Consider the following 144,179-nt stretch of genomic DNA (forward strand, 5'->3'; position numbering starts at 1 on the left):
CTGCACTGGATCTGTAATCGGGTTAGTCAAATACTGATTTGCTACTCCAACCACTCTTATGGTATGCCCTGACAGAGGCAATCTTGGAACTTCTGCGCTTCTGACTGTGGAGCGTGTGGCTCCTGTGTCAACCAGAAATGAAACCTTATACCCCATCACCTTTCCCTCTACATATGGGCCTCTCTGATCCACCTCTAAGGATGCTGCAAACCTGCACTCTTCACTGTCTGAGCTATCATCTGACCAATCTTCATTCATGTCATTTTCACCTCGTAATGGGAATTGTTGTACAGTATTGTTTTGTTACCTGGCCTGTGACCTGCTGAGGAAGCATCACCTGTTGCTGTCCCATTGGGGCCATTGGTAATTGCATTTGCTGTCCAGGCACCATAGGATTCTGCTGCTGTACTGGCTGTAATTGTATTGACTGAAAACGAGGCATTTGCATCTGCTGCATGGGCTGGAACCCTTGCATTTGCACCAGATTGTTCTGAAAGTTCGGGTTCTGATGTCTTATTTTCGGACCTCGTGAATTTTGTAATGCACCAACATTAGTACCTTGCTGAACAACACAATCTTGTACCATATTCGGGCACTCCCGTTTCCAGTGCCCCACGCCCGCGCACGTGTGACATGGTGACATCTTTTTCGCCCCTTGCATATCATTTTGAATTACAACCGTATTCAAGTCTGAACCGCAATTCACAAACCCTCGACCTCGACCCCTCGGTTGGGTCTGAAACACACCATTCATCTGCGGTTGCTGCTGTATCATCTGTTGAACTCCATTTCCCTGTATTTCTGCCTGTGCAGCCCTTATCTGCATCACCATACCTTTTCTTTCAACTTTTTCTGCTTCAACTCAATTTCGTCACTGCAGTATTTCGCATACTGTAGCACCTCATCAATCGGCTTAGCTTGATAACAGATCAAATGATTCTTAATCATCTGGCTAACCTCTGGTCGCAGTACTTCAACAAATCTGAACACTAGATGGTTCATATCCTTTGGTTCAATTGTCTCAGTACCACTGTAATGTTTGAATGCCTTCAACAATCTTTCATAATATGCATCTATTGATTCCTTAACCTCTTGGGAGGTCCGGTCGATTTTCTGCCAATCAGTCACTTTCGGCGACACCTTTTGTTTCAAAAACTCAATCACTTTATGATAATACTTCATCACCTCTTCTGAAGGTGCCCCGGTCACCTTATCTCTTGCTGGTTCCTTTGTCGGCCAATCAACACTTCTCTTACACTCAAGCCATAAATCAGGCAGAACAATGATCTCAAACAAGGTATTCAAGTCTTCCCAGAGACATTTCGCGAGTTTCACAAACCTGTCTGTCTGTTGACACCACTCGATCGGTTTCTCTCTCAGTCTGGGGTAATCGTTAGTAAAGGATAAAATGTCCCCTCTGGTCCATGGCACATGAATTAGGACACCACCAGCTGTTTCTCTCATAGGCAATATTTTTACGGATTCCAAATCGGGTGAAGCCTTTGTTTGATTAGATCCTGGGCTATCTCCATTTCCCTTGTCTCTTTTCTTTGCCCATCTGCCTTCCCATTTTTCCAGTGCCCCCCAAATTTGTGCGCTTTGCAACAATTCTCTCAAATGTGCTTTCATTCCCGCAGACCTCATGTGTTCAAAATCTTTTGAGTCGAAATCTAATCTGTAACTTCTTTTCAAATGTTTGGTGTTTCCGATATCAATATTGTATTTGTCTGCCAAGTTCGCTAATCTCTGATGTACTTTGCCTACTTCTTTGGTAATTCTAGGGCATAAATATCTCAATTCTGCCTGCATGTATGACTCCAATCTATTTACTCCCATTCTACCTTCCACTAACTCAGCAGCTTCTGCCCCTAATCTCACAAAGTTCAGGTATTCATCCTGCTTTTCCTTCTCTGGTTCGATGGTAACCGCTGCAGTCTTTTGAGAGGTATAAGTCTTTTCTAATCATTCATTTAACTGTTGGACTGTAAATCCCTGCAATGAAATGTTCCCTGCATGTATCATTGGGGAATGTGAGGTGTTCGTACTCATTGTTTGTGGAGTTAAAACTCCTAGCCCTGCTTGACGCATGGCTTCGAGGGGTGCTCCTACCGGACTAAGGTTCATTAAAGGCCTTGTTTGTTCAAATGTTTGCTCTCCTGGGGCCATAATCCGGGGAGTTCCCGTCGACCCTCCTCTTATCACATCTTGAGTCATCACTCCCTGATCACGCATGCCTGTCTTGTCTTGTGCATATAATGGTACTGGTGGACCAACAGTAATTGGTAATGATATGGCAGCAGGTGTCTGACCCGGACCCAAACTCCGTGGAGCAGTAACTCCATATGTCTGTTCTAAAGTACCCGGGGCAGGTACTAATGGCGGTCCAGCCACTGGGTTATACCCTGGTATCAGCTGTGGCTGTGGTTGCGAAAGCAACTTCGGAGTTGATTCAATCTGTATTAGCTTTGGCTTTGTATATATCGGGTCTGGCGGCACTATCAAATTTGTAGTTGTTTCAAGTACTGGGACATCTGGGTAGATTCTCTGTATCTGTGGTGGAGGCTGCAACTGTATCGGCATGTCTGGCGCAGTGGGTACATTGACACCATTCTGTATCAGGCAGTAACATTAGTCCGTACCGTATCAGTAACTCCCTTTTCCTGCGTCTGGTTCCCAGGGTCTGTGCTAGTACTTGGGGCATTGTCGCTCACTGCATAAGGTGGAGGACAATCATGTAATAATCTGTCCATGAATTCCTCATCATCTAAATCATCTTCCTCTTCCCAAGATCTTTTATTCTCTTTAGATTTGTTCGAGTCTTTATCTGTTTTACAAGAAGCCTTTTTTCCTGGCGTCTCCTCTCCCTGTGCTATTGCTGGGAACAGTTTTGACCCATCTACAATTCCCCGTCTCCACATTTTGTTTTCATTGTCCCACCTAGCCTCTGCATAGGATTTTTCTGCCCTTCTCAATCTTCTCTGAAACCTTTCTTGTCTATGTTTAAGTGCCATCAAATCCCAGATTGCTAACGTTTCACACTGAGCTGGCCTTGGAGGTAGTTTCTGTGTACTTAGCATCCACCTCAAATTCTCGAGTACTTTAGGATTGAATGTTCCATGTTCTGGGAACGCTAGACACCCTTCTTTCTCTGTTAATTTGTGCCACTGTTTCATCCATAAACAAGGTGCGACACCCTTCTCTTCCATGACCATATAAGCTGGAGTACCCTCGGGTGGTGTAGGTTCCCCATCGGTTGCAACAATATACACGTCTCCTTTCAGAGCGCTCTTGAACGCTTTAACAAAATTCATTTTTCAATTCTCTGTTAGTTTTGTATTTAATCAGAAGTGACTTAATTCCCAGGACACTCTTCACCCTGCTTTCTCAGCCTATTGCCTCTCACGGACGGCAGCCAATCCGTGCGCGACCCCTCTCGACAACTGACCTATCTCAGCGCGGCACCACTGACGTCACACTCCCACACTGCAGCTGACAAAGTCTTGCGGCTCGTCCGCTCCTCACTGAACCCATACAAACCCACACAAACTAATGCAAATTATTGCGAGCAACTTAAATGACAACACAAATCTGGCGGTTTACTACAAGAAGGGTAACACATTTGCTTCAGAATTTTACAGAGATTTCACTTAAAGCCTCGGACGCTACTCTCTCCTTATCAATTCCCGCTTATGCAAGCAGAATTCGACCCGCAAATTCTACTCTCGATTTGTCAATGACTCCTTCTAGTGCACTTTAGAATTTGTCAAATCTCCATCGAAGGTTTCATACACACATTATGACTCGAACTTGACTTGTCAACCACGCCCGATTGACCTATTAAACCGCACAGATTACAACATAAACCACATTTGTCATACTCCGAAGTGTTAGACCTCAACAGGTCCGTACATAAACAACCAACCACATGGATAATTTTGAGCACCAAGCGCCACACTCATATGAAGTACGCCGACTTCCCTACTCTCATACTGTAGAGTACGCCCACTCCTACTAACAACACATATTTTGGCCTAATTACACACGAACTTTCACAATCACCTGCAAAATGCATAAGCTAAGCAAGCGCAAAAAAAACCCCTAACCACATACACTATGGCGCCGAGAACATTCCCAACTCACTTAGGCAGGCTCCGAGATCCCGGGAAAGTAATGGTGAACTTAGAAACCCATCTTACCTCCAATTTGCATTATCACAGAAAAACAAATTAAACAATGAATCGTCGTCCTAGGGCCCCCAAGGGCCAAACCGTCGCTCTGCTACCAGAACTGCTAACGCGTCCCTCTATGTTAATTTTATACACATCAGGACTCGTTTTAGGCCGATGAATCTTTTGACCCAGTGGTGAGACACCGTAGGATGAGATAACTAATCAATATGTCAAGTAATATATCAATAAGGTCACTGATATTTATCACCACAATGCACTTTACTTTGGATAAAGACATTAATCAAATTGTCGACACAACCATGACCTTTCAGCCATGAATAACCACACCTTGTGATAGCATTTTATGAGTTTTATTCCCTATTGATTACAATCCACTAGCAAAAGTGTTAATCTCAAAACCAAGAAACATATAAGCATAGTCACAATATGGCAACTATAATAAGACTTCAATAATGCAAAGTCCACGAATATGAGAGCATAACATAAAGTGAACATAGATCGGAACACATCGAATATTATGCAAGACTTAGTTCAGCACGGTATAATGTCAGTCACGTCAGTTTGTGTCAGTCAGGGTAGTCCACCTATCCTAACCTCTAGTTAGCATCAGCATGTTGGACTTCATGCAAAACAATTTAGAACACCAATTTGGAAAACATCTAAACTATGGTCTCTAATCAAAAATACAGCAGTTGGTACCTAGAAAGGAAAAGCAAATAGACCGATTACAATAGCATTGTCATAATTACCCTCCAAGGATTGAGTCAGCACACAGGATCAGTCTTCGTCTTCAGGACATCAGTCGTATCGCCATCAGTCTAACTTAGTCTAGTGGAGAGGGGACACTTTCCTCTTAGGAGGAAAAGCATAAAGACAGTCTATGGGTGAGGATAATTTATTAAGTCCCAAAGTCACCAAACAGAGTGACAGAGTTTCTGGATAAAATCGATAGCATTCCCTACCTAATTCTCTCGACTCTTCTGTGTCATGAGTTTCTATCCCTTCTTCGCAATACCTCCCCCCAAAATTCTTTTGGATATTCGCTATACCCCACTACCTTTAACCTATCAAATTATACATTAGGTAATCCAAATTGTCACCCCACGATAATTTATAACACTTTGATTGGTCTTCGTAATTGACGTCTTCGTAGGTGGCACATCCGGGTGTCGTGTCATCTTCTTGGCACGTTTCTCGGGTCATGAGCTTCTTTATCCATGGTCAAATGGCCTTGCTCATTCCTTTGGTACATTTTGTTTCAAACTCTGTATAAACTTATACTAAGGCAGCTAGCATGCAGATGGGAACAGGATGAATTGGCAACATAAAACAAAGAAAAGGAACAAACGCTGGGTCATGGCCATTTACGAGTCAGCACACTGAAAAACAGAAAATATGCTTTAATAGGAGAGCTACACAGCTAAAACCTTCAACTCACGCTAACTTAAGGCTAACGGGTTTTAATACAAATGCAATATTCGTAAGCGTTAATATATTCAATTAATCATGGTGCAAGCAATTATTTCTTATATTCGACATTAGTTTATGTGCACAGTAGTAACTTCACACTTATAATCATATTGAGAATACACACTAAGCAACTATTATTTATGGTCGTTTTTCATATGCAACATTGTTAGGCATTTATATAAGCATTTCACATTTAATATATGTAATATTTAAGGTACGCTCTCTCACGACTACAGAGGAGATCTGTTTGCCATCATATTTTATGAACCTATAATAATGTAAAACATCGAAAATAAGATCATATATTATCTATCTATTTGGTTCATCAAAACAGCTTCAATTGGATATGCATTATTCAATTTTATAAACACTCAGCAACTTTAGGTCTCGAAATTGAAGTGATGAAATATCCTACATCAGGATATTGGGAAAAAAAACAAATAAGACACCTCAAGCAAGACGTCCTGCAAGACCTTTTCTGTCTGTGGCAGTCACTTTTTGCTAGGAAATATATTTGATGGCTACTGTTTTTACCATTTGTGTCCCAGAGATGATAGTTGACTAATGAAAGGAAGGTACTGTGCTAGGACTTTCATCGCTCCGAAATACATTTCTATGTGCTGAGGTATTCATCCTATTCTGAAAAAGGAACATTTTCAGTCCTTTAATTGTAATATGAGTCCACCACTAGGTGAACCCCTGAGATTACTCGCTTAATTGAGCTTGTGAAATCTCAGGCTCTGACCAAGGGTAGCTTGGACATGCAATCAAGGCTTTCTCTACGAGGTGATTGCAGATTTGGGACTCAGATCCATCACCACGCTATCCAGTCAGAGTTATATTCTTGTAAAATAATAGGTATATCATCGTACATAGGAAATATAGTAATGCTAAATGGCTTACAAGGAGATAAATCATAAGGTTCTAGCAGAGTTGTGTGCTGAAACATAACCACAAACATGTTTACAGTGCTTAATTTGTGAGATGCTGTAACCAAAAAACGATTGGGGTGTACGGACACTGGTGATCCATGGGGTGGGTGCCTGAGCTCTACTACCTTTGGAAACCTCTGGATTTCAGGTGCTTTACTGTGACTTTGTTTGCAGTCCAAGTTCAATTGAATAAAGGTCTCTGACCAAATTTTACAATGCTTGATGTATGTCATGGACTTTTTCTCTGTTTCCTTTTTTTTGACTGGTCTGGTGTGCAAGAGGAACAAATCAGTTGTTCTGAGCATCTGTCGTTGACAGTCCTTCAAAAATTCCCAAGAATGTTCTAAGCACTCCAAAATCACTTAGTAAAAGTGTGATGAGATTCAAACCCACGGAAATCGATGGTGGTGTCAGGATACTAAAAAAATTCCAAAGGCTAGAAACCAATATCCAGTTTACTGCTCTACCAATGCTTGATGACAGGAAACTGAACACAGTTCAGGGGCAATCACTTACAGATCAAACTGGTACTGAAGAAAATGGATCATAAATGGGAGCTAGTGGTTCCGGGGTTGCACTACCATCTATAGAAGGGCGCTCACTAGTACTGCATTATGGGACTTCCTCATATCGCAGGTAGTACCACGGGTATTAGCTAGGCCTGGGTGGAGTTCGCAGAACTCTGCTACGTGGAACTCTGGAAAGTGCTGTAAAAATTCTGCAGCGCTATGGGGAGTTCCACTGTTTGTACTGATTTTCAGCGCAGGAGTGTCTCCCGCGCTGTAAAATCAGTTCAAACAGCATCACGCCAGAGGGCACTAACTTCTTTTTGCCACTCGAGTAGATTTTCCACTCTAGCGGCAGCTTCCTCAATGTTAGTGGCAGCTTTCTCAGCACGAGCGGTTGTGGCCTACTGCGGCCGCTCGCATTCAGAAATTTTGCTTGCACTCGCCAACTTATTGATTTCTCTCGCGGCCACTGACTTACCGTTGACAACCGAAAGGAAAAACTACGTTCCCTGTCACTTTCCGGAGATTTCGGAACCCTGCACTCCCCGCGGAGTGTGGAGTGAGGAAAACTCCGGCAGCAAAACCCTGCTAACGACATTCATTTGAGTTTATCAATAAAGAAGTGCAACTTCAATTGTGAAGATGGTCTTGCTTCAAGCGGGAATACTGGAGTGTTGGCACTATTCAGAGGAGCTATACTCCCCAGAGAAGTGCCTGTACACTCTCAATCAATGTGTTGCAGCAGAGCTGAAAAGTGTAGGTACTCTCTCCATTTCAAATGAAAGAATTGCAGGCACTCAGTACCGTGTAGTACCTGACAATTAAAAGCACTGGAGAGGGAATTAGTTTGCATGTCTGTGATTCTCCAATATTTTTGCTAAATGTATTGCTGCTTTTGACGGAATTTTCTTTTAGACATCTTGGCCTTAAGAAAGGGAATAAACACTCTCGATTTCTACTACTATCAGTTCCTGGGTTTGTTCAAAGAATATCATAGCCCATATTTTCTATGCATGTTGTAGGCTGCATTGAAATGTGTCTGGTTTTAGCGCCCGCTTTCTTCCTAGTATCAGGTCATCCTCGCACAGTAAAGGACATGGGCCGAGGCAGAAGGGAGTCCCCACCTCTAGCAATGGCCGACATAGACCCTCTCCTCATTGAATATTCTCATTCACGAGCTGGATCTCACTGCTGCCCAGGGCAGGCCTGTAAGTAGTGAAGAAGAGATTGACTGGTGAAGCTCATTCCTTGCTCAGCGGAGCCTCACCTGCTCTCTACTGATAGCAGCTAGAGGGGAGGTTGTGTAATTAAAATCTCAGTGCTCAGCTTGTAAATCTCCCCTAGACACGATCCTGATAAGAAATGAGAATATATTTATCGAGTAAGAGGGACCTATAACGGCAGGATTTAAATAAATGAGCTCAACCAGCTTCATAGTTATTCTGAACATGGTGCCCCTTAGGAATACCTCTTAAGCGGAATGTTCTTTGCCCTCCGGGTAAAATTACATCATTAAAGAACTGCTTCCTTTAGTGTCTCAAACTGCTTGCCCAATGGGGTAGAGAGGGTTGCAGAATGGAATACCGAAAGGGAAGAGGGTCCTGCTAATGCTTTGTGCTTTGTTACTACCATTGTTTAACTCCCTCACATTTCTTATCACAAATATAAAGAAAGTCTTGTAATGCGGAGTTCAGACCAAATTCTGCCAATTCTTTTTTCACCAGGAGATTCCAGAAATGTGCGTTGGCAAGTGCAAGCAAGTTTGGTGTCCCCTAGTGCAATTTTCTAGCATGTGCAGTCGCAGTCAGAGGGATAGTTCTCAAGTAGATTTGCTGCAGCTCGAGTAGATTTTCTACTCAAGGAGTAGCAAAATGAGCATGAATGGCTGTGCACTTTTGCACACTGCATGGTGGTGTTCACACCGATTTGTCCGCACTGTTCACACTACCAGCTCTAAATTGCAGCACGAGCAGCGCAACATACATATTGTCCACCCTTTGGCAGAACTCTGCAAAATTTGCTGTGTGTTTAATGTAACTCTGGAATTCCACAGAGTGAAACTCCATGGGTTCTGCCCACCACTAGCCTTTTCAAAATCTTAGGGCTCTAGTTCAAGTTTTAACACTTGTGATGAAAGTGAAATTGGAACATTGTGCATTACCGGTTTTATCCATATTTTTCTGATTTCGTCTAACTACGTTAGACTTCCCTCCTATAGCATTTTCTGCTTCAGGATCTCCATGACTAGGACTTTCTGGAGCAGGAAATGGTGATGTAGCTGGCTATAAATTCCCATGAGCCCAGTTAATTTCCAAGGCCGGAACAAGGCAGAGGAGGCTCGCCATGAACAGTGCAAGCAGAGTTGGCTGGCATCGTGTGTGGTCCAGGTAAACAACAGGTTTTGTGCTTGGAATTAGCTGTAACCTGAAATATAGACTACAAAATATGGAGCTACTAAAATATTGAATTAAAGATATCAACTATCAAAATATGTTGAAACATGTATATGTAGTTAAAATAGCAAAAATATTGATTTTAAAATATCACCCTAAAAATATCTAAAGTTAAAAAAAATGTATTACAAAATACAAATCACAATACTATTGACTTTTAATATTAATAAAATTAACAATAATGTCAAAAAAGCAATTATAGCGTAATACATGAATAAGGTAATATAAAAATCCTAAATGTATTTAATTAACAATATTTTGAATTATAAGACTAGAATACTTTTCGAGTATATATTTTCCACAACTAGGATACATTTATTTTGAAATGATTGTTTAAAAATATGTATTTTATATTGCAAAATATTTTATTAAAAAGAACCTAGATCAATTGCAAAAATTCCCTTTTTTGTCGGAAAACTCCTGTCCAACTAACAATGGGTAAATGCACATAACTGGGTCGATGCATATTTGCTTTTGTAACAACATTCTTCCAAAATTGATGTACGTGCATATAATTAACATATTGGTGTGCATAATTAAAGTCCAGTCCAACAAACATTAAGCTGGGTTCATGTAATTGGGCGGTGGGGGACAGATTTACTATTCTAAATCCACTCCAACTACATTTGGGATAATTGTATACATTTGGTGTGGCGCATATTTACTATTCTAACTCTCATCCACCAAATATTGGGGTAAGTACATACTACTGGGAGCGGGGTAGACATTTGCTTTTCTATTACTTGTCCAACAAACATTGCAGTAATTGCTTAAAATTGATGGTGGATGACATATTTACAATTATAACACCAGTCCAACAAATGTTGTGGTAAGTGCATATATTTGGGGGAGAGGGGATTTAATATTCTAACAGCAGTTCAATAAAATTTGGGGTACGTGCATATCATTGATGTGGGGCATGGGACAGGTTTATTACTGTAACCCAAGTCAAGGTAACATTGGGGTATGGGCACATAATTGAGTGTGTAATAATAAATATTAGAACATTGGAATGCTGGGGGCTCCATTGAAAACAATGGAGTGCTGCGGGCTTTTACTGGCCGGTAAAAGCCCGCAGCGCCAACATTCCAATGTTCGCTTTGTTCACAGCAACAGCTGTGAACAAAGCCTCACGGAGCCCTTGGGGGTTTTAATCCCCTCGGGCTCCGTGAACATTTTATTTTTTAATAGAACATTCTGCCCTGAGTGGCAGAATGTTCTAATAGCCTTAGAACCCGCCGTAGCGGGCTCTACCGGCTATTAAAGTCCCTCTCCCTTGTTAAATGCCCTCGCCTTCGGCTCGGGCATTTAACGCGGGGAGCGGGCCTTTAATAGCCGGTAGAGCCCACTACGGCTGGTTCTAAGGCTATAATAAAACACACAATCCAAAACAGAGCAGTTGCAGGCCGTCCTTGACCGCACTCAGGTTTTCCTCTTCAGTGCTACTCCTCAAAAACAGGCCCGTGCTCACAAGCCTTGTACTGTATAATAACAACTGAAAATGGAGAGCCCTGCAAAAATAATCCCCGGGGCACTGTATTAATATCCTTAATAAGAACAAACAGACCGTTCAATTACAGAAAAGTCTATCCAGATGGGTCAAGAATTTCTTCCATTAATCCATACACACTCATAAAAACGTAGGAGTGAGTCTTTAAAAATGTTTATTCTTCTCAAAATATATACATTCAGCCGAGCCAATGCATTTCGCTTTTCAACAAGGACATCATCAGGAAGCATATGTATCTTTCATATCCGTATCATCATGTATGATTTACTACTTGCATACTACTTTACGCTTTACTACTTATTAGAACATTGGAATGCTGGGGGCTCCATTGAAAACAATGGAGTGCTGAGGGCTTTTACAGGGCGGTAAAAGCCCGCAGCGCCAACATTCCAATGTTCGCTTTGTTCACAGCGACAGCTGTGAACAAAGCCTCACGGAGCCCGAGGGGATTTTAATCCCCTCGGGCTCCGTGAACATTTTTTTTTTTAATAGAACATTCTGCCCTGTGTGGCAGAATGTTCTAATAGCCTTAGAACCCGCCGTAGCGGGCTCTACCGGCTATTAAAGTCCCTCTCCCTTGTTAAATGCCCTCGCCTTCGGCTCGGGCATTTAACGCGGGGAGCGGGCCTTTAATAGCCGGTAGAGCCCGCTACGGCGGGTTCTAAGGCTATAGTATGCCATACCAGTAGTGAATGAAGTAGTGGACGCACAGGACTTTGATTTCAAAAGGGAGTTTGCAGTCTCTGTGATCACTTATACTCTGCATATTGTAACATCCTAAAACATCTTGCAAGTAATAAATCGTACATGGTAATATGAATACTGAAGAAACATGTTCTCCCTGATGAAGTCCTTGTTGAAAGTTGAAAAACGTTGACTGGGCTGAATGGTTCCATTTTGCGAAGAATAAACTTTTTTGCGGTCTAACCTCTACATTTGTTTGTGTATATAGATTTATGGAAGAATGTCTCCCATCTGGATGGACTTTGCTATAAGTGAACTATATATGTGCTCTAATTGTGGATATTATTACAATGCCCCAAGGATTATTTTTGTACCACTCCCCATTTTCAGTTTTTATTGTACAATAAATATTAAAAACTACATTTCAAACAAAACAACTTATTTGAAACATATTTTTAAACTTTACTTTAAAAATTAAAAATACAATCCTATATACTTACATTTCCAAATATTCTTCTAAAAATAAAACACTTTTTAAAATATAAAAAATATGAAACATTATATATTTCATTTCATTTTTGTGTTTTAAAATGATTTTTCTATATTCTAAAATGAAATAATTGAAAAAAACTAAATTAATCTTAAAATTGGAAAGCTATTTAATATGTTAATTATAAATTAATTATTCATTTATTTTGAGCATAGTTTTACAAATATTTGAATACTTTCATTTATTCTACAATCCACATTATCAAGCATGTTTAACATATAATTTTTATACAACTCTAGTGATTTACTCTGACCTAACTATTCTAATTTAAAAACAAAACAACCGGTTCTAGCCCTGAATGAAACCCACAACCTCGTAAATAAAACAATACTTAAAAATCAATTCAATAATTACATTAAATAATAACTCATTATTAACATATATTACTGATTAAAAAATCAAACCACATACAAATTAAACATGTTTTAATAAAACAGTACCCACGCAATGCCACAATTAGAACCAGCAACTCAAAAGAATTTTTTTTTAATAATTTCTATAATATAATTTAGATTGTTTTTTAATTATATTTTTATTTTGTCACAACGATACATAAGTTATTGGCATGAACAGTGCTAGCATGATACAGAGCCAAAAGTCTATCAAATGTGAAAATCTGGACAGTCCTATATGTAGACAGTGGTAAAAGTACATGCAGAATCAACAACTGAAAGAATCCGTTGTGCAGCACTTGCATGGATGTTGCCTATCCAGGGTCCCATTTAATGCACCTATTTAGCCATAACAACAATTTACCCTGACCCGAACGTATGCTGTGCAGCATATCAGGGATTACAGCACACACAGGGCACAGGCCATGCAGTAAACACTCTTGGCACACTTAAGATCGTCTCATAGTACACCCTCTCTGCTCTCATGTTCTACAGTTGTGTCTGCCTCACTTGTTCTATTTAAATAAGACTTATAGGCCCATATTTATACTTTTTGACACTGAACTGCGCTAATGCAGAGCCATATCAAGATGCCGGCCGGGCCTCATATTTATGGTATGACGGTAGCCGGTGGTAAGGGCCGGCTAGCGTCATAGAAAAGGACGCAAGCCGGGTGGGGGAGGCATAGGTGGAACGGGGCTTTAGCGTTAGAGGATGACACTAGTACAGACAGAGGCAAAAAAAAAATGCCCAGACTAGCTTCATTTTTTGACGTTAAAACCCCATGGACATGACTTCTGTCTCAGTTAAGACAGGAGTCATGCTCCCCAGCCCAATGGCCATGCCCAGGGGAATTATATCCCCTGGGCATGGCCATTGGCCCACTGCCATGTAGGAGGGGGCCCAAGTTAGGCCCCCCTATGGCACTTCGACAAAAAAAAAGTATACTTACCCACACCTACCTCTACCTACCTGGGATGGGGTCCCCCCATCCTTAGGTGTCTTCCTGGTGTGGGTGGGGGTGGGTGAGTGTGTCCCTGGGGCCAGGGAAGGGAACCTGAGGGCTCTTTCCATGGTCTCTGACCAGGGAAAAAGGCCCACAGGTCCTCTAAAGCCTGCCCTGAACAAGGCGTTAAATAATGGCGCTAAGGAAGCTTAGCGCCATTACTTAAGGCCCCCATCCCCTCGTGCTAGCTTTTAGCATTGGGGATAACCATGGCACAAGGGCCATACCGTCATTTTCTGGATGGGAACGCCTACCTTGCATCTCATTGATACAAGGTAGGTTTTCTGGTCCATAATATGATGTTAACTCCATAACTTTGGCGCTAGACGTGGCTAGACGTGTCTAGTGCCCAAGTATAAATATGGAGTTAAGCTTGCACTGAATTAGCGTAGAAAAAAATGATGCTAATTCAGCACAAACTGACTGTGGGCACTAGGTCTCTGTAAACAGCTGATTGTGTGTTAGAGTAGGCCATGTATCTGTGCCACTCTGTCAGGGTCGGCAGCAGCCCTCGGGCCCATCTCAGAGCTATTCTGAGCTTTGATAGCAAAAAACCTAAGGCTACTGTTTCTGGGATATCTCTGCCGTACCCTAGCAGCGCCACTCAAGGGTCAATTCTAGGGGATTGCTGATGATCTCCTGTAATACTCTCTATACATCCTGCCAGAATATCTGCACCCTTGGGCAGTACCATGACATATGCGCAAACCCTGCCGTCTCTGCGCCACAGTGATGATAGTGAGAGTTGTTGCACAGACTGTATTAAAATAGACGAGCCAGAGTGTAGTGTACTCTATTGAGATATTTGAAATGCAGTAATCTGTGCTGACTGTTTACAGAGACGGTTCTCACTACCGAGAAGTAATAGGTCAACTACTTAAATGTGATGAGGATATTTAATTCTTTCTGCCACTCAAGTCTGACTTTGTAGGCTCCAGGCCTTCTTGCCTCTTGTGCCAGCACCTAAAGTTTCTCTACCGTATGATGCAGCGTGGTTGTCTGCATTAAATACATCAGAGGCATCAACTCCTGGCACTCACTCATCATATGATGTACCCTCTAGTAGTGGAGGTGTGCCAATACCGTGGGCCCCTCAACTTGTACCTGAATATGCTCCCAGTTACACATAACACCATCTTGAAAGAAGTCTCCCATTGTCTGCAGCCCTAGTTTCTGCAAGTCGCTCATCGCCCCCTTCTCCTGTCCCGGGGGAACCATAGACAGTATCTATTTGGCATACATAGCGAATACAAAAGTGACCCAGCCTGCTGCTCCAGCATACATTGCCATAAAGAAGATGTTGTATTTATGGAGTCCAAGACAAAGAAACGGCATATTGGCTACAAGAGCAGGGCCTGCGGTAGTGAGAGCAGAGCAGCTGTGTCAAGTTCAGGCTACAAATGCAGCAGATCCCATGGGCCTTGCAGCCAATAATGCACAAACGTGCATTGAGCTGCCCTATAGTAAGCCTCCATATCAGAAGCATTTAGTCCACCCATTTCATATGGTAGGGTCAGTGCATGCCACCGCACCCAAGGCTGTTTCCCAGGAAAGACAAATCATGAGGGTGCGTAAGTTGTCGAACAGTGCACTGGGCAACAGGATTGGGATAGTCAGAAATAGGAACAGAAACCACAGCAGCACCACCATCTTCATTATTGCAATGCAACCAGCTAACGATAAAGGAAGTTGAATCCAGTGATCAACCACTTCTGATAACTTCTGCACTGCTTTATGTAGTTTTCAGATATCACCACAGCCGGGTCAGTGTGGACTGAATACTAGGATGCTCTGCTGGCTCCGTCGTCCATGTAGGTGGCAGTCCAACTGCACAAGTGTCATGGTTACAGTCAGCGGGAATATCAGAGATTTAGCCCAGTTGATGCCCAGCCTTGTATGCTCCAAACTGTAGATCTCCCTCAGAACTGGAGTAAGGTTGTGCTTCATGTTAAAGACATATGGCAGAGTGTGATTGGCGTGTGCCAATATGTTCAAATTATAGTTCAGGAACCAAAGCCCTCTGTGTGAATGGTATTTCCGGAGGGCGCAGTCTAAAGGCTCGACTAACATGGTGTATAACAGTGGTGATGAGGGCATGAGTGGTGATCCCTGCCAGGTGCCTCATGAGATGTCTATGGCTCCTGTTACAATATCATTGACTGGGATACATTCCCTCAGGCTTGTGTACAGCACCTGGACCAAATGGAGTAAAATGTCCATGATGCCAATGCACCACAGCACTACTAGCATAAAGCCCCACTCAACAGAATCAAATGCATTCTCAGCATTGAGGAAAACAGCAGTGACACGTACATCTGGGTCTAAATGCTGGATCGCTCCAAAAAGCGTTCTAAGTTTTTAGGACAGAGACCTTCCACGGATTAATCCAGACTGCTCAGGGCCAAGCACCCCAGGCAAGACCAGTGCTAAACGGCTGGTGAGTATCTTCACGAAGATTTTGGTGTTGATATTTAAGAGTGATGAAGGCCTGTAAGACAAGCAGCTGTCTGCTGATTTACCAGGTTTTAGCAAAGTGACAAGTTTGTGGGTGGCATGATGATGCCCTCTTGTACCATTTCCTCATAAAGAGTGACCAAATGTGGCACTAACTGCTCCTCACACGCCTTATAGAAGGCTATTGCCAGCCCATAAGTGCCAGGAGCTTTCCCACTAGGCATACACTGAAGTACTAAGTGTATCTCTTCTGGGCATAGTGGTGCCATCAGGTGTTCCCTGTGTTCCGTCGCAAGCCATTTCATAGCAATGTGAGTAAGGTTTTCAGATACAGCGTCAGTATCATACACAAGATGTGACTTATTGAAGTCGCCATAGTACTGATGGAAACCTCAGAGATCTGTTCCACCAAGTATAGCGCCATGCCTTATTTGTCCTGCACTTCTAGAATCGCAACATCATCTTATCGGGGGCACAGCTGTGCCACCAACATAGCTTTCGGGCGCTCACCCTCTCCATATGCTCTTGCAGTTAAGTATTTCCCTTTTGGGTTTACCTTGCTTTTCGCCACTTCATGGTACTTCTCAAGCTTAGTTTGCATGTCGCTTAGAACTGTACGCTCTGCTATCTCTCTGTGTCTATGCTCCAAGTGATCTCTGCTTCTAGTTTTGCCAGCCAGCCATGCAGTGACTGGAGTACCTCATTGTGTTTAGAGATTGTGACCCCCTTAAGTATCTCTATAGACCTCCTGAACCCTGGCGAATTTTGAGACTGTGCCAATATTGTTGAGGAAGTACTTGTCTACGGCTTGCACCAACTCATCACATAATGCAGTATCTATTAGCAAATATGGGGTGAAGTACAAGGAGAAGGGAAGTGATCACGGGCTCCATAATTCTAACTCGAAGACCACTAGAGAGTGATTGGAATACATGCACGGCAGTGGCTAGCAGTGCCTCAGGTGAGGCACCAGGCTACAGGACAATAGCCAAAAGTTGATGAGGGCGTGAACATCATGCATGGAGGTGAAGTGAGTGAATTCCACACACCCCTGCCCCCAGGGTAACCTCTGTCTCCAAACATCTGCCAAGCTACTCTGCTCTGCTATCTCCTTAAGTGCGCAAGCCACACCTGACAGCATCAGAGGTGGTCCCTTAGAGCAATCTAATTCATGGCACAGCACACAACTGAATTCACCTCACGAAATCTGTGGTAAATCACTCCAGTGGGTGAGCTGATCACGTAGAGTATAGTAGAACTGGGGGTCATCAGAAATAGAACTATACACACCCACCACCTGCACCACCAAATCATCTTTAGAGCAGTGCACAACCACATATCTACCACCTTAAGCTACGCAGATCTCCTGTAGTCAAACCCCAGAGCTCCTCCGGACCCAGATGAGTATGCCCTTGGAATGTGAGACGAAACCCGATCCACAAAAAAGGCACTGCATCCGTAAATGCATTATGATGCTGCTGTCTAGAGCCAGGTGGGTTTCTTGCAATATGGATATGTCCTTTTGCAGTCTCTGCAGGCATGCAACCACCTTGCATAATTTCCCCAAATCATTCAAAGCTCTGACATTCCAAGTTAGAAATCTGAGCAGTATAGGGCCATGCATGCCCCAACCCTGCCATGGCATGTGAATCATCCACCATCATTCGACAGTTTGGTCTCATCATCCGTGACAGCAGTTGTGCTCTGTACACTTTGCTGTTTACCCCTATCCATATAAAGGGTTGTGAAGAACAACTATCACCACCCATGCTGTGAGTCCCAACGACTTACACAGCAATTTGGTTACCTCCCTGTACCCACCCAAACCCACCCTACAAAACATTGAACAACACTTGGTGGCATAGATGGGGACAGATGTTGCTCAACCCATCACCCACCAGTACAAGGAAAGTAAAACAAAAAGGGAAGAACCATTGGAGGCCTCGTATTGAAACATATTATTTGCCTCAAACTTTAACCATAACTGCCAAGGCCAATCAGCCCCTTCCTCCCGGTCTGCCTCTCACTCACCACCTTATGCATTGCCCTCACACATTTTACACCTAGAGTTTCATATTAGAGTGCCAGCCACCCTAACTGGTCACCGAGCCTTTTCTCTATGAATTGTTCTATATTGCCCATGTAGGTGGATTCCACTAGACCCACTATGCATAGGTTAATCTGGTGTGAACAGGCCTCAGGATCTTTGGCTTTTGTCTGTATCTTTTGTAACACCTTATCAAGCTTTTTCTTGGTGACCTGTTCATCTTCCACCTCGGACACATGCCATTCCACCATATCTATTCAGTGGGTGTGCTTGTTCAGCTGTTCCAATATTCTATCCATGCAGAATGATAGGGCATCGATCTTCCTATCTATTTTTGTGAGGTTGTGTTACATTGCCGCTAGGATCTGGTGTAAGTTGGAGCCTACCTACATGTCCACCTTTCTCATTGCCAAAATTGGAGGATGTTGCCTCTTCATCCCTGGCTTTTAGGGCTTTACACACATAAAACTGTAATTTAGACTGCAACTTGTCAGTCTTGTCCATGTTGCCAGGAAGATCTGCAGCTCCTACACACAGTCCCACAAGGTCTTTGTGGTCACAACAGTAGTCAGCAAAGATGGAATCATTGTACTCCGGTGTACAACTCCTACACTTAGGGGTCACTGCACATAGCTGTCCACAGCAAGGCTGTACAAGGAAACAGACAGTGTCTAGTACTGACTTTGCTAGGTTTGGCCTTATAGTTAATGTCTAAGCCAGGTGGCCATCTTACATCTGAGGTCCACTCCCACCCCACCGGGTCATGTGCACAGACAATGTATAGAGGCAGGCTTCTCCACCCAGAGCTACTCCTGCTGCCAGTATCACATGGTGCACCAAGGCAGGCAGTTTTCCGCTGGCCGTCTCCTGGCCCTCAAGAAATGCAGAATCTGTGTGGCATCAGATCTAGCTGTGCACGGCTCTGCATGTAATCTGTTCTTTCTGACAGGGACTACAGTCACTCCCAGGCAGGGGCAGTCACAGACAGGGGCGCCTGGCATCTTGAGCCGTGCTATGGTTTCAATAACACACCCAAGCAGGGGCCCCAAAGTGTTCCTCCCTTTGGGGCCCAGCAGGCAAGGACAGGAAAGGCTAAGGGCCTGTTTATTGGGTCCAGGCCTCGCGCCTCAAGGTAGGTCACCCCAATCATCACATACACATCCAGAAGGTCTGAGGGCCCCCCAGAGCAAGAGCAGTGAACAGAAGGCTTCCTCACTGCACACTACAAGCCAGGAAGAGTGATTGTTTAGTTGTTTCTGGGTTGCGGGGCCTGGCGTAAATGCGTGCTAACAGCTGTAGAGTGCCCCAACAATGGTGTGCTGGGGTGAGAGTTCTTAACTTAGGGATAATGCCCAAGTGGCTCATTCGGGGACCCCCACCATGCAACGTTGCTGAGCATCAGGGTCTCCCTGGGGGTGACAGTGCCATCTCCTCCTTCTGGACTTCCTGCTGCTCCAGAAGACCTCTCCTTGTGCGCAGGACCACCGTAATGGGATCCGACCCCCACGTTACTCCTGGTGATGTCACCAGGCTTAAGAGGAGCAGAGCATGAAACGGGGGAGTCTCCTTTCTCCCTCTGGGCTGCGATGCTGCTGGAAGTATTTGTGACTGTGGGAGCGATACGGCACCGCTCTGCATGCTGTACAGACCTAAGACCCGGTCACATGACTAATGTTGAGAGTCACGAGCAGGTGCATCCACATCCCTGACAGTCCTTTTTTTGGCCCATGCACATGCCCCTGTATTTCTGGTTGGCGAGCAAGTGAATGAAAGGCTATCTTGATGTATGCTGCACCAGAATCAGGTAGATTACAAGGCGGCTACTGGTGCTCACTTAGGCTGCAGCCATCTTGAAACCTGGCAAGATCCATCCCCATATATTTTAAATTGTTAATAATAATGTAATTTTAACAATAAACCTCACTGAATAGCATACACAAATATAAAATATATTTTAGTAATCAATATTTTAAACCTCAAAATAATTGTATAAAAAAAACAATTTACTTCCCCTCGATGTACTATACTTCAATAATTTTGCAGTAACAATTTTTGACTTTGATATTAACCTCTTTCTAAGTTCTGGAGTTGATATTCAGGATCTTTACATAGAAAGCGATTTGAGCAAGTAGGATGGGTGAGCAGGAAATCTCTGTTCAAAGGGGTAAAAATATGAAAGCAGAAGTCAAGGTGCATTGCTTCCTATCAGCACTAGGTTCCCATTTCCCACTGTCTTGAGGGGTCCCTGACTTTTTTTAATACTAAAGATCATGCATAGTTACCTATACTTAACAAAAAACAATGATGCACACTTGATGCACATAATGAAAGGGGAGCTCTTTTTGTAGAGTTGCTTTCCCGCTCATGGGTGCCTGGACTGAGTTTCGGGCACCATCACTTGAGTGGAGAAATCTAGTTTATTGCAGCCCCACACAACCCCACTGAGCTTTCCTGCTGGTGTGGTGTCCATGCTTTTCAGGTTACTAACAGTCTCATAAAGGTGATTGAGATGCACTGGTGGTTTAAGCCCAGAATAGCACACCCTTAAGAAAAGACGCTATAGGGGTCATTATGACTTTGGTGGATGGAAAAGCCCTGACAGGTAGGTTGCCGCCAGTGCTGCCACTTCCCTCCCCGCCACCCCCATTACGAATTTTCCACTGGGACAGCCGGAAACAGCCTACAGCACTGTCGTGGACTTGTAATAGAGCCGCGGTAATGCTGTAGAGCGTAGGGTGCGCCAGCACTCATCGCAAAGTTCACTGCCTGCAAAACAGACCGTAAACTTTGCGATGGGGCTGGCCAGTGAGGCCCCTGCACTGCACTGTCCATGCCAAGTGCACAGGCAGTGCATGTGCCCCCCCTGGGGCATCCTGCACACCGTTTTCTCCAGCCTTTACATGGAGGTGTAACTCCCATGTAACCACTGGGGAGAGGTGGGTCGTAATCCCCAGGATGACACTGTTTGCAGCACTGCCCTGGTGGATTAGGACCGCCAGCACCACCAGACCCTCCTGTTGAGGATAACTGGTAGTGCTGGCAGTCCGACCACAGCGGTAGCGCCATGGTTGTAATGTGGCGGTCGGACCACCACATTGGCGGCGGTCCGACCGTCACCGCAACTGTCATGATAAGGGCCTATGTATGCTTAAAAATATTTATTTAACAGTCTCATCTTGTCATTTAGTATATGCCTAATAACCAAAAGGAATATAATTAAACCAGCACTAATACATGTTGCTAGATGCAATAATAAAATAAATAATTCTAACATAATTAGAATGTTTTTAGCAGCCTAAAGTCCTAAAGGCTACTTCTATGAGCTACACTAGGAGAGCATGGAGTAGCTAACTTGCCTCTAGAGTTTCTTGGGGCTCAGCGCTCTGCATACCTGTTTTCAGTGGATCAGCTGTTGTTATCAGACCTCTGCCGGGAGAGTGTGTTCCCTCGGAAAGAAACACACATCTGCTGAGGCGCAGCTTCTCTTTTCTCTTTATCAACTTTCAACATAAAAGTAGATGCTGCGCCATCTGGCCGGACATCTCCTGATAACCTTATATGAAGGCCCCTCCCCTTCAGTGGTCAATTTAGGGAGTTTACATGAGGTTGACCACTGACTTTTAGCCTACATTGGGGGACTTTCCATTAAACTTGAAACGTAACCAGTATGAACCAGCAAAATGAAAATATGTCAGCTAAGACTACGTTTATTGTTAACATCCACTGTAGACCTAAAAACATAGCATATCATTTAGCCAGTAGCATGTGTTACCTTATGTGTCAGTAAAGGAATTGTTTAAATAAATTGACGCTTTCCTGAGTTCTGCAAAAGATAATGACATGTTACATGCAGACCGAAGGCAGAAAGGCTAACTTAATGTCCTCAAAATGTAGTCTGACTTTGGGAGTTTTGTGACTTGTATGTTTGAGTATGATGTAATTGTTTACATATGGAGGACATAATTTTAAGGATCTTTATTGAATTAAATAACATAAATAAAACTAAGTAATATTCATGCCCTTAAAATGGGATGTAATACTTCACATCTAAAATAATTCAACTAATAAAATCGGCATAATGAATATGTGTAAAACAGCATACAATTATACATTAAAATTTGCACAAGCCTTGCATGTTTCAAGTAGTAATATAAAAGCATTATATCATGTAAGACATTATCATATCAGTACATAAATTAGGAAGAGGTGAATTTTGATAATTAAGGAGACCAGGCATGATATAGAGATATGCCGGACTGAAAAAAATAAATAGCTTTATGAAAAATGGAAATAAGAAAAGGAAAAAAATGACTTTTTCTGAAAGGGAATAATTACAAAGTCTTTACCTTTAATACTAGATTCTTGCCCATTTTCTAAATGGAATTCTCAGGCAATCACCCGTAGTTGTCAATTGAAGATGTTTCCATAACAGCAGTATCACAGGCAGAATATGAATGATTCAAGAGATGAACTGGCACCGTGGGCATGGAGTTGGCTGCTTGTCAGGTGGATGAATCAGAGTACTGGAACAGATTTCATGGCTTCAGAGCACTCAAATATGGTGCTTTTGTGACAGGTGTTCTTATTATTCAATAGCACTCATTCTATCAACAAAAGAAGGATTAAAGGCTGACCAGTCCAACCCAGTTTCAAATCTGTGACCCGCAGTTTATGGTGGGCCATTCCTTTTAGCTTTCAATTCATGTAAAGTATACACCTTCACCTTAAAAGAGCAGCAGCAATATCAAATTATTTTGGCGTTGTTGGTTCACTGGGTCTGAACATATGAGTTTCACGGAACATACATTTGTCTGTGTTTCTGATATCTCCTATTATTTGTTTTCAAAGTAGTGTTGCTCCAAGTACCGTATTGGTAATATTCTCCCCCATATGAGAAGCCACAGTGGTGGCGAAGACACAGCCTGCGCTCTCTTTTTATTGATTGTTTAATGGATATCAACCTGTCTTGATGCACACGGTTTGCAGTTTCTCAATTGCTTCTGGGTGGCTGGGTTTACTTCCACCCTTTTTAGTTTGGGGTTTTTATAGAACATAAAAGGCCATGGAAGGTACTAAGGGCCTACGCATACCTATGTTCATTAAAGGGAACACTTTTATAAAAAAAGATAGCCTCTCAACAAAAAAGCAGTAATTGATGCAGTGCCGCGAAGCAGGAGACTCTGCCTGTGCATGAGGCAAGCTCCAGAGTAAACATACTGTCTGATTTGGTAAATCCCGAACTAAGATCAAACTGTGTCTTTTTTCTGTTCTGAAAGAGAGCAAAGTAGTTGTTCCAAGGGCGGTCACCAGATCATGGGATTACAGTAGATGTGCATTTATGAGCACTCAGTGACGGCAGTGAACGCTGATACATCACAGTCAGGGTGGAAGACTAGAGAAGAAGGCTGTGGGCTTTAAAGACATTCCAAGAACATGAAGGTCACCAAGAGATTAATATAAATATGGAAGAGGGTGGATATTGTGGGTTTCCTTCCTCTCCAAACAACACATTTATGTTAATTTACAATTGTTTCTCACTGCCACCTGGTGGTATTTAGTGAATGAGAAACTGAGGGATAATCTCACTCCTGGCTGAGACCAGCCTCACCTGTGCTGCTCTGAGAGCTGCCAGAGGGGAGCTGCTGTAATTAAAATCTCAGTTGCTAGCTTGTAAATTTACCTTAGACAAGATCCCGATAAGAAAGGAGAATATATTTATCCTGGCAGGAGAACCCCTGCAAGCAGGACTTAAATCAAAGAATCTGGCACAGTATCCGATATGGGGAGCGCGCTGGCTCTTGGGAGCAGCCCTTGAATGCAATTGTCCCGCTGCCTCCAGGTACAAAGCCATTGCAACACTTCTGTTTCCTTTCATTTCTCTCATGCCCAGCCCTGTGCAACAGAGAATAAAATACTGAAACCGAATATCTTTCTACTGCACTTCTTCAACTCCGTGCCCAGCCTACCTCACTTGTTTCCAGTCCCTAAGGGAAAAGTCATTTTATAAAATGGTTGAATTGACAACTCTATTTATCTCCATGGCATCTTGCATCAACCGTCTACTCAGAAGGGGTGCCGGGAATGGTGGGTGTGATGCGGATGTATGAACCCCAGCACTTTTCTTCCATCCATTAATTTTACAAAGTGAGGGTTGACTTATGTAATCATTAACCTAGTGCCTGATCCATTTATAAATTCATCCATGTGTGTTCCTTCCAGGTACCCAATGATAATTCATTTTTCATTACTGTCTCGAGTCCGTCACCTGTTTACTTCCCATGTGATAATCCATTCATTCATCAAAATGTCTCTCCTCAGCGTCTCTCAATACACTTCTACTCGTCCCTCTGAGGCATTGACTTACCAGACACTTACACTGTCTTGAATACCTCCTCTCTTTCTACTTATCTTCTCCTTCTCCTTGTGTGACTATAATGTATATCACTTTACATAGAGAAGGTGATGCTTTGTGAAACATATCTCTAAATATTATCTTTGGTGGTGTTCTGCCTCTTGCAGCCTATTAGTAAGCCCAAATGCAGACATCACTGAGGCTGTCCTTAGACACATCCTGACAGATTTCCGTAGGCTGATTTCAGCAGATTGCCTTCTCAGGAAACCCCTCACGTTATGGTTAAGTGACTTCTTAAAGGTGCTTATGGCGGTGCTATGGACTAATGCACTGTCTTTCAAAAGCCCCAACTGACCTGCAGTGCTTCACAAAGAGAGATACTGAATGGATTAGAATTGAATAAAAAATGTAAATCGCTAGTACTCTAGGAGAAAACTGAGGGAAGAAGTAACCAAGAGGCACAAGAGCATTCCACAAAAGCAAAGAAAAGGATTAGAGCTGTGTTTTCCTTAAACCGTTTGCTGAGACATGCTTAGACAGCACCGAAATCAATATGTCCCAGATTTTTCTAGCGCCCCGCTAATGCCACCATATGTGTGCCATATTTAAAATACAGCACACCATGGCAGTAGTCAGGGTGACTAGCATCCTAATTTTGATGCTAGTCCGGTGCTTTGCAGGGCTAGCATAAAAGATTTTGACGCTAATCCTGCAAAGCACCCAGAGGTCCATTGAGCACAATGGGAGCCTCTTTTTAATGCCTGCACTTATCAGGCACTAAAAATGGCAAATAAAAATGGTGCAAAGGAATCTCATAGATTCCTTTGCGCTGTTTTTACTGCCCCCCTAGTGCCGGAATGCCCCTTTGCATCCATTATGCTTGGCTCAGGCATAATATGCGCAAGGGGTTACAAAGTGGCGCAATGCAAGAATTGTGCCACTTTGTAACTATGGTGCAGCGTTTTTGCCCTTCCAACACCACATTTGCGTAAAACAATTATGCTAATGCGGCGTTGGAATGGTGCTAGGCCACCATAAATCTGGGCCTATATGTACAGTGCTTAATTTGTAAAAAAATATATATATATGTAAGTGCCAAGGTTCTTGTCAGGACCTTGCACCACCTATTAACCTTGCCAATGTTGCTAATGACAATTCCAACACAACTAATAACCATCACAATTTTACTTGAAATGTAGAATATTCCAGGCCCCTAAAGGTATAGGAATGGGATGGTTGGCAGGTATTAGTCATGTATAATGTATTTTGAATTAATAAACAACTGTTGTTGTGCTCATCTCTAAAGTAGACAGCGCCATCATGTGGCATACTGTCAATACATGTCAGTGTTTACAATTAAGTGCTGGTGCACGACGTTGGAAAATACCGACTCAAATTAAGCACTGCATATGTGTAGTCCTGTTAGTAAGAAGGAAAACTGTTATTTGAAATAAGAGCGAGTGGGCAAAGAGAGAATTTGATTTAACTAGTGTAAAAATCCCATGCAATGGGAGAAGTACAAAAAAGATTCGCCAAACTTAAAAATAGGTTATAAGACACACACTCTTCAGTGTTGACAAAGCCATACACATAAATTACAAATCTAATGAGATTTTATTTATTTACAATAGTGTAAGAAAGAAAAGACTAATGGTTTACAGTGAGTGAAAACATCACAGAAAAAAACTGAATGGAGCATGTGGATATCTTGCACCGATGTTCCAAGCTGTGTGATAGTAGTTTATTTTGTAGGTGAAACTGATATTAAATTAGACCATGTCATTATAATGTGACAATTTGCCTCTCTCATTTAATTTTTTTGAGTCTGCTTGTTCTCAGCCACTGACTCTACTATGATATTAATATTACGGCATTAGCAAACGTGACAGAGGCTACATCTTGATGTAATTATCTGCCATTCTAGTTATTAAATCAAGGACAGGGGAGGGCGGTTTCTCTTTTAGGGCTGAGGGTCTGTGCCCCTCTGAAATTCCAACACATTCATATAAAAAATATAAAATAGATCGATTTGTTTAGGGATATGATTGTATCTCTAAACAAAGTGATGCATTTAAGTCTGGGCTGTCTGTCCCGGGCTGCCTGCACCACCTCGCTTTGAAGCACAAGACAGAAGCCGGGCAGTGCATCAACTTTCTACACTGTGACACAAGACGTGGGGCTGACTGCTCTAAAGCCCTTGATTTCCATGGTTGTCTATGGCTATATCCACTATAGGCCAGTGACGCTTTTAGCATCCTGATTTTAGGCGTCGGGGTCTTCATCACTGCGTGAGGGCAGCCATCTGTCATCAACAGGCACATTTTCCCTATTCGTCACTCAGTAGAAGTGGATGCAAGCAAGTGTGGTTTAGTGCCTTGTCTTCGGTAACAGCAAGTGTTAGAAAGCTAATATTGTGTTATTGTTATTGTACTGAGAACCCTTGTCACGCTAACCTCCCCCATGTGACACCCCAGGCCCTAGCTGCAGATTGCTGGCTCCTTTAGAAGAGGTGCTGCTGTATTTGTTCCTCGTGAAACAGAAAAGATGAGCAGGGTTCTTGCTCCCATGCGAAATTAATCCAAATATCTGAGTCAAGCACAGGGGGAGAAATAGGTGCTTACAGTAAAGTCAGTTATCTGCGGTGTTGCATTAAAGCTGGCCCTGTCTTCATGCCCTTAAATTTGGCTATGTGTTATTTGCTGAGAAAAAGTGTAACATTTTTAACTTATCCAGAAAAATGCATAATGTATAAATTATCATAATATGCTTGTCTGAAAACTAACAATAAAATAATGCCCATCTTTGTTGAGATGCTGGCAGGTCACATGTTTTAATGACTTGCTCAAAATATCATAATTTATGCGACTTGGAAGGTATTAATGAATTTGTTTTTTTTATTACAGACACTAGAGACATTTTAGTTAGTAGGGCCATCTACAAAAATATTTATCATTAAAAGTTTTTTTGCCACTTAAATAGATAGAAGCACATTGTTTTGCCTTATGAACCACGGGGCAAGCTATCTTTTCACCGGTTTGCAGAGTGTCACATAAACCCATGGGCTGCAGCTGGATATGCCGCCCTTCATATCTACCTCACACACCAACCTACCTCCTTATAACATCATCTTGAGGTTTGTTGGAGGAGGTTGCTGTTGGGAGGTTTGTCTATAACATTTTTAAGGTACTGTATTTGTCGTGTGGTACTGGTAGTTACTGTGCTTTTCAGAGCATTTGAGATTTTGAAATTATTACAATGCATTTGCCGACTTCCACTGAGAGGTAAAGTAAGTGAATTGTTGTGGGATCATATAGATGGTACAAACAGGTCTTCTATTCCACCAGGTATTTCTCCCGTGGGTGGAACCCTTGAAGGCAGCTTTTGAAAACCAAGGCATATCAAGGTTCATTATGGTGAACTAAAGTGACTTTAATGTCTGAAATATACATGGTCTCACTATTAATCCTTACAACAGTTTTACAATTAGCTTTTATTACTGCCTGCATTATTCATTTTATGTTTCTGTGTGTGATATCTGTTGCTGTGTTATGTCACAACTTTTCCTGTTTTGTATTATGCAATGCTATGATGAAAATTAAGCTTATAGCTCTTAGTTTATATTCCAGACGTCCCCTATGAAGCTGAGCTGATGTCATTTATGCTACAGTTGTAAAGCAGTTTCATTATTATTTTCATACATCATCTTCTAAGTGGAATAGAGATCCAAAATATTATATAGAACAAATGGCCTGCTAAAAAAATAAAAGAGGCTAGGTCTAGATAATTTGATGAATGAAAGAAGATTCATTTGTAAATGTTACTCTGAATAAAAAGTTGTATCTTTGGTAACTGATGCGGAAAACATGGATTGATATGCAAACAATAAATGTTAAAATGTGTGTAATGTGTATCAGCCATTTAGTTCCTTTTATTTCACATGTTTTACATAATGTTGCATTCCCTGAGAGAATTGGCTGTTTCATCATGCTGTGTTTCTGTGCACTGTATTACTCCTGCATAGTGCATACTTTGACTCGTGCCAGGTGTTTAAGAGGGCCTTTGAAAGAGAGCGCTGGTCCTGAGGCTGAAGGTAGAGCAAAGTGCCTGACAGTGGGTTGGTCCCTCTGCAGAGCACACAGAACAGTGGTCATGTATTCCAGCTGTAAATGAAATTCAGAGTAAATGTGCATGAAGGGGTGCATAGAAGTCAACATATATAGCAGTCTATAGCAAAATGAAATAAAGTGTTCAAATGTGAATGAGTGCAGTGTATGTTTAGGGTGGTAAAATGAGGAAGATAAGAGGGAGTGTATTCAGAGGAGAGAGAAAACCGAAGAGGAAAGACAGTAGGTTGAAAATGTGTAGATGCATGAGATGAGAAGAGAAAAATAGCATATATATCTAAAGTAAAACACACATAACTGAAGGCAATACTCCTTCCATAGGCCTCAATAATATTCAATTCACAGTCTTGCAATTTCAGATTTGAAACATTTCCAATGTTAATTATTTAAAACTAATCATTGCTGTTACTAATTTATCTTAAACAGCTAACAATCATTGACAAAGCCAATAGTACTGACAGATTTTTGGTGTAGGCCAGTGGCTGTGTTATAATTCTAGATACAATAACATCTCAGAAAGAAAACCAAAATACAGGCCAGGTGGCCCACTATGGGAATCACATGAATGTATTTTACAAGTTCTCCTTTAGAGAGCCCCCACTTTTTTCATCCCACTTAAAGATACGTCTGCACATATTTTTGCATGATTGATGGCAGCCAGCACCTGTGCGTGCTTCTTGATGCTTGATTAGAGAATTTATTTCCAAAGTTGATGCTGCATGCAGTGCAAGACACTGGGCAGGCACACACTTTAAAGGGCCTGAAGTTGTTGCACTGTACAATTTGCACCTTAAAGTAACTATATTAGTGCAGTAAGGTGTGGGGCAGTTTTAATGGGTTTAGTGTTTCCCACTGCTTTAAAAAGCCTGCTTTCTCATTAATTTGCTTTCAAGTGCACCATTTGTCAATCTTTTTTCTTGAGAGTAGGACTCACCTTCGCCCCCATGTTTGTCCATTAAGCTTGCTCGCTTCACTCGCTACATAAAAGTCATACCCAACTTTTATGCCCCACCACTTTCAAATGTCACCATCCACTACTGGGTAAGGGAGGGGGTGTTAATGAGGCTGAAGGTCAAAAATGTTCCCCACAATTTCGATTAATGCTCTTAAAATTTTGCTGGGAGCAGCACCATTTAAGGATAAAAAGTAAGAAACGTTATAATGGTTTATTTTAAAGTTGTGTCATAAATTGTGTGCTTTAAATTTAAGGCCCATATTAAGTGTAAGTATGGGCCCAAGTGTTTTTTAAACAATCTAGTTTGACAGGCTTTGTGGTGTAACATCATAATAAGAAGAGCTAAGCAGCAGAATGAGTTGTAGGAGTTTGAACGGGTGATACTACATACACATGTCACAACACACACACAGTATAACCGTTCCTGTGAGATATACACAGCTTGACTCAAATATCAGTGGAAGAAATCATGCAATCAGCCTAAGGAAAAACGGAAATTGTGTGTGATACTTATAGCCCCTTAACTGGGATATACAAAAGATAAGCCTCCGTAGTAATAGACAGCTGCCAAGGGCATTAATGGTTGTTAAAAAAATACCTTCCTGAGATATAGGTCTAAGCTGCAGGCAAAGGCCTGTAATGAGGGAGACAGCCTTTAACAACCAGTATAACCCGAGGCAGAAGGGCTATACTGATAAACATGCTAATAAAGCATTCCACTCTCTCAGGGCAGAATATTCTACATTAGACACAGAGAAACTGAAGGCAAACATTGGGGTGTTGAAACTAACACCCTGTACAAGCCATTATTGGCCCTCTTCTACTGCATTGTCTTCAATGCAGCTCCAAACATTCCAGTGTTCTTATAAATATTAGGCACTAAGATCACAAAGGTCATTAGAACATGCTCGTCGGCATTTGTGGTAGAACCATTCAACTCTATCAACTCTCATCACTGCTACTCTTAGACACTGAGGGCCATATTTATACTTTTTGATGCAAAACTGCGCTAACGCAGTTTTGCGCCAAAAAAATTAGCGCCGGCTAACGCCATTCTGAAGCGCCATGTGGGCGCCGTATTTATTGAATGGCGTTAGCCGGCGTTAGCCGACCGGCGCTGCCAGGTGTGCGTGAAAAAAAACGACGTACACCAGGCAGCGCCGGCGTAGGGAAAAATGGCGTTTGGGCGTCCCAAAATGGGGCAAGTCAGGCTGAGGCAAAAAAATCGTCTTAACCCGATTTGCGCCATTTTTTTTGGGCGCCCAGACGCCATTAACATGACTCCTGTCTTAGCAAAGACAGGAGTCATGCCCCCTTGCCCAATGGCCATGCCCAGGTGACTTCTGTCCCCTGGGCATGGTCATTGGGCATAGTGGCATGTAGGGGGGGCACAAATCAGGCCCCCCTATGCCACAAAAAAAATTACACAAAATACTTACCACAACTTACCTTTTCTTCCCTGGGATGGGTCCCTCCATCCTTGGGTGTCCTCCTGGGGTGGGCAAGGGTGGCAGGGGGTATCCCTGGGGGCAGGGGAGGGCACCTCTGGGCTCATTCTGAGCCCACAGGTCCCTTAACGCCTGCCCTGACCCAGGCGTTAAAAAGAGACGCAAATGCGGGGTTTTATGCCCCGCCCACTCCCGGGCATCATTTTTGCCCGGGAGTATAAATACCACGCACATGCCTGGGAGTCATTTTTTAAAACGGGAACGCCTACCTTGCATATCATTAACGCAAGGAAGGTGTTCACGCAAAAAAATGACGCTAACTCCAAGAACTTTGGTGCTAGACGCGTTTAACGCCAAAGTATAAATATGGAGTTAGTTTTGCGTCGAAATTGCGTTAAAAAAAACGACGCAATTTAGGTGCAAACGGAGTATAAATATGCCCCTGAGAGTTGAAGCGGAAATGAAAGGCAATAAACCCAGCTATTGATGGAGAACCCTGCTGGTAGAGGCTCCTATGATGTCCTTTGAGGGGGAAGACAGCTCTTGCATTGCTGGAAGCCACGTGGGGTAAAATGTCCCTGCTGCACACTCGCCATCCATGCATCCCTGTGAATGACAGCAGTGGAAGCCTTGCCACAGACCTTGAACGATACTAGGGAAACACACATGCAACTCCTGGTGCAATGGCTACCATACAGTTCCATTGAGGACTGAATATTTGCGATCTCAAATACCAATCAGAGATCTCCTTCTGAGCGTTCTGCTTGGACAACCGGTGTTTTGCATGTTTTAGTTCTGCTCTCAGCCTGATTCTTAACTTTGAACTCCCGCTCTACATTCAGCCCTCTAGCCCGGCTAGAGTTCCAGATTAAATGGTCCCTGATCTCAGATGACACTCTTATTTACTCTCATACAGTCAAGTGGTTCAGCATGGGTCTCTCTTGAATTTCTAATATTTAGCACAAAATAAGTTTCGCTAAATATGAAGAGAAATATTTTAATAAGAGGTTCTGTGATTATCTGGCAATGGTGTCCGAGGCATTTTAATCATATCAACAACAAGCCGTATGGTGTAAATACGCCTCTTCTCATGCTATTTACAACGAAGGACAGCATTACAAATTAAACTTTCTTGTTGTTTACTTATTTTACAGTCCAATATTATAGTCCAATCATTTTGAAGCAAAAGAAATAAAAACAGTATGGCTGTAGACAAAACACAAACATGTTTTGCTAAAGCAAAACAGCACTGATTGCTGCAAAAAGAAATGACACGAAATAGCGTTCCACTATGATATGTAACAGTCTGTGCTGGAAGTTAGGATCCATTCGGATCCGGTAGGTATTATTGATCAGGATCTGAGATCCCAGCCAGCTCCAGTGAAATGTGCTGAACTTGTCTGTGGGACTTATCAGTTTTCTATTTGAAGCAGTAACCTACAGGGAGTGACGTGGATTCTTATTTCCCATTCCCGTTGGGCCCTATACAAAGGCCTCGATTAACGGGCCTTCAGCACTCATTCTGCTGGAGTTTCTTCCAGGCTGGAGGCTCTCTGGAGCCTAACACCTTTATGCCAATGCAATGGAGGCAAAAAGGTACTCAGCTTGTTATCACTTCACAAGTTCTTAAGAGAAAATTTCATTTGGAGGCAGATTTTTGAATTTATGTGGGAGTAATTATGCTTATAACAATTTAAATAGCAATTTCCATGTTATTTTTTTTCTTTCTTTCTTAGCACTACTCATCTCAATGTTGGGTGTGAGAACACTTTACATCACATACACGTTATGCAGAAACAATGAATCATACCACTTGTAAATCAATATACAGGAAATGTTACATAAGATAATGAGTGTTACAAGGTATAGAAAGGAGTCACATATCATTCATACTAGTAGGCATAGGATGTTAAGAATGATTTGTCTGGAGAAAAACAATTTCAGGATTTAAAATATAATGTAGTGGTTGGGTTATTACTACCAAAAGGACCCCTTATTAGCTACCTTAGAATAATGAATGATTGAGAGAAAAAAATGGTTTTAACACTATGGGGGTCATTCTGACCCTGGCGGTCATCGACCGCCAGGGCCAACGACTGCGGAAGCACCGCCAACAGGCTGGCGGTGCTTCCTGGCCAATTCTGACCGCGGCGGTAAAGCTGCAGTCAGAAAAGGGAAACTGGCGGTTTCCCGACGGTTTTCCCCTGGCCATAGGAATCCTCCAGGGCGGCGCTGCAAGCAGCGCCGCCATGGGGATTCCGACCCCCTTCCCGCCATCCTGTTCCTGGCGGTTCTTACCGCCAGGAACAGGATGGCAGGAACGGGTGTCGTGGGGCCCCTGGGGTCCCCTGCACTGCCCATGCCACTGGCATGGGCAGTGCAGGGGCCCCCTAACAGGGCCCCATAAAGATTTTCAGTGTCTGCTTTGCAGACACTGAAAATCGCGACGGGTGCCACTACACCCGTCGCACCCCTTCAACTCCGCCGGCTCCATTCGGAGCCGGCTTCATTGTTGAATGGGCTTTCCCGCTGGGCCGGCGGGCGGCCTTCTGGCGGTCGGCCGCCGGCCCAGCGGGAAAGTCAGAATGACCGCCGCGGTCATTTGACCGCGGTACGGTCTTCTGGCGGTTCCCGCCAGGCGGGGGGCTTCCGCCGCCCGCCGGGGGCGGAATGACCCCCTATTTCTTGCCCTTTGCATGCAGCTCCTTGGTGTTGGCCCATGGGCCGCTGAGTAATATTAGAAGGACTGGGATTTATGAACTACGAGTAACAAAAGGATCTCTGTGGCAAAAAAATGTCACCCAGTAACCTACTTATTTACAATACAAACCTGTGATCTGCATTCTACTTGTTGTGCTTGCAACAGCACATTGATTCATCATGAGTTAAAACTATGACTATGCATAACATTTATCTCTTCATCTACTAGAATAACCACTAGAGGTATCTTACCATTATTGTTAACCCTGAAAAATGGTAGGCACACAAAGATTTCTGCAGAAGGTGCCTTGACTTCATAAAATAGTTTAAAATACAGCCTGCTTGAACTAATTAAGTAAACCAGAAAAAAATCCTGTCACATTGTTTTATTGTTGCCCATGTGTTTGTGGCAGAGTTTAAACAAAATAAATGTATACATGGCTGTCAAGCTCAGCTTTTTATGACTTTATCCCCTTTCTGCTGCCACACCTTGACCCACAATTTATGTCATCCAGGAGTGACTGTAATTGTGTTTATCTAGCGCTGACTACCCCTGACGAGGCATTGAAGTGCTTTTTGGCAAGTAGCACACTGCTCCGGAACCCAAGAAGGATTAGTGGTGGATTAGTATAGGGAAATATGAGTTTATTTGAATGGCGTCTGTTATTTGGATTGAATAGGATAATGGAGGGTTAGAAGAGGGAAGAGTTATTTGGGAGGTCATAGTAGTAAGATTAAGTTTGGGATGAGGAAAAGGAGAGATAGAGGATGGAAGAGTCTCATAGAAATGGATTTGCGAGAATGTACTAGTACAATGGGGTTTGGGATGAGTCAAAGAAGGTATACATGAGGGAAGAATTTAGAAAGTGTTGCTTGGGAGATCATAGTATTAAAATGAAGTTTGGAGTGATGCAAGGAGGGATAGATAAGGGAAGAGTCTAGATAGGATTATTTAGTTTTGGCAACCTTAGTAGTAGAATGAGGTTTGGGATGAATCAGAGAGTGGAGGCAGAGGATATATAGAGAAAGGAATAGGGTAAGCATAGAGTAGTGTATTGGATAGAGTCAAAGTTTTTTTTTATCTACAGTAGGAGTAAAGCAATAAGTATATAGATACATAAGTACATAGAAAGTGCATACATGTATAGGAAAGAGAATATATTGTAATTTAAAATTGTATTTCATAAACTCAGAATTTCAAGCATTGCTGTACTTTAAGCTAATTTATTTGTGAATAGTTATGTCTTTTTTTTATTTTATATTTTCCTCAATATTTAAACAGTATAGCGCTTGTAGAACAAATAGTTATGATACTATTTAAATATTGTGATAAATAAATAAAACAGAAAGCCTTAAGCATCTACTCAAATAACTTATCTGAAAACTATGCAGTGTACTATATACATGTTAAGCATAGAATATATATATATATATATAGAAAACTCTTGAGTAGTCTTATGAAGATATGATAATTATGTGTGGATCTTATGTTTTGGGGTAAGGAGTTCCATAGTTTAGTTGCCTGGACGGCAAAACGTGTGCCACCTATAATTTTTTCTTTTATGGTGGGATTTTGAGGCGAAGTGCCAATCTGGAACTGGTGTTCCTTTGTTGAATGTGTTTGGTGGTTTTATTCCTAATGAAAGCAGTCATTTTCCATGTATTGCTTTGTGGGTGTTACAAAGCAACTTGAAGGTGGATCTTCGGGCAATCGGTAACCAATGTAGGGCCCTCAAGGCAGGGAAGATGTGGACTTGTGGCTTTACATGTAGGAATAGTCTGGCATCAGAGTTCTGAATCTGTTGTTCTCTTTTCATAGCTGGTAAACATGATCTGTGGTAGAGGCCATTGGTGTCATCCAGTTTAGACAGTAGAAGAGAGATAGTAGCCCGGACCATGTGTGGAAATCCCAGTTGGGAAAGATGTGTTGCAAAGGTTTCATTGTAATGAAGCTTGAGCTTGCTAAATTGTCCACTTGGGCATTCATTGATAACTTGGAGCCCATTGTAACTCCAAGGTTCCTTTCTTCCTTCGATACTTTAGGAGGTGGTCCCAGAACGTCAGGCCAGGTTCAGATTGGGCCATACTTTTTTCAATCACCACAAGTTAGTACTTCAGTTTTGGAAGCACTCAATTTGAGATGAATCCATGCCATCCACTGATTAACACTTTGAGGCAACTGAAGATTTGTGAGTTTGTAATGTCTTTGGGGCGTTCCAGTTTAAGTAGTATTTGTGTGTCATCTGCATAGTTATATCATGTGAGTCAAAATTCATTGATCATTGTCGGTAATGATTTCATGTAGATGTTGAAATTGTGGGTGAGATGAGATGATAGAGTATGGTGAAGTATGGTTTGGATGAGAAACAGGGAGTATAGATGACATATGTTCTGTTTTGGAAGTAGGGTGTGATCTAGTGGAGAGCAGTCCCCTCTATGCTGACTTTGCAGAGACTTTGTATTAGAGTGTCATGGTCAACTGGGTCGAAGGCAGCTGCGAGGTCAAAGAGAAGTAGTGCAGCAAGCCTATTCTTGGAGAGGATTTTTGGAAATGGGTTGGTGAGGTGGTTTTCCATTGTTTTAAATAGGAGTGTGCAGAATTTTGAATTCCCAAAGCAGAAATGGAGGAATTTAGCAATTCTGTGTTACTCTTGTAGTGCATAATTATTAATAAATTCTGCTGCTCCGCTGACAGAACTGATCAGCACTACAAAAGCCGCAGAGTCTGAGAAATATTAGAACATGCGCAGCCGTGGAAAGATTCTTAAAAGCGGAGAGAGTAAAAAAACAGCAGTTTAAATACCTAATGCTGGTGCTCTGTGTACACTGAGGTGCAGTGGGGGGGTTGTAATGGAAACCTTTTTGTGAGGCAACATCATTGAATTGAACAAAACCTGCAAGACGGTTGCTTCCTAAATGTACACTGTGTTTATTTAAAACCTGGATATGTTTAGTTGCAGGAGCACCACAGGCAATGAACAGCCCACAAGCATTTTCCCATCCAACCCATGTTCCTTAACATTTCTGATGCATGACAGCCAATGAGCCGAAATAACGTTGCTAGCCTATGCTATGAGGGGTCCTTTTAACCAATATTACGTAATCAGGCTTCCTCGCTGCTCACAGCTTATGTTTCCGCCTTCATGAATGCTTTTTAAGCACCTGCAAGGGTGCCCCATCTCAGGACGTGCTCTCTGCAATTACGGGAAAGAAGACATTTGTCAATTAAAGGAGTGAAAACGCCCAACAGATTTCAGTTTCAGATAACGTAGAAGGACATTCTGGGCAGGAGGGCCACCCTACCTGCAGTGGACATGACGCCTGGTGAAGAGCAGCAGCTGGTGCCCAGAAAGGTAGGAAGGGGGGCTACTATGGAGCAGGCACAAGTACAGACCTGTCCACAAACATTTTCTTTCTGATTGTGAAATTTGGCACAGCTAGACACCACTTTATCAGAGAAATGAACAACGAGAACCTCGGTCTGTGATATTCAGTTCAGAAACAGCAAGATTCGGCTGTGATACTTTTAGAACTGGCAAAGCAAGCGTCCCACTCTGACTTTAAGAGCAGGGTAAGTAATAGTCTATTTGGGTGTCATGACAGGCACAACCAGAGACTGTAATAACTGTCAGGCAGCAATGCAAGTCTTCTATGTGGCATCAGCAATGACCCTGAACTTGCCAGATGAAGCAATGCTGCGAAATCTCAATCTGGGACTGTCAGAGAAAGCACAGCGAGGAGCCCGCTAGTGCCTGTCAGAGCACATTCCTTCTGATTTGCATTAGCGCAAGTGTGAGTGCCACTGTGTCTTTCACAGCACACAAAGCCAAGCAGCCACTGCAACATTCAGGGAGATTGTCCAGTGCATTCTTTTATGTGCCACCCAACACACCACCATGTTTCCTCATGGTTAGTCCACAGCACTGGGTTGTCCACTACAGACACTGGCAAGTGCGCCTATGCCATTGCCTATGGTACAACGGGCAGCATTTGGTGAGAGGTGGAGTCCTGGTGGTGATCGAAAATTGACTTCATGCCTCTGATAAGAGTACTGTTTCAAGGTTTTGTTGAAGGAGGGCCCTGCCTTTTAGGTCGAGCGTCAGCATACGACCGCTTGTATACTTCTAAGTATACTTCTTCTGTGTGCTTCCAGCTATTTCATTTGTTAATTTCAGTCTCATTTAAAAATCCTTGCTTGCTAGTGGTTTTATATATATGAAGAGAGAGAGAGAGAGAGAGAGAGAGATATTTCAAAAGGTCTTGGCTCATGACAGACTTGAAAAGTCTAGTAATATCTTTGTTTTTTCATGTAATGGTGGTCTTTAACGTCACATAGTTATGAACAAAATTTCACTCTACCAAAAGTAATAGTAAAGATGACAAAGCCAAGTGAGCATGCTGCGAATAAAATCACCACACAACAATCCCCTTAGAGCTAGAAGTTGATCCACTTACGTAAGCAAATCAGCTGCGTAGTGTTAAGAGATAAAAATGCTCTCATCACCAGTTTCTTACATTCAATTACTGCACCACAAATTACATTTTCGAGAACGAAAATGCCACTGCTGTGAATTAGGAAATTGTGTTTACATGTGTAGGCGTTTCTGTCCCCTGAGTAATTTGCTTTGACATGCATGAGACTTACTTTTGAATTTCTGAGAACAGAACATGTATCTCTCTTTATGCAGTGCTGAGAGTCCATGGCACTGGCAGGAGCGACACTCTACAAATGCCACCTAGTTTGATATATATACTGTAGTATAGGCCATTAATACTCATTGTCATTTGGTGATTGTTGTAAGGCTCTAGACACACGAACGGCCTGAGGTGCTAAGGCCCTCATTTATAGGGATTTGGCTTAGGGCAGCACAGCAAGTCAGCTTGTTCTGCTGTCCTACACTAAAGTGAAAGAGTAGGGATGCACCATATTAATGCAATATGGTGCAATCCTGTCCTTGCCCCCTGCACTGGTGCCGTTTGGCAGCCAAGCGCCAACACAGGCACCCTGTGTTGTCAGAAGGATTGTTTTTGTGCAGGAAGGAAAACCTTCCAGCACAAAAACAACCCTAAGAGACGTTTTCTTCTTTCTATGTGTGCTGCAGAATGCAGCATACATGGAAAGAGCAAAAAGCAACAAGAATTATAAATATTTCTCCTCTCCACGTCTCACCTCGGCAGGCGTAAGGTTTTGACGCATCCCCAGGTGTACATGGTTTTGTAAATCTGGGGAAGAGTCAAAATCCATGGATGTTGCATGGGAAAACCCATTGCAATGCCCATGTGTTGGAAAATGGGTTATTGGTAGGGCAGGTAGGTACCTACACCTAGCAACAAGCCACAAACCTCCACATAAGTACAGTTAGGTCTCAGTAAATTAATCCCAGCTCTACCCTTGGTAGCTTGGCATCGAGCGTCAAGGCTTAACTTAGGAGACAAAGTGTAAAGCATTCAAATATCACAAAACAGTAATTAAATAAAACACAGGAAACAGTTTAAAAATCCAAAACCAATATATAACAATAGCTTATATTTTTATCTTTTAAATGACACAAAAACGATTAAAATCGGTTCAGGGGAACCGGAGATATGAATTTTTAAAGTATTATTATTTTCTAGCGCTTAGAAACAAAAAGCGCCAATCGGGTCATCTGGTTGCACCAGGACCGGGGCAAAGTCAAACTTTCAGGCCGACCGCGATGGAGCCCTGCTCGGCTACAAGTCGCGGGAGGCCTCGGTTAAAAAGTTACCTTCTGACTTAGGTGGTCATTCTGACCTCGGCGGTAAAAGGCGCCTACCGCCGGTCAGAAATCCTCCATAATCCCGCCGCGGTCGCGGAAACCCGCCACGGTCATTCTGACCCGCAGAAGGCAAACCTCCGAAAATCCGACCGCCACAACAGACCGCCAGACCAGCGGTCGGCGGAAAGGTGGAGGTGACCAAACCTCCACCGCCACGCCAACAGAAATACGCCCATCCCATTACGACCCACGAATCCACGCGGCGGTCATTCAAACGCGGTATTCCATTGGCGGGACACACCGCCGCGGTCAGAATACACACAAACGAACAAAACTCAGCCACATTGGACGATTTGAATCCCACACACCTGATACACATACACACACCACTCCCACACACACAATACAATATAAAACACACACCCACATCACCCACAAACCCCTACGCTAAAAAATTCGGAAAGAAGGCAAGAGCGAGACACCAGCATCCAAAAAATAACAGCCACAGCCACTCAACACCATCACCCACACACTATCCACACACAAAACAACACACACCACCACACTCAACTCACTTAAATACACATACTCCACCCCACACATCATACACACCACCCCATGGCACCCCAAAGACAACCCCGCTTCACAGACGAAGAACTCAGGGTCATGGTGGAGGAAATCGTTCGGGTAGAGCCCCAGCTGTTCGGCACACAGATACAATACACCAGCATTGCCCGGAGGACGGAGCTATGGCAGAGGATTGTCGACAGGGTGAACGCAGTGGGACAGCACCCCAGAAATCGGGAAGACATCAGGAAGCGATGGAACGACCTACGGGGGAAGGTGCGTTCCATGGTATCCAGGCACAACATCGCCGTGCAGAAGACTGGCGGAGGACCCCCACCTCAACCCCCACAATTCACATCATGGGAGGAGGAAGTCTTGACCATCCTGCATCCTGACGGCCTCGCAGGAGTCGGCGGAGGAATGGATACTGGTAAGTTGAAGCTTCAATACTGCTTCCCCCCCACCTGCATGCCAAATCAGACCCCAACCCTCACCCCCATCCTCGAACCCCACCCTCACCCCCACCCCCATCCTCACCCCCACCCTCACCCCCACCACCATCCTCACCCCCACCACCATCCTCACCCCCACCACCATCCTCACCCCCACCCCCAGCACACCTATTCCCCGCCAATGTCTCACCATCACAACCCACACATCCCAAAACCTAGGCCTGCATGCGTCCACTAAGCATGGACACCCATCACCAAAGCATGCCCAATGCATATACACATCCCCCCCACAAGCCACCCTCACCAAAGCCCCCACACACGAATGCCAGCACTTGGGGACACGAGAACCCACAGATACACCCATATGCGACACATTTAAACTATAACCATACCTCTATACCCCTGCAGGACCCGACCGTCAACACACCGCGGCGGAGGGGCCAGAATTCTCCACACCCCCCACCCAAGAGGCCGTCAGCGATGACAGCAGCTCTGTCGACCTGGACACCGATGACCAGCCCGGACCATCGGGGACCTCTGGACAGTCGGTTCCCCTCACACAGGCCCAGGCCACTACAGACCCAAACCCCTCTGGGAACACCAGCACAGCTCCCACCCAGCGGGCCCATGCCTCTGTCTCCAGGGCGCGTCAATCTGCGGTGTGTCTACCACTACAGGGCACCCAGGATAACCCACCACCCCAACAACAACAGGGACCTGGGGGCAGTGGTAGTGGGCACACCGGCCAGGGGGCAGAGGCCCAGGGAAACAGGGGAACTCGGCGGGCAGCTGTGCGACAGGGGGGGGAGGAGAGGCCCAGGGAACCCACTCTCCACGAGGTCCTCACCACCATCATGGGAGCATACAACCGCTCCCAGGAGACGATGGCGACGGTACTGGCCCGGTTCCAGGAGATCCAGGTGCTGCAGGAGGAACACTATCGGGGGTACAGGGAGGACATCAGAGCCATCAACACCACCCTGGTTACCATGGTAGGGCTGCTGCAGGACCTCGTAAACAGCAGGGCGGACACTGAACAACACCCAAGGGCCCCTGCCACTAGCCTGGACCAAGAACAGCCATCCACCTCCGCCGGCGCTAGTGGACAGGAGGCCCCCGCACAGCAGCAGCCCACCAGACCCCCACCTCCTGCAGGAGAAGAACCACCCCGCAAGAGGGCCCTGAGATCTCGCAAGAAGACAGAGTAGGATGTCAAGACCCCCGCCAGCAAAGGATACCACCTGATGTCATCCCACTGTCCCACATTGTCACCCTGTCCATCCTTGAACTGCACATGCTCCATCTCTCCACAGGCCTCTGGACAATGCACCTGTGTGACTGTTACTCTGGACTCTGCCATGGACATTCCTTCACCATAGCCCCCACCCACTTGAAACCACCCATCCCATTTTGAGCACTTCAATAAACACCTATTTTGCACCAAAATATCAGGAGTCTGGCTGTGATTTCAATAGATTGTAATTGACATGACAGTGCAAATATGTCCTTGTACATGGTGAAGTCAACAAACAGCTGCCACAAAGCTGTAGTCCATGGGGAAACGAAGCACAGGACTCGTAGTGGGGACCCCAGATCTGAAATAGGGAGGGAAAAGCCAAAACTCAGTCATCATACACTGGGGCAAATAGACAGGCAGCAGAGATGCTGGAGAGTAGTTAACATTTACTAAATTATCTTTGAAATGTTACCTGTGTCCTATTGGAAGTACTGTTCAATGATTCTGTCCCTGTTGTCTGTTTCAGCCCCGTCGTCTTCCTCCTCGTCCCTCTCCTCAGGTTCCACCGCTGCCACAACACCACCGTCTCGACCATCCTCCTGCAGGAAAGGCACCTGGCGGCGCAAAGCCAGGTTGTGAAGCATGCAGCAGGCCACGATGATGTGACACACCTTCTTAGGTGAGTACATTAGGGATCCACCTGTCATATGCAGGCAGCGAAACCTGGCCTTTAGGAGGCCAAAGGTGCGTTCGATCACCCTCCTAGTACGCCCATGGGCCTCATTGTACCGTTCCTCTGCCCTGGTCCGGGGATTCCTTACTGGGGTCAGTAGCCACGACAGGTTGGGGTACCCAGAGTCCCCCACTAGCCATACACGGTGTCTCTGTAGCTGTTCCATCACGTAAGGGATGCTGCTATTCCTGAGGATGTAGGCGTCATGCACTGACCCTGGGAATTTGGCATTTACATGCGAGATGTACTGGTCAGCCAAACACACCACCTGGATGTTCATTGAATGGTAATTTTTTCTGTTCCTGTACACCTGCTCCCTGTCTCTTGGGGGAACCAAAGCCACATGGGTCCCATCAATGGCACCAATTACGTTGGGAATATGTCCAAGGGCGTAGAAATCACCCTTCACTGTAGCCAATTCGCCCACCTCAGGGAAAATGATGTAGTTCCTCACGGATTTCATCAGGGCAGACAACACTCTGGATAACACCTTCGAAAACATGGGCTGAGACATCCCGGAAGCAATTCCCACGGTTGTCTGAAATGACCCACTTGCCAAGAAATGTAGTACTGACATGACCTGCACCAGAGGGGGAATCCCTGTGGGTTGGCGGATGGGGGACATCAGGTCGGGCTCCAGCTGGGCACACAGTTCATGGATAGTGGCACGGTTAAGACGGTAGGTCAGGATAATGTGGCGTTCTTCCATTGTCGACAGGTCCACCAGCGGTCGGTACACGGGAGGATTCATCCGTCTCCTCGCCCAACCCAGAGGACGGTGCCTAGGAAGGACAACATGGAGCACACAGTCAAGCAACCCACAGGTACGTACTCACAGCTAGCACAGTATACGATTCTCTATGCAGTGAATGGCGTGTCTGAGTGGCTATGCAAGGCCTAGGCCTGTGTGACGCAGTTGAAATTGAGCCATGTGGGCCCTGGAAATGGCGGCTGCCTGACCTGTGAAGTGTGACAATGGGATGTGAGGTCAATGCGCTGGCGTGGCACACCGCGGCGGGCGGCGGGCGAAGACCGCGGCGCGAAACCGCATTGGTTAACATTGAAGCCTATGGGTTTCAGGAGCCAATGGCGAAGGGCGCCGGCGGTGGCGGGACGCACCGCCGCGGTACGCACCGCCGCGGACGTGACCGCCATTTTCTATCTACTTATCCACTTGCGACTTGAACTTTCACAGGAGAGGACCTATACTGCAAGTGTTGCTGTGACCTCGGTCTGGAAGGGACAATGGCTGCTGCGACTGGGGAAAGGGCCCCTGCCTTCACTGGAGAGGAGTTGGAGAAACTTGTGGATGGGGTCCTCCCCCAGTATGCGCTACTCTACGGTCCTCCAGACCAACAAGTGAGTTTAATTCAATATGGATTTGGGGCCACTGGCTGGCTTGGGGGCCTGGCGGGGATGGGGGGCATGTTGGGGCTGGCGGGGGGCCTGGCGGGGATGGGGGGCATGTTGGGCATGGCGGGGGGGCATGGCGGGGGGCCTGGCGGGGATGGGGGGCATGTTGGGCATGGCGGGGGGGCATGGCGGGGGGCCTGGCGGGGATGGGGGGCATGTTGGGCATGGCGGGGGGCATGGCGGGGGGCCTGGCGGGGATGGGGGGCATGTTGGGCATGGCGGGGGCCTGGCGGGGATGGGGGGCATGTTGGGCATGGCGGGGGGCATGGCGGGGATGGGGGGCATGTTGGGGCTGGCGGGGGGCCTGGCGGGGATGGGGGGCATGTTGGGCATGGCGGGGGGGCATGGCGGGGGGCCTGGCGGGGATGGGGGGCATGTTGGGCATGGCGGGGGCATGGCGGGGGGCCTGGCGGGGATGGGGGGCATGTTGGGCATGGCGGGGGGCCTGGCGGGGATGGGGGGCATGTTGGGCATGGCGGGGGGGATGGCGGGGATGGGGGGCATGTTGGGGCTGGCGGGGGGCCTGGCGGGGGGCCTGGCGGGGATGGGGGGCATTGGGCCACTGGAAAGGAAAATGCTGAGAAACTTGAACGTGGTATTTCTCCCTCCCTGTACGTGTCACATAGGTCCGCGCCCATGAGAAGATCGGGATTTGGCGTGCCATCGCCAAGGAAGTCCGGGCCCTGGGGGTCCACCATCGACGGGGCACCCACTGCCGCAAGAGGTGGGAGGACATCCGCCGCGGGACCAAGAAGACCGCCGAGTCTCTGCTGGGGATGGCCTCCCAACGTAGGCGGGGTGCCTGCCGTCAACTGAGCCCCCTGATGTTCCGGATCCTGGCGGTGGCCTACCCTGAATTGGATGGGCGCGTGAGGGCAGCACAGCAGACACAAGGGGGTGAGTACAAGCATTATCTACTCTGTTGTCGCGCAGTGGAGGTGTCTGGGTGGGGAAGAAGGGCTGGGGGTCCCCCTAGGCCAGGGCGATATCTGTAGGCTGGGCACCCCCGTAAGCCCCTGTGTCCCCAGCCACCACCCTCAGTAGTTTGTCAGTACAGCCATCCCTGGGCCGTGTCATCCATGGGTGCAGTTGTCAACTCTAGGCGTGTAGGGCATGTTCCACGGAATGCGTAGCGTACCCCAAGTGCGCAACTTAGTGCAGGGGGCATCTGTGTCTGTCATGTCCGCTAACTGTACCGGAGATCCATGTACTCAATATCCCTTTATTTCTCTCTCCCCCCCCCTTTTTGTTTGTCTTTCTGTGCTTGTGTGCATCAGCATCATCAGGCGGAGGAGAAGTGGCATCGGGGCAGGAGGGAGCTGCATCTCACATGGCCCAGGAGGGCCATGCCACAGAGTCAGACTGGACCAGTGAGACGGAGGGCGAGGGGAGCTCCACGACTGGGACGACTGGACCCTGCAGCGACACGGACACGTCCTCGGAAGGGGGCTCCCTTGCGGGGGTGGCACCATCCGTGCCCCCCGCCATTACAGGTACAGCCGCCACCCAGCGCACCATCTCCGCCCTCCCAGCAGCCCCTCAGCGTTCGCCCCGTGCCCGCTCTGCCAGGAAGCCGGGCATCTCCTTCGCCCCAGGCACCTCAGGCCCTGCCCCTGTTACCCCCGTTGCCCTCAGTGAGGAGGTCATTGACCTCCTCCGAACGCTCATTGTTGGGCAGACTACCCTTTTGAATGCCATCCAGGGGGTGGAGAGGGAGGTTCATCGCAGCAATGCGTACCTGGAGGGCATTCATTCGGGTCAGGCTGCCCATCAGCGATCGTTCCAGGCTCTGGCCTCAGCACTGACGGCAGCCATTGTCCCTGTCTCCTGCCTGCCTCTACTAACTCCCTCCTCCCAGTCTCCTGTTCCTCTGCCTGTCCCACCCACACCATCAGACCAGCCTGCACACACCTCAACACCCAAGAGAAGCTCATCCAAACATAAGCACCACAGATCACGCAGACATTCACACACGCAACATTCCGATGCAGACAAGCCAACAGTCGCTACCACCTCTGTGACCCCCACCTCCTCGTCTCCCTCCTCCCTCCCTGTGACGTCTACACTCACACCTCCATTCACCTCACCATCAGCCAATGTTTCCATCACCAGCACACCCTCCACTCCAGTCCGCACACGTGCAGTCACCACCCCCACTGCCATTTACACGTCCCCTGTGTCCTCTCCCACTGTGTCTGTCACCCCCTCTTCCACACCACACAAACGCAGCCACCCACCCACCCAACAGCCATCCACCTCACGACAGCCTATCCCTCCTGCACCTGCACCCAAAGACAGCAAACGTGACTCACCTACAACCACATCCTCTCCCTCCACTCCCATTCCCACTGTACCTACCACTCTCCATTGTCCCAAGAAGCTCTTCCTCGCCACTACTAACTTCTTTCCTGACCCTGAGCCCCCCCCTCCTTCTCGTCGGGGTAAGAAGAGCACCTCAGCCACCACCAGCCCTGCAGCCCCCTTGACAAGGGTGCAGGGGTATTGGAGCCCGCCAGCCCGCATGTCTGGATCTTCGCCCAGCAGCAAGGGGACAGGCAGCCCACCCCCTGGGAAGAGGAGCAGAAGGCGGAAGGGGCGCCGCAGGAGCCCGCCTTCTACATCCCCCCCGGACACCACCCAGAGACAGTCACCAGCCACAGCTCCAAAGGGAGGAAAGGGCCACAGGCCGACGACTAAGGAGGGCAAGGGCAGCAAGTCGGAGAGGTCAGGCAGCAGGCCTGCTGCCCAGGAGGAGCCCACAACCCCCATAGCCGCTGCCCCGGGAGGAACCGGCACAGCTGCCCCGGGAGAGCCCACCACCCCCATAGCCGCTGCCCAGGGAGGACCCAGCCCAGCTGGCCAGGAGGGCCCCACCACCCACAGCCCAGGTGGGCATTGAAGGAGCACCATCCCCGCTGCCCAGGAGGGCACCACCAGGCAATTAGCAGTTGGCCATAGACCGGCCGCCGTCTCAAGAACCGCTGAACTGGGCCCCGCCGTCTCAAGAACCGCTGAACTGGGCCCCGCCGTCTCAAGAACCGCTGAACTGGGCCCTTCAAGGCAAGTAGCGCTGACCTGGGCCCCACCGTCTCAAGAACCGCTGAACTGGGCCCCGCCGTCTCAAGAACCGCTGAACTGGGCCCCGCCGTCTCAAGAACCGCTGAACTGGGCCCCGCCGTCTCAAGAACCGCTGAACTGGGCCCCGCCGTCTCAAGAACCGCTGAACTGGGCCCTTCAAGGCAAGGAGCGCTGAACTGGGCCCGCCGTCTCAAGAACCGCTGAACTGGGCCCTTCAGGGCAAGAACCGCTGAACTGGGCCCCGCCGTCTCAAGAACCGCTGAACTGGGCCCTTCAGGGCAAGAACCGCTGAACTGGGCCCCGCCGTCTCAAGAACCGCTGAACTGGGCCCCGCCGTCTCAAGAACCGCTGAACTGGGCCCTTCAGGGCAAGAACCGCTGGCCCTTTGGCAGACGTGGCAGGGCAGGATCTATCTCGGGCAGGGCTGCAGGATGTCCTCTGGCCAACTTGCCTCCTCCAGTGGCAGTGGGGTCTGTTATGGACTGTATGGACTGTGGCTTTGCTCTCCCCAGGATGGCCCAGTGGGCAGGCCACCCACTGTATGGACTGTATGGACTGTGGCTTTGCTCTCCCCAGGATGGCCCAGTGGGCAGGCCACCCACTGTATGGACTGTATGGACTGTGGCTTTGCTCTCCCCAGGATGGCCCAGTGGGCAGGCCACCCACTGTATGGACTGTTTGGACTGTGGCTTTGCTCTCCCCAGGATGGCCCAGTGGGCAGGCCACCCACTGTATGGACTGTATGGACTGTGGCTTTGCTCTCCCCAGGATGGCCCAGTGGGCAGGCCACCCACTGTATGGACTGTATGGACTGTGGCTTTGCTCTCCCCAGGATGGCCCAGTGGGCAGGCCACCCACTGTATGGACTGTTTGGACTGTGGCTTTGCTCTCCCCAGGATGGCCCAGTGGGCAGGCCACCCACTGTATGGACTGTATGGACTGTGGCTTTGCTCTCCCCAGGATGGCCCAGTGGGCAGGCCACCCACTGTATGGACTGTATGGACTGTGGCTTTGCTCTCCCCAGGATGGCCCAGTGGGCAGGCCACCCACTGTATGGACTGTATGGACTGTGGCTTTGCTCTCCCCAGGATGGCCCAGTGGGCAGGCCACCCACTGTATGGACTGTATGGACTGTGGCTTTGCTCTCCCCAGGATGGCCCAGTGGGCAGGCCACCCACTGTATGGACTGTATGGACTGTGGCTTTGCTCTCCCCAGGATGGCCCAGTGGGCAGGCCACCCACTGTATGGACTGTTTGGACTGTGGCTTTGCTCTCCCCAGGATGGGCCAGTGGTCATGGAGTCCCCTCGTGGATCTGGCGTCGTGTACTCAAGTGGCTGAGGTGCCCCCCCTTCCCTTCCCCCTGAGGTGCCTGTCCTATTTTCTTTCTGATGCCCCTGCAGTGTTCTCTCCGTGGAGTTCTTGTCGTGGGACTGGGCCTTGCCCCTTTGCACAGGACCCCTGTGATCCACGGACAGTGGTTGGACTACATTTAGTAGCTGTATATATTTTGTACATAGTTTATTTATTTATTGGGATTACTGGTGTACATATTTCAATATATCTGCCCGTTTATGATCTCTTCTTTTGGTCTTTGCATTATTTCGGAGGGGGGTGGTTTGTGGGTTGTGACAGTGATCTGTGGGAATGCATTGATGTGTGTGTTGTAGTGGGTGTGGGTGGGTGGGTGTGTGCCGGTAATCTTTTCCCTCCCCTGTGTCGTAGGTGCCGTACTCACCGATGTCTTCCGCGCCGCCGGGCGTGCTCCTGGTATATGAGCAGGAATAGGAGTGCGGGGATGACCTGCAACTCTGGCTCCATACTGCCGGAATCTCGCGTGGAGTGCGTAGAGGTGAGCGTTTTCCCGTTCGTAGTCTGTTTCCGCCGTGTTCTTATCGGCGGTGCTCCCGCCCCGGAAAAGGTGGCAGATTGGTGGGTCGTAATAGGGTGGGCGGTACTTTGTCTGCCGCCGGGCTGTTGGCGGGAACCGCCGCGCTGTTTGTTTGTACCGCTGTGGCGGTCGGAGTGTTAAGTTGGCGGGCTGTGTTGGCGGTTCCCGCCAGGGTCAGAATTGCATATTTTAGACCGCTGGCCTGTTGGCGGCTTGGCCGCCGCTTTATCACCGACCGCCAGGGTCAGAATGAGGGCCTTAGTCTCTTTTTTTTCTTCCCCGGGTTGAACCTGCCAGTTGGATCCGACCTCCTGGAGCCCTTGTCCGGATACGCGAAGTCGGTTTCCTCGGTGGTGATTTTTACCTTCGGACTTAGTCGTTTTTTCGAGATGAAAATCCTTCGACCGGGGTAAACCTGGATCTTGATCCGACGTCCGTGGAGCCCTTCTCGGATACGATGGCTGGGAGGTCCCGGTCAACTTTTTACCTTCGGACTTAGTCTCTTTTTTGGATGTTTTTCTTTACCGGGACGAACCACGAAGTCAGGCCGGGTCGCGGTTGAGGCAAGCCGGCTAGAATTTCCGCGTCGGGTCGGTCACTTTATGGAGCTTTTTTTCAAAAATTCTCCAATCTTTTCCAAACTTCTGGGGCTTCACCCAGATGTTTTTTAAGGTTCTTTTGGGGTCCACAGCTCACCCCAAGGGTCCAGAAGTTCTGTGATGGTCCTTGGGAAGTGCGGACTTCAACTCCCAGAATACACCTGGCGCAAACTCCTTTTTGGCCACTGGACAGTGGTCAGCTGGTCACTTTTTCAGGAGTTGGTGCAGGGGACTCTGGATAGCAATTTTTCACCTGTAGCAAACAGGGAGTCCCTCCTTGAACCAGTGGAAGCCAGGCAAAGTCCTTCTTGTGGTGAAGCCCAAGTGTGCAGCTGGTGCAGTCTTTCTGAGTGCAGGGTCCAGGTGCAGGCCAGGGGTCCAGCAGGGCAGTCCTTCTTCTCCTTGTAGTTCCTTCTTCTTGAAATTTGGTGGGGATCTGAGGCGTGGGTGCAGGTCTGCCAGTTTTATCCTTGCTCCTGGGTGAAAAGCAGGGGGGCCCTGGTTCTCCAATCAGGGACAGGGTCGTCCCCCTGTGATGACCACTTCCTGGGAAGTGTGGCAAAAATCCATCCCAGAAGGCAACAGTCTCTAAAAATCAAAAATGGATGAATCTGATTTTTGGAGGAGAGATCTGGCTGAGCCCACCCACTGGTGTGGCTAAAAATCATAAACACACCCCTCTCCTGCCCTCTCCTAATCTAATCAAGGGGGCACCTAGCTGTCTGGGGTTGCAGGATGTGGGGGTGTTGCTGGGTGCTCCAGATATCCTTCTCTGCCTTTGAAGACCAGTTTGGCAGCCCTCCCCCTTCCTGCCTCACCATCTGCTGAGGGGAGATTCTCTCCCCCAAGCACATTCCTTTGTGTGAAGCCAGGCCACTTCACACCTTATTAAAGTAGCCTGGCAGAAGCTGCTGCAGGCTGGCCAATCAGAGCACAGCAGCAAAAACAATGCAGAGCTGAAATTGGCAACTTTTTAGGTAAAGTCTAAACTTTTTACCTGGACTAGTTATATTAAATCCAACAACTGGAAGTTGTGGGATTTATTATAACAATCAATTTGATACCAAATTCTTGGTATGTAACATTTAAGGAGACTTTAAAATTTAAAATAAAGTCTGCCCATTCTAGCCTATGAAGGCCATTTACTTCAATGAGGGAAAAACGAATTTGGCTGTTTTTACCTCACCAGGGCTTATAAATCTATTTTTATAAAGTCCCTGCTTATAGTTACATGGCACCCAGCCCTAGGGGCACATAGGGCACACCTTAGGGGTGACTTATATGTAAAAATAAGGTAGTTTAAGACTTTGGAAGTACCTTTAATTCCAAAGTCGAATTTGCATATAACTTTAATTTAAAAGCAGCCAGCAAGGCAGGCTTGCTTTTAAAATGACACTGGGCACCTCAGCAATGCACCTAGGTGTGCACCACCTATGCTGTGGTCCCTAAACCTACATGCCCTACCATATACTAGGGACTTATAGGTAGGTTAACTTAGCCAATTATAATTAGCCTAATTTACATATCCATTTTACACAGAGCACTGGCCCTGGGACTGGTAAGCAGTACCCAGGGCACAGCCAAGAGTCAGTAACCACCAGTACCTATCCAGAAAGAGTGGGGGTGATCAGGCAAAAAAAAGGACTTTCCTACACCATGGAATGCCATCCAAGCGCAGAGTAAGTCAACGCATGATTTGCCCTGCTTTGCCTTACTCCACATCTATGAGGCCATTCTAAGCCACACACAGTAGCTTTGCGTGGCCTCATAGATATAATTTTGTAGTCTGCCCCACCTGAGCGTCACAAAAAGTGAAGCTCTGTCAGTGCAGGGAGCTCTTAAATATTATACTCCTAAGTGTCAAACTAAAACACCCTTTATTCAGAAAGAGGTTCTTGTACACGTATTTTGAACTTCAATTAATTTGGCTCATTTCCCGGTTTGCGTTGTTCATTCCACACCACAAGCCGGTTTTGTTATTTATCCTCCGCTGCAGGATCCGGGCGAAAGACCGTATTGATTTGTTAGTGCATTGATTTCTAATTCCTGGGAGACTTTTGGCAGATATTGATTTCTGCGTTTATGCAACAAATCCTTTCCCACCTCTCTGTTTACCTTTCCCTTTATTTCCACCAATGATGTTCATTGTGTGGCGCTTTTTAATGGTCATTGTGCAGGGTGACCCTATGAAGTGGTTCAAGATGGCGCCTGTATCCCGAAGATGTGAGATCCTGTACCCGAGGGTAAGTAAGATCAGTGTTTTAGCATACGATCATGCCAGTGTACTGTTTCCCCAGAAAAACATGGGCTGACGCGGAAGTAACCATACAGTAATGGAAAGCTCAGATCTGAGTATTAATCCTGATGGTTGGCGCTAAGACATGGAGGATAATGAACAAATTGACAGGGAGGAGGAGATTTTAGTTATCATTGTTATATAGATGACGATGGCGGTCACATTGACATCCTGCCCCCATGTTCTGTTTAATACTGAAAAACCGTTCTGCTGTTGAAATGTTTCTACTCCCACTTATGCTGTAAGCATGTTTAATGTTGTTTAATGGACTATGTTCTAAAGAAACTGACTTTGAAACTGAACTGAAAAGGACTTTGCAGTTGACATGTATATTGGTAAGGATATATACTGATAAAGGCACCTCACTGAAACTAGCAATATGTGAAGCTGCAAAGACTTTTCGTAAATTGATCTATTGTTTTAAAGACAAGCTAGGAGGCCTTTTTTGGCAGTGCTTTAAAGTTTTCTTACAAGCACTGTGCTCGCTTTTTATTAATTTATGTAAATATTTGGGATATGCATGGCAAATACCTGCAAATGTAATTCGTAGGTGTATCCTTTTCTAATTTTTCTAATTAAGATTACTTTTCAAATTCATTTGGATTGTGTTGATCTTGTTTGTTCTTTTCTTTTATCTGTTTAACTGTGCCACTTGTTTACTTGTGCTCTACAGGCTCAAGGGAGCTTGTTTGTCCTCTGAATGCTAATAAAAGGAGAAAGATTGTATCTTTTGGAGTCTTTGGTTCTCGGTTTTCACAGGATTGCTTTTTGTCTAATAAAGTGCGCGGCTTAACACTTTACTCGAGGCAGATTTGAAACCGCTCATAGTGTGACGTTCATGTCATCCAGGCCGCATAGATAGAGCAAAGTCTAGGAGTCAGGGGCGTAGCGAAACTGGGGCACCCTCTCCTTTGCAAAGAACATGGAGGAGGCCCCCCCTCCGGACTCACTCAGGTCAGGTTCTGTGCTGAGGGCTCCCCCTAGAGCTCTGCCCTCCCACCACACCACCCGCGGGGGCTGCGAGGGGGCCTTTACTACCCCAGCTGCAGGTGTAGTGTAGAAAGACCTCTGGAACGTCATCAGTGTTCTCTGCATTACATAGGAGGAGATGGCTAACGGGTGGAATAACCTGGGAGACCTTGGCTTTATTTCACGTTGCACTAAAAAGCGGAAGCCAACCGAAGGACAAGGTTATATCTGATGGGACACCTCAGCACCACACCACATCCCATGCAGGTATTCACTCCACATTGCGCACTGAAGCCTGCACGGGCGTTAGAATTCATGGTGTGAATGCGGCCCTGTGTCTAATGAAGGTGATTAGTCAGTGTCCATCCTGGGCCTCCCGACTCCTGGCGGCTCCTGTGGATCGGCCCGGTGAGTGATGCTCCCTGCCGGGGGACAGAGAGGTCATTAGCCGAGTGCCGGCTATCGACCCACCAAGAGAAAAGGAGAGCACTGGGAGGAGAATTTTAACTTCAGCTGTAAACTGTGGCAATAAGTCTGAGGGAAGGCGCTTTGTAAAGCACAAAGTCGCTTCTCAAAGAAGCACTCCAGGAGCTGCACGCCAACGGCGCCCAACAGCAAAGGTCAAACCGTTATTGATCCGAGCAGGCTTCCGGTGGCAGGGAGCCACAAGGGCTTGTGGACCTAAATTTATGAACGATTGCTACAAGTGCATGGTGATTAACATGAAACATGTAGGCGACGATGCCCTTTACGTCATCTGTGTTCATTTCTCAAGAGGAGCTCAATGCGGATCCACCGGACTCCATCCACTAGATTGTGCCAAAAATGGAGCTCTGTCTCGACGGTACCTTAAAAGGTATCCCCATTTTCCACTAGTGCTAAACACTGTCTGTCCACTGAGCCCGTCATAACCCCCGCCCCTCCAACCGCTTCAGCTTTAAGGCTGTGTGGCTTTGTAACGCTGTGCAATTCCGTGGTCCTCCGCCAGGGCTTCTGGAATTCTGCGGTAGGGGAACAGCAATTTATTTGGCAGGATTAAATAAATTATCCGGAAAAGAAAGTCAGAATATGCGGCATAATGAGGCCTGTTTTATAATCGTATTACTTCATTATTTTGTAGTTTTTACTAATGGTAATACTGTCTGGTCATGGGTTTCTCCTCATTAGTACCAGTTTAGCCACTAAACAAAGAAATAAGTAGATGAACACAGCGACAGGCGACAGGCCTTTCACTACACGTGAACATATGTTACATCAATTTAAGTAACCTCTAATCCATTTGAGTTAGAAACAATTTTTTACTAAAATCTGTAGATTATGCAGCAGATGATGGATTATGTGGCAAATCCATAATAATGCAAAAAAACGCTTTGGCAGCAGAATCACATAATTCCAGTCGCCCTGTATTCTGCTGATAACCAACTTTATAAAAGAATGGCAGGCACATCCAACCACTCAGCCAGTCATAAAGTTTAGCAACCCTGTGCACATTTGTATTGTCATGCATTGCACTATTGTTGTGCAAAGATGTTATTTCTTTTCTCTCTTCACACACTGAATTATTGTAGAACCCAGTAGCTCTTTCTCTATTCAGAGTTTACATCACAGCTCCCATGAAATGCCTGCTAGAAAAGAAAAGTCAATGTATGTATGTGCCATCCCTCTCCCCCTATCAATTATATAGAGAACGAGTTCCTAAACCTTGTGCCCACCCAAGACCTCTGAACAAGCAAACATGAAACAATGACTGCAGACACCAATCCACAGTGGCAGGCCGAACAGAAACATAAAAGGTTTATATGCTTATATGCTAAAACCGGTCTGGCAATAATCCAATTTTCCTGAGACTTCTTTTTTTTTCTGCAGTTTTATATAGTGCAAACTCAATCCGAGGGTTTTGCACCAGTTACACGACACAAAGTCACATTCATTTTTTGTTTGTTTTTTAGGAACAGGGAGGTTGTATGATTTGCACAGAATCACAGGATGTTGAGCTGAGGCCAGGACCCACACCTGGTTCCCCAGATCCAAAGGTGACATTTCATGCAGCACAGTAAGTCACCTCACTATGCTGTGTGAAAGGAAGAGGTCAGGAATGCAAGATTTTTAACAAAATATGGTGCATTCCTGTCCTTTCCATGCCCTGGCACCCCTTTTGGCTGCCTAACTCCAATGCAGGCACCCTTGTGCTGTTTAGCAAGGCTGCCTGCACTGCAGACAGGATTGTTTTTGAGCAGGAAACACCTTCTGCAGTACTTAATTTGTGAGAAAATAAGTGCTGGGGCCCTTGGTAGGAGGCCACAACTGCTTGCACCACCCATTGCCCCTGCCAGCTCTGCCAATGACAGTACCATCACAACTTTGCCCTCCTCCAAGTGTGCCAATTCAGACTATTTCAGGCCCCCAAAGCTATAAGAATGGCTTGGGGTGAGGGTATTAAATCATTATGTTTAAGGTAAATTGAATTAACAAATAAACAACTGTTTTTGTAATTGCCTCTAAAATAGGAAAAAACAGAGCCACCAAGTGGCAGATTGTCGTAAGTGCTGGTGCCGAGCACAGGAAACCACCAGCTCAAATCGATTACTGAACGACCAGCACAAAAACAGTCTAGGGAGCCACTTTCCTCTTGTGTTGCAGAATACAGCACAGATAGAAAGAGTTAATAACGAGGCGAAATAAAGATATTTCTACTCATTACACCTCACCTGTGGTGGCCTAGGATTTAGACACATTCCTAGATCTACCAGTAATGGTAAATCAAGGAATGCGCCAAAATCCACTGGTGGATGCATGGGAACACCCACACGCCACCCATGGAATGCCTCCTTGGGGCAGAGTAACGCAGCAATTTGTGCTGCATTTCATTATTCTAGATTTATCAAGCCACTCAGGGACATGCAAGGTAGCCTTGCCTGGCTTTACAAATCTTAGTAGTTGCATCACCCTTTGGCCCCTTTGTGTGGCTCAAAGGTGACACAACTACTTAATAAATATGCCCCCTGTTATCTGAGGTGTAAGGCTTTATATCCAATCAGAGAACTTAATTCCTTGGGGAGACATGTTCTACACACATCACTGCCCTCGATCAAAGCAGTCCTATAGGACAAAAACGCAACATGCAAATAAACCCTTACTTTTGTAGATGAATGGCCCTACAGTCATTTAGCCTATGGCTATGATCATAAAAACCCCAAGTTCCACCCAAACTGTAGTGTAAGAAATGGCAGGGAAACATGGTGGAAACCTGTTTTGACTAACTTTGTGCGTTTCTATTCTGTCATGTACATATTCTTCCGTTAAGAGTCAGTCATGATCAGTGGTTAGTGATTGAGCTCCTCAGCAATGGGAATGACTTCAGTAGTCATGACCTAGGTACCTGGGATCTTGGCCACAGTGAGTGGTGATCATGCGGGCCAGGGACCTTAAATACAACTTTGCTCATACACTTTTAATAGGTGTCTGCTGTCTTTGTGGCAGGATTTGACAGGTTAACTGTAGATTTTTCTCTTTCTCCCTGTTTTTTTAATTTATTTTTTAATAAATAAAGAGATTGTAATCTGATCTATTCCCACACTCTTGTGTTCCACTGGACTAGAGCCACAAAGCTATTCAGAGATTGCTTTTTATTATTAAATTAAATAATTAATTGCAGTAACCAAATCGTCATGACTCCAGAACAAATTTCAAGTTGCACAAAGTACTGTACCACAAATGCTCCCGAAAGCACATAATCGCAGGTAGAAAATTCCAAGTTTGTGAGTCGCTGTCATTTGAAATTATTGGAACATCATAAATCGGGTGTTGATTACTTCATCGGTTCGAGGATCCTCCAGTCACTGATAAGACAAAAGCAGAACAGCCTGCTGAGGAATCTTTGAACCTAATGTAGAGCTTGACTGATGGGTTATGTAATGAGATACCTGCCATGTCTGTGACACAGGAACCTCTCTGCCAAATGCTAAATCAGGCCCTTAGTATAAGGACAAGCTCACAGAAATGGCCACAGGAAAGGGAAATGAAGCCTAGTGAAGATAAATTGAACATCCTTGTTGACGAGCTTACACAACACAAAATGGGAAACTATTTGACAAAGCCCCTGTGAAAGTGCCTGAAAGTAGAAGGGCAGTCACATGTACAAGAATCCAGAATACAATCAGTGTCTTGAAAGCTCCTATAGTAACGGTAATGCTATACAGAAGAGCTGCAAGGATCTCAGAAGACAAAGAAAAAGCTCACGAATTTTGTCTGTGACAGAAATAACACAAAAACGCATGTGATGTCTGATGATCATAATCTCCTTTAGCCCAACATGGTTATGACTGAAATCATGTCACTCAATGATGTAGTACGTAGACATGATTGTGCTGGTATATCTCTTAAGGAATCCGATGGACAACCGTCAGGGGAATAAAACGTTTGTGACCCTCTAACTAGAAACATCAAACACTAGGGTCTATCCACTTTTTGTGGGTAAAATGTTTACATCACTGTACTATAAAGACAATCAATGTGAGTATAAATTGCAATTCAGGTAAAAAGGTTATATGCACAATGTATTTGGTACATGTCTACGCACATGATTCACAGCACTGTCATACAAACACAAAGAAGCTATATCACACAAGTAGCACTATTGTAACATTGGAAAGAGCACATCTTGGAATGGTGTTACCGTTGCCCACCCAGTACTCAGTGCTCTCTACCTTTATCATCGAGTTGAGCCGGTACTACTCCAACTCCTTTATCTTTGCTGTCAGTCTCTACAATGAAGGACTGACTGTAATCAGAAGCCTTCAGTACAGGCAAATGCATAGAGCTGCCTTCAGATAATGGAAGGGCTTTTGATACATTGCATTCTAAATCACTTTCTTAGACTGCTTCTTGGATATAAGGGCTGAAAGGTACAATTACAGTTCTACAGTTGGCCACACAGTTCCTAGAATATCCAGTACTCCTAAAAGGCCCATACTTAAACCTGGGTGTTGAGAACTTCCCACTTCAACACAAATTGGTTCTTAGCATTCACTGGGCAGATTTTCCCATTGACCATCTGATTCTCAAGGTAGACTACTGAGAATGCCCGCATCCTGGACTTGGTTGCCTTGATGGTCAGTTTTGCTCTCTGTATTCTGATCAACACATATTCTAGGTGCCTCAAGTTTTTCTCCCATAAAATGCCAAAGATGGCAATATAATTCGGTAAGACACACAGCACTATTCCAGCTCTGACAGAACACATCTAATTTGACACTAAGAAGTGGCAGGAGCATTCTTGAGTTCAAAAGGCATGTCAATAAACTGGTATAATCTCATTTGAAGAGAAAATGCAGCCACCTTCATTGCACTTGTTGCTAATTCGATCTGCCAATAGCTACTGGTCAGATCAAAGGTGCTCAAAAAGCAAGCAGCATGTAGTCAGTCCACCAGCTCTTATGGAATTGGACCAAAGACTATAGGAACACTCAAACACTCCCAAGTCCAACATCTTAGCAGCCTCAGCTTCAAAACAATCCTGGACTTCTGACACCCTTTAAGCCTTGCTTTTCCCACCTAAAGTACCTCCTCTATCTTTGTCATAAACAAACATAGATGTCAAAATTGGATTCAGCAAAAACTGATGGGAAAATCATGCCAGAACCTTTCTTCACTCATTTCTCACTTTATCTGCTGAAGAGTTAGAAGAGGGGCAAGTTTCACAACTTCCACCCTTCTAATCACTACACAATAACTCATAAAGTGGTTCGCTATCTTCCTAAACATCCTCTGTCATTGCCAGAATGTTCACTGTAAAATCTCTCCACATGTATAGTTTATGTAGGTTCACCTGGAACACCCTCTTTGACTCTCCTGTGGCTCCTGGGTCCCGCAACTAGTTCACTTTGAATACCTTCTGTACTATCATGTGTGGCCCCCATAACTTATTCTCTAAAGTTGTAGGACAAATGAACTTCAGGACCAGCAACTCCAGACCCGCCTGATACCCAGTTAGCATTGCTTTCTGGTCATATCATTCTTTCATTAGCTTCTGGCTTACCTGAAAAATTTTCTTCACCTGGCCCATGTACTGCACCATCAGCGTCTCGAGGCCAATCACATAGTCCACCACAACCTTTTTTAGTTGAGTCGGACATTTCTTCCCAACCTTCTCTGACTAATGTGAGTGGGCCCCACAGAGAGTATCTAAATCCAAAAGATATACACAGTTCCAAAAATGTCTCTAAAGATTACAGGTTGCTGGAAATCAAAATTATTTGAAGCAAAAGCCCTCACTCACCATCTGGTGACATGCTTCATCATAGGGCTATGCTCCTCGTCAGGCCGGAACTGCAATGCCTGACGGGCCCCACAAGGGGGCTCTTTGCCGGAGATCTCTTGCAAATGATGGACTGCCGGTCAAGAAAAATACTGATCTAGGATTGGTATGAAAAAGCAGTTAAAAATGACTAGAGGTAAAACGCAATTTATTAGAATGTCTAACCTCTGACACGATTAAAAACAGAAGTGGGGGAGAAAATAAAACAATGTCTAAACTCCACGAAAACAAAAGTGTAAATAATAATCACTAAGGGCCTTATTTATAGTTTTTGGTGCAAAACTGAGTTAGTGCAGTTTTGCACCAAAAAGTTTTGCACCGGCTTGCACCATTTTTTAGCACCAGCTAGGCACCATATTTATGGAATGGTGCAAGCCGGTGCAAAGGGTAGGCTAGCTTAAAAAAAAAAAAAAATGACGTTAGGCAGGTTTGAGTCAAAATAAATTATTCTGACCAGATTAGCATCATTTTTTGACGCTAAGGGGCATATTTATACTCTGTTTGCACTGAATTAGCGTCATTTAAAAAAAAGTCTAATTCAGTGCAAAACTAACTCCATATTTATACTTTGGTGCTAGAACTGTCTAGCGCCAAATTTATGGAGTTAAAGTCATTTATTGGAAGTGGAAACCCACCTTTCCTTAATGAGATTCAAGATAGGCGTTCCTGTGCAAAAAATGACTCTATTGCCTTAACGCCATATTTCTACTCCCATGCAAAAATAGTGCCAGGGAGGGAAGAGGGGTCAAAAAATGGGGCAAAGCTTGCTTTGCCCCATTTTTTAAGACCTGGGTCAGGGTAGGCGTAAGGGGACCTGTGGGCCTATTTCCATGGTGAACACCATGGAATAAGCCCATAGGTGCCCTCCCCAGGCCCCAGGGGCACACCCACCCACACTAGAGGGACTGCGAGGATGGGGGCACCCCAGGTAAGTACAGGTAAGATTGCATTTTTTTTTTTAAAGTGCCATAGGGGGCCCTGAAATGTGCCCTTATACATGGCACAGGGTGCAATGGCCATGCCCAGGGGACCCCTGTCCTCTGTGCTGCCCATTGGGGTGGTGGGCATGACTCCTGCCTTTTCTAAGGCAGGAGTCATGTGGCATGGTAGGTTTAGCACCATAAAATGACGCTAATCTGGTTAGAGTAATTTTTTTTACTCTAACCTGCCTAAAGCCATTTTTTGGTGCTAAACCCTCTTCTTCTATACTGCCAGCCCCACCCGACTAAAGTAATTTTTTTTTAACTCTAGCCTATCCTTTGCACCGGCTTGCACCATTACATAAATATGGTGCCCGGCTGGTGCACTGAAATGGTGCAAGCCGGTGCTAAACTTTTTGGTGAAAAACTGAGTTAGTGCAGTTTTGCAGCAAAAAGTATAAATAAGGGGCAATATTTTGTAAGTTTGCGCCACTTTTGCTTCAAAAAATGACGCTAATGCGGCACAAAAAAAGTATAAATATGCCGCAGAGTATAAATATGCCCCTAAATATGGCGTTAAGGCCATAGAGTAATTTTTTGCACGGGAACGCCTACCTTGCATCTCATTAGGGCAAGGTAGGTCTCCACTTTCAAAAAATGACTTTAACTCCATACATTTGGTGCTAGTGGGGTCTAGCACCAAAGTATAAATATGGAGTTAGTTTTGCACCGAATTAGAGTAAAAAAAATTGACACTAATTTGGTGCAAACAGAGTATAAATATGCCCCTAAGTCTCTCAGTTTGGAGTATAATGAGCATAGACACTGGATCCCCTGTGCTACTTCTAAGTATTGGTCAACATGTTTCTTTCTGATTAGTCAAAATGATCTAGTGCGATTCATCAGGACCATGACACCTACCTAATCCTTAAGTAATTAGAAACCCATAATAGGGAATGAATGTTTAACAGGAACCTGGAATGTAGGACAAAAAGCATCAGTCATAAATATATATCAAACATCCAATGTGTGCACAGTGTCAACAGTTTACAGCCGCATACTCGTGAGAACTCCCTTCAGTGAAGTGTGCCAAAAGATAGTGTCAAGGAATACAAGGCAAATATGCCACAGTGCTTACCCTCCATATACTACAAGATGGGCCCCATCGGGGAAAACATCAAGCTTGTGTGGTCCGATAAGGTCTAAATATATATAGAAAAAAAATACCATAATTTATCAGTAACCATCATATAAATTGTCATTTATACAAATAAAAGACATGCCACAATGTTGTATAAAGAGAATTGTCTAAATCATCCCTATAACCAATATATAAATACCACGGACTAGTAAATACCAGCCAGGTGGGAAAATGCATGAACTTAAAACTCCATGGACAAGGGATACATATATACATATCAACAAAAAGAGGGATCGGGAGGATTAAAGGTCCAGTGTACATACTCCCAATACGTGTAATCAATAACGAAAAGTACACTGTTCCTAACTCTAGGGTGAACAATTAAAGTTTAGGAGCTAGAACCCTCACACACCCGAAAGGGTGTCATGCTTCATCATCGGGAAGCTCCTCGTCAGACCGGCTGGTGCAATGTCTGACGGGCTCCCCTTTCGGGGGCTCTTTGCCGGAGATCTTTTTGATATGAGGTAGCTGCCGTTAAATTATGAAGGTCAGACACTCTGAATGGCAGGAGAGTAATAAAATTAAGATTGATTAGAAACCCCTGAACATGTTTTAATTTAATATCTATCCAGAGGGGTTACGATCAAGATTAAAAACATAGTTAAGTGGGAAATGAGAATGATGCTCAACCACTTTAGAAAGCCTGGAGTACTGGGAAATTGTCACCTGCCCCCTAGGGTCTGGTCAACATGTTTCGCGTAATATTGGTCGTGAAAGATCCTCTAACGCTTCATCAGGACCTATAACTAACTAGACTTCTCCTGGCTGTATACACAAGAAAACACTATCTAATTACATGTATGAGAGGTAAATTGCAGTCACTTACAGCATTTACGTGAACTGTCTCGTCAATAGTCTGAAACAAAAAAAGGTCGCCCTAGAAAACAAAGAATATAATACAAACAATTCTGAGAACACGGTTGTATGACCTTCACCCCCAATGTGAATCTGTGCATCGAGTAGTGTCAAACACATAAAGAACATTTGCTTACCCGCCCTCTGCGTTTGGGGGGCCCCTTAGGGAGTAGCACGATCCAGCCTATAGCTTCTGGCAGGGGTAAAATGTTGTTAGCATATTGAAAAATATTTAAAACTTGAATAGGGGACAAAATATGCAATAGAGTAACCCCTAAAACAAAAGGTATTGATGCCGGAATCAGTCAATATGCTATGCAGCGTTAAAAAACATTATCCTGACATCATCATTTTTTGTCAATCTTATATCTGTAAAAGTAGCCGTATGTCTCAATACTTCCTTATCTTTAACTAATGTCTGTCAGAGTAACTGTATCACCAAGTTAATAATAATACTAGATCTTAAATCGAAGCAAATTTCCATCCAACCATCATTAAAGATGAAGCAGTCCCACTCGATGGAGGTATATTCAGCATAGTGAAAACATTTTTTCAGAGTTAGTCTCTGTCAAGCACTGTCCTTAAAATGCAATTACCCACACTTACTTTTCTATAGGCGTCCTCAATTCGAGGCACCTACCCACGGTCGTGCTCGCCCTGTAGACAGCGAGCCGGTGCTCGATCGGCACATTTTAAACGCGGTATGAAAGCTAATTGCTTCCGCGTTGTGACGGCGTGGCTTCATAGAAATGGAAAACGGACTTAACGAAGTCCGAGTAATTAGCAAACGTCAAATAGTGTCGGCCATCTTAGAGAGGGGTTTGGACGGCTGATCTCTAGTTAGAATCGAAGAATGCAAACGAAGGACGCTTGGAAAAAATATATTTATTGTGTCAATCGTCACAATGACTTTATATAAAAATGATATATTATGCCAGCATATGAGGTAATGGCACCAGATAATAGGTAGTAAATCAGACAAGTGATATAAAAAAAAAAAAAAAAAAAAAAAGAGGAGATTCATTGCTATTTTGAGAAGTTCATAAATATACCCATCGTTGGGGGTCATAAAATTGGTTATGGGAAGATTAGCCTCATTTAATGCAGATACGTCAATGGTCCATGCTCTTAACGAGACAAAGATACCCAGGGGATGTCATCATTCAACCCAATGATGTTAGTATGTAATTTGAACACCCAACGTTGTTCAAGTCTGAACAATGATTGGGAGGAGTCATTGATAAACTCGGGGGATTCCAACACTACCCAGCGCAAATCGTCTGGATGGTGGGGTTTCTCAAGAAAGTGGGCACATAATTTAGTAGTTATTCGGCCACATCTGATGTTACTTCTATGTTCATTAATCCTTATCTTGACAGGTCTGGTGGTCATTCCTATATATCGTAGGCCGCATGGACATGTTATCATGTACACACAATTCCTTGTGTTGCAATTGGTATGTTTTCTCAGGTTCCATCGGCCGATGGGTACCAGATCAAGTGTCTTCGAATGGTATGTCAAAAAACAGACGTTGCATTGTCCACATGGATAATGTCCTAATACTGGGGGAAGATTCCAGAGAGTTGTCTGGGTCTGGGTGATTTTCCTAGGGCGAGTGTGAATTATCAAGTCCTTGATGTTCTGTGATCGTTTAAAAGCAAAGAGTGGTCTAGGAATTTTGTAGCCACTACTGCCGAGTATTGACCACCTTTTCAAAATAGATCTCTTGATTCTATTGGACAGAGGGGTGAAAGTAGTCACACATTTCATTGATTTGTTGGTATCCCTGGTATTAGGTTCAAGTAAAGCCTCACGATTATTATTCCTTGCTCTTTTCCGGGCTCGATTGACGATTTCCCGGGGGTAGTTACGTGCCAATAATTTGTTTTGAAGGTCGTTAGCCTGTGTATTGTAGGTGTGTGTTGAACTACAATTGCGTCTTAGTCTCAAGAATTGGCCAAATGGTAAGTTATCACGTAATGATTTTGGATGATGGCTGTCATACGTCAGGAGGCTGTTACGGTCCGTTGGTTTTTGGTATGTACTGGTAATTAGTTTGCCATTCTGGATAGTGATTAGTAGATCTAAAAAGCTAATCTCAGTGGTCGACATTGTCGATGTAAATCTCAAGAAAGGGTTGAGTGTGTTAACCCATTCTGTAAAGGTTGACGCAGTCTCTAGGGGACCATGCCATACAATTAAAATATCGTCAATGTAGCGTCGCCATACTTTGATGTTAGCAAAAAACGGGTTTGTGGATGGCAAAATAAATTGTTTCTCAAAATTGTACATGTATAAGCACGCCAAACTGGGAGCAAAGGTGCTACCCATGCATGTGCCCCTTATCTGATGGTAGAAGTTGTCTTCAAACTGGAAAAAATTCTCAGTCATTGCTAGATTAGCACATTGCATGATAAAAGAGACCGGTGACGTGAGATTTTCACTATTTGCTAGAAGTGTAGTTTCAACTACCCGTAAGGTCGCATCCTGTGGGATGTTTGTATACAGTGCTTCAACATCCAAGGTGATCAAACCGTGGACATAGACTGTGTCATTGATCAAGTCGATCAAATTTAATATATCCTTGGTATCCTGTATATAAGTTGACGATTTTTTAACCAATGGTTGTAGGAAATGATCGCAAAATATAGACAGTGGTTCTAATAGAGACCCAATGCCTGACACAATTGGTCGTCCCGGTGGTGGTGAAGTACAAACCCGTTTTTTGCTAACATCAAAGTATGGCGACGCTACATTGACGATATTTTAATTGTATGGCATGGTCCCCTAGAGAATGCGTCAACCTTTACAGAATGGGTTAACACACTCAACCCTTTCTTGAGATTTACATCGACAATGTCGACCACTGAGATTAGCTTTTTAGATCTACTAATCACTATCCGGAATGGCAAACTAATTACCAGTACATACCAAAAACCAACGGACCGTAACAGCCTCCTGACGTATGACAGCCATCATCCAAAATCATTACGTGATAACTTACCATTTGGCCAATTCTTGAGACTAAGACGCAATTGTAGTTCAACACACACCTACAATACACAGGCTAACGACCTTCAAAACAAATTATTGGCACGTAACTACCCCCGGGAAATCGTCAATCGAGCCCGGAAAAGAGCAAGGAATAATAATCGTGAGGCTTTACTTGAACCTAATACCAGGGATACCAACAAATCAATGACATGTGTGACTACTTTCACCCCTCTGTCCAATAGAATCAAGAGATCTATTTTGAAAAGGTGGTCAATACTCGGCAGTAGTGGCTACAAAATTCCTAGACCACTCTTTGCTTTTAAACGATCACAGAACATCAAGGACTTGATAATTCACACTCGTCCTAGGAAAATCACCCAGACCCAGACAACTCTCTAGAATCTTCCCCCAGTATTAGGACATTATCCATGTGGACAATGCAACGTCTGTTTTTTGACATACCACACGAAGACACTTGATCTGGTACCCATCGGCCGATGGAACCTGAGAAAACATACCAATTGCAACACAAGGAATTGTGTGTACATGATAACATGTCCATGCGGCCTACGATATATAGGAATGACCACCAGACCTGTCAAGATAAGGATTAATGAACATAGAAGTAACATCAGATGTGGCCGAATAACTACTAAATTATGTGCCCACTTTCTTGAGAAACCCCACCATCCAGACGATTTGCGCTGGGTAGTGTTGGAATCCCCCGAGTTTTTCAATGACTCCTCCCAATCATTGTTCAGACTTGAACAACGTTGGGTGTTCAAATTACATACTAACATCATTGGGTTGAATGATGACATCCCCTGGGTATCTTTGTCTCGTTAAGAGCATGGACCATTGACGTATCTGCATTAAATGAGGCTAATCTTCCCATAACCAATTTTATGACCCCCAACGATGGGTATATTTATGAACTTCTCAAAATAGCAATGAATCTCCTCTTTTTTTTTTATTTTTATTTTTTTATATCACTTGTCTGATTTACTACCTATTATCTGGTGCCATTACCTCATATGCTGGCATTATATATCATTTTTATATAAAGTCATTGTGACGATTGACACAATAAATATATTTTTTCCAAGCGTCCTTCGTTTGCATTCTTCGATTCTAACTAGAGATCAGCCGTCCAAACCCCTCTCTAAGATGGCCGACACTATTTGACGTTTGCTAATTACTCGGACTTCGTTAAGTCAGTTTTCCATTTCTATGAAGCCACGCCGTCACAACGCGGAAGCAATTAGCTTTCATACCGCGTTTAAAATGTGCCGATCGAGCACCGGCTCGCTGTCTACAGGGCGAGCACGACCGTGGGTAGGTGCCTCGAATTGAGGACGCCTATAGAAAAGTAAGTGTGGGTAATTGCATTTTAAGGACAATGCTTGACAGAGACTAACTCTGAAAAAATGTTTTCACTATGCTGAATATACCTCCATCGAGTGGGACTGCTTCATCTTTAATGATGGTTGGATGGAAATATGCTTCGATTTAAGATCTAGTATTATTATTAACTTGGTGATACAGTTACTCTGACAGACATTAGTTAAAGATAAGGAAGTATTGAGACATACGGCTACTTTTACAGATATAAGATTGACAAAAAATGATGATGTCAGGATAATGTTTTTTAACGCTGCATAGCATATTGACTGATTCCGGCATCAATACCTTTTGTTTTAGGGGTTACTCTATTGCATATTTTGTCCCCTATTCAAGTTTTAAATATTTTTCAATATGCTAACAACATTTTACCCCTGCCAGAAGCTATAGGCTGGATCGTGCTACTCCCTAAGGGGCCCCCCAAACGCAGAGGGCGGGTAAGCAAATGTTCGTTATGTGTTTGACACTACTCGATGCACAGATTCACATTGGGGGTGAAGGTCATACAACCGTGTTCTCAGAATTGTTTGTATTATATTCTTTGTTTTCTAGGGCGACCTTTTTTTGCTTCAGACTATTGACGAGACAGTTCACGTAAATGCTGTAAGTGACTGCAATTTACCTCTCATACATGTAATTAGATAGTGTTTTCTTGTGTATACAGCCAGGAGAAGTCTAGTTAGTTATAGGTCCTGATGAAGCGTTAGAGGATCTTTCACGACCAATATTACGCGAAACATGTTGACCAGACCCTAGGGGGCAGGTGACAATTTCCCAGTACTCCAGGCTTTCTAAAGTGGTTGAGCATCATTCTCATTTCCCACTTAACTATGTTTTTAATCTTGATCGTAACCCCTCTGGATAGATATTAAATTAAAACATGTTCAGGGGTTTCTAATCAATCTTAATTTTATTACTCTCCTGCCATTCAGAGTGTCTGACCTTCATAATTTAACGGCAGCTACCTCATATCAAAAAGATCTCCGGCAAAGAGCCCCCGAAAGGGGAGCCCGTCAGACATTGCACCAGCCGGTCTGACGAGGAGCTTCCCGATGATGAAGCATGACACCCTTTCGGGTGTGTGAGGGTTCTAGCTCCTAAACTTTAATTGTTCACCCTAGAGTTAGGAACAGTGTACTTTTCATTATTGATTACACGTATTGGGAGTATGTACACTGGACCTTTAATCCTCCCGATCCCTCTTTTTGTTGTTACTTCTGCACAGTTTCCGCTGTGGGATTAGTTAGTAACACTCACCCAGTGTCGTTGACACTATGGATACTTTCCAGGGTTTGAGTTTTGACGATGAAATGGTTGCAGCAATCCTGCAAACGCCGTCAATTCTAAATAATGACGGATCAGCTCCAACGGGTAGTCTAAAAGAAGACTGGGACAAATTGTCCACCTTGAAGCGTGATCTTATAAAAACGGTTATGCACGGGACTATAATGACCGAATATTTAAGAGCTAACATCGCTCCCAATGGCCTTTTAGTGTCTAACATACCCAGGATTTTCCTGCAAGATCTTGCATTCAGGAAAGACTGGGCACAGATAGCGTGGAAATGCACCAGAGACTGGTTAGTACTTATCATCAATACTTCCAGACGGTTGGCAGATTCTATTACCATACAGATCAACTCCTTAGAAGGTACACTAAGAACCACCGTCACTCTGGCAGCATTTAAGACCCGACTAGCCGAGATCAATACTGAATTAAACGAAACGAAAATCTTCCTTACAAATCAAAAGATTACCAAACTTCAAAAAGATATCTCTAGGTTTAGCCGGGAAAAAATCTACCCCTACACCCTTGAGGATTTTGAGACAGATGGCCAGTCACGTTCATCAGACGATTCCCAATCCTCCTACAAAAAATCACGCAAAGCCAGCAACAGTTCTTCTTCTGATGGATGGAGTACGGATGATAACTCACCCACTCCACCATTCTATAATTATCCTCCTTACCCTGTCAACCAACATGTACCCTGGCAACCACCCTACCCCTTCTACCAACCCCGCCCCTTTATGCCATTTAATCCTTTTTTAGGCAGAGGCCGGGGCAGAGGGAGAGGCAGAAGAAGAGGCAGAGGCAGGCGTGTTCAATGGGCCACGGAAGAACCACAGATGATCACCAGAAGCCAGGGGAAAAATCAACCTGCGAGAACTTAGTAGTAAATCTTTCTACTAAACAACTCTCTGCGATAGAAACCAGGGTGCTCAATCGAGGTCTTGGCTTTGTCCCCACACCGACTGAAGACCTGTTTAGGCTGAATTGTGAACTATCACAATTTTTCCGGAAAATTAGACTACACTGTTACTTCTCAGATACACCGTCTGACAATATTCAGACCGATTCGGGACTTAGGCCCAAATCTACATTCACTCCACCATCTACAACCATTCCTTGTGAGGTGCTAGCCTTTGAGAAAGCAGTCCTATCAGACATAGCTACAATACACCCTAAGTGCCCTTTCATTAATATCCCCACAATTGAAAGACAAGCCTTAAAGACATTGAGTGAAGATACAACCATCGTCATCAAACAGGCTGATAAGGGAGGGGCAATAGTGATAATGAACTCTGGAGACTATCGACATGAGTGCTTACGACTACTAAGTGATGATACTTACTATGCCAAGATCACTAGGGACCCTACCCCTAGATTACAATCACAGATCAGGTCCATGATTCTGGAAGCAACCAACAATACATGGATTTCTCCTAAAGAAGCAGCCTTTCTAGATACTCCTCACCCTAAGGTCCCATACTTTTATTGCCTTCCTAAGATTCACAAAGGCACGTCACCACCACCGGGACGACCAATTGTGTCAGGCATTGGGTCTCTATTAGAACCACTGTCTATATTTTGCGATCATTTCCTACAACCATTGGTTAAAAAATCGTCAACTTATATACAGGATACCAAGGATATATTAAATTTGATCGACTTGATCAATGACACAGTCTATGTCCACGGTTTGATCACCTTGGATGTTGAAGCACTGTATACAAACATCCCACAGGATGCGACCTTACGGGTAGTTGAAACTACACTTCTAGCAAATAGTGAAAATCTCACGTCACCGGTCTCTTTTATCATGCAATGTGCTAATCTAGCAATGACTGAGAATTTTTTCCAGTTTGAAGACAACTTCTACCATCAGATAAGGGGCACATGCATGGGTAGCACCTTTGCTCCCAGTTTGGCGTGCTTATACATGTACAATTTTGAGAAACAATTTATTTTGCCATCCACAAACCCGTTTTTTGCTAACATCAAAGTATGGCGACGCTACATTGACGATATTTTAATTGTATGGCATGGTCCCCTAGAGACTGCGTCAACCTTTACAGAATGGGTTAACACACTCAACCCTTTCTTGAGATTTACATCGACAATGTCGACCACTGAGATTAGCTTTTTAGATCTACTAATCACTATCCAGAATGGCAAACTAATTACCAGTACATACCAAAAACCAACGGACCGTAACAGCCTCCTGACGTATGACAGCCATCATCCAAAATCATTACGTGATAACTTACCATTTGGCCAATTCTTGAGACTAAGACGCAATTGTAGTTCAACACACACCTACAATACACAGGCTAACGACCTTCAAAACAAATTATTGGCACGTAACTACCCCCGGGAAATCGTCAATCGAGCCCGGAAAAGAGCAAGGAATAATAATCGTGAGGCTTTACTTGAACCTAATACCAGGGATACCAACAAATCAATGACATGTGTGACTACTTTCACCCCTCTGTCCAATAGAATCAAGAGATCTATTTTGAAAAGGTGGTCAATACTCGGCAGTAGTGGCTACAAAATTCCTAGACCACTCTTTGCTTTTAAACGATCACAGAACATCAAGGACTTGATAATTCACACTCGCCCTAGGAAAATCACCCAGACCCAGACAACTCTCTGGAATCTTCCCCCAGTATTAGGACATTATCCATGTGGACAATGCAACGTCTGTTTTTTGACATACCACACAAAGACACTTGATCTGGTACCCATCGGCCGATGGAACCTGAGAAAACATACCAATTGCAACACAAGGAATTGTGTGTACATGATAACATGTCCATGCGGCCTACGATATATAGGAAAGACCACCAGACCTGTCAAGATAAGGATTAATGAACATAGAAGTAACATCAGATGTGGCCGAATAACTACTAAATTATGTGCCCACTTTCTTGAGAAACCCCACCATCCAGACGATTTGCGCTGGGTAGTGTTGGAATCCCCAGAGTTTATCAATGACTCCTCCCAATCATTGTTCAGACTTGAACAACGTTGGGTGTTCAAATTACATACTAACATCATTGGGTTGAATGATGACATCCCCTGGGTATCTTTGTCTCGTTAAGAGCATGGACCATTGACGTATCTGCATTAAATGAGGCTAATCTTCCCATAACCAATTTTATGACCCCCAACGATGGGTATATTTATGAACTTCTCAAAATAGCAATGAATCTCCTCTTTTTTTTTTTTTATATCACTTGTCTGATTTACTACCTATTCTCTGGTGCCATTACCTCATATGCTGGCATTATATATCATTTTTATATAAAGTCATTGTGACGATTGACACAATAAATATATTTTTTCCAAGCGTCCTTCGTTTGCATTCTTCGATTCTAACTAGAGATCAGCCGTCCAAACCCCTCTCTAAGATGGCCGACACTATTTGACGTTTGCTAATTACTCGGACTTCGTTAAGTCCGTTTTCCATTTCTATGAAGCCACGCCGTCACAACGCGGAAGCAATTAGCTTTCATACCGCGTTTAAAATGTGCCGATCGAGCACCGGCTCGCTGTCTACAGGGCGAGCACGACCGTGGGTAGGTGCCTCGAATTGAGGACGCCTATAGAAAAGTAAGTGTGGGTAATTGCATTTTAAGGACAGTGCTTGACAGAGACTAACTCTGATTTTTTTTTTTCACTATGCTGAATATATCTCCATCGAGTGGGACTGCTTCATCTTTAATGATGGTTGGATGGAAATATGCTTCGATTTAAGATCTAGTATTATTATTAACTTGGTGATACAGTTACTCTGACAGACATTAGTTAAAGATAAGGAAGTATTGAGACATACGGCTACTTTTACAGATATAAGATTGACAAAAAATGATGATGTCAGGATAATGTTTTTTAACGCTGCACAGCATATTGACTGATTCCGGCATCAATACCTTTTGTTTTAGGGGTTACTCTATTGCATATTTTGTCCCCTATTCAAGTTTTAAATATTTTTCAATATGCTAACAACATTTTACCCCTGCCAGAAGCTATAGGCTGGATCGTGCTACTCCCTAAGGGGCCCCCCAAACGCAGAGGGCGGGTAAGCAAATGTTCTTTATGTGTTTGACACTACTCGATGCACAGATTCACATTGGGGGTGAAGGTCATACAACCATGTTCTCAGAATTGTTTGTATTATATTCTTTGTTTTCTAGGGCGACCTTTTTTTGTTTCAGACTATTGACGAGACAGTTCACGTAAATGCTGTAAGTGACTGCAATTTACCTCTCATACATGTAATTAGATAGTGTTTTCTTGTGTATACAGCCAGGAGAAGTCTAGTTAGTTATAGGTCCTGATGAAGCGTTAGAGGATCTTTCACGACCAATATTACGCGAAACATGTTGACCAGACCCTAGGGGGCAGGTGACAATTTCCCAGTACTCCAGGCTTTCTAAAGTGGTTGAGCATCATTCTCATTTCCCACTTAACTATGTTTTTAATCTTGATCGTAACCCCTCTGGATAGATATTAAATTAAAACATGTTCAGGGGTTTCTAATCAATCTTAATTTTATTACTCTCCTGCCATTCAGAGTGTCTGACCTTCATAATTTAACGGCAGCTACCTCATATCAAAAAGATCTCCGGCAAAGAGCCCCCGAAAGGGGAGCCCGTCAGACATTGCACCAGCCGGTCTGACGAGGAGTTCCCGATGATGAAGCATGACACCCTTTCGGGTGTGTGAGGGTTCTAGCTCCTAAACTTTAATTGTTCACCCTAGAGTTAGGAACAGTGTACTTTTCGTTATTGATTATACATATATACATGTCATATTTACATAGTAGTCCTGATCTTTTAAACTGCAGAAAGCATTAGTGCTATAAGGTGTAAAACTCAATGTCGACAATGGGACAAAAAGGAACATGTCGCAAGATTTCGACATGCTCATGCATCATTAAATACCGAGTAAGACTTATAACTCCGAGACGGAGTATAAGCAAACCTGTCGCGAGGCCAATAGCTTCTGCAGTGGCAAAAAACATATCTAGGAAGGTTATTATAATAGGTACCGTAGATAAGAGTCAAATATTTCATAAAGGCAAGCCGCTGTAATACGGTGCGTATATAACATTATCGGTACCTCGGGACACATTTAGAAAAAGCATGCATAGGGGCTCTCGCGCTTAAACACCAGCCGAATACAGTTAACAATAACGGCATGCATATTAAGGGTCCGGTAATACAGACAGACATCAAGGGGATATTGGAAGCACTTACTATTGGAAATTCCACATTGGACGATACCCCCTACATAGCTTCAATGCTCCAGGAACAATGGAGGTTAGCTGCGGGTGAAGCCCTATAAAGATAACCAGAGCAAAGGAGAACCAGAAAGAGAAAAAGGACTACAACAGGAAAGTGTTAATAGACACAAACAAAGGACAATATGGCAGCCAAGGCTATGTTGAAACAGGGAAATGTTCCCCGAGTAGGAAAAAGTGATAAAAGCGAAGAAGGACTATCACAGTGTGGTTTTCAATCAAAAAGAAAAGAAAAGAAAAGAAAACAAATCCTGTCAGGAAATTAAGATTTCAAAATTAGAAGTCATAAAAACAATTTGTTATCATATGTATGTTGGAGCCGTGTCAGAGTATCTAACATACAATTAAATAATACCAAAGTCAGGCCAGTTTTATATTAAAGGAATAGAAGCCAAGGGAAATTATCCAGATAAAAATCCATACACCAAAAGTGGGTGTATCTATCTATGGATAAAATTAGTCCAAGGAATCTCATCGTTGAGCCCAATAAGGTGTGTCTTTAGTCTGTACACCCAACGTTGTTACTTCTCAAATAACCTGTTGGCACAGTCTCTATTGTCCTTAATAGTTACCAGAATGACCCATTTAAGGTCAATGGGGGTGTGTTGTTTCTCAATATAATAGTTAGTCAGTTTTGTACAGGACCTTCTACACCTAATTGTACTATGGTGTTCATTGATTCACATCTTAGCCATTCTAGTGGTCATACCTATGTATCTCAAATCACAAGGGCAAAGGATCTTGTATATGCAGTTTTTTGTGCGGCAATTAGTATGCCATCTTAATTGCCATTTCCTGGGTTCACCCAGGTCCAACTCCTGCGTGCTGATAGTAAGGGGGCAAACATTACACCCACCACAGGGGTGATGCCCTATGACTCCCAACAACTGTTTTGAACTGGTGGAGTTGGAATACTTTTGTGATGCTGGTCTCGTGTGAACAACTAGATCTCTAATGTTCTGTGTTCTCTTGAAAGAAAATAAAGGACATTCTAGTGATTCCCCAGAACTGTTAAGAATAGGCCAATGTCGCTGCACGATTTTCTTGATCTGATTACTCAAAGGGGTAAACATTGTCACACAGGTCAATCTGGATTGTTGCACATGTGTAGTATTAATTAGGAGAGTCTCCCTGGGGATGTTACTGGCTCTTTTCTTGGCCCGTCTGATACTAGAGACAGGGTATTTACATTCCTTAAGTTTACAGCATAAGGTCTCCGCTTGTGCGTGAAAATCAGCTGTCTCAGAACAATTACATCTAATTCTTAAAAACTGCCCAAAAGGAAGATTATTCCTCAACGCTTTAGGGTGATGGCTGTCATGGAGTAAAAGACTGTTCCTATCTGTGGGTTTGTGGAACACAGAGGAATGTAGGTAACCATTTCTTAATGTAATACATGAATCAAGGAAGGATACCTCTCTATCTGAAATGTTAGCGCTAAAGCGGAGGTGGACATCTAAAGTGTTAATCCATTGAGCAAAGGCTATTGCTTGTTCTGCGTCACCTTTCCAAATCACTAGATTTATATGTGGGCACAACTGATACAGGGGTTCATCCCTGACAATAACTTTTATAGTGCCCTCCCATGTGACACCTAAAGTAATCACTTTGGGCTTGGAAGAACCTTCATGTCATCCCTTTTTCTTGTGTTCCTGGCTGGGAGCCCAATTTTCTTTTTGCCTGCGTCCTCCCTTGGGCCCTGTAGTTTGTTCATAATTCCTCTCTCTACCTAGAGTCATGTTACTCAAGTCCTTTATTAGACAGGTTTGACACTTGACACCTGACATTAAAAAGTTCTCTAGATTATTTTCTTAGAAGTCAGACAGGTGTTGCTTAAGTGGTGTAGGACACTCCTCCTTAAATCATTCTGTCACCAGTACCTGATTAATAGAATGCAACACACCACGCATCCATATTACAAATAGACCACCATCTGCTCTCTGGCTTTCATTAAATCTCTGAAAATCCCATTCTGGTTTCAAACCAACCATTTAACCAGAGCTTCCTTCATTCACTCGTAGTTCAATTAATCAGCCATGGACATTACTGCCTTTATTTCTAAAGATTCATTAAAGTGCCTGCCTTAGAGACATCGTTCAAAGCCTGCTCTGTACAAGTGATTTCAAGATCACAAAATCCAAAATATTCTGAACTTCCATATACATGCATACAAGCTCACAATTTGTGGCCACGTTGTGACCTGTGGTTAGTTGTTGCAGTCTGTGATTGTGTCAGAAAGATAGGTTCAGTAGTTCTACTCCTGTGGCAAAGACTCTTAACATTTCTGAGCTGTGGTGTCACTTTGAACTTGATAACTGGAAGATTTCCGCTTGGTTGGGCACACAGAAGCTCTTGTCTTTGACAGTAATCACCACCCTAGTCCAGATGTAGACATGGTGTTTGAGGTGAGAGGTGCAGCTTTTGGACCTGCTGGAAGAGTGCTGCACTGAGACACATACACTCTTTTCTCATCTGCAGCAGTAGTGGTCTTTCTAGAACTGGTGCACACAAGATGCTCAGGTGGCAGTTGTGGCCTCCGAGCGGTCAGTGTTTCCACCTGTGTGGCTATGAAGTGTTATGTCAGCAGCAGCAGAACCAATCTCTTAGTAATGTTGGACTGACAATTACAAACACTGCTTGATACTTTGCGAAGTCTTGATGCAGTTCACAACAATAACTGTTCAGGGATACCAGAGGGGCTCTTCTACATACTTGTTGCTCCTTACTTCTCTCCCCTGTAGTCTCCTGTTTTCTCTGGTGATTTTCCATGCTGAGAACATGTTGGGTGCCTACTCCTGGACAGTTTCTCCTCCTGCAGGACCAGGCACAGTTCTTCCATCTCTCTGCAGGAAGCTAGGCTTCTAGGCTATTTACAGACTCCTTGCTCCTCAGCAGAATATGCAGTCTTGAAGTAATGTCCCAGTGCCTCTGGGAGACTGTCTGTCATTTAGCTAGCAGTCCTGGCCACACAACACTCCTTTTAGTACTCTGTGATTTGCTCCCTAACTTGACCTTGAACAACTTGGAAGTAAAATAAAGGGGGTGGTTAGGACTCTACTTTTTACTCATTTTTCGGACAGAGGAGGTGGAACCACTGTCTAAGCTTTCCAAACCTGTTTGGGGTGGTTCGCTTGCAACCATCATTTTCTGGCTGATCCTCAGTCCCGTCAAGCTAGGTGATGTCTCTTACACCAGGAAGAAGTTATGCTATCTAATTCTTCAGGGTGATGAAGAAATATGCCCACCACATACCTTGGTATGTGATGTGCCATACTATATTGTTATCTATATAGCCTGGCTTGTGGAGTTTGTGTAGATATTAGTATTTATCCACAGAGCGGGACGAAAAATGTGTGCAGTTTCTTAACCTGCCTGAGTTACCCAAAGATGGAGAAGGCCTTTTTCAAAGACCCACTCATCACATCTGTTTTCACCTTCCAGACTTGGACATAATTATCTGTGCCTGAAGATTTAGACATTGTGTATGCTATCTGCAAGTACGTCACTAAGTCTGAGAAAATGTAGTTGGATTCACAGGCTACTGCACATTGAGAGACAGAGAGTAGGCTTCCTTGTTGCCATGGACATGCACTGTAGTAGGTGGTGAACAAGGTAGGATAAGAATGTCATTAGTGGCATTCAGGAAACCTTCCTTAAGACAGTGCAGCTCTCCTAGCACATAAGGGAAGTGAATGACATAACTGATGCTTGTGATTATAGTTCTGAGAGATTAATGAATTTTGAATATACCACTTGCCAATGTAACCATAGGTAGATAAGTCTAGGAATGCAGAAAAAGAAATTCAGCTATAACCTGCACTTCTGTGGGTAGCAATTAAATCATGTGGACATTATGTGCTAATAATGGTTTTACATTCTTGGTGAGGTCACAGTTCACTCTTTCTTTGTGAATCCTCAGCAACCATATATGCCTGCTACCCCTATTTAGGGGGATTAAAGCATTGGCTTTTCTCAGTAGCCAGAAGTACCTGCACTTAATTGTCAACACCATCTCTTGTGACAGTCTGTCACATGTGGGCGCTCTCTAATTTAGAAAGAAGCACAACAGCAGTTGTTTATTAAGGCAATGTACATTAAAAATGACTATTACCAGCCATTCATATGTCTTTTGGGCACCTAGAATAGTCTGAATTATTATACTTGTAGGAGTGTGATGGTTGGAGATTGTGTTGGTACTGTCATGGGCAGCTCTGGCAGGGGCAATGTGTTGTGCAAGCTACAGTGGCCTCATGAGGAGGACCCTGGCACTTATTTTGTGCAAATTAAGCACAGGAAAGACTGTGGTATGAATTTATATGTCTTAAATAAATAACCTTTTCATAAAGTCACCTACGACCCTATACAATGACAGCTGCATTATGCTAAAGCGATTGCTTGATTGTGATTTCAGTGTGGGCGGTAACAGCTGTGCTTGCAAATTTTAGTAAGTTTGCAATTCCTGTGTGACCCTGTAAAGGGTGATCTGTGATAAAGAAACGTATGTAATCCTACCAATTCTTGCTCAGCCCATTTGTAATGAGTGGTGGCGGCTCTCACCCTCCTCAGACTCCTCCTCGCGCTCTCTTGTCCGAGTACGTTTAGACATTTCTACGCCAACTCCTCTCCGTCTCTCTTCCTCACCTTACAGTTTGACACTACTGTTAAAATTCTTCTTCAAGAGAATTTGCAGACCTTCTGTGCCAGAGGGCAGTGCCAAAGGCTCGGGGGATATCCCACGGGCTTGATGTTATATGGTTTATAATGAGCTGCTGCACTTCCTGATAGCTGGTTTTCTTCAAGCTGAAGCTGTGCCCTCCCAGAATGCCCTGCCTTGAATTCTAGCTGACCATCTCGTATGATTAGCGCGCGCTTTCTCGTCTCTCGTGGTGGCAGACGTGGCACAGAAGGTTCTCTCTCGGTTGCTAGCCATCTTGCCTCGCGGTGTGCCATTTAATTAGATCCGAATCTCTCCTGGGACTTCTTCTCACACCCTGAGAATAACGTCTGTCAACATGGCTGCCTGATTTGACATTTTCATAGTTAAAGAAATACGCTCGTTTTCCAGTGTGAGCAGTGCTTTAAATAGGCGGTAGTACCTGCCATTCTTTAATTTCAAAGGGAAAGTACCTGCACTTCTCAGCACTGATGCAATATATTTAATGGGAGAGTACTTGCACTTTGTAGGAACTAACAGGTACTCTAAGGATGGAGTATCTGCACTTCTGTATTTCCATTTAAAGCACTGATTGTGAGCCAAAATCAGACCTGTCCACTTGTAGCTGTGTAAGTGCCCAGCAGGACTCTTATAAGGTGCAGGAGAGATCATTGAGTTTTGTGTGTGCCACAGACCTCTGTATGCAGGCCCACATAGGTTGAATTCTCGCAGCACACCTCAACCTTTCATTTTTCAAAGCTGGATAAAAAGAGTATCATAGAGTTTGGTAAGTACATCTGCTAGGTATAAGAAAATAAATTTGATTGCTGTCTGCGTTGCATAGTTATTTTTATTTTTTTATTTGAACTTACATTAAGCAGCATACTATACTAATAAAGCATTCCTGTCCTAGAGGGTACCACATATGTATATCAGCATAAAGATGACAGAGACAAATAAACTGTATAGTTATCCAGGGAGGATGTGTCACGAAAGTCAGATATATCAGTCTGCAGTTGCACCAGAAACACTCTCAAAGGTGCCCATACATCTTTGGGCCTAGACATAATTGGCTGCATCTGTACAGATAGGACTGCATTGATATCACAGACAGTGGCTCTCTTATACCAGCGCTCCTTTGAGGAAGCCGTGCACCTCATCCAGTTGATCAATCAATCAATCAATCAGTATATTTATAAAGCGCACTACATACCCGTTAGGGTTTCAAGGCGCTGGTCAAAGAGCCAGTTGAGGGCCATTTCCCTTCTCGCCAGCAGCAAACGGACCACCACCAGGCACCGCATAGATTTCCCTGTCTTGCAACGCAGCCTAGCATTACAATATCTGGCTTATATTTATTTGGAACCACATCCAATATCTTGTCCTAAAAGTCAGCAAGAATGTGACACTCTCGTACTAGAAGGAAAAAGTCGATCAGACCCTGATGAGAAGGAAGAAATGTTTGTGTGCTCTGCGTGGTTGATTATCATAATAAAACAACGTGTGTACTTGTAGGTACTTGCATTAACTAATACTATTTTTATTACTACATCCATAAATATAAAATTGGTCCAGGGAACTGCATCGAGGGGGATATTTTTCCTGCTTGATCAACTGGCTATTCTTCTCACGGTAAATACTGTTTTGGAGGGTATCCATTAATCCCTCACGGTGACATGCTTCATGATAGTTACTCCCTTTTTTCACCATCTCAAAATTGGTGCTCGATTGCCTCCTTTTAAGCGTTTATGTTTAGAAAAGGTTACTTTAATGATTGTGAGAGAGTTTCTTGAGGATAAACTGATAAACTAATCATGTCTCCCTCACTCCCTGAAAGAGTAACGGAGCCATCATAAATAGTGTATATAGGCCTGGCATAATTTAAATAAAGTTCACAGAAAGCCTTGTCAATATAATTTTAACTCACAAGACCCCTCTCACAAACATTAGAGAAAGTTATTTTTCCCAAAAAATAAGAGTTCAATGTGAGCTCATCAAGTACCAATCCTGTGCCGGTGGAAAAAAAGCAGGCAAAGAGGCTGCGAATAAACATGTCACTAACAGCAAGTAAGAGGTACCCTCTTTTACAGTATTTACCTTGGAAGAATCTGATCGGTTGATGAAGATTGGATAACTGGATAATATCCACTTGATGGAGTTCCCTTGTCTAATTATTTTGTTTCTAGATTTATTAAACTGAGGCAATACTAGGGTTACTTTAATAAATTCATACCTCTCCCCTTATTTGTGTGGACACTAGTAGTGTATTGACATTGGATTTTTCACCTGCCTTTTATTAACTTAAGAGGTGTGAATATTGTTATTCCATGCTCGGAATTGTGTTAAATGTCTGATTCTCCATTCAATGAAATTGCACATTTTCCGGGGTTTCCTTTTTTGCATGCATAATTCGGTGATGTAAAATGTGCACAGAAATGAAGGGTGCATGATTTTCTTTACACTATTATTTTTCATAGGTTGAGCATCTAACTAATATTTCTTCATCACGTCAACGTTTGCAGATTGTTTTATTAAGAAAATAGGAGGGGGGCAAATGGAATTATCATTCTTCAATTGGCGAATTCCCTTGAGAAAGATTAGAGTGTCAAGTCTGTCTCTCTGTGGGGCTAGGTTGTTACCCGTCTGGTTTTACTCCCTATTAGGAACTTCAGAAATGCTTTTGTTTGCAAAAGGGTAGAGTTTAATGAAAGAAGGAAGGGAGGATCACTGAATTGCTTTGCTTTGTAGTTAATCACTGATGCTTTTTGTGAAGTGGTGTGTGACACTATCAGTTCCCTCCCACATGTCCTCCATACTCAGCAGTCTTTTGCATTCTTTCGGCAGTAGCCACAAGGGAAATAAACTTTTGCAAAACCAAATAGGTCTGGCTTGTCTATGCGAGATCTGTTGGCTTTGTCATTTTTTTTTAGCTCTGCGAAGCATTGGTTAACGCAACAAATGAGAAAGAGTACTGGATGCGATGGGAAAGAAGGATGTGGTGATAAGGGCAAAGCTGCTGTCCTAGGAACTGGGGAACCAGGTTGGAGTCTCAGTGATGGCTCACCACCCTGTGATTCTGGGCAAATCGCTTAATCTTCCTTTCCTTCAAAAAATACAATTGGTGTCCATTTAAAGCACTAATAAGGAAAGAAAGTGAAGTTGTGGTATGTAACTGGTACTCATTTAAAGCACTGATACCTATGGGTCAGTTCGCACCCTAATAATAATACCAAAAAAGGAAGAAATAATACCTCAATCACAGTGCATGCAGCGGATAGACACTTATTAACATTAATGAATCTGTACTTGGTCCATGCGCCTGGAAACAAAAGGAAGTGACGCCTCGCATATTCTGCTGAACTAGAAGGCAACAAAGAAGAGTGATAAGGGTACCAACGAATGGTACCTAATGGGTGGACTAAAAGCCCCTTTTAGATTTTTTTTAAAGACACAAGAGATTGTCACTCCAGGGACAGTGCATACATGCTGCCTGCAGGCGAAACCTAACCATTATGAAAGCTCTACACCTAAAGGACTTCAAAAGAACAGATGCATGATGATACTAAAGGTGGGCACAACTCACACAATTCCATGTAGCATAATCACTTGGAATTGCCCAAGAAATCCCCAGGTTTACACAGATATGAGAGGAGCAATTGTGAATTTAGTACTGTTTTCTTATCACAAAACAGGCCCCTTGAATGTCCAAAATGGATGCGAAGATGCATTTTATACTAAGACAGCACTAAATTTAACAGAGCATGAAAAATGAGAACGAGCAACCGCTTGCATTGTTTAACTGTGCACTTGTGGTAACATTTTCTCCCAAATGCTCTCAGCATTAACACTAATTTCTTAGAGCCAAATACACCCTGGCATCAAAAATGTATGCTATGATGCATTTTGTGCTAATAAAATAGCTCTAAATATCACAGACCATAAACAGCAGATTAGCAGCCACTCACGCTTGCTAAATGTGCTCAGAAGTTTTCCACAAAATTACTTTTAGAGGGTGTAATCACGTTTTTATTAGTAATTCCGCATCACTCTTTAATGAGAATTAACAAAATTACTCAGATTACTCCTGCGTGAATGAAAGCCCTCCCAGGCCTAACTTATACCTGATTTGCAAGGGTAGACAACGGTAATACATTTCTGTAAGATACGTGGGATCCTGTCTTGGCAAGAAAAAATATTACACACCTATTAAATACATACTGTAATGCCGCACAAGTTGTCCGTGTCTGCATAATATTAAACTACCAACAGCCATTTATATCACCCAACAGCAGTGCCAGTGTGCTGGCTTGGTGAGTTGACCACTTCAGGGTTCTGGCAAGGCCAACTTACCCCTCCATCCACGATCTGTAAAATGTGTGCAATTGGATTGTATAATGGTGTCACCTGTTATTTACAGGAAATAGAAATGGCAGCAGTGACATATGACGTGATATATTATTAAAACTTTGGGATACATTAACTGTCAGTTATTGCCCAACAGAATGATACTCGCTTTGCTGACCTCAGAACAAGAAATTTCAGAGGATTCAATTGTGCCTTGTGGTTATAAGCCGATGTTTTAATTGGGGAAATAATCGCTTAAAGGAACATGTTGCTCAATGATCTCTTAAGAAGTGCTCAACCCCGCAGTGTTACATTAAAAGAGGGCGAACATGGAATCTATAGGCTACACAGCGCTTTTCAGCAGGCACATTAACTCTCCAAGATATTCTGAGATGCTGAAACCGGTAGCCTCTATATTACAGACAGAGCTCTCTTGCAAATGCTTCTCCAGCTGACCTGGAGTCTTGAAAGAGGACCTGTTACTTTAATTTGGGCAGAGTGTAAATTCACTTTTGCTTGAAGCAAAGGTGGCATCCCTCATGCAAGGATCGGGCAGCCCCAGTTGTAGCATCCGACCCACCTACAAGGCAGGTGCAGTCACAAACGGACTCCAACCTTGTGGGGGTCTTGAGACACCCTTAAGGTTCGCCAGGCTCCTTCGCAGTAAGAGCTAGCTGGGTTTTTACCTGCAATGTTTCCCTGCTGTGTTTTACCTAGCACATGTGCATTTTAGTTAGGCTGATCAAATGTATGACCCTCTCCAGAGTAGCACAAATTGTATCAGTGCACCCAGGTCTGTAATCCATTGCTTGGTGATGGTCTGTAAGTTACCAGATGATTCAATGTCACCAAAACCATAATGTTCTAGTTCTACACTTGTTCTATACAATTCATTGTTTTTGAGTGTTCCTCTCCAAATTAATCCAATGGAATGAACCAGGACTAAAACTTTCAGCACATACTTGATTGCTAAAAGAAAATTAAGAACTGGAGCACTGCACACTTGAAGGAATTGAGTCATGACCAAACCTTATTGTTCACCATTTCGAGTGTCCCACAGTCTTTATTGCTTAATTCTATTTAGGGGTTTGTTAGTCCCTAGTAAAGTGCATTAAATGTGCCCAAGGCCTGTAAATCAAATGTTACTAGTGGGCCTCCATCACTGGTTGTGCAACCCACATGAGCAGCCCTGTAAACATGTCTCAGACCTGCCACTGCAGTGTCTGTGTGTGCAGTCTTGCACTTCCAAGTTGACCTGGCAAGGGTACCCACTTGCCAGGCCTAAACCATCCCTTTTTATACAAGAAAGGCACCCCTAAGGTAGGCCCTAGGTAGCCCAATGGGCATGCACTGTATGTTGAAGGTGGGGAAGGTACTGATGTGTTTTACATGTCCCAACAGTGAAATACTGCCAAATTCGGTTTTCACTGTTGCAAGGCCTATCTCTCTCATAGGTTAACATGGGAGCTACCTTTACATATCTTTTAAGTGCAGCTTCCCTTTGAGAGCAGATAGAAATATGGAGTTTGGTGTCTCTGAACTCACAATTTAAAAATACATCTTTTTGTAAAGTTGGTTTTTAAATCGTCAGTTTGAAAATGCCACTTTTAGAAAGTGGGTATTTTCTTGCTTAAACCATTCTGTGACTCTGCCTGCTTGTGTATTCCCTGTCTGGGTCAAACTGACAGTTGGGCTGTTTGGGAATCCCCTATAGACAGTGACACAAAGGGAGCTGGGGTGTAGCCTACAGGAGGCATGGCCACTTACACCTGAATGGACTGTGCCTGCCCTCACACAATGCAGTCTCCCATTCCCTGGTGTGAGTCTGGAGCCAGGCCTGAACAAGACATGATCTTGTGAACAACAGAGACTTTCCTTTGAAGTTTGCCTTCTTCAAAGGCAAAAAGAGGAATAAGTAGTGGACCCAAAACCCTATATTTTTAGATTACTTTTGGGATCAAGAGGAACCTCTGCCAAGTAGAAGAGCTGAAGAGCTGGAGGAGGAGTACTGCCCCTTTGCGTGTGACTGTGCTTTACTGGTTTGGCCTGCAGTTGCTGCTTCTTCCTGAGAGAGGCCAACGACTGGACTTTGTGGTATATTCCTGCTTGGATTGAGCTTGCCTCCTGTTTTGAAGTCTCAGAGCAATCAAAGACTTCCCCTGCTAGCACCTGGACTCTCTGCTGAGACACCTCCCTGCCAAGTGATGCCCCATCCAGTCCACGGGCCCTTCAGAGTTGAAGTTAGCAGAACAAGGACTGAAATCCACATACAGAACACAGTGGGGGCAACATTTCAATGCACTACCTGCAACGCGGCTGAAAAAACCTCGCACCACCCGCTTCATCGATGCTCCACCTGCGGCTGGAGAAACTATGCAACACCCGCTTGCAGCTGCTGATAATGACGCAGAACGGTTTTCCAACACCGTCCAGCTGGATTTTTCACGCATCAACAGTAGGCATCAAAAATCAACGCAAGCCTCTGCGGATCCGAGGTACCCGTCTGGAAATCGATGCATCGCTCTCTTGCAGGAGAGAAAAATGACACATCACTGACCAGACCGGAGAAGAAGCAACGCAGGGCCTCACTTGTGAGTAAGGATTTGAAGCATCGCTGAATATTTTCTGGCGCACGCACGCCCGTGGTGCTTTATTTTTGTTGCAAACCAGTTACTTTATGTAAAAGCATAATTTCCATTGTTTTCTATGGAGTACAACTCTTATTCTTTTCAAAATTCATATTGTGGCTTCTGTATGTTGGATTTTTGTCGTTTTGATCTTGTTTGATTTAGATAAATGTTCCCTATTTTTTCAAACTTGTGTGGTGTCCATGTTGTGGTGTTTTCACTGTATTACTGTTTGCTTGGAATGAAAACTTTACACATTGCCTTTGAGATAAGCCTAACTGCTTGTGCCAAGCTACCAATGGGGTGTGCAGGGGTTATCTTAAGTCTATATCTCCTTGGACTTGACTAGAGTGAGGGTCCCTGCTTGTACAGAGTGCAAACTGACTGCCAACCATAGACCCCATTTCTAACAGGGTCGAAGAAAAATTGTTTACTACAACTACATTAAATATCTCATTTAGTGTGTGTTCTCCACCTGCTGGGACGGTGTTGCAGTGAGTTAGACCTGGCCCTTGTGGCAGGTTCATCTCCTGACCTTTTGCCTAATTCCTCCTATTTTTTCTGACCTCTCGCTGTTGCCTCTAGGACTCTGAGCACTTTATCACTGCTGACCAGTGCTAAAGTGCAGGTGCTCTCCCATCTAAAGTTGTTATGATTGGCTTATACCTAATTGGCATATTTAATTTACCTATAAGTCCCTTGTACAGTGGTATCTCTATACCGAGGGCCTGTAAATTAAATGCTACTAGTGGGCCTGCAGCGCTGCTTGCGCCACCCACCGAAGTAGCCTTTTAAACCTGTCGCAGGCCTGCTAGCGCAGGGCCTGTGTGCACAGTTTTCTGCCACAGGGACCTGGCATCTAAATTTACTTGCCAGGCCCAGAACTCCCCTTTTACTACATGGAAGCCACCCCTAAGGTAGGCCCTAGCTAGCCCTGTGGGCAGGGTGCTGTGTATGTAGAAGGCAGGACATGTGCCAGGGTGTGTGGTAGTGTAATGGTAGTGGCAAACAGCCTAACTTGGTGTCTCACTGCTGTGAGGGCTGCCATCTCATAGGATTGTATTAGAAATGTCATGCTTATGTGTAAGGTGTATTGTCTGATTTATGAGTGGTAGCGTAGGCATGTTTGGTATGGTTGTAATGGTGATAATAAATGCTGCTTACTGGTGTAGGTATATTTTTTATTACTATTACAGAAATGCCACTTCTAGAAATTGTGCATTTCTCTGTGCTTATGACTCTGGTGTTTTGCAGCTTGACTCCAATCCACGTCTGGGCAGAGTGACAGTTGGGGCTTTGTACATACTTTTCAGACAGCCTGTACACAGGGAGGGTGGAGGTGTCACAGAGGTGCATCTGCATACTGAATAGTCTTCCTGGGCTGAGAGAAGGGAGAGGCGGGCACACCTACATTTGTAAAGGCTGTGCTGTGGCCTCACACACCCCAATTGATATTTGGAGCCTGTGCTGGAGGAGAGAGGGGCACTCCCAGAACCAATTGTAACTGGTTGGAACCCCCTCTCCCCTTCCATTGTAAGACACTGTAAAATCTGACTATAAGTAAAGGGGAGTTTTCCCAACAATTTGGAGACTCTTTGAGACATCTTGGAACTGGACACAGAAATGCTGGAAGGACTCACCAGGGACTGCCATGGACTGCTGCTGCTGTGCTGACCTGTGACCTACTTGGTCACTATAAGGAACTCCACTTGCTTGCATCCTCTTTGTGCTGGCCTGTTGCTGGGCCCCTTTACCTGTGGGCCTGCTTCTTAAATTCTGCTCCCCTGGGGCAGGGTGCTGCGGCCCCTGACCCCTTCAACCGTGTGAAGCATGAGTAGTGCTTCAATATTTGACAAAAACTAGCGCTTTGGAAAGCTCTCCTCCTGTTCAAGCGCTGTAAAAAGTGCTCTTTGCTGCCCAGAGTCACCGCCGCAGCCCGGGATCACGAAATGAGTAAATGCGCTGCATGAAGAGCCGCTGTCTTTTCAGGGATCACCGCTGTGACCCGGGCTGGAATCAGTGCAGCGCCGGAGTCGCGCTGCTTTCCGTGCCCCGGGGCACGAGGAAAATTGCAAATATATATTGGAGCGAGCACGCTCTTATCGTGCCCCTGGGGTGAAGCGTGCTCCGTGGAGCTCCCCTGGGCACAGGCAGGTACCTACTTTAGTCCGGGAGGGCTGCCGAGTGTTGCTGCTGACATTGGGTGGGGACGGAGGTCTCATCGGAGGCTTCCCCGCCCCACCTGGCCCATGTTCATGGTTCCAGGAAGGGCAGGGTAGAAGGAAGACTCTCCCTGCCCCATCGGAGCCCGAGGCCATTGCTGCTGGCCCGCGGGCGGGGCTGAAGCCTCATTGGAGGCCTCTTGCACCGCTGGTCCCATTTGTGTTGCCCCTTGTGGGCCGGTGCCGAAGGCCCGGGAGGGCCCCTCAGAGATCGCGGGCCCCAGGAGGGGCCTGTCATTAAAACGGAGGTGGTGCGTGGTGCCCCCCTCCTTCTTGGACTCTTTGCTGACCTTGGCCCCCCTCGTGAGGGCCGGTGGAGCCCCCAACGATTGCGGGCCCCATGAGGGGCCTGTTATTACAGCAGAGAGGGTGTGTGGTTCCCCCCTCCTTTCAGAAATCAATTGCTGACCTTGGTCCCCCCCTCATGAGGGCTGGTGGAGGCCCGAGGGGCCCCAGCATTCACGGGCCCAAAGGGGAGCCCATCAGTAATGCAGAGGGGGTGCGTGTCGCCACCATCTACTACAAAACTCTCAGGAGGCCCCCGTTTTGCGCAGAGGAGCGCCGTGAGCCCGCTCTTCTTTCTTTTGGCACTGGGGGTGCCTTCATCTCAAATGAGGTACTGCTAAAAGACTACATATGGCATAAGTTCTTGTTACAGACTTTATTGATCTTTTGTGCCTATCTGTTTCATGATGTTTTTCGTTGGTGTATGCAAATGTTCCTATTATGGGCATAACATGCGAATATGTTTTTCTAACTTGCCATACTTTTTTTAATGTTCTTAATATGGGCGTTTATGTTATTCTTATGACAAGTGCTTTAGTGTAGTAACGTGTTACCTGACTACTGCTTATGTTGCAGAATACTGTGTGTTATATGTGACTACTGCTAGTTTGCAGAGTAACTAATGTGTAACATTCCGACAACTGCTAAGCTAGCAGGATATTACTGATATGTGATGTTTGGTCTAATAATTGCGTTGTGTACAATACAGTATATTTTCATATAACTTGGGGTTGTGTTTCCTTTGTGATGGGGATAGTGTGTCACACGTGTTGCGTGTGTTGTGCAAACGCTTGACACATCAACTCCGGATTAGGCCTTACTGCTCATGCCTATCTACCAACGGGGTGAGCAGGGGTTATCTTGGACGTGTAACTCCTTTGCCCTGACTAGAGTGGGTGGGTTCTGCTTGGCTTTGGTGCATACCCTAGCCAAGCAGAAACCCCATTTCTAACACAGTGCAGTTTAAATTTTACTTCTTGGATGCTTCTAGGTGCAAACCTTTTTCCATTATTGTATTGTTGATTGGACCAGGAGCCGGTCAGCAGTGTCTGCACCCCTCCACCAGGCCGAGGCAATGATAAAATGACTACACACCTTCTTTGGTTGAACATGGACAGGATATATTACAATACAACAAAGAAAAAAACAAATTCACTTAATTAAATCAGATCATGTACCTACATAGATCCATGTTCCTCCATATTGCAGTACTCTAACATCAAGCCCTTATTCTAAGCCCCAAACAAGACAGCTTAAACGACTTAGGGAAGTCGGAATTCCAGGCAGAGGCATTCAGGTGAGTTTTAGGAGTAAATATTTAAGATACAACATAGGGGCAGAGGCCTCACCAGGAACACGACTAACTCTTGCCCCGTCTGCACCAACGCTCACCACCGCATGCCAACGTTTCCAGAGCCTGCGTCATCACACAATCAGGCTCTGGAATGCCTAGCACACATAGGATAGTCACAAGTCAAGGCTCTTAAGAGACTTAAGACACAACACACCTCCCTTATCCCAAATGAACCCAATAAAAGGAGTTATAATATTAATAACAGTAATAGATAACAAATACCAATAGACAATAATGAATGTCTAAAATAACAAATAACAACAATACTAGTTAACTAAAAAAACATATAAAGATCGTTCCCACCCTACAAATCATGACAAAACATAGCATTTATATTTTGATGGGACTATCCCCTTCCTACAAATCATGGCAACACACAGGGCCTGATTTGGAGTTTGGCAGATGGGGTTAATCCGTCACAAATGTGACGGATATCCCGTTCGATGTATTACGAATCCATTATGTCCTATAGACATCATAAAATGGCAGACAGGATATCTGTTACATTTGTGAGAGAGTAACCCAGCCATGAAACTCTAAATCAAACCCATAGTCTTTATATGTTAAAGGAAAATGAATTCTGCATTGAGACTATCTCCTTCTGTGGATGTATCACTCGTTCTCAATCAGGGTTTCAGAATGAACAGCATGGTTGCTGGCCAAACGGGTATCACAAACTTCATTGTTGCTTTGAGAAGTATCATCTTTGCTAGGCAGATCATCTTGAACCTGTTTTATTTTGACCACACATTCACAATTCCACTTTTGAACTCAAGTTTTACTAGACAACCAATCAGCACTTATTTCCACCACCTTATGTACAAGACCCAAGGGGGTCATTATGACCCTGGTGGAAGGCGGAGAAGCGGCGGTAAGACCGCCAACAGGCTGGCGGTCTTTTTTTCTAGTATTATAACCATGGCGGTTACCGCCATGGTCATCCGCCGGTTCTCCGTTCCACCCGCGGGCTGGAGACCAGGGTCTCCAGCCCGGTGGCTGTCACTATACCGCCGGCGGTATTTGGACCCGGCTGACCGCCATGGAATTCATGCGGTTTGAAACCGCCATGAAATCCATGGCGGTAAGCACTATCAGTGCCAGGGAATTCCTTCCCTGGCACTGATAGGGGTCTCCCCCACCCCCCACCCCACCGACTCCCTCCCATACCCCCCCACCAACCCTGCCACCCCCCAAAGGTGGCAGGACCCCCCTCCCCACCCCGACCCCCAACATAACATCACTCATACACACACGACACGCATGCAGGCACCACCAACACACATACACGCACACACACCGACATACATGCAAACATCCACAGACACAGTCAGACACGCACATCCACATTCAAACATACACACACACATCCATACAGACATACCTACAGACATACACGCACTCATTCCCAAACACACAACACCCCCGCAAGCATACACACACGCACACCCCCATGCACGCACACAACACCCTTGCACCCCCCTGCCGTCACGGACAATCGACTTACCTGGTCCGACGATCCTCCAGGAGGGGACGGAAGCCATGGGGGCTGCTCCGCCGACACCACACCGCCAACAGAACTCCGCCACGCCGAATCACAGGACGTGATTCGCTGGGCGGGGTTCTGTTGGCGTGGCGGTGGAGGTGGAGCAACCTCTACTTCCCGCCGCCCGCCAGTATGGCTGTTGGCGGCTCTCCGTCCGTAAAAGGACGGAGAGCTGCCAACGGTCATAATAGGCTGAGCGGCAAACCGCCACCACTGGCGGTCTTCCGCCCGGCGGTCCCTTGGCGGTCTTGGAAAATGACTGCCGAGGTCAAAATGACCCCCCAAATCTCTATTGCCCTTTCATCAATAGAGTTTTGGGTAGTTTGATTCATATAGACTCTGCAATCTCCCAAAACTTGTCCTTGGTGTTCTTAAGTACATCGTATCTATTTTCACTTTTAGCCTGACTGCACATAATGTTCTTTCTTGCTTTGACAAGAATCTGTGCACACACTTCTTTTGACAACACACTCACTGCACTCTTAACCATGGTGAGATACTTGGGAAATAGCATGTCACACACATTTCACCTCTTCAAAGCCATAATAGGCCTAACTCCAGTGACACTGCGGCATGTTGCAGTAAACCCACAACATTGTCCTTAAAGCATCCTCAGCACTAGACCCAGAACTGATATCACCTCTGACAGACTCACAGACCAATCTATTCATCTTTTCTGTATGACCATTGCTTTGTGAATGACACACACTGCCCTCTTGCGCTTGATACCAGCATCACCCAAAAAGACATTCATCTCTTGTGATGTTAATTGCACTCCGTTGTCCAAGATAATTTCCGATGGGAAGCCTTCTCTTAAAAAAGATGTCTGTGAAAAACTCAATCACACTTCTGACATTAGGTTCCCTAATGAACCTTACCTATAACCACTTGGAAACATAGGGGGTCATTCTGACGGTCATGGACAGCCGGGGCCAGGGTTGGCGGGAGCACCGCCAACAGGCTGGCGGTGCCCCGCAGGGCATTCTGACCGCGGCAGTTTGGCCGCGGTCAGAAGTGGCCGGTTTTCCGCTGCCCAAAAGAATCCTCCATGGCGGCGCAGCTCGCTGCGCCGCCATGGGGATTCTGACACCCCATACCGCCATCCGCTCTGCCGCCAGGAACAGGATGGCGGTATGGGGTGTTGTGGGGCCCCCGTAAGAGGGCCCTACAAAGAATTTCAGTGTCTGCTCAGCAGACACTGAAATTCACGATGGGTGCAACTGCACCCGTCGCACCTTCCCACTCCGCCGGCTCCATTCAGAGCCGGCGTCCTCGTGGGAAGGTTGTGTTCCACTGGGCTGGCGGGCGGCCTTTTGGCGGTCGCCCGCCAGCCCAGTGGAAAACCCAGAATCACTGCAGCAGTCTTACGACTGCGGTGCGGTATTCTGAAGGGGGGAACTCTGGCGGGCGGCCTCCGCCGCCCGCCAGAGTTAGAATCACCCCCATAGTCTACTAATACAATGGCATACCTTTGATACAACAGTAGTAACTGAAAAGGTCCAAGAAAATCCACACTTACCCTTTCCCATACATCAATGGACCTCCTATCCTCCCCATAGAAGGAGTCCTGCATTGCAACACTTTATCATTAGTTTTGCACACCACACATATCTCAATCCAATACTCAAAGTTCTTGTCCATAGCAGGCCACCAAAAAGTTGTATTCAACATTTTCTTACTAGCTGTTTTACCAAGGTGTCCCTTATGAGATAATTCTAATGCCACGTCTGCACCAACGGTCACCCCCACTTGCAAACCTTCCAGAGCCAACGTCACCACACAATCAGGCTCTTTTATACCTGGCACTTGGAGGACAGTTCTGAGTCAAGGCTCCAAGAGACACGAGACACAACTGTAAAATGTTTACATTATGAACAAGATGATAGGCTTCATAGCCCTAGAGTCAGTCTTTACATTCCCATTCCATTCAAAGCCAGCGGACTGAATCACATGCATCCATGGGAAGTGATCCTAGGCACCACCCAAATGAGCAATTATGTCAGATCTCACTACCACCAGGTCTCATATGACAACTAGGGCGCACGTTTCCTGTTTGCACCACCATGCACCTTTAAACAGGTGTTCTGAGTGTAAATAGGGAAAGTGAGCCCTATAATGCTGAATGTGCTGCTCTCAGGGCAGCCACCAACATATGCTGCTCTAGTTGCAGCGCATTCAAGTGAAATACGGAGAAACTGTTTCAAGGCAGCTTCACGTTTCTCTGTACATGCAGCAATACACCTGCACTTTGAAGAAGAACTTAATATCCCCTTGCTGGTAGGTGCAGTGAGTGACGTCACCCACCTGTATTGGGTTGTCTGGGGTGTCCATTATACTCCCTTTCAGCCCTCCAGAGGACTACTTACAGGACGCTGAATAAGGGCATGTTTGTGCGGACACAGGGCAAAGAGATTCCCTCATTTGCATGGGCCATACCCCCAGGTAAATAAGGGAACACCTTCTGATTCAGGTGCATATGTAGCGCCAGCACTATCACTATTACCAATGGCTACGTACAAGCATCTGTGACCCATTCGGTAATACCGTGGTGCCCTGGGCATACAAAAAGGGCTCACAGCCCTTTGCGTACCCGGGGCTCAATGTATAATATGGCCCCAGGTTATGGGGATATTCTAACCCCTATAAAGAAGGCAGGATCTGAAACCCCTTGCACCCAGCACTATGCAACAAATTGCACTTTCCTATGTTATTGCCACATGAAGAAAATGCGTAGAGATGCTCCATTTACATTTCAACTCTCAATCTTTAGGGACTGGAAAAACCTCACTTATACAACAAGTTACTTCTAACAGCCATCAAAGCAAACCACCTGCTCACCAATGCATCTCTACAGGTGCAGGGGTTGTGGCGGGGGAGAGAAAATATTAATAAATAAAAAATAAAAAATAGACTTACCTGAATGCCGTGCCCGCTCCTCTCCTCTGCAGGCAGACACAGACTCCTAGCCTGCCCTGCAGACAATCCTGAGGCTGCTCAAAGCATCATCAGGATTGGCAGGGAGTGCCCAGACAGGGCACTCCCGGGCAGACTGGGAGTCTTTGCAGGCTCTCTTCAGCCCAGTAACTGTGGTGCTGGACTGGAGAGAGCCGTGTGCGCATGTTTTTTGGCCGGCCCAAGACAGCCGGCCAAACACACATGCGCTCTGAGGGGGAGTGCTCTGCACTCCCCCTCACACTCACCACCCCCGGGGCCCCGCCCCTTTACAAGGAACCAATAATAAACACTGTTTATTATCGTTTCCTTGTAAAGGTTTTGCAGCTGCTGCTGCTGGCGGGGGGGTCAGTGCTCCTCCACCCTCATGGAGGAGCCGCTCCTGAGGGCTTGTATTTGCACCCAGTCTTTGGGAAGTGATGCTGTCTGAAAGTGACCCACACTGCCTTTGTCTATCGGGCCAGCCAACAAAGAAGGGGAAGCACTGCTTACTCTCATTCCTCTGAATTAGGGGCAAGGGGAATGTTAAGAACGCTACTCAGAAATTTATCAATAACTGAGGAACCATCATAACTTAGCTTGAGGCATCATCTGCTTCAGGGAAGATGCAATTCTCTAATGCCTTCTCAGTCCATAATACATGGAACTGCAATAGCCTTGCCTGTCACCTGGTTGCAGCATCAAATTACTATAAAAGGGCCAAAAAAGTGGCCTTCCTCAATGCTTGGAGAGTGCTCCAGCAGGAAAAATTGTGTTCATCCTGGCCAGCAGAAAATCCTTACACGCTTCCTGATAATGTGGGTTCTGTGGCTAAGAAGTATAAATTAAAATCCAAGGGGGCTTATTTACAAATTCTTTGCAAGGCTGGTGTGTCACTTTTTGTATGGGTAAAAGTGAAGCATCAGCGATGCAAGGGGCTTGTAAATAGGCCCCCAAGTTTTTGTGTTTCAATGAGATGAAACGTCACGAGTTCCACTAATTGTTTGGTACACTGATGTAATTAAATTCCTAAAATACTGTTAGGCCTTCTGTGCTGCCTCTTTCTCTTCCTTCCTCACCTCTCTCACACTATTTTTTACTCATCTCGTTTCATCTCTCTCTTTCCCTCCACTCTGGTCTCTGTCTCATGCTCTCTCTTCTATATAAAAGTAATCCATGGTTTGTAAAGTGCAGCAAATCACCCACAAGGAGAGATTAAGGGGCATATTTATGGAAAAGTGGCGCATCATTCATGATGCGCCACTTTTCTAGCTTACCATTGCATCCCCCTAACAACACCATGTCCGCTATATTTACAATTTAGCACACCATGGCGGTCGTGTTCACATTAACTTAATAATTTATGGTGCTAATATTGACACTAAAAATGGCACAGTGAAATCTATTAAATGTCACTGTGCCATTTTTCTGGGTCTTCCTACATGGGAGTGCCCCCCACCGCCTGCATACATTATGCCTGGTGCGGGCATAATGTGGTGCAAGGGTATACAAAGAGGCGCAATGCTTGCATTGTGCTACTTTGTAAATATGGAGCGTGGGAAATGCCAGCTTAATGCCACATTTGCGTAAAAAAATTATGCAATTATAGCAAAGGTGGCACTAGGGGCATCATAAATATTCCCCTAAGTGATTTGCCCAGAGCCACAGGCTGTTGAGTCAATGCCACAACTCAAACCTGGTTTCCCTAGCTCCGAAGTCTGCAGCACAGGCCCTTATGCCACACTCTCTTCTTCTTTCCACACCCTCTGTTCCACGATTTAAAAGCTGTCTGTACATTTGTGCATTGCAGTACCTATGTTAGGTCCTTGATGGGAGATAATCACTAGATTGTCTTCCCCTGCATCGATACAGCCTTGTGGAAAGGCCTTTTATCCGTTAATGTAGCTATCCCCCTAAGGGTACAAGGAAGACCGTGTGGTAAAAACCTAAGTTCCTGGAACAAAGGTAAATTTCTAAATCTTATCTCTTGCCAGCTGCTTCGATGGTCTTTGAGCACTCTGAAGCATTTACCATACATGCTAACATTTTAGAGAAGGCAAGTGGGGGATTTAAATAATAGTTGGGAGAATGTATTTTCCCTATTCACTTAGATTGATGCAGAGGCAATCTGTCTGAATTGGTCGATTGGCAAGTATAGCAACAGACAATAAGCATATTGGAGCATATTTATGACCTCATTGCACATACGTTGCATCACTTTTTGTGATGCACAGGTGGTGCATTCCTTGCAACCATATCTATGCGGCCACACAAGAACCACTTTGCATGGCTTTGAATGGCCTTCTAGATATAGTGTAATACAAGACAATGAAAATCACTATATTGCCTTACTCTACACAAGGGAGGTATTGTGGTGGGTGTTCCCACACAAAACCCATGGATTTTGACACCTTCAGATTTACCAAACTTGGTAAACCTACAGATGTAGCAAAATCTCATGTCTCCCCTAGTGAGGCGCAATGAGGAGAAATATCTTATTTCTCCAATTTTTTCCTCTTTCGATGTGTGCTGCATTGCACAGCACACATAGAAAAACAAAAATGCATTCTTCAGTCGTTTTTGTGCACAAAAACAATCCTACATGCAGCACAGACTGCTTTAGCACTAGGGAGCCTATTGTGCACCAGCACAGGAGGAAAGCACCCTAATTCTTAAATACAGCACATTCCTGCCTTTTCCAGGTGATGCAGTGTAGTGCAGCAAGGTGACTTACTACACCAGTTTTTGTAAGTATGGCCCTTCATTTGTTGCAGTTGAATAACATAGCACAAACAAAATCAGAGTTTAAAACAACTGACAAAAATTTAATTCCGAGGACATCACACCCTCTAATCATCCCACTCCAAGAATTAAATGCAAGGTGTTCTGGCTCTGGCTCAGGATATATATTTCTGAGCTCAAGCTATCTTGTTTCCAGCAGATCATGGTTTGGCAATCCTATTAGTGTTTCTGCATGTGGGAATCAGGAACTGGAAGACTAGGCCTGAAATCTATAGTCTCCTGCCTTAATCGGGAGGGTTGCCATGTATGATTCACTGCTAAAGAAATACAGAGACTCCTATGTTCTATAGCATAGGTACTCACAAACATTTCCCCAGGGGCCACAAAGTAAGGACTGTATTGTGACCGAGTGCCACACTGATGACAGGTTGCTGGCGGTATGGGGTTCGGGTGGGTCAGGAATTGAGAACGGTGGCCATAGAGAAAGCATATCACGTATAGCTAGTTCCTGAATTTCACAATGTAAAACAAGAAAACCTGGGATCAATCCTGACTTTCCCCTTGACCAAACTGTGTGATCCTAGGCAATTTTTTCCACTTTGTCTCCTTTTTCTTTATTACGGCAAATAAGAGGACCTTGCAATACATGAGTTCAGAATGTGTGCTGTACAAAACCTTCTCCTTTGTTTTATTATTCAATTCTCCACATATATTAGCAATCTAGGCTTCCAGAGGGTGCACATAACAAGTGATTTTCCTCTTAGTTCACTATTGCCATTTTTGTTGGGGTGGACAAGTGTGAATGTTTCTAAATTTATGTTTGAAAATTATCATTTAAAAATACCTCTAAATACAAGGTTTAGTTAAACACTTCTACATGTTAATGAAATACACTGTTTTTGAATTTTGAAGAAACATAATCCTATTTCTACACATCTGTTGCAAGATATCATTAAAAATAAAGGTGTTCCTAAAGTTAAGTTGTGCTGGACGCTTCCTTAGTGACTTCATAACTTTAGTTAACCTACAAATTAATGCCTGCTATTTATTATGAATATAAGTGTTCGGAAAGTAAACAGCAGCCCGTGCTGCAGTTCACCAGGGGGACCACATTGAAAGATCCAGAGGGCGGCAAGTGGTCCCCAGGCCATACTTAGAGTATCACTGTTCTTTAGAATGCTGCAAAAACAAGAGAACCTACAGATTCAACATTTCTTTGGTTTCAAAATCTCTCCTCTATAGGTCTTATGTTGTTTCTTCCTAGTCATTTTTAGAATCTGTTACTAGTTTAGTTTATTTCGAGGATTTGTAGAGCGCATGGCTACCCGAAGGCCTCCCAGCGCTGAGGAAGATCACTAGGTAAGAAGAACAGACCTAAACATGGAACAGTACAGTTTTCAATTTCCTATGAAAAGAAGATTCTGACATGTCATGATGAAGTTCCAAGAGGAGGAAGTTCTAGATCTTAGCTGCTCTACAGGCGAAGGATCCCCCCCATCTAACTTTCTTAGCACGAAAGGAGTTAATTAAAAAAGCTGAAGAAGATCAGAGTATTCTCTGGGGGGGATATAGGGTATTGTGTCTTTATGTTCAAGAAGTTCCATGGATATCATCCTATTCTCTAGAGGCCCTTTTGCTCTTATAGCTCTATCTGTCTGTAACATTTTCCTGGTTGATTGCAGACCTAACTGAAGCCACCCCAAATCCTTCTTAAGCAAGTGCATGCATCTATCTTAATGCTCTGTGCTCATGATCTCCGGGTTGTTGGTTAATCATAGGTTGTTTGGCATAGCTTAAATCAAGCAGAGACTTTGCAGTAAACAGACAGAATCTCCTCAGTATCTAACAAGTCTTTCTCTCATGGGGCTCCATTAGAAACCTTTCATTTCTGGTTCAATATTCAAAGAAAAAAAAAGAAAAGATAAGTCACAGGAGACCTTAACCAGGATCTCTGCACTTTCAAGACTCAGGAGAAGGAAAGCATGAAATATTCAACAACCAATACCTAGCCACTGAGAACAGTGTTTTTCAAAGTGATTGCATATTTAACAATGTACAGGCTGTGATAGCAAAACCTCACTTGAGTTTCTTTCGTGAGGTAGTTTTTCATTCTTCCGCAACCTAAAGGTCTTATTTAGCCCACAGTGATGACTTTGCCAAACTGTCCTCAAGCAACCAGTCCATCATATCTAAAGATCATCACTATACTGGTAAGTTATCCCCCACAGTGGTTCATTGTGGCAATCATGGTGGCAGCCACTTTGGTAAAAAAAGAAAACATGGATGGTAGATCTACCATATCATGGCAGCATAGCAGATCTGTCAGTACTTTTACATTGACGACAGACCTTCAAATAACAAGTCTGATTTTGAGGGGAAAAAAACTAATGTCCTGGTGCCTGGAAGTTTTCTCTCAGTATGTGGGGGACATTTGTTCATGTTTCCTTTTCAAGACCACTATGATGTCCTTGATGTCCTTGAGGACCTAGGTGTGATAAAAAATGATGGACCTTGCACTACAAGGGCTGCTATAGATAGAGTGTTTTTCCGAAACCTTGTACACCAGGATAGCTCAGCCAACAGCGTGTCCTCAGCGTCAGACACATTTGCCCCTCTGCTGTCATGAAAACCATTACTCCCATGGTCTAACTAACATTGGGAAGTGATAAGTGGGCAAGGGACAATGTTTGGCACATGTCCCACTACTGCCAGCCTCTAAATTAGAGATTTGGGCCCCTTTACGACTTTGGCGGTCTTTGTCAAAAGTGTGGGCGGTCCGCTGACCGCCATATTAGGAGACCTGAAAGGACGGAAATCTTTGTCAGCCTGGCCCACAGAGGTGAAGAGGCGGTTCCTCCTCCAGCACCGCCACTGCAACAAGACACCGCCTGCCGTATTACAATACTTAATACAGCATGGCAGAATCCTGTTGGCTTTGCGGTGCTGGAGGCAGAAAACATCTGGACCCATCCCCTCCCAGACGACCACCTTGCCAGAAAAGGTAAGTTGATCGTCCAAAAGAGGGGGTGGAGTGTGTTGGGTGCAGGTGTGTGGGCTGTGTATGTATGTGTGCCTGAATTGGTGTGGGTGTGTGTATGTATGTGTGCGTGGAGGCTGTGTGTATCTGCATGTATGCGCAGGGGAGTGGTGTGTGTCGGGGTGTGAGTGAGTAGGTTTGTCTATTAGGATGTATGTGATTGAGAGTGCTTGTGTGCAAGTCTGCGCGTGAGTGGGTGTATCTGTGTGCAGATGCGGAGAGGGGAGTGTGTGAATGTATGTGTGCGTGGAGGGGTGGGTGAGTGCATGAATGCAGAGGAGGTGGGGGTGTGAATGATTGCCAAGGGGGCGTGTATTTCAGTGTGAGCTGGTGGGGGTGCTTATATGGATATGTGTGGTTGGGTGGAGGGGTTTGCAAGTGTGTGGATGGGCGGGGGGTGCATGGAGGTATATGGACATGTGGGGGTGTGGGTGGGGTTTGCGTGGAGGTATGTGGATGGATGGGGGTGTTTGCAAGTGTGTGGATGGGTGGGGGGTGCATGGAGGTGTATGGACATGTGGGTGTGTGTGTGCTGACGACACAATTGGGGGTTCCTGTCGCCTGGTGTGTTTCCGACAGGGCTTCCATGGTGGGGCGACTCCACGAAAATGCTGGTGGTTTGCTGCTCGTAATGCAGACAGCGACCTGAAGCCTGAAGCAGGCCTGGAGGAATTCACCACCAGTCACGTCGTTGCAACCGCACTGGCTGGCCAGGCAGTGTTGTGGTAATTTGGCTTTGGGTCCTCGGCATTAAGACCGCTGCCGCAAGGCTGGCAGTTAGTTTCTTCCCAGACTTGAAGTAGTCAATACCAGCTGTTTGGGCACTTTGTGGGTTGGCTCAAACTCACCTGATGGTCCTATGTAATGCTTTTCATGTGTTCGAAAATGTTTTCTTTACCAAAAAGAAATTCCTTAACTCTTCTTCGAGCTTTCCCTCATCTGTCCTCCATATTCTTACAATCTTGATCCACTGTTTTAAACAGTCAGTTTATATTCTTAAACTCGTTTATAGCTTTTATACTTTTCATTCTGTCACCTTTGTGAACTATTATTTTGTATCTTGGATGTGTACATAGTCGTCAGTTGATTTCTAGGCTATTTAACGTTCTCGAGTCTTTCATTTCTTTATTGTTTAACCAAACCTATGCAAGAATCTCCTAGAAACTCCTAAGATACAATTACTTTAGTCACTCATCCAATGATATCAAGCTGGGTATTTTAACTTTTACCCCATCACTTTTGATGGGAAGCCTTGTGCTGGAATAGCTACCAAGAACAAAGAACACCCATGTGGCTTTCACTGCAGGCACGGTTTAACTTTATAGAGGCGAGCTATACGCTGGCCAACTTACCTGCAAACTTAAAAGGATTGATGTCATCTTTTAAGTTATGAACTTTTTATATAAGGTGAGAACTGGGCCCACAGAGCACAGGGTACCGTGCAGTTACTCAAGTGAACATCAGCATACGAAGACTCCTCTCACATACATTAAATTATCACAAACCATGAATGAACGTACTTTCATATTATGTAAACTTAGATTACAAAAAAGTGGGAATATTTCAAATCAACTGCGCAAATTTTTAAGCAATGTTGCAACAATATGGTTTATTTTTTCAATATACACTGTGAGGATGGACATCACTTTACCAACATATCTACGCAGCTGAAATGTCATCACAAATCATTGTGACCAGTGTCATCACAGGATTGTCTAATTGTCCATCTTCCACCCTCTCCGCTCACGAACAGCCTCATGTTTGTTGCTAAATGCAAAAGGTTAGAATAAAGACTGTAATGTACAGAAAGATGCCAATAGCATTAAGATATGTGTTTGCACAGGGCACACATGTGCACCTGTTTTTTTTAGCAATTTCACTTTGTAAAGTGCATATATGAAACTCTGAATGTTTTCGAGTTAGTACATGTGCTGCAAACAGCACAGCTCGGAAACAGAGGGGACAATCTCTGCTCACGGTTTCAGAACTCTGCCAGCACTAACTCAGAGAAATGTTGGACTAGATTTACAAGGCCCTAGCACATCTGAAGCATCACTTTTTGTGAAACTCTGGTGGCACCAACCACTTCTCCATATTTACAAGGAGGTGTAACACCACGTTTTGTGGCCCGTCCAATGCTGTTTTCTGCTTCAGAAGGGCATGCAATGGGTGTTGCAGTAGGCGTTCCACCGCAGCATCAGTTGATTTGGACCCTTCCCCAGATTACAAGAATTTGTAAGTCTGAGGCATAGCCAAAATCTAAAGCCACACCAGGAGTGTTGTTAGCATGACACAATGAGGAGGAATACTTTTAATCCTCCTCGATTTTTGCCTTTTCTATGTGTGCTGCATTAGAAGAAGCAAAATGCCATGGACAATTGTTTCAGTACAGAAGGGACAGCTTCCTGCACATAAACAATCACATCCTTCAAAGCAGACACCCTTGCAATATGGTGCAAGGATGCCTGCGTGGGCGCAGGCTGTTTAATTTAGTGCCAGCACTGGGGGAAATGCTTGGGTGCACTCTATTCTTGTAAATACAGCACATCCCTGCATTTCAAAACTGGTGCAGCGTGGCACTGCTAATTTTGGCGCACCACCTCGCTGCACCAGTTTTCTTGTAAATCTGGCACAGCTGTGCAATGCACAAACCACCACCTTAATTGTATTTCCCCTGTTCTATTAGATACCTGTTTAAGATTGCTTTTTGCCACTGCCTTCATGATCAATGCAGTGCTTAATTTGACCCACTACTGTTTAGGGCTGGTACTATTTTTTTCCTCGAAAGACTTTGATTCAAAAAAAGGAAGAGAAAAACGCAAGACGGGGAAAGAAGGAGGAAGAGAAGGGCAAAAAACAGTGATAAAGGCAGAAAGTTGAGATTAAAATTAACCTGTAAGCAGGGGCAGCTCCTCTGCTAAGGCGAAGAAGCATTCCCCCCCTGGATTTTCCAAAAAGGAAAATTAAAATAATATTAACTTACACTAGGTTATCATCATTTTATTTTCCCTTGTAGTAAGGGGCAGGGCTGGGCTGGAAGGAGGGGACCGGAGGAGGGCTATGCACCACAACAAGTGTGCATTTCTGCTTCGTCAGCCGTGTTGGGCTGGCCAAACAGACATGCACACTTTGCATGGACTCTACCTGGCTGTATTGTACAGCCGAGTGGAGAACATGCCCAGGCTCCTAATACCAGTCCGACCGGTGAAGCAAGCCGCTCAGACTAATCACGACGCTGCTGTTGCAGGTGACAGTAGCATCGTGATTGTGTGGGAGCCTGTGCAGCCAGAAAGAGGACGGAGGGGAGATGACCTTGTCTCTCCTCAAAGGTAAGTGTTTTTGTTTTATTTTATTTTTAACTACCCACCAGTCCCGTCACGCTCTGTCCCACCCCGCCACCCCTGTTTAGTGGCAGCCACCACTGCCTGTAAGAGATTAGGAGGCAGGGAGTTTCTGTGGTGGAATAAAGTCTATACAGCCTTGGCCTTCAGAACCCTGACCCTTTATGCCATCGATGCAGGCCTCTGAGGAAAAAAATGGGCCCTGGCACTTATTCTTTTGCGAATCAAGCACTGGAGCCATGCGACATAAGGTAGTTTGGGGTGGGGAGGATACCAGCTGCCACTCATGCCAACACCCAGTTTATGTCCTCAAGATCAAGTCAAATTGTCTTTGTTTAAGAGCATGAATATGAGGTTTACTCCTAGTGATAGGAGGAAGGTTGATGCTTGGGATCCCTGGAAATGCAGTCCCCGAGGCCAATTCATAATTAGACGTTAGTGAAGATGCAAAGTCTAGGACTTCACAATGTTGCAATTTTAGACTTTAAACTTTGCCAACTTTAGGAATCGTTAAAAGTGGCGAAGGAGTGAAAGAATTAAGGTGGGCGAGCCACTGAAAGCTCGAGCCAGAAGCCTGGCTCTGGCTCAGCTTGAGGTCCTGTTGAATGATTTACACAGCAAATGTTATCAGGGCTTGGCTCTTACACAGGCTCTAAGATCCGAGTCAGACCCCTGGCTTGGACCTGGCTCTGCTTTCCCTGTTCATTTGTTGGTTCACCCACCTCTAGGAAAAACGTATTCAATAAGGAGATTCTGTGTTGCAGTGAGATCCTTCTGAGATCTGTACTGAGCTCTGAGCATGATACTCAGCAGCACATTATGTATGATGCTCCTAAGTGCCGTAAGTTTCCTTGTTGATGGAGATTGCAATAGAGGACAAAAGAGATCATGCAGTTGCAAGTGTTGGCTGTTGTGTTTTGTGCAGCCTTTCTGGGGTAGGGCAGATCTGAGTGACTTTAGAAAAATACAGGGACAGATTTATGAAAGTGGTGCTGCACCTAGTGCAGCAGCACCACAACTTTTCTTCCGCCCCTTAGTGCCCCCTAATGCCACCATGTGTGTGTCTTATTTAAAATACGGCCCACCATGGCAGTAGTCAGGGGTACTAGCCTCATAACTTTTTACAGTAGTCCAGCACTTTTCAGGATTAGAGTCAAAAATGTTGACGCTAATCCTACAATGCACCCAGAGGCAACCAGAGGCCCTAAAGATACCGATAAAAATGGAGCAAAGGAATCTCGTAGATTCCTTTGTGCCATTTATACGCACCTCCCCAGTGCAGGAATGCCCCTTTTCATACATTATACCTGGTGCAGGCATAATGTGGTGCAAGGGGTTACAAAGTGGTGCAATGCAAGCATTGCGCCACTTTGTAACCATGGTGCATGGGAAATGCCACTTTAGGGCCACATTTGCATTTAAATAAGTGCCGCAAATGTGGTGCAAGGTGGCACTAAGGGCTCATAAGTATGCCCATGAATGTGTGCGTAATGAGGAAGGTTTGGGGTTTTTTCCTCTCCCAAAACTGACTTCTGGCTGGATTTATTATCGTTTTTTTTCAATGTTACAAGTATTCACGGCTTGTATGTTTTTCTTTTAATTTCATAAGTGGGAAAAGATAAAAATAAACTACTCAAAGTTGTCTAAAGCTAATGTTAACAAATTTCACCCATTGGTATTCTTTATTGCTAGTCAGGTGCACATGCATATGGCAGTTTTATCCCCAGGCAGTGGGTGGTCCCTGAACTGAGTCACACCTGGAGGGGTTGCTGCAGGATAGACATGGGTTTGCTCTAAACTGCTTTTGGAATAATGCATAGCAAGTGGCATACTGGGGCTAAAGTTCATCTTCAAGAAACTGAGCCATATTTAGAAATATAAAGTGGAACGTAGCCTGAGATAGTGGTGCCTTCAGTGAGGTGGAACACAGAATAATATGTAGGAAAATGGGTGAGGTTGGCTGATTACTGAGGTGGGCTAATGCATATAGAATACCTCAGGCTTTCTGTTCAGTGGAAATAATCCAGTTAAACCGCCCGCCAGCCCAGGGGAAAACGACCTTCCCACGAGGATGCCGGCTCGTAATCGAGCCGGCGGAGTGGGAAGGTGCGACGGGTGCTACTGCACCCGTCGCGTATTTCACTGTCTGCAAGGCAGACAGTGAAATACATTTTGGGGCCCTCTTACGGGGGCCCATGCCATTGGCATGGGCACGGCAGGGGCCCCCAGGGGCCCCGCGACCCCCCCTACCGCCATCCTGTTCATGGCGGCTTTCCCGCCATGAACTGGATGGCGGTAGGGGGGGTCAGAATCCTCATGGCTGCGGAGCGCGCTCCGCAGCCATGGAGGATTCCAATGAGCAGCGGAAAGTCAGCGGGAGACCGCTGACTTTCCGCTTCTGACCGCGGCTGAACCGCCGCGGTCAGAATGCTCATTGGAGCACCGCCAGCCTGTTGGCGGTGCTCCCGTGGTCGGTGGCCCTGGCGGCCACCGGCCGCCAGGGTCAGAATGACCCTCTATATGTTAATCCAAACACCACCGTTCACGGCCCCCCTAACCACCCAACTCCATGCTGCACACAGCCCTTTGTACGTGCATGGCGGGAGTTGGCCGTGCCCTGTCTCTTCAGTGTGAGAATAGGAGTGAGAGAGTGTTTCTGGTGGTGAGAGTGTATTGTGGTGAGAGTGTCTGACTGGGTGTGAGAGTGGGTGCATCAGTGTCTTAGTTAGTGCGTCTGTGAGTGGGTGTGTGAGAGTGTGAATAGGTGCATGAGTGTCTGTCTGGGTGTGAGAGTGGGCACATCAGGGTCTTAGTGGGTGCATCAGTGTCTGTGTGGGTCTGTGAGTGGGTGCGTGAGAATTTCAGTGGGTCCATGACTGGGTGTGTGATAGTCTGAGTGGGTCTGTGAGTGGGTGCGTGAGTGTCTGAGTGGGTCTGTGAGTGGGTGCAGAGGGTGTGAGTAGAGGTTGTGAGTGGGTGCACAAGGGTATGAGTGGGTCTGTGAGTGGGTATGTGAGTGTCCGAGTAGGTCTGTGAGTGGGTGCGTAACGGTCTGAGTGAGTGTGAGTAGGTGAAAGAAACTGAAAAAGAGAAATTGAGAGAGAGAGAAAAAGAGAAAGAGGGAGAGAGAGAGGGATAGTTTTTTAGGCTTTGCTCAATTCTTACTTAGAATGAGATATTTCTGGACAAATAGAACATAAAAATGTATTTGTCAATTAAAACAGTGTGATAACCTTTAAGTATGAACCATAAACTTTCAAAGAAATTAAAGTAGGGAAATGACAACAGGCACACCAGGAATAGAACCCTCAAGTTTCAATGTGAGAGTCTGTGACCTTAAGCAGGTGACTGCTTACTGTAGTCATTCCATAGGGAGACCATTGCAATGACTATCTCTCTCTCTCTCTCTCTTCCATCCCACTTTGGGATGGAAGAGAGAGAGAGAGAGTCACAGGACCACAGGGGGAGCCTTAAGTCCCCTGTGGTCCTACCTGGCTCCCCATGTCCTGTGGCAGCGGCATTGTTCCCGCAAGCAGGAAGCAGATTCAAATAGCAGCTCCCTGCATGTGAGAGCAATGTTTTCAACTGCAAGGGAGAGCTGTTTGACAGCTCTCTTTTGCAGAGAGCGTAAGCACCCACCAAGCAAAACCAAACACCTATGTCCCGGGGGGGCACCCTGGGAAATAGCAGGAACTGGCCCTGGAGGGCTGGCTGTCCCCATGGCCATCAGTGGCTCTGCGAGGGGGGCTGCACATCCCCCTCCAATGAGCATAGACCCGGGGAGGTGGTTGTCCCTGGGGCTGCAGGGGTTCAAAACGGACCCCCTTCACTCTTTTATTATAGCCTTGGAAAGGAGTAGGTGGCCGTGTGGCCCACCACATAAAATGTAATTTAAGCCCCAGGGAGGTGGCAGTCCCTAAGGCTGTGGGGGGGGGGGATTTCAATTATTTAAAGCCCCCCCACACATTTTTTTTTTTTTTGCCCCGGGGAGGTGGCGGTTTACGGGGCAGCGGTGGGAGGGGCAGGTTCCCCTCCTTTAAAATAGGAGTGCCTCGGGACTTCACCCACATGGGGTCTTCAACATTATCAAGCACAGGAGCCCACGCTTAAAAGTTTTCACTGGATGCATGGATTTGCCACAAATCGTGGTGACAATTTTAAAAAAATGCTTTTTAACTCAGAGGGGTTTCTCTGGGACCCCAGCACCAGAGCTAAGGGATCAGGGTTTCTCTGCCCTTGCCCCTTTTGCTTTTTTACATCTTTTTTTCTGGAACTCAGCTGAAGCCGAGTCCCATCATGGCTGCCAACACTTCCTTGTTGAAGTGTTGGCAGCCAATCAGATCTCAGCACAAGATCAGGCAGGTTTGCGAAGCCTTTGTGTCCCTATACATACAAATTTGGATTTTCTTTAATTTATCTAAAACTACTGAACAGATTTACACCGAATTTCAAAAGGTTTGCTTTTGGGGCCAGGCCCTAGCTTTCTGCCAAATTTGGTGTCATACCATGCAGTGGTTTCTGAGCTATCGCTGCTCAACATCTCAATGGAAAAATGAATGGGAAAAAAGCATTTTGGGAGCCCCCTTTTTCTTGGCCTACTCTTGACGGATCACCCCGAAACTTTTCAGACAGCAGCTCATGTGAGTGGAAAACGTGTTTAGAAAATTTTGTGAAGATTTGTCTACAGGTGCGAAAGATATAGGCAAGTAAAAAAAAAATCTACAGAGATTATGTCCTAACTATAACTACCTAGTGGTACCCACCACTACGCAGTGTTTTATTTATATATATATATATATATATATATATATATATATATATATATATATATATTTATATATATATATATATATACACATATATATAAAATCACTAGAGTTATCTTCATACTTTTATTGTTGCCTCAAATCTGTTGGATATGCAAGGAACTCTGCAGTGCTTTTTCCCTGCACTGCTACAAAACCAGCTCTCAGTAGCAAAAGCGGCCCCCACACTTCCAGCCTCCCGGGGAGACACCCAATGCCCAGTATGGCCAGTCTGGCCTTTTATCTTTAAGCTCTACATGTCCTGATAGGGAAAACCCTTCAGTTTGTTTCTCACTACCGCAAGGTTTACCTTTTCAACATGATAACTTTGGGTTAGGTCATTACACTTAGTAAGTGTCTTCTGATATAAATCCGATACAGATAATGCACCATGTCAAAGCCTAAAACAATAAAGGCTATGAATGAATGCATGTTCTATCCAAGACGCTTGATGACATGGAGTTACGTTTCGGAAAATCATATTGTATCTATGGACCGATTTGCTCCTTTACATGCAGAATATTGCATGACAAATAGTGCAACCAGTCTCTCATCAGAAGATGGGTTTTCTATTCTAAAGGTCAATCTATTTTTCTTCCCTTTCACAAGACGTTGCATTGTAACTGTACACTCTTTGCTGTGTCGACATTCGTCCTTGTTCCACTCTTAATCCTGCATCAGTTAGAATGATGGCTGGGACAGGTTTGCACAGCGAGCAGACCTTTTATGCTGCTGGATTTCATGTTGTCCGCTCATTGAGTTTGTTAGAAATTAGTCTCTTGTTGACAGTAGTTTGCACCCTGTCCACGTAGGGACCCTCCCTCTAATCAGGGGAAGGGAGTCACACAGCTAAGATAACCCCTGTTCACTCCCTTGGTAGCTTGGCTCAAGCAGTTAGGCTTATTTCAGAAGCAATGTGTGAAGTATTTGTACACACACACAGTAACACAGTGAAAACACCACAAAAAGTACTCTGCATCAGTTTAGAAAAATAGCCAGTATTTATTTGAGTAAAACAAGACTAAAACAGCAAACATCCAACTTTCACAAGTAAAGATTAACTATAGTATAACACTTAGAAACACAGTAGCTCCAACTGTGGCTATCGAAATGCCAGTCATGGAGAAACCAATCACCAATACATTTTAGAGACAGAGCATATGCACTTTAGCACTGGTTAGCACTGGTAAGGTGCCCAGAGACGAAAAGCCAATAAAAGCAGGTCAGAAAAAATAGGAGGAAGGAGGCAAAAAGTTTGAGGATAACCCTGCAAAAAAGGCCAGGTCCAACAGACTTGTAAATATCTGTATATTTAACTCCCCGGCTCCATAAACATATCTAGTTATTTATGGGGACGTGATGGCAGGACCTGGAGGATAATGGTCCTTGTTATTCGGACTGATTGAGGTAGTATGACTTGCACAGTAAGTGCAAGTCACTCATTAGCAGAGGCGGGAGACAGCAACGGCTGCTACTTATTCCACTGCCATCCCCCCACCCAGGGGAGGGAAGCATTCGGCAAGAATTGATCTGTCTTAATGAGAGCACCTCCAGTCGCCCTGAGATCATCTGCATTAGCATTTTTTAAGCCTTTGGGTAGGTCTAAGCGTACCTTCTCAGACCGGCAAGTGTTTATTTTGCGTGTATGTGTCAGGAAAGATCTTTCAGTCCAGCCCTGCTTTATTTTCAGGTTCCACATATCTTCTTTAAAAGTTTCCCTTACCATGATCCACTTGTTAGTTTCATAACGTCTTTTAAAGTACTTTGCATATAATCGTTGCATTGCTGAACACTAAAGCTGCTCTACCCAGTCCCAGATATTTGAAGTCATCATATTGTCCCAGGGTTTACAGGAGTAAGCAAGGACTTGCAGAAGCCATTCAGATAACAATACTCCCACAAGTACATACCAAGCCTCTGTAAAGCGAACAGGCTGAAAGGATAATTCGCTGCTGCAAAGATGCAAAACTGAAGGCGAGGAGAAGGGAACAAAAAATCAGATTGAGAGAACTATGCAATAAAATTAGTACATAGACACAATTTTGTGAGAAAATGGGAATAGATGGAAGGAACTGTGTCTGTCCTCACTCAGATGGACAAAAAAGGGTCCAGTTAGTTTGGTGGCACCTGATTGAGGGCAAATATGCAAATCATTTGACATTGCAGATCCTTCGCACCTGAGGAGTTGAAACTGAATGCAACAACAACTCCAGTTACAAAGCCAAGCCAATGTTTTCCAGTTTTCAAGTAAACTCTGCTAGTGTTCACGCTGTATATCTCAGCCTGTGCCTCGTTACTGTTGGTGTGCTGGTTGGTATCTTGATCGGTGTTGCATTAGCACGCTTGAATTATTTTTCAGAGTGAGCATTAGTCTCATTCTTTTATAGGATACAATTGAATAAATTGGATTTGGGCATCCATGAATCCCAACAGGCATGGCATCTCCTTATTAGGCAAATTTGTTTGCCAGGGTTGGGCCTTGGGGTCTCAGCAAGTAGGGCTCACATCATCTGTGCCATTGGGAGTGATGAGATGTTTTCTGATTGTTCAGTGCTTCATTGTTCAATTTTTTCAGTTAATATGTCTCTCCAGCTGGCCCTCTCTGTTCGGTTGGGAAACAGATCTGCTGCTTTTGCAATTGATCTGCGACTCATGCCTTGGCCTTCCTGTTGGAAAAATGGTTTTGACAGAGCGAGTTTGGCAGTATTGGTTCTTCCGATTTGTTTTTTTCCAAGTACAGCGTTAAAAGTACAAAACAGAGCTTTCGATAACTGAGGCTTACATCCAAAGCATATTCCAATCAGTTATATATATTTGACTCCAAAAGATATGACCCAGGAATAGAAAGATTCAAAAGTATTGTATTACGTATATGGGATGTTCTAATCCTAGCTCATTTTAAAATATCCCAATCTGACTGTTGACCTTCTCAAGATGTGTCCGATTTTGAAGATCTGGTTTTCAATGTATGTACAGTTTGCAAAATACAAGGCTAATCTTTGAGTCAACCTACATATGATTTATCCAGGGACGTTGATGGAGGGCTTCAGACTCACAGACGATCAGTATATCGCCGTGAGAAAGAAGAAGGTGGCAAGGGAAGCGCTCATCTACACCTCTCAGTCACTATTTTGTAATTTCACATGAAGGGAAATGTCTGAGGGGGTCAATGGAACCCCTCATTTCTACCTTCAAGGATCGCACTCGGGTGGCACCCTGTTTGTGTGCCACCTCTTTGTGCCACGTAATCAGTGCGCCTGCTGAGGGTTTCTTTCTTCCTGCATCCTCATTCATAATACACCGCCAATGCAGAGCTAAAGTATTTCGCTCATTAGCACAGGGCCACACCCCATGCTAATGAGGGAATATCCCCTTTGAATAATGCTGTGCTATATGTATGCTGCTGCAATCTGTATTACCGAAGAAACCACACGAGCATGTGCTACCCTTTCCGTAATACCATAGTGCAGATAGTCAGGGCACATGGCTGTTGCCACCGCAGGGCACTTTATGTAATATAATCCATCCAATCTTAAGTATGTGCAAGCCTGTCTAGGTGATGGCAATGCTCAGTCACCGGGGCTACGAGCACCAGCATAGAAATCATTCCCTGAATAGTAATACAAATGTCTTGTTTATTGGATAGTGGTTCTAACTACACTTTTACCCCTTCTAAAAACTATAAGTGGCAAGCGTTACTATTGTCTGAATTAATGGAAATGTATTACTAACCTCAGAAAGATGTAGGCTGAGTTGGTGTGACTTAAATTTGTGTTCTTCAGATGATGGCAGGTGTAACAAGTCAGCAGGTAACTTTACAGAATCAACCTGATGGTGTTAAAGAGAGTAGAAAAAGTCTGTTTACCCTCCTGTACCTCATAAAATCACAGGCAATTTTTTGAGGGCGCTGCCATTGGTTTAGACAGAGACAGCTTTCGGTGCCTTTGAACTATAAACCATTTTCATTCTCTTTTCAATGCCAACCCAACATAGCAGTGTTACGAGATTTTATGTCACTCTCAATGTTAGTTCAGAGACCATGGTGTGCCCTAAGGCAGTGGTTCTCAACCTTTTGACTTCTGTGGACCACCACTTCATCATTACTGCAACCTGGGGACCCCCACTGAATTATTATTGGAATCCAGGGAACCGCCCACTGAGTCATTACTGCAACCCGGGGACCCCGGCCTAAACATTGTCAATGATTTGAACCACAAAAAATACAGAAACAAGCTTTCATCAAATACATACACAAATGATAACACATTTTATTTATTTACAAACAACAAATACAAAAATAATTTTAATAGGAAGATTGGAGCTTTTCTAATTTCAATTGAAGCTACATATTGTCCATACTATATTCTGTTTGATGCACCTGCACTGCTCTCACAAATCAATCTGCGGATACTAATTTAATTTGTATCTAAATTTTTCACCTTTCTTTTCAAATTCCTTGACATTTAAAGTATGTTTCATAATTTTCAATTGCACATTTAGCTACTTTATTTATATACACTTTAATTATCTGTTAATATTATTTAATTTTCTAAGCAGTCCGAAACCCCCTGAGGAGGCATTGAGGACCCCCAGGGGTCCCCGGACCACAAGATGGGAACCACTGCCCTAAGAGACTCAATGAATAATGGTGCGTCAGAAAATAACTGTAAAATGGATCTCATGTGAGTTTGGTAAATGTGTGATTAAGAGCTGTTTGTGTTTATTCAGATCAGCTTTACATTGAAACCCTAGCCTGCTTGTAAATTTTGCTTTCTCAGTGGATACACAGATGTTGGCATGGGCGCCGTGCCAGCCTCCGTTTCTCTCTCTCTGTTTGGAATACTTTTCTAGTACCTTGCTGATGACTATCCTTTTTTTTAAAGAATCTATCAACAAAGCTTAGAAAAAGACCTGAAAAGGTCTGATGCACAAAAATGCTGCTTGCAGAGCAATACTTTACATTGCGATATGATCATCATGTCCATTTCTGGTCCAGAATATTTTCACTTCTTCAGAAAGACAGTTTACAGTGATGTTCAAATCGCGCTTCGTTCTTATTAATGGAGCATAAATTAACAACGCATCTCAATGCAAACAGTTATGAATGCTGAGACAAAGGCATACACAGCTTATCTTCATACCAGTTTTAGGGCCAGATTTATGGAAAGTGGCACTGCATCGAGTGCAGCGCCACTTTCCCTTTGCCCCTTAGCACCCTCTACTGCCACTATGTGTGCACCGTATTTAAAATACGATGCACCATGGTGCACAGAAGGGGGCAATAGTGTCATTTTTTATGACGCTATTGATGTATAGCGGTCCATTCTAAAGAATGGAAGCCCCTTTTAATGCCTGCTCTCAATCTTATAGATTTCCTTGCACCATTTTTCCAGCTCCCCTAACGGGAGAATGCCCCCTCTGCATACATTATGTCTGGCGCAGTCATAATGTAGCGCAAAGGGTTACAGAGTGGCGCAATGCGTGCAAGCATTGCGCCACTCTGTAAATACGGCGCAGGGATTTTGACCTTGTTGGGCCACATTAACGTCAAAATGAATTATGTTAATGTGGTGCGAGGTGGCGCTAGGGGCCTATAAATATGCCCCTTAGTATTTTTAATGTACTAGAAGTGCAACCCCTGCCATTTAAGGGACCAAAGGTGAAAAACCAACTGGAACACTAAGGCCCATATTTATACTTTTTAAGCGCCGCATTTACGCCGCTTTTTGGCGCATTAACGACGCAAACTTACAAAATACAATTGCATTTTGCAAGTTTGCGCCGCTTTTGCGTCAAAAAATGACGCAAATGCGGCTCTAAAAAAGTATAAATATGGGCTTAAGATTCATATTTATGAGATTGTCAAGCAGTACACCTCGCTGCACTACACTGCGTGACAGGGAAAAGTCAGGAATGCGCATAATTAAGTCAATACAGTGCATTCATGCCTTTTCCCCTGCGTTAACGCCCTTTTGGCAGACTAGCACCAATGCAGACACTCTTGCACATTGGTGCAAGGGTGCCTCAGTTGCCTGCAGAATTGTTTTTGTGCAGGAAGGGGCACCTTCCTACAGAAAAACAATCCCCTGAGTCTTTTTCCTCATTCTATGTGTGAGCAGAAATCAGCACACATAGAGAGAAAAATGAGGAGAAATAGGTATTTCTCCTCGTTACACCTCACCAGGGGTGTCTCCTCCATAAGGGAGCGTTGCCCCCGTCAGCAGTGTCAGCTGCAATCGTTTTCCACAAAAACGATAATAAACTTTGTTTATTATCATTTTTGTGGAAAAGGGGTGGGGCCTCAAGGGTGATGAGTGTGAGGGGGAGTGCTCAGCACACCCCCTCAAAGCGCATGTATGTTTGACTGGCTGTCTCGGGCCGAGCAAACACACATGCGACCAGGTCTCTCTCCAGCCCATCAACACAGTTGCTGGGCTGGAGAGAGCCTCCACAGGCTTCCAGTCTGCCTTGGACCACCCAGCCAGGGTACTCCCAGGGCACTCCCAGCCAATCCTGATGCTGCTCTGAGCAGCATCAGGATTGGTGCAGGGCAGGCTGGGAGCCTGTGCCTGCAGGGAGAGAAGAGGAGAGGAGCAGCGCGGCGGGGGCACAGGTAGATGTTTGTTTTTTTACTTTATTTTTAATTCACCCCCTCCTTTCCCCATTAATCCCCCCCACGCGCCGCCCCGCCCCTTCAGTGTCGTGTAAGCCACGACTGCACCTCACCTGGGAAGGTTTAGCATTTGTATGCATTCCGTGGTGTACCACTTCTGGTATATCTCAGAATGCGTCAAAACCCATGGTTGTTGCATGGAAACACCCATGCAACACCCATGAAAATGGCTCCCTAGCAAGGAGTAATCCAGTGCAGCGTTTTGCGCTACATTGCATTATTCTAGATTTTTGAAGCCCCTCAGGACTGCGCAAGGTGGTGTTGCGTGGCTTCATAAATCTCATTTTTCATTTTGATCATTCTTCCACCACGTTGCGTGGTGCAACAGTGATTTGCGTGATGCAACAGCGAAGCAAAGGGCTTGTAAATATGCTCTTAAGAATGGGACACCTTGAAGAGAAGTCTCCCAATGTATGTAATCTGTGCAAAAACTGAATTGGATGTCAGAATCGGCAGTTTACACTTTGCAAATGGTTATTTCCTGACCTGGGCTGTCAGTAAGTATTACTGTTTTACAATTTCATAAGGTATCACAAAGTATTAGTAAATCGCAAATGGGATGAACACCATTTAAATACTCATTTAACTTGCCTTTCATTTGTATTGTGATTGGTAACTACGATTCACAATGCACTTTAGTTCTTTATAAATCGTGACTTTGCTTTGTTAGCTGTGTGGGCTTTTGTGAATGCAAAGTCATTTAAGCATTGTGACCCTGATTTTGTACTCATTTTATGAGCACTGTTTGTATAACAAGTAGGCCAAGACAAAATGTAAATTATGCCAACGCAATTTGCATAATTTTGTAAACTGCGCGTTATGCTTAGTGCGGGGAATTACGCCTTTATGCCACTTTGCCTAATTTTATAGCATTTGTGGCAAAAGTTTACTGTGAGCATGCAAGAATAATGTGGACGGCCACAATATGAATGGCTGTTGTTCACATCACTTGTGTTTTTCTGTTTTTGGTTTTCACAGCAAAATGCATCCTTGCATCAGAAATTGCCAGCAGGGTGCATTTTGCCCTAAAATATAGCTGAAATGATAGATTTGCATTTCATTGAATTATGTGTAATTTTGGACAACTTTCTTGAAACTTCTCGTAATTATACAGAAGCAAATTATGCAAATTTCGCACACCCATAATGCTCAACTCAATTTAGTCAGAAGCACATTCAGACAGGTGTTACACCCGAAGGTGCGTTTATGCATTTTAAATAAAAATGTGCATTACTCAATCTACTCTCGCATTCACGTGTGTATACCGGCAAGAGACTAATATATTTAAGACAAATTTTGTTACAACATGTTAACATGTGTTTTCCTGACTTATGCTAACTAGGCCTCAGCTTGACCTCAAGCTATCTTGGCTAAAATGGATGTCACAACACTGTGCTTATTCTTTCTTTATTACTGCTGCATGTAGTCAAGCAAGACATAATTTTGTTCTGAATGACACTGTTCTTGATGAAGGCTCTGGTCTACTGTAGCATTTTCTAAAGTACCTTCCACTTGCATATCATATTGCACTTATTCACAATGGTTTACTGTTATTTGTGTACCTCTGTTTGTTCTGACACCTCAAATCCATGTAGTGGCTTAGTGACAATAATTGTAGGGTTGTGTGACATTTTATATTTCTATATTCTAAGTTGTTGAAAATGTACGTCTCTGTTCACACCACAATGAGTTTGCATTTTCAATGTGTCTCAATGGAAAAATTTACTATATAAGCCCCTGGATTTGGGTGTGAACCAGGTCTATTATAGTCTCTAATAGGGATTCTCCCCGGTTTCTTAATTATTTTCCTGCACATTTGAGGCTTAGCCTATCGCTTCTTATTCTCAATTGTTTCCTATTCTTGAGAGCCTTCCTGGCAATGCATTAATACATTTAAATGAGAATATTTCTGCATTTCTGCATTGTATTCCTTTGAACTTTGTATTAAACAATCCCACTCTAAAACTCACTTTTGTCCTTTCTTATTTGACTGTAATTTGAAATGCTGTTTTGTACCTTGCTTTTGGACACATTGCCTCATAAAATTGAAGTTAACATTATCCACGATCCACCCAACTCCTGCTTGCCCTTCGCAATGAAAATTAGTTAGTAGAACCCCTGCTTGTTCTCATACCCAACAACTTCCTGTAATGTGACATAACACCTTAAAATATCCTAGAAATAGGGAAATTTGAAAGAGCAAAATTCATCCTAGCTAGAACTAAAAGTTGTTGCTATAGTGGAGACCATGTGTTTCTTTTTAACTGTGCTTAGGTCTTCCCAGGAAGAGAATGGAAAAAACAATTTTGTTTCCAAAAGATGCACTTTATCCGTTCTGCCAGACACAGATTGTGTATCTAGAAAAATACATCAACATGTCTTCCTTACAATAGAGTACCCAATGGAACATCACACTGCCCAAAAGAGCCTCATATAAAAACAAAATAAATGCTTTGGTATGCTCGATTTCTAAGTGCAAGATGTGCTTTAGAGCTACTGTCATACAAATGAGCACTGTGGCCTTTGTCTTCTTATAATGCTCCAACGTGAGCCACAGCTTTAGAAATAGAACCTCAATAACAAGTAAATTGCATTTTATTGTTCTGGAATTTATCAATGTTATTAAAGAGAACTACTCTGCACTTTTTCGTTATTGAAAGTTCAGAAAGAAGCTTATATCTTCGTGAAATAATCACTCACCACCAAAACTTAAAGTGTAAAATGCCACTGTATTAGGACTGATTTGTATCCATATCTATTTAACTTAAACACAGATTTAACATATTATCCACTTCATCAATTAATCAAATCTTGAAAATCCCTTTCCCATAAACAATTCACCAGATGTACAAAACATTCCCCCACTAAGTCCCCATACACCGACCTCATTCTTTCATCTTTCATCCGTTGACCTGCATGCACACCCCAAGACTCTCTCTCTCTCTCTCTCTCACCCTACCCAGCATCCCTCAAATGAAGCCTCCTTGTCCTGCTTCAAAGCCCGAAACGTCATCTTCCCCTCCCCTGTACTCCACCCTAACCCCCTCGCGGGGTGGATACGTCTGCACCTGATTGCCATCCCCCAAAAACTGTCTCATCCTTGTCAATACAACTCTGCTCTACAGTGGCAAATCTGATACCCTTACTCTGTCCCTTATTATGCAGGTTGGGTGGGCGGCTACATTTTTCTGTTCCTGCCGGACCCTGTAAAGTAGTCAGCAAGAGGCTGAACTTTTTGACCCCATACCCCTTAAATTATCGTATTTCAAACCACCCTCCTACCATAACCCATCCTATGCCCTAGCTATGTCCTGAGGCCTGTTCCACCTTCAAAAAGTTACCTGGGAGAATACTGGTTTCACCTATCTCGCTCCATGGGCCCCTCCATTCACATGCCTATAGTCAAGGTAAATGGTACATCTAGGCACATGAATATTTTTCTTTCGATGGGTTTTTCAGATATTAGCCACACATCCCGGCCTCAATTGCCGGTGTCTACTTCACTATCAAATGAGATTAAAAGCTCTATAATGTATTTAAAACAATGATATTTTAATAGGTGCCAATATATCTTCTAAAATACAGAAGGTGGTTGACAATGTCCCAGAAGATCCACTTGAAATTTGTTTAAAACAGTACAGCCTTCAATGTCCCATTCATTAGAACAGTGGTTCCCAACCTGTGGTCTGGGGTCCCCTGGTGGTCCATGAAGCTTCCTCAGGGGGTCCATGGCTGCTTAGAAAATTAACTAATATTAACAAGTTGATAAAGTGTATATACATGAAGTGGCTACATTTTAGAACATACTGTAAATGTCAAGGAATTTTAAATTGGAGGCTAAAAATTTAATTAGTATCCTCAGATTGATTTGTGGGAGCAGTGCAGGTGCATCAAACACAATATAGTATCGGCGATGTGTGGCTTCAATTGAATTTAGAAAAGTTTCAGCCTTCCTATTATTTTTTTTATTTCACGTTTACAAATTAAATAAAATGTGTTATCATCTGTGTATGTGTTTGATGGGGTTCTTGTTTCTGTATTTTCTGGTTATTGTTTTGATGGTCAAATCATCAAATGTTTAGGCCGGGGACCCTGGCTTCCAGTAACGACTCAGTGGGGTGTGGGTCCCTGGATTCTAATAATGATTCATTGGGGGTCCCTGAGTATCAGTAAAGATAAAGTGGGGGTCCACAGAAGTCAAAAGGTTTGGAACCACTGCATTAGAATGAAAACAAATATTCACTATTTGTTTGTGATTTCTACCTGCATTAAAAAATTATAAAAATAATCAGCTTGCCTCAAGAGCATCTCTGCCTGAAAGCTCCATTCTCCATACATGTTACACCTATTTTCACCAAATTACTCAACGTTGGCGGTCTACAGTGCATGTATCATGGATATCTTATTCTCAAGAAATGGTGACATAAATCTGAACTACGATAGATCAGTCACCCTATTTTCAAAACAGAACCATAACCAAAATTCAGATCATTGCTGTCACCACCAACCTTCAATCCTGTAGACAAAACAGGGATTTGAAATTTGAAGTGCAGTTTTTTGGCTAAAAGAGCAACTAACTGCTTTACCACAGTAATTTACACACTGGTATTGCTCATTGACAAACAGGAATTTTCAAATTGGTGTTTCCAAATCTGCCATATCTAAAAAAAAAAAAAAATACTGTACTGTAGCATTTATAAAGCACTTACTACCACAAATTGGGCTGTTGAAGCACTTAACCCACATGTATAGCATTCTATACCATGTAGGGTGTGTGGTTGGAAGAGTGTTTTTTTTTGTTTTGAATCTACCCCTACTACAGAAGTGTTTTCATATCATGCATGATGACCATGAAGGTGTGGTTATCATGCTTTGAGATACAGTGCATGGTGGTGTGACAGAGAAGGTATATGAGAGATAGATGCACAAGCTATAATTATAATAAATACTTAGTGACAGGCAGCACAATGCTGTGTACCTGTGCACTGAATAGAAGGGTTATCAAAGAGGGACCAGTAATCCATATAGCAATGTGCACCAGGCAGAGATGCTGTCAAATGAGTAAAAGATGTTTAAAAAGATCAGGAAAAGGAATTGGTGGCAATAAGCAGTAGCCATGGACCATTTGATTTATATGTTTTTTATTTATTTAAAGACATGAATATTGCCTACTACTGAATAAATTATGACCACAACATCCTGATTGAGAGGCTGTCAGTTGTTACACAAATACATCACAAATGCAGCAGAGGCAGCCCACAACTGATTTCAGTTTTTGACAATGAATAATTATTACTGTGTATTAAAACAAAGCTATACCAAGGGGGCATGGCTGAACACTGATCCTGTAGGTCGCAATTATCGGAGCTCTCGCCCGGTAACTCTCCATCAAAAGACATCCTGTGATTGGGACCCCAAGCCTGTAGAAGTACACCCCCTGACACTGCTTCACTCATCACCTGGCATTGAGTGCCCTACGAAGCCAGAAAAAGAAACTGCTCCTATTGTTGCAGTTCTTGCCAGGATGTGATCCCAATTTGGTGACCCCAGCTCTCCAAACACCGCACTAACTCCCGGACCCGACGTACACAGTAGCCGTTGGCAAAAGCAGAAACTACAGGAGCTGCTGGGAGGCTCCAATGTGCCAGGACTACAACAACTGGTGAGCAAGGGGTGAGGGTGACTGATACATTGGGGGCAGGCCTGCGTATCCTGAAAGATGACCATCGACACCCTAAGGAATGGATCACAATGACAGAGAGAATGATAGTGGATATCCCGTATTGGCGACGATGTGAGAAAGGCTCACACTCACAGAGGATAAAGTCTGGATCCTGGCGGTCAGAGCAGAAGATGCTGAAACTAGGTCATGGAGGAACAATATTCAAGTGATAGGGCTTACTGAGTGAACAGAGGGGAGGAACATGCTTACTTACCTTGAATGATGGCTTCATCAGCAGGTGTCTCTGGAGGGCCTCTCTCCTTTTTACACCCTGGAGAGGGTGCACAGAGTACTGACGTGCCACCCTCTGACGGGCACAGCCCACATGACTTGTGATGGCCAGACTCTTATATTGCAAAGACCGTGATCCCATACTGGAAGATGCCAGGAAGAAAGGGAACCTTAGTGTGGCCAATAGCAAAATAATGATACTTCTGGACTTCACGAAGGAAGCACAAAAGCACCACTCTACATTTCTTGATGCCAAACAACCCCTCTGCCAGATGGGCTTGAACTGTGTCATGCTATTCCTGGCCTGGGTGAGAGTGGCAACAGAGAGGGGGTGCAGTTTTTCCAGACCCCTTAAGAAGTGTGGGATTGGATTGAAGAGTCCCCGAGATGCGCACCCAAACGGAGGAATCTGAGGGGATAAAATGGGCGTGCTTCCAGGGTAGCCCCTTCAAGAGAGGAGGCCCAATGAGAACAATAGCAAGACATGGAGGTGGTGGACCTCAAACCCATCACATTTCGCTATAGACAGATGACCTCTTGATCTTCTTACATGACACAATGGTGGCCACTGAGGGTGCTTGGGAACTCCTGGAGCAATTTAGCTACCTATATGGACAGAGGGTTAACAGGCAGAAATTCTGTTTATTTACCACAATGGTAACCTGAGAACCCCCAGAGGGACTGATGGCATTACAGTGGGAACCCCACTGCCTGCTATATCTTGGCGTATAGATTTATTACAATCCCAATGACTTACTGGAGGGGAATGTAGGGAAGGCTGTCCGAGCTCCCAAATCGAGCATCGACTTTTGGAAAACAGTGCCGTTATCGGTGGTGGTCCGCATCTCTCTATTGAAAATGATAGTCCCCCCCACCTACTACATTTCTTTGTAGTACTTCATATCTGGATCCCCCCAAACAACGTTCATGGAACTAGATACACTCCTTACAGCTTTTATCTGGGGTTCGAACCACAGGTGAGTGGCTGTGTCCTTGCTACAGAGACAGGTAAGAGACGGAGGACCAGCAGTTCTGACCTTTGAAGCCTACTATCTTGCTACACAGGTCCAATGGCTAATGCAGTAGCTGGCCAGCAGGCTCACTCTGGGTTGGGAAATGGGCCTCTTTGTACCAGACATTCACTGACTGACCAAAGTAATTTTCAGGCTCAAAAGCCCCAGTACAGATGACACTATGGAATTCCAAGGACTGCGAAGCTGCTTGACTAGAAGTTGTCAGAAAATGCAAGTGGGAATCCCCTATTCCCCGACATACCAAGAACACTTCTAGAAGCATTCCCATTGGGGAGGGAGGACTGGCGGGAACTGACAGAGTGGATAATGGCTGGCATGATGGCACTCTGGGCTTATACAAAGCTGAGATGCTCCTCCCATTTGAAGGGTTTCACTCAGGACATGACCTACCTCAGTGCCACTTCCTTCTCCACAGGAGTGACTGAACCACACCATTATAAAAGTTGTCAATATCTTGTCACTTGTTCAGAAACCTTTAAGGCCATCACTTGCCTATACAAAATAATCAGAAGGGAAATGCTGTTATCCCTGAACACCCTTAGAAACCGATGGGAGGAAAACCTGACGATTCCCATGCCGGAGAGTGATTGAATGCACATATTAGACAGGATTCCTAAAGTGTCAAGGAACACCCGATTTAAACCTTATGATTTATATGGGCTGCACGAGGCATACCCCACTCCCAGTAGGGTAAAAAGATACTTTGCAGCAGGGAGGGCACTATGTCCAGAATATGGGGAAGTGGGAGATGAATTTCAGCACATGTTCTTGGGTTGCCTGGTAGTTAGGAACTACCGGAAGAAATTACTGGAGTACTAGCTGAGGTTATTGAGAGGGAGGTTCTGTGTACTCCTGACCGTTGTTTATTGAGCTGGTTCCCTACACACAGCCAAAACCAAAAATTACAATTACATTTCAGGACTTAGCCTTCATCGCAACTCAGAGAGAGAGATCACCACCACCTGGAAGGCCTGACGGGACCCCTTGTGGCAGAATGGAAAAATTAATTTGAACAATGGGCAGGCTATAGGTAGGACCTGAGAAATTTTAGTGGTTTCCTTGAAAACCCTGGCACCTCAATGCCAGAGGAGATGCCTGGTACCCTCTTGGGACTAGTTCTCTCCAAGGGGAATGCAGAAGAGACATATATAACGATGGAGTACCACTGACGCCTGTGACAAAAATCAATGATATATCGAACTACCCACACATGAGCAATTTCCTTCCGGACACTCATAAGGGCTGGTGAAGCTCAGGGCATATCCGAGGGTGGGGGGTGGGTGTTGAGGGAGGATTTTTTTTTAAGTAGATAATAATGCTAATTTAATGTCTTTGATAATTGTTGAGAAGCGTAATTGCATAGTTTGACATGACAGCACATTGCTCCCTACCGCTGAAAACCACTAAAATCTGTTTTTTAAAAATGAAGCTAAACCAATGATTCATAGCTTCTTGGAGGCAGAGTCCAATTAGAAGCAGCCCTTTCCCCTACTACTCAGTTTAGGTTTTCATATCTATATCATCAACCCAAAAAAAAAAACGTAATCCTATGTTAATTTTAAAGTCTGCCAAAGACAACATAATGACTGAACAAGAAATATCGTTCTAATGAAGTGATATTAGTGAGTGACCCATAACTTATTTTTTAATTTTGAAAGACAAATGTCAGAGTCCTACGAAAATACACAATACTTGAACAGTAGTTTTCCACTTTATTTCAAAATCAGCAAACACTCTATAATATCAAGGAAATAGCAACATACTTTAAAAAGAATAATATGTAGTAAAGACTTAAGCCATAATGGACATTGCTACTGTATAATTAACTACAATAGTATTTAAATGTACCATATGCACCATCACCTGTATCCATGGCCGGAAACATTTGAACAGCCTGTACATTAGGTTTGATCGGAAGCTAGATACCTTCAGTCCATGAAACGCCCCAGCCCAAGCCTTTGGAACAGTCATTCAGTTAAGTCAAACGTTATTTTAGGAGAGATTGAAGAATGTCATCTCTTCCCATGTTGTCAACTCTTAATCACATGTTGTTAGAAAGTTAATTGTTATGTTTTTTCATGTTGTTCTAGCTCTCTGGCGTGGCACAGATGACGTGTAGTATTTTACAAAACTCCTGCATAAATAAACCTCATCGATTTCTTGGTATCTCAAGTTTTAGGTACATGTTGGAACTAAATACTTATGCTCTGTCGACATGCTTGTGATGGAGTCTTAAATTGTAAGTTATTCCTTGTGTCTTCTCTCAATGTTTCCAGGAATCATTAGAAACATAATAGGGATTGGGATAAGACACACGAAAAATACAAATTCCGATTCGAATAAATGGCGCAATAGACTACAGGATTTTTTAGATGTTGCTCACAGATAACTTAGGGCCAGATGTAGCAAGCAGTTTTGCCCATTCTGTGTCTATGGGAAAATGTGTTCGTACATATGGCCCTTAATTCCATAGGAAATCTACATGACAAGTGTAGCTCGGTCAATTGGAATATTATAATTCTCAATGTTTGAAGTGTTTGGATGAACTAAGTTAGCATTTCTGACTTTTTTATTCCAAAGTCTGGTTTAGTAGAGCAACATAAATGCAAAAAAAGCTTTAGTGGTAAATTTTAGCAACGCAGGTCTTCTTATCTACATATTCTACATGTTTACCTTTGTGACGTAACCTAGTCTGTCAATAGTCTTTAAATGCAATCTTTTTAATTGCACAATTAATGGTTCGGTTTCAAAAAACCCATCCCTTCAACCAGCACAAAATAGTAAGTACTGCATTATAAACCGAGAATGTTCTTTCATGTTTTTCATATGCACCACGTGCACCATTACAGATATAACTGCGATCAGTGACGTGCACTCAAGTAAATTAACCCCTCATTGATGCCTGACGTGTAATACCAGGACAAACTAACGGGGTGATACAAATTTGAAGTGCACACTTAGGTATACTCAAAATATACCAGGAATATACTGAACTGGCATGATGACTGTGAGTTAAAGCTCATTATTGGGATATGTTGTGATCTGCACATCCCAAGAGTGGCAAGCTAGCGCTGCATCACTTTGAGTTAAGTGAATTGCGGTCTATTATGTTTGGTAATTATAATACCTGTTATTAAAAGTACCTAGAAAACGCATCCATAATAATAACTAAGATTATTTGTCAAGTGAATTACTTGAGAATAATGGGCAAGTAATTAAGTGGGTCCTTTCATATACTGTGTTTATTGACTTAATATTAATTGAATGCCTGGAAAATACACACATATATCATACCAGCATGTTTGTTGGGATCGAATTTATAGGTATGTAACAGACTCAAAATTATGTTCTATTTATTTTCAGAGATTACCCAATATATGCATAATTTTCAGCTCCTGTTAATGGTTACATTGTTATGTGGAAAACATAACCTTATATAGATCCTCAAATTAAATATATTATGAATACAAAATGTAAAGGCCACTACCTAGAATAAAATGTGTGTAAAACACACAAGTCTTCTTCTCAGTGATTTCCTACTGTTGGCAGACACATCAAGTTATGTGTAAAGGTTGTAATCTGTTGAGATAGAGGGATTGCTAGATCTGCTGTGATTCACAGTGCTCAATAAATACCCCTTTCTCCACAAAATGCACTTGTTCAATATGCATGATTAACTTTGGATAAGTCCTGTGAAATGTAAAAAGCAACGTTGTGTGACATCTAACCATACATAATATTTGCTAAGGACTTATAAGTAAACTAAATGTACCAATGAGTTAGATGATAATTCTGCCATGTTTTAGGGAGAGAGCACAAGCGCTTTACCACTGGCTAGGAGGGGAAAAAGTGCACAATGCCAAGAAAAGTGGGTGTAGCAACAGTAAGCAACACTATGGAGAAGACCCTGCGAAAAGGACCAGACCAACAGTCTCTTGCCTTATATAAACATGAACTTCTGATTTGCAAATCTTTTTTCCAGATGTAGGTTGTTAAAATCTAGGTCTCTTTTATATATCACAGTTTGCTTTATCAGCATATCTCTATGACAGGAGCTTTCTATCAATTGATGAATAGTTTTTTTTCTGGCTTGGTGGAACAGCATATTTGTATGGTACTTTTCTCCATGTCGAACATACATTTCCAAGTGGAGTCAATTTCACATGTTCATGCATAAAATGTGAAGCTAAACCTTATTGTTTTATCACAGTGCAAACATATTTATATTAACTTTTTATTGGTATACACTTAGGAATACAGAGTTGAAAACTACTTGCTTAGTAATTTTAAATCCTATAAAGTCTTTAAGTTTTGGCCTTGCATGATCGACCTCTTTCCCACCTCCTTGCCTTTTATTTTTCTACAGTCACTGAAATGGCAAAGCTAAGTCATACACCAACAACGAAGGTGCCAACATAAGCCGTACACTCTTCAAAATAATCAAGCACTGCATCATCTACCTGCCTGGCCCACCAACCCTACATTGCATAGGCACATGAAATTACATTAACTTTTTTTCAGTAAAAAATATAAATTTTGAACCACAGATCAACAACACAACCCTTGCTGCTTCTCTGCTAGGTACCTCACGATGCTGCACCTCAAAATGCTCGTCTTACAAAACCCTGTCTCAAGCACATCCTATTAACTTCCTTAACACCCTCAAAGCCACTTCCTATGAAGCTGAAGTTGTGCCCACACTCTTCATTAAAGACCACTTTGGTGAAGTGCTCTTATCCTTACTCACCATTGGCAGGTCCTCCCTCACTCAACCCATCCTACCAGAATATTCTGTAGACAGGCCACACCTTCACTCCTAAAGACACCCACATTACACTCTGATGACCTCACCAGCTACTGACCCACAACTTAGATACCCTTCATTGGGAGGTTCATGGAAAGCAGTCAATGCACAACTCCAAGATCACATCAACACCAGCACCAACAATCTCCCACATAACCACTGTCCGACTTCAGATTAACCTGGAGACAGCTACATTGTAAATCATGGATGGGCCCTGCCACAGAAAAAGGTGGAACCTTACTCCAGATATTGCTGAACCTGTCAACAGTCTTTCTTACCATTAATTATCCCATCCATAACTAGATCCCCAAATCTTGAATGGCATTAATTTGAAGCACCCCTGACTGGTTTGCCTCCTTTCTGTCCAACTGACAGCACTTTTTTCACTTGGGTAACTCGGGTTCCAGAATATTGCTATTACTTGCAAAGTATGACATCTTCCATACAGTACCCAGTGATCTTCAACCTCGTCATGGAACAATTTTGGACTCTTTTCACTGAAAACGCCATCAAAATTAACAAATGCACCAGTACCTCACAACTCTACTTCAAAATCTCCTCAGCTACAACACAACCTCTTCAAACATTGCCTACACCTTATTTAGTCCTACATGCTAACCACTTACCTGAAGTTGAACCTCATGAAAATAAAATTCCAACTGTTTGCCAAGAACAGCAAGCAACAGTGAGTCCAAACAATGCCGAAATACACGGCTCGGGAGGATTTAGATCACAACTTCCATCCACTGCTAACTAATTCAAATTCATCCTAGACACCAACTGGACCCTCAACTAACACATCACCAAGAAAGTTAAAAAGGCCTGCTATTTCGATTTCTGATGAATAAAGCAAAAACATTCCTCCCACAAAGGAACTTCTAAATTGGGGTTCAAGCACTTGCACTTTCACATCTAAATAGTGTCAACAACCTGCTCCACAGATCCCAGACCTTACCATGGACCCTATCAAGGCCATACTACACCCTCTGCTTGCCTCATCCTCCTCATGAGCACATCGCCCTAACCCTGCTCACTCTGATGGCTCCCCTTGCCAACACACACCACTTTAAATACAAATGCATCATGCTCAGAATGATAGGATGGCACTTCCACCTATCTGGCTATGCAACTAGGAAATCATGGAAAGTGGCAGTCACATAACTCAATTCATCTGTCAACTGTACCTTACTAATACCTTACAGTACTAACTGACAGTAAGAACCCCAACATGGTAAGGATATGGACCATCATGAGATAGAGACCCATTGATGAGCACTGCCCCCATGACAAAAGCATGCATTGGGAAAATAAGTAAGTCTTTAATTATAATCCAAGTGCAGAGGTGTTGTCTTTGCCAAAGTTTAGACCCTCATTACGAACACGGCAGGAAAGACTGCACCGCCGGTGGTGGTAAATATCGCCAACAATCAGGCAGTCTGGGCCATCAAATAATGAAGCACATGAAAAACAGGCAGCCTGTAAAACACTCACCGCCAGCAGAAGAGTGCCGACAACGACGGAATAGGCTGTCCACAGGCCGACAGAAAGGCCTACTCGCCCAACAAATAATGAAGCACTAGACCTCCGTCAGTTCCGGGCCGGGAACCACCGTCACGCAAAGCCAGGTGGAAACAAACCAAATAAAATGAAACACGCACCGGAGGCACACACAACACGCTGAAGCAGACATGGAGAGAGAGTTGCAAATCATGTCAGTCCTGCTCCTTGCCATATACCTCCACGACCGAGACCGCAAACGAAGACGATGGCGGTAAGTACTGCAACCTACTAAACAAGGGAAGAAAGGGCGCAGTTACATACCCACCCACTCCACTCACTCCGCAACGCACCTGCAACCCCTCACAACAGCACAAGTCATACACCCCACAGCAAGAGGTACTTACCCGACACAAAGCAAATTAAACCTGCCCAAAGTACATACATGTGCACAATCCCCCCCCCCACAATGAAACAAGGAACCATGGATCCAAAGTGTGACAACACCAACACTAGCCACACAAACTTCATTAACGCTCCAGGAGCAACAGAATGTCCACATTAGGCCAATGGCCAGTCCATAGCTAAAAAGCTGATGGGCCCAAATGGTGCCAACTTGACTCCCACATGTGCACATGGTACTCCACCATAAAGGGGCATAAATGGGGCAGCCAGGCAACTCAGGAAACAGGGGCAGGGGTGGTGGGGTGGGGGCTTACGTCTGGGAGGGGGGGCTTGAGCCTACGTTTTGGGAGGTGGAGGAGGTTTGGTTTTTGTCTTGGAAGGTGGGGGAGCGGCCTTGGACTTGGGTGCAGCAGATGTACCTGGGCCAGCAGAGGGTTGCTTGCTCACAGGGGACGGTGCACGGGAATGTGAAGGGCAGGCAGGGGTGGACTTGGATGTGGGAGGAGTGGACAGGGCAAGGAGGTGGGCACGTTTAGGGACGAGGTGAGGTGGGCCGTGGGTTCAAAAAGGTCTACACAAGATAGGAAAAGTTTCTTTGGGTCAATCGGGGTGGACCTGGAGGAAGGTGTGGGAGTGGAGGTAGAGGTGTAGGTGTGCGTGACATGGATGCAGGTGACTGTACAGTATGCTGAGGTGTGGTGGATGTGTGTTGGGTGGGTGTCTAGGAACGTTTGAGTGTCTTGGGGGGGTGGATACAGTGGGACAAGACAGGCTGCCAGTGTAAATGGATGTTATCTGGGTGTCTGCAAGTTTGGTGAGTGTGCTGCAAGTGGAACTCAGAGACGTTGTGGTGAGTGCCGGTGTGGTGTCTGGGGTGCATGACTGGATGTCTGATGTTGTGGTGACGGCAAAAATGGGGCCAGAAAGAGTGAATGACGGTGCACTGCCTGTGAGTGTGCATGTAGTGGTGACAGACAGGGAGGCGGAAGAGGTGGACACACTGGGGGAAGTGGATGTTGTTGTGTATGCCTTTGTATGTTGGCTGTGTGTATGCCCGTGGTGGGAAGTGTGGTTCTTGTGTTTCTCTGTTTGCTTGTTGTGTGCTAAGGTGTGTGCATGGCTGTCAGAATGTGTGCTTGGGACAGGTGAAGGGAGTGGGGTGCTGGAGGTGGTGGAGGTGCTGGGGGGGATGGAAAGACCAGGGACACTGGCTGCCATCAAAGAGGAGGCCAGAGCCTGAAAAGATCTCTGTAGGCCAGACACAGTTCCGTGAATGCCATCCAGGTAGGCATTGGTCTGCTGCACTTGTGATGTTAGCCCCTGGATGGCATTGAAGATGGTTGTCTGCCCTACAGAGATGGTCCTCAGGAGGTCAATAGCCTCCTCCGTGAGGGCAGCAGGGCTGACTGGGGCAGGGGATGAGGTGCCTAGGGCAAAGGAGACGCCCACCCTTCTGGGTGAGCAGCACAGGCAATTGGGTGGGGAGCGACTGGGAGGGCAGTGATGGTATGGGGGTGGCGGATGATGACAAAGAATGGGAGGGCCCACTAGGGTCTGCCACCACCAGGGAGCTCCCATTGGAGGAGGTGTCAGAATCACTACCTCCAGTGGTAGTTGCCTCCCCGTGGTACTCCCCTCGCCCACCCACCCACTGGTCCCCTTGGTGCCTCCTTGGAACCGTGGGCCTCTGCATCCCCACTCGCCGGTGCCACTGCACCCTCGCCAGATGATACTGATGTACACAGACAACACAGGAGAACAGGGGTGGGGAGACAAAACAGGAGAGACATTTGTAAATAGCTGAATGGATGTACATAACTGGTTCACACATATTCCCACCCAGCAAATCTTCCACAATCTAGCACCTACAGCTATACTCATGGCTATGCCTCTGACTATTGCCCACTACCCAGGTATACATCCGTCTCCAACATCAAAGAAGGACCTGAAGAACTGCAGACATGTCCCTTATCATCTAACTGCCCATGGGGGTCAATATGCCAAATTACATCTGTTAGAGTCCCTGCCAATAGACAGCATACCTACTACAGCACCCTCAGATATCCATTAAGGAGGCAATCAATGGTTTCTTACTCACCCCCTTGTTTCTGCTGTGCAGCCTTCAAGCGCCCATCCAAGTCTGGATACGCCACTGCCAGAATGCGGCGCATTAGGGGGGATCAGTGCCAGACGGGCACCCCTTCCTCGTTGGGAGGACTTCCCCAGCTGGGCCTCGCAGGTCTTCCTGGCCCAGCGCCGTAGGTCCTCCCACCGCTTCCTGCTGTGGGTGCTCCGCCGGTTGTAGACCTCCAGGGTCCGCACCTCCCTGGTGATGACCTGTCAAAGTCCCCTCTTCTGATGGGCGCTGACCTGTAGGGGACACTGAGAAAAGTAACACAGAGGTCAGACAAAGGCCATTTGATACAGCTGGCTATATGTCCCCTATGAGACGGACACTTAAACAGCATTACAGCACCTCACACATGCAGTATGTCATGAATTCCACGGCTGTACAGTGTTAAATCGTGCACACATGTTTACAGCCATCTACCACAATTACACACATCCATGCACCCTAATCCACCTACTCACCTGTAATTCTGGTCGACCATATAGCTTGGCGTACAAGGGAAGGACCCCGTCCACCAGCTTCTCCAGTTCCCCGGTGGCGAAGTCCAGGGCCCTCTCCCCTGTCACTCGTGCCATTTCGAGGACCAGAGCCAGGACTCAGCAGCACACTCAGTGGAGTACTTGCATGCACGTAATCCGGGAGTCAAGTGAAGCTGGGGTGATGAGATAGCGTACGCTCTGCGGAGGTGTCCACCGTCACTGCCGGCGGCAATCATGATAGGCCCATATTCCCCATTGACAACCAGGTTAACCAATGAATGGTTGCACGGCGGTGAACACCACCCTATGCCATTACGACAACCGCTAGCGGTATGAGGTCACTTCCACTGCTACATATCTGGATTACTGGGGGCAGACTACTACGCAATTATTAATTTCTCATTGGCCCCACGCAGGACCTATGGACCCCATCCCCCAAATGCATGGACTAAAAAACATTTACTCACCACAACAGTCCAGATGTATGAATGAGGACATGTCACTCCAGTTTAACATCCTACAATGCATATGTGTCATCGACTTGTTTGCCAGCAGTGCTGAATACTCAACATATTGAGAAGATGTATCCCTCACATGTGTTCTCCACTCTTCCTAGGTACAGACCCATGTGGCGAGGGAGGGCCTAATCGGTGTACAGACCACTTGTTAATTTGGAGACCATGGTAGAGCGTAACATCATCATCAATTACAGACTCACTCATGCTACTATTCATGAACTTTTTGCATTACTGGATCCAGCACAGAGACCGGCTAATCAGAATCAGCATCTCATCCCTACTAAAGTGCAAGTTTTCTCTGCACTCCATTTCCTGGCCACTGGCTCATTACAGGTGACAGTGGGCATGGGTGCTGGTGTTTCACAGCCAATGTTTTGTCTCATACTGTCCAGATTCCTGAATGCATTTGTATGACACCTGCAGTCATATGTGAGGTTTCCCCAAAGTGCTGAACTCCCTGCCATCAAGTCAGACTTTTATGCATTTGCCAACATCCCTCATGTGATAGGTGCCATTGATGGTGCCACCTACGTAACTCTCATCCCCCAAAGAGTTAGTGAACAGGTGTACAGAAACAGGAAGAACTTTCACTCTATGAATATTCAATTGGTGTGTACTGCAGACCAGTACATCTCACATGTGAATGCCATGTTCCCTGGATCAGTCCATGATTTATTTGTGATGAGGAACAGCAGTGTGCCACACATGATGGAACAACTACAAGGGGACAGGGGATGGATCATAGGTAAGTGTGTCTGGCACATTTTCTACACATAGTTGACAACCAGGCTGTCTGCAACTGAGAGTTGTTAGTTACATTCCTGTTTTGCCTATTTTTTCAGGCGATTCTGGCTACCCAAACATGCATTGGCTCTTGACACCAGTGAGGAATCCTAGGACAGATGCTGAGAGGACTTACAATGACACCCATAGACATACTAGGAGGGTGACAGAGCACACTATAGGTCTCCTAAAGGCTAGATTCCGTTGCCTCCATATTTCTGGCAGATCCCTCACCTATGGCCCTGAAAAGGTCTGTAGAATAGTGATGGCCTGCTGCATGCTTCACAACGTGGCTGTGAGGAAATCTATTCCCCTCTTTGAGGAGGAGGGTGTAGTATATCCAGACCAGCTTCTTCTGAGAGGGGATGAGAGTGATGGTGATGATGAAGAGGGGGACGATGTACACTCCAGGAACCAACTGATTCAACTATACTTCCAGTGACTAAGATGTACTATTTGCTGCTGTTGTTGTCTGTGCTGCATACTGTCGGTATGACTTATGACTTATCCCCTATGTGGGTGTTGGGTCTATAGACATTTTCACTGTAACAAGTTTGCAGGTGACATGTGACATGATGAACAACTTGTTCAACATTTCTGTTGACACCACCCCATGTTGTGCGTGGGGTGCAATTCCTGCAATAAAGGTATGATTATTTGATTACAATGACAATTGCATAAACACTTCGATTTGATTCAACATACTGACCGGGGACATTGACATTGGTGTACATGTGTTTTATTAGGTGTCAAGGAATGCCATGGTGTTCTTAACAGTGATGGGAGTGGGCTGGTGGTGGATGTCCACACTGGCTACATGGACTCAGCGATTGTAGGCAGTGGTAATATGTCCATCTGTATTTTACATGTTGTTGAGTTGATTTTGCACGGTGGGGATGGAGGTTGAGTGGCGGACTTGGGGGACAGCTCGTGTTGCAGTCACTTCTTTGACTGTGCCTTGGTCTTGGCAGGTGTTCCAGTGTCATATCTGGGCCTGAGGCACCGTTTGCCTGCCTGGTGTTGGCCTGTATGAGTGGAGGTGCTGGTCTCCTGTGTGTCCTTAGATAGTGGCACCAGTCCAATTGATGGTGCTGCTGTTGATGGCTGGTCTGTATCTTGGTCTGTGGTAGGGGATTCCTGGTGTGGGGGTCTCAGGCTGGGTTGGGAAGTGGTTCAGCAGCGCCCCTGCAATAGTGGCCATGGTGGCATTGAGCTGTTTCCACTGCTCCATGGCCTCCTGGTGGTGTGCTATCTTCAGCGTTTGATTCTGCTCCAGGGTGGCCACAATCTGGCCCATCCTGTCCCGGGCATGGTGGTATGCTCCCAGGACCTCAGAGATCACTTCCTGGGCTGCAGCATCCATCCTTTGGCCTCTCATCTGGGCCACTAATGCCCTCCCACTGGGCCTAGCCCCCTGTGCCTGTGTCCCCTGCACAGGTCTGGTGGTGCCACTTGTACTGGGGCCATCGTCTTCCTGCCTGTTGGTAGGTGGTGACTGTGGCCTCTGTCCTTGTGTTCCACCAGTCTGTGGCCTGGATACACAGGTTTGGGGCCAGTTGCCCAGAGCTGATGTTGGTGGCTGGGTGGTAGGGGTGTCAGTGCTGTCCTGGGTGGTGCTGCTGGATGGTGACAGGTCAGGACTGTGTGAAGGGCCAGGGTATTCCTCACTGTCCAGAGTTCCCTCTACAATGTCCTGAGTGGTGTCTCTGTCTCCATGTGGGCCACTGCCACTCCTTGTCCTGTCCGTCGGGGTGGCATAGGTGGTGGTACCTCTTGGGGGGAATGGACATGTATGTTACCATTGCAAAATCGGATGGGATGCACAGGGTAGGCCTATTTTGTGCAGGTCTTCCTCTGGTGGGCCATGCAGGATGCCTTTGTGAGGTTGCCATTGCATTTTGCTTGGGATGTGGAGGTGCATTGTGGGTGGTGTAGTGCCATTGTGATGCCTTGCAGGGGTAGGTGGCTGTGCACAAGGGGAGGGATGTGGGCCTGTTGGTGGGTTTGTGGGCATGCAGGGTGACTGGATGTAGTGATTATGGCCTGGGTGGGGTAGTGGTCCTGGTGGTAGTTGGAGAGGTGGGGTGGTGCATTCATTAAAGGTGTGGTGGATATGGGTTAATTGTAGATGACTTGCCCAAGTCCATTCCTCCAGTGAGTACAGTGAGGCCCTTAGGGTGCAGGATGGCCAGTACCATATCCTCCCAGTCAGTGTAGTCGGGGAGTGTTGGTGGAGGTCCTACCCTAGTCTTCTGGACCGCAATGTTGTGCCGGGATGCCATGGACCTCACCTTTCCATGCAGGTCGTTCCATCTCTTGCAGATGTCGTCCCTCGTGCGTGGATGGTTTCCCACTGCGTTGACCATGTTGACAATGGTCTGCCATAACTCCATCTTCCTGGCGATGGGTGTGTGCTGGACCTGTGCCCCGAATATTTGTTCCACGACCTTGAGTATCTCGTCCACCATGGTCCTTAGATCCCTTTCTGTGAAGCGTGGGTGCTTGGGGGGTGCCATGGTGTGTGTTGTGGGTGGTGTGTTGTGTGGATATTGGTGAGGGTGCTGTTGTGTGGCTGGGTGTGTGAGTCATGCGATGTGGCTTTCAGGGTCTGCCTGTAGTGTTGTCCGTCTGGCTTCTCCTATTGGCATAGGATTGTTTGGTGTGTCTGTGTGTGTTTTATGGTGTTGTGGATGTTTGTCAGGTGTGTGGGTTTCAAACTTGCCAATGTGTGCATTTCTTACTGTTGGGTCCACAGTACCGCCAATGGTCGTTCGACATCTACTGACTGCCACTGTGATTTGTGCATCATTATTTGGAAGGCGGGGGATTTGTGTGCTCAGCAGTGGCGGGGTGTGTAGCTTTTCACCGATAAGGCCCTGGCAGAGACTGATGGTAGGAATATTTTTTGGCTGATTCTGTTTTTTGCATCTTTATATGGCGGGTTTCTGTTCACTCTGTAAGGTAATAATTAAAAATACTAAAGAAAAAAACATTTCAAAATACTGGAGGAAAAGTAAACATATTTGATGATATTTCAAAACTATACATTTAATCAATGTTTTCAATTTTTATGAATTGCAAGGTTTTTTAAACATGTTTTTGACTCAGCAAACAGAACATAATTTAAGCAGAATATTGAAGTGTTACAATGCAGAGAAAACCAGTTACCCAGGCATAATTTACACTTTACATGATTCAACCATTTGGTTCTCCTGCTGTTGCCCATGGATGAGGTTTATAGACCTTCATAGGACAAGTGTCATGCTACCTACACTTTTTGCGTCAGACATCAGTTAGTGCAGCAAATGTCCCTCTGCCCAGTTCTAAAAAAGCCTTTGTGGTCCAAAGCTTTTGGTTTCATGCAATATGTGGAACGCAGGAAATATAACAAAAAAAACTTAAAGGCTGCCCTTCAGCTATACCTGAGCAAAATTATCCACACAGCATGGGAGTGGGACATGGGAGCTTCATGGTGGGAAGAGGCGTGACATAGAAAACACAGTCAGTATTTTTTATTTTATTTAGCAGACTACTTTTTAAACTTCTTAACCACCAATCCAAATTTGCTTTGCCTTAACAGTTTTACAAAGCGAATGAACAAATACATATTTTATTATGTTTCTTTTTTATACAGTTTCATTAATTGTTAGATTTTTTTTGTGGCATTACACCTCCTTGTAATATGGGCCCCTCCGACGCAGTTATCTGCGACAGAGGGGTGTTCAATGGGGGTTGCTGTGGGCGTGCCACATAAACACCCATTGCATTTTGATGCCACCTCAGATTTACAAGATTTTGTGAACCTCAGGCAGCGCCAAAATCTAACACCACCCCAGGGGTGGCGTAAGAAAGGCACAACGGGGAAGAATACTTTTATTCCTCCTTGCTTTTTGCTTTTTCAATGCATGCGGCATTCTGTGGCACGCATAGAAAGAGCAAAATGCCAGAAACGATTGTTTATGTGCGGAAAGGTGCACCTTCCGGCACATAAACAATCATTTGAAAAAATAACGCTTTGCCACTTCTGTGTGTGCTGCATTGTGCAGCACACACAGAAGTGCCAAAGCGCCATTAGTGATTGTCTATGTGCTGGAAGGGACACCTTCCCACACATGAACAAACACACCCTTCAATTCAGACATCCTTGCATAATGGTGCAAGGATGCCTCTGTTGGTGCTGGCAGCTAAATTTAGCGCCAGCGCAGGGGACAACACAGAGGTGCGCCATATTCACTTAATACTAAAAATCCCTGCATTGTGAAAATGAGCGCAGCGCTGCCAATTTTGGCGAGGCGTCACGCTCCGTCATTTTCCCATGAATATGGGCCTCTATATTTTTGGCAGGAAAATTAAGTAAAACATCTTTGCCACGCTTAGGAGCAGTGGTTAGCGCTTTTACCTTGACATGTTCCAACATTTTGGTAAGGCAAATTCATGCATTGCGTCAGAGGCCTGTGTGCATCCTACCTCATTCCCATAGGAGCTCAATTGGACATTATTTAAAACAAAATGGTGACCATCAATTTTAGTTTAACTACATAATTTGTTTGCAGATTTACAAATGTTTCAAATTCACCAGGCTTTCCAGAAACAGTCCCAGACACCTATGGCTATGGCAGATTTTAACCAGTACTGCTGGACATTTATGCGAATTCCCAATGACATGAAGAGGCTGTTTCACTTGCGTCATTGTACCTAGGCCCATATTTATACTTTTTTTTTTTGTGCCACATTTGCGTCATTTTTTGACACAAAAGTGGCGCAAACTTACAAAATATAATTGTATTTTGTAAGTTTGCATCGAATTCGCATCAAAAAATGACGCAATTGCGGCGCAAAAAAAGTAATAATATTGGCCCTAGTGTGCAATTACGCGTGCAAAATGCTTTTGTATTTGTGCATTTTAACATTTATTTATTTATTTATGCTTTTCTCCACGAGGATATTTTTTTCAGACCCATTGCCTTTGGCACCAGAGGTTATCCATGGACATTCTATTGAATATACGTCACACAGAAGACAGAAACCACTGTGGGAAGGCTGAAGTCCTGGATGTTTCAATTATTAATTTATCCTACAAAGCCAAATTATACTAATTTGTACTCATTTTGACGGAGACACATATTTATATTTATACATTTGTCGAGAAATAAAGGGGAGGGAGATCAACAGAAGAATATTACAATTTTATGTTGTTATTAATTAAAAGGAGATAATCGCGCAATCGTCTCACTAATTGTTAGTGTTCTATTGAATTTTAAGTAGTTCCAGCAGTCTTGTCTAGGAAAATAAACTTACAAAATAATCATTGCGCAGCTGAAATGCCAGCATAGCACGTGAATCGTGGTTGTTGCTGCATAATTTTTGTGCTGACTCTGATATTTTCAGTTTTTGAATTGTAAATAATTTAAACACTCAATTAGTTTGGAACAACTACAAGCGGTTGCATTTGCTCAAAAAACGAACTAATGTATTTTGTATGGGCCTGACCTTTACCGTTTAGGAGTGAACTGAGTGACTAGTCGTATATAGCATACTTTAAAGTTAATTGACTCTGGGTGCTAGGATGCATTCTAGAGCTGAAAAGGTCAGGGGAGGCTCAGGAAGCCAAGAAATAAAATAAAGTGCACGGAAAGACCTTTAACATTTCATTAAAAAGTTGACTGGGGTGTGGCGGAAACCAGGTTTGTGAGAGTACTATTCTGAGTCTCCCTCATAATGCTGTCCTGTAGCGCTAACAAGGAACATTTGTATTGATCCGCTTTGCGGTATTGGGTTTGGGGTAGGTGAAATTACATTTTTTGACAAACTTTTTTTTTGGCCAGGGTGTCAAAAATTACATTCACCGGAGATTGCACGGTTCTACACTTTTAAACCACACCAACAATGTTTTTGAGGAGGTAAAACACATAGGGGGTCATTCTAAGTTTGGCGGGCGGCAGTTGCCGCCCGCCAAACGTGAACCGCCAATTGGCCGCTCCGCGGTCAGAAGACCGCTGGGGCCATTCAGACTTTCCTGCTGGGCCGGCGGGCGCCCGCCAAGGGAGCACCCGCCGGCCCATCGGGAAAGGGCCTGCAACACTGAAGCCGGCTCCGAATGGAGCCAGCGGTGTTGCAGGTGTGCGACGGGTTCAGTAGCACCCGTCGCGCTTTTCACTGTCTGCTACGCAGACAGTGAAAAGCTTAATGGGGCCCTGTTAGGGGGCCCCTGCACTGCCCATGCCAGTGGCATGGGCAGTGCAGGGGCCCCCAGGGGCCCCAGGACACTCGTTCCCGCCATCCTGTTCCTGGCGGTGAAACCCGCCAGAAACAGGCTGGCGGGAAGGGGGTCGGAATCCCCAAGCAGTGCCGCCATGGAGGATTGGGCCAACCGGGGTTAATCCGGCGGGAAACCGCCGGACCCGGTTTTCTGACCGCGGCTTTACCGCCGCGGTCAGAATGGCCCAGGAAGCACCGCCAGCCTGTTGGCGGTGCTTTCCGTGGTCCGCGGCCCTGGCGGTTTTTACCGCCAGGGTCGGAATGAGGCCCATACTTCTTTTTCCTGCTTAAAGTGTTTTAATGTGAGGGTTTCCCCCAGATATCTTATTTCTAGCATGTGTTCTCCGACTATTGATTGGTAAGTCATAAATTCGTTTGTTAAGTGAAGTTCCCATATAACAATACTTCAATATTCACAACTTCAAATACACATTCAAATACAATAAAATGATAAAACAACCTTTTTACAAGTTAACATACTTAATTGCATATACAAATTGGACCAAGGTAACGCCAACTTCTTTATTTCCCGGTTTGAGCAACAAGTTAAAAGCATTTTACATGTATGTGTGTTAAAGGCTAGAAAAGCAGGACCTACAGGGTGTCCCCTGGGCCCAAGAAGCAAGAGGCAGATATTAGAAGCAATTGAACACTACTGTACATTTAAATCGCATGGGCATTTACCAGAATTTCCCTTCATTTAAATAATTAACCTCTTTACTTTTCATCACAGCATAATGCCAGTCTTGAGTCAAAGTACCTCATTGAATAATGCATGCCAAGAAGAATTTATAAATTTTAAAGGTGGGCTATCAACATCTAGCTGGGGCAAAACCACCTTTACATATGATTTCCCCACCTTGTAGTCCAAGTGTCCTAAAAAGTTGACCACAGGGCTATTATATCTCTAATATTTCTGTGGAAAAAGCTGTCTTCAACCATAGGAGAGACTGAAGTGTACATAACAGGAATGCCTTTTCTCTAGGGAGAATTTTAAATGTGTCAGACCTGGTTCAGGTGTCCCGGGGCACACATGGGTTATTAAACCTTAACCTAGATGGTTGGGTCCACTTACCACTGATGACAAGGGTGATGGCTTGCTATGTAAACTAAAAACCAAGTACCAATTGCAACTCTGAGCACTTGACTCTAAGGGCCTCATTTACAAGAAATTGATGCATCAGCTTTGATGCATCATATTTTGTGCGTTGCCTAACAATTCCCTAACTACGCCATAGATGCATGTATTTACAATCCAGAGCTCCATGGCGCACGTTTTCACAGATGTGTCAGAAAATTTGATGCATCTGTTGGCATTAACCTGGCGCATTAATGGACTAGCGCCAAAGAATTATGCTACTCCTGCAATGTGTGGAAGGCTCCCATAGGAAAAAGTCCTGTTTCAGTTTAACACCTGCTCTGAGTCATTGCATCAGTTCTGGTTCGATTTTTGCGTAGGAACACCTACCTTGCATATTATTGTGGGTAGCTGGCAAGGGGTGAAAAGTGATGCTAGAGATCTCTACTGTCACTTTGCAGATTTGGAGTTGTTTTTACTCCACCGCAGTGTAAAAGACATGGCTGTGTGGTGGTTCAAGGGGCTTGTAAATAAGCCCCTTTTTGTAGTGAGGTGAGTAGTCCAAGGCTTAGTCGGAGAGGTGGTGACAATGCAGGCATTAAGTAAAAAGTTTGTCTCTCTCCTAGAAATATGAAGAGACAATTTAAACTGATACAAGAAAGCCTTAAATGATGCGTGCAAAATGTTTTTATCTTTTTAGTGATCAAACCATACATAAATAAGCAAAAATCATCTAATTCATACAAAATATTAAATGAGAATTATACATAGAACATCCTTTTAACCAAATCAAAACACAAAACAATTATTCAAATATTCAGACAAAGACCATATATGACTAAAAACACGTAGATCATGTAACAAACATATAGACAACACCAAGACACCGGAATCACAAATAATAACACATAACAAGATATCTCAAAAACATAAATCGTAGATCATAAATCTACTCTCAAGACACATATAAATCTCATGTATAAATCATAATGCAAAACCAACTAATGTGTGAATCATCTCCACATCGTCTCAAATGATACGCTCAAACAGAGTCCATGCAACCAATAAACGGTTGGTATCTCAGAAATCAATGCTCATAACCTCAATATCAAATTCTCACTGATGAGGCTTAATCCGGTATGTCTTAGAAGTAAAGTTCTTTTGGAGTAATATTACTTCATCTGTTTATGAGTCGTCATTCCTGCCATGTCTTAGAAGTAAAGTTCTTTTGGATAAATATTACTTCATCTGTTTATGAGTCGTTATTCCTGCCAATCGTTATTCCTGCCAATGCACTTTTCGGTGGACATACGCATTCCGAAAAGTGTTCATACTGCAGACAGCCACCTTCATCAGGGCATTAAATTCATGATTGCACATAGCATAATTTCTTCAAATCGAACAAACAAAGAAGATAGCCACAGAGATTAAGGGACGGGGTCCAAGACTGCAAACAAAATGAAAGGCAGAGAGTCGTCGGGCAAACGGGAGGATCCAGCAAAGTAATGGCTTCTGTCTACTGATGCTATGTGCAATAATGGATTTAATGCCCTGATGAAGGTGGCTGTCTGCAGTATGAGCACTTTTCGGAAGCGTAAGTCCACCGAAACACTTGTTGGCAGGAATAACGACTGGCCGGAATAACGACTCATAAACAGATGAAGTAATATTTCTCCAAAATAACTTTACTTAGATTGAGTTACAATAGTTTTCACGGATTCTCTTTAAAAAGACACTTGCCTTTTTCTCCACTACTTTGTCTAAAGCAGATTACTTCCATTCCTGAGAAGCATAAAGAAGAGAAGAACAGGATGGTTTATAGGTTTTCAGAGAGAGGTTACCCAAGGAGGTCATTCAAAAGGCAGTTGATAGTGTGGCTACCAAAGAGAGAGTTCAGCTATTGGGAAGGAAAAAAATAAATAAAAGTGAATCCACAAGAATGAATTTGGTATCCACGTTTCCATCTAGAAGTGGTAAATTGAAGAAGTCAATTTTGAATCATTGGTCTGTGTTACAGTTTGAGAGCGATTTCCGAAGCATTTTTGAGCAGCCGCCACTATTTGCAACTATTTGCATATGAATGATCTACAAACAAAAAAGGAATTACTTGAATGCAAAACAATTGAAACTCATCATAATAGCAGCGTGGGCAATAAAGGTACTCTTGTTTGTTTGTTGTAATAGTAAAAAAATTATTAAGGGCACGGAAATCACTCATCCATCAAAAAGGACCAAAATCAGATTGCACACGACTGCTTCATGTGGCTCTACCTATTGAAATGTCCCTGTGGACAAGCCGATGTGAAGAAAACTGAACACAGGATCAGAGTTAGGATTACTGAAAATAAAAGCATATACGCACCACAAACCAGAAATCATCAGTGGCAGTCGATTTCAATGCACGAGGGCCTTAATGTGAGCTAATGATAGTTTTCAGTGTTAGAAACTGTTTCATTGAAGGAAGAATTCAATAATAGAAAAGCTCTATTGAGAAAATAAATTTACTGGATAAAGAAACTGAATACTGTAATTCCAGTTGGTCTGAATGATCACATGCAATCAGTTGTTTCATATAATTGATACATTTCTTTCGTACAGCAAACTGGCTGTTTGTTAAACGCGGTATTTGGTTCATATTCTGTTACCAATAGGCCACCAAGACCATAAAGGAGACGAATTATTAGCTACCAGGCCACTCCTACATGCACCAAGACCACCCCCCACACACACACCTAGAGTGGGTGTCATCAGAGTGCTCCTTCACCTATTTCATAGAGACAGACACAGTTTACTATATGAGGAGGCTTGGTTCCTTTATTTATTTTTGTAAGTACTCGATCTTTGATTTCAAGCGAACAAGAAACACTATCATTCTCAGTTATTAAAATTAATTTCTAGGATTTTTTACTCTTTCCATTTTTTTCTGTACTACCATTCCATTGCGATATTTACTGGCATTTTTAGATTTTTCTGGCATTTTTATTTTTTTGAAGAATGGGTAACTCTTTGGTTGACATACATTCGACACAGGGACATGTGGTAATGGGCACCGTGTTGACAGTTCACTTAGCACATTACTTCTAGGCCTAGAGTCCATTTAATGAGTGCATATGAACTAATTTGATCTCCATTGGGTAGTTTTGTTTCCCTGAGAGAAAACTTAACTTTACCATTAACCAACATTACAGTTATGATCGTCCTATTTCTATGCCACATATATGGTAAATATATAATGGCACTAAAATGGCGTGCACTCAAGATGCCAGGGCAATTGCTCACACAGTTCCTGCAGCATGGCAAGGTATATGTTTTCATCCTGACCCGGGTCTAAAATTGGTATTGGGCAAAACTATGCTATAGTATTCTTTTCTAACACTCCGAGGGGAGCGCTCCTAGACTTTGGTCCTTTGAAAAATGTTTGACTTTTTTCGGTTTGATTTTTTTCACTAGTCAGTCTCTCAGAGCGGCAAATGGGGATATTTACTCCATTAGATACAGTTTCACTTTTGATGATGAAACAATAGGCTTGGAGACCAGCTTGCCTGTTTCCAAGGGCTCAACAAGCAGGTTTGTATATGGTCTGAGTGTTTTACTCAAGTGCGATTTCCTTTGGAGACACGTTCCATTCAAGGGGTAAATGGGTTGGCGCTTTTTAATACTGCCTGTTACCCACTACTATGTGTTTCAAGTACACCTTTATTTGGTCTAACTGTTCAGGACTTTGTACGAACCTTGTATGGCATGACCTGATATCCACTACGCTCGCATTCAAACACCGCGTCTTCACTTGGTATAAGACACACATTGCATTACTGTTCATATGATTATTCTTGCTTTTGAGCCTGATGTCGATAAAAGTGCCTTCAGCTGGTTCCATATTCTTGGGTAGAAGTTAATGTGTTTGACAGAAACTCTGAGACTTGTTTGCTCTTGATGAACCATTATTTTTGATCCATTGTTCTCGTATTTATTCCCTGATGAAGGGCTAAATGTCCTGAAACCCACTGGGATTAGTTACTTATTGAATGACTGCATACAATATCAATGAGACTGAGACTGAGATTAATACATTCAGTGAACCCACCTGTTGAATATACACGTTTGAATGTTTTGTGAAAAAATTTGAAGTTTGACTTAAGGATTTACATTTAAATTGAATTATAATTGGTGCAAAAAGGATTAGATCCTCTCATTGAGAAAACTTGGAAGTGTGAAGAGGGGACACTGTCCCTGGTTTGGGACAGTGTTGTACATTTGCAGGATCAACAAAAAAACAAAAAATCATCAGAAGGCTGCAGACTATTTAGAACTCGACAGCCAGAATACTTTCAACCTCCCACACCACACTCAGATCACACCACACCTGAGGGAGTACCACTGGCTCCCCATCCACACACAAGCAACAGCACAATTCAAACTCCTCACCCACACTTTCAAGGCAATGCATAACACTGGTCCAGCATACCTCAACAATAGCAACTGATTTCACAAACCTTCCAGACACCTCCACTCATCCAGACTCTTGGGCAAATCCCACGCATGTGGAAAACCGGATCTGGCAGTTGAGCCTTCTCCTAAATCACTCCGAAAGCATGGAATGACTTATTGCTGCACATAAGAGTTTCCTTCTCTCTTCTTGAATTCCACTAGAAGCTGAAGACCTGGCTTTTTGGGTAGTTTCACTAGGCCTTAGGTGTGCCAAGACTCACAGCTGCTTAGTGCCAGGACAACCTCCTGGGTGATAGTACAAATCTGTATAACATAGCATAACATCACATAACTTAACACACCATAACATAACATCACAACATTTTCAGATGTGTCCCCTGGTGGGCAAAATACTATAAATATGATCATTTAATGGATTTCTGTGTCACAAACAATGCATAGATGCATTTGATATCCAAAACTGCAATTGAACAATTAAGGACAATATCAATATGCATCAGTATTCCCTGACAGGTATGCCCTTATTTTAAGTTCCTTCTTCCAGGCACCTCATAGGTGTATGGTTATGAAATACCTTTTGTGGGCTATACCTAGAACTTACAGCGGACTTAGAGCTGCCTACTGCTTACATTGGTTACCTTTATTGTCACTCCTATTTGCTGGCTTCTTATTAGATGTATTTTCTTATTTTTGTTCTAGTTGCCTCTTTCTTGGAGAATAGCTTCTTTACCATCCTTTTGACTGATAGATTTGCATCCTTCCACTGATCACAAATAGAGAACAGAGTATTTGCTGGCTATTATGAACCATCATATTCCTCCCCGTCTGAATGTCCCATGCATGCAATACAGGCATTTATTTGAGCTGCAAGGCTATTTGTGATACCCTTGGATGAGGATGACATGCTGGAGGCTGGCATTACTGAACAAGAGATGAGCGGTGTGGTCAAAGGCATGGTGAGGGGCAAAGTATTGGGGGGCTTATTTACAAGTGGGCTGTGCTGCCAGTGCATCACTTCTGTTAACACACCGGTGGCGCAGGCTGCTGACTCATATGTACAAGGCCAGGAAAAGCCACTTTACATGGCATTTCGTGGCCTTGTAGATATGGAGTAAGACACAGCACAAGTTGCTGGGTTGCCCTAATTTACGCCAGGGATGCGTTTTCATGGGTGTTGCATGGGTGATCCTATGCAACGTCAATGGATT

The sequence above is a fragment of the Pleurodeles waltl genome, chromosome 3_1 (assembly GCF_031143425.1).
Source record: "Pleurodeles waltl isolate 20211129_DDA chromosome 3_1, aPleWal1.hap1.20221129, whole genome shotgun sequence".
NCBI lineage: Eukaryota > Metazoa > Chordata > Amphibia > Caudata > Salamandridae > Pleurodeles > Pleurodeles waltl.